Genomic DNA, 144,179 nt, shown 5'->3' on the forward strand with positions numbered 1-144,179 from the left:
TGGGTCAGTGTGAACAGCACAATAAGGAAACATAGCCATTCTGTCACCTTTGCGTATGAAATATTCACGCCCATCTGCCATCTTGAGGGTCATATCCTGGAGCACAGCTCTGGTGAGGACAGGTGCAACACAGAGTCGGAGGGTCTCTTCCAAAGCACTGTCCAGGATGGGTGTTTTCTTCAGCATTTCATAGGTCAAGTTGATAGAAGGGCCACCACGTCTGACTTCCTGCCCTGATTCCTTCAGAACTGTATAAATCTCTTCCTTCACTGCTCTCATGGCTTCTGGGTGTTTCATGAGGAAGAGGAGCAGCCAGAATGCAGTGGGCCCTGTGTTGCCCTGAGAGGCCCAAAGAAGCACGAACATGTATCTGCTTATCATTGACTCCTTCATACCCGTCTCCTCTCGATACTGGTGCATGTCCCAGATCCAGCCACTGATGTCGTTCTTCATCTTCGTCTTCTGCACCGACAGAGTGTTCCAGAATAGTTCCATCAGCCTCTTTGTTTCCAACCTTTCCCTCGGTGAGAGGACCCCGTAAGCCAGGTTGGGGAACAGTTGGTCATATTTACGAAACTCTTTAAACAAGGCTTCAGATTCCGCTCTGTCTTTCTCTTTGGCTTTCTCCTCACTTTCTTCTGACTTGGGAGATGCATTGCCATACAGAGATAAGTAGCCGGCCCTGAAAAGGATATTGTAGCTGTACATAAACAGTCCATCTTCTTTCCAGCTGCTTTGGTCTGCTGCTGAGCCGATTTCATGAGACATCAGATTCTGCAAATTATCCATCATAGCTTGTGTCAATACCTTCAGGCCGTCCGCCTTGAGGTGCTTGTTGCTGGAGACCTGGAGAAAAGTGTGGTCATCCCCCTCTGCCACATATCCAAACACTCTGCGCACCAGATGTTTAGCAAACGGTCTGAAGTCCAGTTTTTCTCGACTCTCCTTAACAAATGCCCCAAACGACAGAGGATCCTGAAGGAATGTGATATAAAACCCTCCCAGCTGCACTGTGAACACATCGCCATGTTTTTGCTTCATCCTCTCGATGAATTTTAATGTGTTCCTGCGAAACTCCAAGACATGACCCAGCCAAGGGATGAGCCCCTTATCCAAAGGGGGTTCTCCTGGTCGGTGCTGTCGAAACACACCAAGTAGGTAGAGTCCTCCAATCAAACAGGAGAGTAAACCAAGAAGGAGAGGTAGCAGCAGTCCCATGACTGATTCCTGTAACAGACACAGAGTGATTAGGAGTTAAGCTCCACATCCCGCATTATGTAGAGAACTGTTGCTCCTCCCTTTTGGGATCAGATTTAGGTACCTGCATCATCAGTGAAAAAGGGAATTTTCCATGAACAGCCAACCACATGTATACATGTAATGCACATGATGTTCGCATTAGGAGAGGTATTGCCTTAGTCACTCCCCCCTTGTAAAAACAAAGGCAGTCTCTCATCTCACTCTAGATTTGCAGTAAACAGAAACTACAAATGTTACAGAGTTGCTGTGACATTTAGAATCTGGTGGAGATAAGGCTCACAAGAAGACAAATACATGAGGTAATGATTTCCCAACATCAACCAATCAAGCACATCGTTTTGTAGATGAAATGTAATTTACCACATCCTGTACCACTTGTCCACAATAAAAAAACTGTTGAGACTCACACACATTGCGATAATGCACTGATGCAGCATATCATTCATTAACCTGCAAAGCAAGTTCAGCTCTGTCGATAAGAGACAAATTGTGGCTGAGTAATACTATAGTGTTTGAGTCACAGCTGAATGTGACAAATGTCTAGATGCAAAAAATCATGTGATCGTTTCTGATAAGTAGAGCACAGCCAGTGCATTGTGGGTAAAAAGCCAACAATAGCTCTTAATTTGTTTCCTTAATTTGTTTCCTCTTAAAAGGAAGTCTGTGATAAAATCTCCACGTTCTGGCGAAACCAGTCGTTTCAAACTGTTGTCAGGCTTCATGGCAGATTAAATATTCATGTACCTTTGTAACAGTAAAGCTACTAAAGATAAAGCTCTGCCCAGTGGGCTGTAGGTTATTGCACAAAGGGATCACGACCGATGGCCTCGTTACAAAGATCAGTGTAGAGGGCTGAGAAGACTCTACACTGATCTCTACATACTCTCTTTTATCTTTATTTTATTGTTCATCTTTTGAAAGTAGTTAAAGAAGCAAAATAATGTCACCAAAACATGCCTGAACTTGTCAAGTCATCTGATTTACTACTCTACATTGTCATCTGTTTGCTCTGTTGGTGCTGTAACCCTCAACCAGAGGGGGAGGAAAGAGCCAGATGTATAAAGAGAAAGAACAGCTTCCCACCGGTGTGCATATTACAAACCAACCTTTGTCTTGTGCACCATGCTCTGAGCATTAAAGTGTGACAATACTGTGAGAGATTTGTGTCTCCTTCCTCGTTGTCAGAGTGGGATTGCAGAATTTCCACGACAGTGCCTTTATGTAGAGCACCACCTACTGGTTCTAACACCTCATTGGAAACTCTTGCAAAAGAAGCAACAGCTGAACTGTATGTAAGTTTTTATTTTTACGAGGTTTATAAATTTGTTGTTGTATTGAATTAAAAAGTTTTAAAATGTTTGGTGAAGATGTTACTTTATAGAGAGAAGAGAATATGAAATGCAATGTGTGTATGTTTTGTATGTTACAGATTAAATGATTCTTACTTATTTCATATATTCTGGCCACACCCATTGAATTCTTATTTCAATTTATGAGCATAATCCACTGTCTCTGGGTTCATGATAACAACTTTGTATCAATCATAAGTATTGATGATCTGCTCTTATGTTGTGTGACTGTTGTTCACCTTCTTACTTGACTCAACAAACACAACATCTGCTCTGGAAATGTGTCATCATTTGTCTTTATGAGCAATTTAGTGGAAAATCATCACTGAGAGATGGAGATATCGTAGTTTTTATGCAGCATATTGTTGACAATGTGTCTATTTACAGTTGTAAAGGTGGAAAAGGCCTGACGTGAATCAAATAATGAATAAAATGTGAAGAGGGACCTCAGACCAAATCTCTCCTTGGGCCCAAGAAAGACTAAATACGGCCCTGACAGCAAAGGTAAGAAGAGGTTAAGACACAGCGACGTCAGAGATTTAACTGTTCAGGGGATGAGTAGGTGTGATTTTCATTTAGTCATCACTTTTAACAGCTGGACCTCATCAAATTCTATGACAACACAACATTCTAAGTGTAGTTAAGGGCAGCACTACGAGTTGTTTGAAAGTTAAGTTTCCTCATTTAACTAACAAACATGGGCAAGATGACAGAATACTGCTGCCATAAATGTACCGTTGATTTAAGGTAGTAGGATAGTACATAACATCATAAACATATACATTTGTCTGATTGATTATCATTGATAATTATTTCGGTTATTTCTTTACAATTGCCTTGCATGGTTGTATTTTATTTTTATGTAAAAATACTTATTCTTAATCTTAAAAAACACGGTATTCATAGTGGAAGGCAAAGAAAGAATTTCATCATACAGGAATGTATATATGGCAATACACGATGATCTTGAACTTTATGATACATCTTAATAAAACGGAAATTCATTTGAATTAAAAATGAATAAAATCAAACAAATTCAATTTTAAAATGTTTCTTTTTTTATTGTTGTTTTATTGTCGTGGGAATCACTTTGTAACTTTGTTAAGAAAGTTACCAAATTATTAGAATGATTATTATTACATAAACTTTTTTTTTTTACAAATATGGATTGGAAGTCATCAAAGTTGATAAATAGTTATTATGATAACAGTAATATTTCACATATTCTGGGTCTTTGCACGTTGCAGAAACGTGCTGCCACGAGCCCTCGTGAAGCACGCCCACCCTACGTCTTCTCAGAGATTATCACCTGAAGCAAGAGGATTCACCTCCACCTACTTCCTCCTTCGTTCAGATACGTTGTGGCCTTTTCCAGTAAGATGTTGAAATAAACAGGCTGAGCACAGCACGAAGAGACAAAGCATAACAGAGACATTTTCATGTAACAAGTAAATTAACATTTAAAGAGTTGACAGGACAGTAAAAACTATACTTCATCAGGAGCGGAAACTATTACATGATCACCCGAAAAGACAACACGCTCATTGTGGTGGGAGTGTGATCTCAAAGTCGTTTAACCATCTTTGAATTTACGAAGGGGTTGTACTATTGATGCCGCGTTCAATACTCCTCGGATTTACTTACGGTCCAATTATTCCTACTAATAATAATAATAATATTATATATATTTACTTGTTTGTACTTTTACAGAATGCTTGACTAGATAATAAAACAACACATAAAATAAAAATAAATTTACACAGAGATGAAAGCTTTTTACTAAAGAACGTTTTAATAAAGGATTTAAAATCAGTAAAATACCCTGCATTTTCGATTACAGCCAGTAAATCGTTCCAGAATTGGGAATGAAAATTGGTGGTAAATGTTAATAACTGTGAACTACAGTATGAGGCCCAGAGAAGGTTTATTTTGTGTAATGTCATGTTATGTTTTGTTATGTTACGATATGTAATGTTACGTCACATTACGTTACAATGTTATGTTTGGTTACAATATGTGATGTTATGTTACGTCATATTACGTTACAATATGTAATTTAATGGTACAAAATGTCACATTATTTTACGGTATGTTATGTCATGTATTAAGGACTTCTCATAGGGCCAAGAGATCATCAATCAGAGAGTAAGCAACAGCCATTGCTTTCATGTTGAAGGACGCAACCCAGGTCACAATTTGATTGTATTCATTTGTTTCATGGTCAAATCTGAGGGCGTTGGCCGGAGCCTCAACATTTCCAGGTTGAGTTTGGTATGTCACATTTTCTCCTGCGGGGCGAACGCAGCCCACTCGTGATCGCCTGATGACGTCGGACCTGCGTGCACCGCTGGTTACATCACGGAGCCGGCGCGTTACTTCCTGCTGATGCTAAGTGCGACCTGAAAAGACTCGTAACGATAAAACCGACTCCGGACACTTTCCTCGCAGTTGATTCGGCCAGAGACACTTGAACCAAACAGGTAAGAATCCGGATTGTGTGGAGGATCGATCAGCTGTTGGACGGAAATCCTCTTTATTCCGACTCTTTCTCTCTAATGTGACATGTGCTCGGGGAACTGTAAACCACTTTAAATGACTGCTACTGTTTTATTATGACTGTACAATGGCTGGTGGGTGTGACACTGTGTCGTACCTGCAGTTATTTCGGCCTTTAAAGAGGGTGAGACTCTGCTCTGCCCTTCATGTGTAACCTCTGAGCTCTTCATGTGGTGTCAGCTACAGGTCAGAACAGACAGTTACAAACCAGCTGTCGGCACAAACTTGATCAGTATCGATCAGTATCGATTGGCCTAAAACATTAAGATGATCCAGAGGGGAAGTTTAGGATTATAGTGATGACTCAATCCCTTTGAGTGAGTGATATTGAACTTTTCCTCGTCTTTTCAGTCAGGATGTCTACCTACACTGAGAATGAGTCCAAATTCATGCGGAAGGCCAGGGAGAATCCATTTGTTCCAGTGGGTGAGTACATGTTGTGCCCTCGTGATTACACTATAAAGAGACCATTAGTTAGATATACTCACATTCAACTGAAGACCTTCAAATTAAAGCAGAATTGTGTTTATCGTTGAAGAGTGACCTGTGTGGAACCCCCTTGTTTGCACATTTCTGTAGTAAGAGTCACCACACCCTGGTTTTGTTGCGGTTATTGTAGATTGAACTTTTTATTTTTCTGGCTCCTTGCAGGACTTGCAGGGTTCTTCGCCATCGTCGGGTACAGACTGTTCAAAATGAAGAGCCGAGGGGACACCAAAATGTCAGTGCACCTGATCCACATGCGAGTAGCTGCTCAGGGCTTTGTGGTGGGAGCCATGACTCTTGGTACGTAACCTGTGGTTAGCTGATGGTTTCAGTTTGTACCATAATGCTTTTTTTTATTATTTTCAACCTAGTAACATGTTTTGGAGTCCTGGTTTGGACTAACACTCATTACCAAAGTTATATGATATGAATATTAACATACAGGGGGATGTGTCATCTATCTGATTAGACCTTTGCTATATGGTTTCAGTTTATTTTTAACCCAGTTACATGTTTTTGAGTCGTAGTGGTTTGTACGATGGAGTATTAAGGCTGCATATTAGAGCTATTGAATATACAGTGGTAATGGGGGAGGAAGTCGTAATAACATGAGAATAAAGTTGTAATTAAATGGGGAAAAGGTCCTCAAGATTTTAGGAAATAGGCAGCAAGGGGAACGCATGCTGGCCAGAGTTCCGGTGTTAGCCTTCCATTCCTCCTTCACAAAATCAGGCCTTTTCCTCCAAATCTGCAACAAAATGCTCCACATCTCTCACTTTAAAACAGACAGCAGGCTGATCTTCTGATATTTCCTCTGTAAAATGACATGTGTTCTAAAATTATGACTTAACTCTCATAATATGATTTTTTTCTTGTGATGTTATAAACTTGTTGTCTTAAAAATGCAACGTGATTCCTGTAATCTCCGTTGATTTAAATTCACTTAAAGTGGCCTTAATACTCGTAGGTTTGGAGTAGCCCTTATCAAAAACTTGTATAATATATAGATTAAAATATTGAGCAGGATTTTCCCTGGTTCCATTCTGACCACTTTTACTTGTCCATGATAAAGTCTGAGCTGCAATATTTGTCTGATCTGCTGCTCAGTAGATGTGAGACGTGTCATTTAACTCATTCCTCTGTTTCTCTGTTTTCAGGAGTCCTATATACAATGTACAGGGATTACATTGTCAAGCCCAGAGAACAGAAAGCGGTAGAAAACAAGTGAACCATGGCCTCCTACACTGGTTTTATGTCCCTTAATATATATACCTCATGTTAAGGTGTGTAGAGTGTTTATCTTCACAGGTGCATCATATCTTTTGTATGCACGCACCCCGTCAGCAGCTCACCTCCTACTGTAAATAGATGTAATTTATTGACTACAGTTCTGAACTTCTAAGTAGTACCCAGCTACCACTTCTGTGTTGAGAGTGAGGTGTACTGGTCTCAGCTGTTTGAACACTGGTCACTCTGTGTGGGTTTGTGGATATAAAACCAGCAGGTGTGATAAGTCTGGAGGGGTTTTTTTGCCTCTTAACTTGATTTTTGAGTGAATGAAAGTATTTTTTTTTTTTAAATGTAGCATATTTGAAAACAGTGTGAGCAGGTTGAGTCTGGATTAAAAGACAACCAGAAATACCAGGAAGCCTGATCAGTATATTTTGGGGATGTTTTGCCAAACGAAATGCTTGTTTGTACCTTAGCCTTTAAAAAAAAAAAGAAAAGAAAGGCATCTTGAGGAAGACGTTGACAACACTGGCCTGGGCTCTCACATTCATAAAACTATGAGAAGACAAGAAGTTTTTGACTCACCATAGCATCACTCCATAAAACCTGTTTTGAATAATCACAATAAAATTAAAAAAGAAAAAAGTAAGCCATCTTCAAACCATAAATGTAAAATATATAGTTTTATACAAATTGATTATAAAGGACACGTCTTTTTTTCAAATTTCTCTCATGTTGTGATGAAGAGTCCAGTATCACAAGGTCTTTTGAGACCTACAGTATAAACCAACTGACATCAAACCTACAGACTGTGCAGTAACCCATATGATATCATTTCTGCTTAAATAGATGCCTTGTTAAGTTATAAATGAAGTGGAGTTTTGAATGTTGTGTGCAAATACAGAAGAAAGTTATTTTTTAATATTTGTTTCTTTTCTTTTTCTCTCGAAATAAAAGTGGCCAGTCTTCTAATTATGAAATGTTTGCAGTGTGTACTCTTTCAGTAGTATTACTAGCAGTGGTAATAGTAATAATAATGATATAAGTAAATTTTACCATTTTTTACGATCATTTACCTGAACTACAGTAGGTGTCCAAAAAAATCCCAACAATAAAACTATTGCATATATTTGAACATGAGCCTTCCACTCCCATCTAATAAAAGCCTCCTGTTCTCTGTAACTGACAAGTCATTGTTTTATGCTTTGAGTTACTTCCCTGTGTGTTGAGCAAATCCTGTAAAACGCTGTGTCATTGTGACTCTGCAATCCTGGCAGTGACGAACGTGCCTCACAACAGAGGACACGGTGTGCTCACCCACTCAAAAGTTCTGCCAGTTCTTTTAGTTTATTTATATTGTGTAATGTCTCAGTTTACTGCGAAACAAAGGTACAGAACAAATAAAGCGAATCTGAGAATCTTGAGTCCTAAACACTGAACACTACCTCCTGCAGTATTGTCCTAGTAATGCGTCACAGGGTGAAGTAACACACTTTGTTCCAATATTGTCTTCATATGTCTGTAGGAAATCAACCAAACTAGGGGCATATGTAGGACTTGTTTGCATCAATTTTCAAGGTTTCTTTACTTATTGTTTGGTTTCTAAAAAGGGCTGTTTTCTGTGAAATGTATTTATATATTTTCCTGATAATAATGTTAAATTATATGTGTTATTATTTTACTTTTAGGTTCTCCTCCTTACACACAAGGCTGTGAATGAGCTGGGACTGAGTTACATAGCTATTTTACATATTTCCTATGTCACTTAAAATATGTTCTCTTATATGAATTACATTTGAACATGTTTTTATTTTATCTATATTGTATGTAAAGCTCTTTGGGCTGCATTTCTTGTATGAAAGGTGCAATATTATATAATATATTATATCAATATAACATTAAAAGTTTTTATCTAAGATTACTCAAAGCTCCCCGTCATTTTTAACATCGAGGTGGGATGAAGACCCGCCCCTACTCTGCCTCTCATTGGTCCACCATGTAGACTCTAACCAATCATCACTCTTCATGCCTAAACCAACCAAGAGGCAGCTATCAGAGTGACAGGGGAGGGGCGGGACTTCATTCTTGTTCCCGCGAGATCTCAGTCTTTGGAGGACCGTTGCCATGGACACGGAAGCCGCAGTCAATGGGGAAGCTGCTTCACTTTCTGCAGCAGTCACACAAAATGAAGCAGAGACAAACATCTTGTGACTCGTTCACCACGTAACTAAACCACAGGTGAGGTCTTTATTTAATCTGTATTATTATCTTTATTATCTCAGAGAACCCTGTGGCATATATTCACTATTAACTTCAACACTATCTCACTAATTGCTTTGCATGTCGGTACCTGGCAATTACTGATGTTTTGCTAAAAGCTCTGGAGGCAGATTCAACCTGTTGTGCTAAATTCACACCAACAGTCATCAGCAACGTGCCTGAGAACTTTAATGTCTCTGTAGAACAACAACTGTCATCTCGCTCTGCTGTCACTTTCACAGCCATTAACACAAATTCAAACTCATTAGTAACCGTGTATTGTTACTTTTCCTCCCAGAACAACACAACAAACATTGGAGTAACCTAGTAAATGTGAAAGAAATAAAACCCAAACTGTTGTTACTTATGTATGCAGCCTATACAAACCCCACAATGTGTTCAGGATATCATGGAATTCCCTTTTTATTTATAAGTATAGACAATATATACACTTTCTTTTCATGATATTGATTTCTCTCCATCCTTTCCCACCGTTATTCTCTACTCATGATGTATGTGTCGCAGATCATGGCCCGCTGTGATGAGCTGGATGAGTTGCAGCTTCAGTTCCAAATGCTGCAGAAGCAGCAGGAGAAGAGAAAGCTGGACAGGAAGAAGGAGAAAGAACCGGACAAGCTCAATGTCGAGGTTACACAGGAGGATTCGGGTGTGTTGAAACAAGACATTCAGGCAGACAACCGGCCTGCAGACGACAAGTGAGGATGAATTAAATGTTGTTTTCCTCAATGGCAGCATAAATGTCTTAGGAAGTTACTTGAGGTTTGGAATCTTCATCCTCTGCATAATCAATCTTAGTTTTTAACTTTGATTACCTTCCCATAGACATGTGCAGGACGACGAGCAGAATTTGCTTGATGAGCTGCGAGAGCTCAAAGATGAAAATGGTCGTCTCTTCAAACTTCTCGGAGAAAAGGATTTTGAAATTAAACACCTGAAGAGGAAAAGAGAAGAAGAACGACTGGCCTTAGCAGGTGCAGATACAAAAACCATAGACCTGTTGTCCACCACAGAGATGATTCCATGTGCTCACCGTGTGTCTTCGTCATCAGGCACGTCGGGCTTGGCTGGGGACGCAGCAGCCACCAGGATTGTTGACCTGTCCAAGAAGAACAGGGAGCTGAGCGCTGAGATCGAGAGAGAAAAGACCAGGTCCAAGCAAAACAGCAACAGAATCAAAGAGCTTGAGAAAGAGGTAACAAACTCTGGTGTCATTTAATCTGATTTGTCGGATGAAGGTTTATTAAAGTTCACAATAATTAAAGATAATTCTAATGTTATGCTCCTTCCTATAGCTACAGTCTGCGTTGGTGCACTCTCCCTCTGGGCAAAACACAGACACAAAATCCCAGATTAAGAGATTATCAGAAGACTGTGAGGTAATTATTAAAGAAGATGCAGTAAAAATTGATATTTCCTAACTATGATGGCAATCAAATCTAAAATCGTTTACCATTTGATCGCAAAAGCAGGAAAATCCAGCGGTGAAATCTCTGCAGGAAAAATTAGCCGCTGCCCAGCTGAGATTGTCTGAATGTCGAAACCAGGTCCAATCCCTCAAACAGGAGATGAAAGTAGCTCAGAAGGTAGAAGCTGTTTTTTCTGCACGAGTGGCAGATCATGCAGTGACCTCTATAATCTAAAATCTGTTCTTCTGTTGCTGCAGGTTTTAATCAGTGAGGTTGGAGAGGAGGTCAACCTTCAGCAATTACTGAGCTGCCCGGGGAGCTTCAGAGGTCGCGCTCAACAGATACTGGTTCTTCAGACGAGGGTGAGGGTAAATTAAAGGATATCCTGAATCGTGATGTGCTCCTCAACTTTAAGCTACACGGTGAATCACATTAACAGAGGGCTTTTCAAAGCCACTAGTACATGATTGCAGATTAGGGCTGGCAGGATATTTTTAGAAAATTAAAAGAAATAATAATGATATTATTCCAAAAATACCACTAATACTAATATTTACAAGGGAAGTGCCGATCCGCTGATGGTCAGAACAATGGTGGATAGATATTCCCATTATGATTACCATAATAATGATTTTAGAGGCACAGTATTGATTTGCACAACGTGAGCATCATTGACACAATATCAATAATTCATGTTTTTAAAATTTGTCAATAAAATGTAAAATCATGAATATCGGGCTGTCGCACAAGCCGTGTAACAGACATAGATGGAATGACCTTGTTCAACAGGTGCGGGACCTCGAGCAGCAGCTGAACCAGTCGACTCAGCGGCGACAGCCAAGCGTCCTGAGTGTAGAGGACGAGTTCCTGGGCACGGGGGTCCTTCTGAAGACCCCTCCTCAAGAGAGGAACCTCAGCTACATCCACTCCATGGAGAAGGAGAAGAGGCAGGCGTTCGAGGTGCGTATACATGTTATAAACAGGATTTAACAAACTGAAATATGATTTTGTTAATGTAGCGAGGCCCTGCTCTCCTGTACAGAGAATCTCAGTGGAATATGAGAACCTCCAGAAAGACCACGAGGATGGGAAGAAAAAGCTGGAAGCCTCTAAAGCCAGGAACAAATCTCTGTCTGCTGAGATGAAAACTCTGAAGGTCCAAGTTTCCACCCTGCTGGAGAAGGGTAAACATGATAATGAGCTTGTGGATACTTTGCTGGTAAGAAACTACATACAAGAAAATATCTTCATAAAGATTCATATACTCACAGTTATGTACAGACACACTTTAGTATTTCTTAAGTTTACAGTAGCTGTTTTGAAAGAATTACCAAATTTTCATTAATATATATGACCTATGATAATTTCAGCTGTTAAAACTGACTTGTTTTTAGTTTAACCACTTTACAATATCTGTATTAATCTGAAGGTTTTAACAGGTTTATTTGCTCAAAGCATCGTGGACAACACAAGCATTCAAACAGCTGTTACATGCAAGGTTTCTATGCAATACATTTACTTGGTAATGGTTAGTTTAATGGTTTATTTAATACACAATTCAATTTTTGCTCCACAAACCAAAGAAGACTAAATATTGAGGGATTTCACGTTACATTTATAGAGTAAAAAAAAAAAACAGAAGGCAGAAAGCAGGATATTCTGTGATGAGCCCAAGCTTCACCACATTGTTCTGTACAATACCTGCTTGTTATCTCGTCTCCCTCTGGCAGAAGCAGCAGACCCAGATGCAGGAGGTGTTGAGACGGCTCAGCCGACAGCAGAACGGTCAGAGCAAGGAGCTCCAGCAGAACCCGAGAAACTGGCGGAGCAGCGAGTCGGCAGAACACTACGCTCTCATCCAGAACCTCAAGCAGATAGTTGCTGAGAAAGAAGAGACGATCAAAGAACTGCAGGAGGAAATCCAGCAGCTCTCCCTCCAGGTGGGGAAAAAAAGCTAAAGTTATTTAAGTATTTGACTTTTTGACAAACTGCACTCATTTTGATTTGAAAAGGTATTTGAACCAATCCTCAGTCATTCAAGCAAACCCAGTGTTTTTTGTGTTGTGTAACAGATAAAAAAATATACAATAAAAAATCTGGTGAGGCGTTAAATATGTGTTTACAACAGGAAGAGGGACAGTCCAGCCACAAGACCATTTGCAGTGCAGGCTTTCCGCCTGAAGAGGGAGACATTAACAAGAGAACAACATCGTCAGGGTATGTATGCTAATGGCAATCCTGCTAAATGATTGTTAGAGGATTAAAATGTGATGATGTTCGTTAGACTGTTGATTTTACTTTCATCTTAAACTAATTTCTTATGTTGCATTTGGACAGAGATGTAAGACTGGGAGAATAAGGGTTAATCATTTTAGCTCTGGGGACCTTTAGTCATCAGGTTATTGATTTAGTTTGGTGACTCAGTCTATTGTGTGATAATACGACTGTCTGTCTTTATTCTAGTTCATTTTCTAAATTTGGTCATAAACTGGTGCTGCCTGCTGTGAAAAGCAGTGTCGAATTCAAGTAAGTGGACATAAAGCTTCTCTATTTACATTTGTCCTGGGACCTTGTTATGCTTGTTTTTACTTATTTACTATGTGGTGACGTAATTAACAGCACAAATTACGTGTTATTTTGGTTTCCTTCTGTTCTCAGGGGTCCAGGTTCTTCAAAATGTCCCCAATGTTCAGCCGATGTCAGTGCACTCATGACCCAGTGTAGTGAATATAAAGTCCTCTGTGTGGAGAAGGACAGACTCTCTGAGCTGGTGAACGTCCTACAGACAAAGTAATTTATCCTTGAAATGTATTTTCCTGCTGGACACATTTTTTTTCATCACTTAATCTTTTTATGTTAGTCCCACTCGGTGTTGGAACATACATCTCTGAAGCTGATCTGTAATTTGAAAAATATTTCTACTGATTCTGACAAAATATCATAAGAAAAGCAGCTGGACCCTTTCTGTCTATATGTAATCTTCCAGCAAGAACCTTTTCATGATTTACCTTTGTCACTGCAGACATCCTGTGTGGGAGTTAAACAATATTTATGTGAATATAATAAACAGTTTGTCTGCTGCCATAGTCCTACAGATGACAGCATCCATGTACGGAGCTTGTTTTGCAGCGGTCACACTGATTTACACGAAGGAATCTGAATCCTTGGAATGTTTTTCCCATTTTCCTTTCACACAGCAATTCTGACACTTTCGTGCATCAAACCTTTTCTAACTAGGTTTGAGGAAATGCTGCCACACTCCACCACAGTGACACTCCGTTGATTTGTGGCCCATTGTACTGTACGTGCCTATTTCAAGGCCATAAACACGTATTGTGCAGTTATTGCTCTCTGAACACTGTTTTTATTTTACACTTTACATTCACTTTACACTTTAACTGACAGAATCTTCTTTTAATTGAATCTTCCAGAGAAGAAGACTGGACCCAGAGGTGTGCGGAGGCTGAGCACAAGTATCAGGAGGAGCGCCGCAGGATGGTGATCCTGGAGCAGCAGCTGGAGCGGACGAAATTAGATTCAAAGTGAGGACCATGCAAGCAGCATGGGTAGAACTCGTATGGCAAGGCGTATATTATATACTCTGAATTTCTTCCTTGGCTGTCATGACTATACATCTCAGGATCAGTGTCTCTGAGCATTAGGATGGCAGGACTGTATAAACAGCAGTAAGATTCGCGTTGCATACACGCCTCCTATGGACAACACTCACTCTAACCCTCACGTCTGGACGACGCTGAGACGTCCACGTTGCTCTTATTTTTTTGTCTCATGGCTGCTCATTCAGATGGGGGGTGGGGGGTGAACCGGAGGCGCTGAGGGCATCGCCACAGAGCCTTCTGCACCGTGAACTGTAGCTCTGCAGTGACGTGATGAGACAAGTCAAGCATGTTTTCCTGCAGGCTCTGTGACAGCAGAGAGGAGACACTAACCAGGGGAGCTGGCTGGTCCCTGCTCAGCCTCACGTCCAGCTGAGCCCTACCTTCTGCTGTCACACGTGTCAAACAGCAGCCTGTAGGGTCTCCTCCCCCCCCCTGCTGCACAAACAACACACAGATCTCCTCATCCTCCTGCTTTTTCTACTTTCGAACCCTCATCGGCAGATTAGGACTCTTCCTCTGCGCGTTCGGGTGACCCTCTGTTTTACCACTTGAGTACCTTGAGTAGCGGGGTTTCAGCCCTAATGGCCCCAGACACGTGTTCCTAACGATTATAGAAACGCTTCATGCTGATAGGATATCTCCCCGTGGTTTCATATTTTGTCTGCTTGCCGTTTCATAAATGTCACTGTCACATTTCATTGAATCAATGCATGTCTTTTTGCACCGCTGGCAACTCCACGTGCAGTCACAGGTGTAGAGAGCAGCGACGCATGTTTTCAAGTTATTTCTGTAAACCAATGAGACGTCCAATTGAATCAATGAGAATGGAGCCAAATCTTCACCAGATGTTTTGAACATATTGTTTGCCTTCACGGCTGTTACCCTGCGAGGGACTTTAGTTGTTTTGGCTCCAGATGGTCGTACGTAAACGGGTGACAGGCCAATCCAAACAGTAAACACCTCCGTTGAGTCCCCCAAAAAAAAGCTTGAATATTCCTTTTAAATATTAGTGCTAATGATTTCTGACTTGAAACCAGGTGCGGGGGAATAGTGGTTGAAAATGAATGCAGGACTCAAGCTGCACAAAGTCCAGCTGCAGTCCTCCCTGTGTTCCCCAGAGCACGTCACGCGCACTGCACCTATGTGATCTTAAAACTCTTAATTCTGAGCTTTTTCTGGATGCGCGTATCCTGGTGGGAGTGGCCCCTCACATTCACACACACATTCATCCTAACATCCGAGTTATTTTCTTCCCGATGCAGCCAGAAGGATTTCAGCAGAAACACCCTCCTCCCCCCCCCTTCCACATCACGCTTAATTTAAAACCGTGGCTGAGTTAGTGTGCTGCTTCAAATACCGCACTATTTCTTCCAGTACCCTGTGGGAGATTGGCAGGTCCCCATTGGACTGAGCGAGAAAGTGCCACAAGACAAAAATATCAGCGTTCGGGACAGGATGAAGAAAGCCTTTATGCTCAGGGGCAACAAAAAACGGCTTGTGTTGAATACCTCCTGGATGGAAGGTGAGGCGCACTTTAATGTAGCGGAGTGAGATGTGTCACTGGAGGAGCAGAGGAGATACCAGGAGCCTCTCGACCACGTGCCCTGCAGGTTTTGCCAAATGTATATCAAATGTAGCAGTGTGCATCAGAAAGGGTGTTGATGGAGCAAATACTTGTCAAGGTCCCCGAACTGCATCTAATTCCAGGGAAAATGTTTAACTCAATACATTTTTGTTTTGTTTTTTATATGTATATATATATATATATATATATATATATATCTGCCGCGACACAACTTCACAGACAAATGAAGTCTGTGTTTTTTGAGCATGCAGAATATTACCTGAAGCTTTTATTTTGAACATGCGATACATCATAGGAGCCAGGTCACAATGCTTATTGCTGTTCAATATCCATTTCACTGTAAAATCTTTTTTTTTTGCGCTGAAGATTAGCACAACAACGGCTGACTTCAGTCATTAGAGGGTGTCATCACTTCCAAATAAATTACACCCTGCCAAACAATTTTAATATTGTTTTATGAAGCCGTATTACGCAGAAAGGTGTAGATTTATTCCAAAATGCCCAATAACCCACCAAACCAAACACAAACTTATGTAAACACAGCATACGTAAACAGCCTCACCTATTTGTCATTCCAGGTTTGAATGACTCCTTTCTCCATCCTTCTCCTCAGAGGTATTCCCTCGTTCTGGACCAATGCTTCCTGCAGACCATTGACTGCATCCAGAAACTAAAGTAAATAGTGGAGCTGTGAACGCAGAGGTTAAAGTTAGCCATCAGTATATGAGGGATCTGTGAACTTAAGTCAGGCCAGAAAACGGTTTGTGCCTCTATGAGTCCATTCATCTCCCAGTGCCTCTCATTTACATGTAATGGAAAGAAAATAAACAGCAGAGCCCTAATGTGCTCATTTACAGTAAGTAGGAGCAGAATAATAAGCTTTTATCTCAGCAGCGCTAAAGCAATGATAAGCACGTGTTTCTTTTTGTAAATGAAATGTTGCTGATTAAGTGTACAGGAGGAGCAAAACTGTCGTTGACACGGATATCAAGGAAGTCGTGCACAGTGGCTCAAAATTGATGGTGACATGTTGACGAGACGAGCTCCGACAGCAGATAATCTGATCTTGATTTTGATCAGTGCCTCTTGCTCTTACTTCAACAGGCTCTTTAAATTCAAAGTTATGTTTTTGTGTGACAGTGCAGTTTGGTATCATGTCAACACCGTACGGTCAAGGCTTCTTTTTTTCCCTCGTAATTGTGTTAAGTTTAACAATAGGTTGCATCACTCTATGGCATTGTGGTTTGTCATGTACTGTTTATCAACTGCGCTGCATCGATGCAATGTGAAGCCAAAAATCACAATTAAACATTTACTTAAACATAACATCTGTGCAGTCTCTTTTATAGAGTACATCTCCGGTTGTGGTTGTTAAAGCCCTGGTGTGTAATAGACTTTACAGAAAAGTGATTTATGTGTATCTGGATTAAATAGCACTGTGATAAATACAGCAGCACCCTTGTAAAGACAGGGCTGTAAATTTAAATTCGACAAGCGAAAAATCAATAGAAGAAATGTATTGTTCTATAGAAAACCCAGAAAAACATCCATAATGGTGGTGGCACTGCTTCACAATACACCAGCTGTATTGTGCTACATAACAGACTTTGAGGGACAACAGTGCAAAGGCACAGAGAGCAGACTGCTCAGAAAATTGCCATCTTCTGAAAAACCGTCTGTGCCCCGAGTAACAACCCCCCCCAACCAACCACCTACTGTTGCTGTAGAAAAATATCTGTCACCCTTGACTCGCGGCTCGTCTTGCAGCCCACCCCCTTTTAACGGTAAAACAATTTTCTCCCTCAAAATGGAATCGCTGTCTGTGTTGTATCAAGCAGAGTATTTGTTGTCCTGGAAATAACAAAAAAAAAAAAGCTGCTTTGTTTTAATTCATTATCTAATGGTCGACCACTGTCATTGCTGCATTTTGATACACCTTTACAAACCCTCCGCTGTCAGAGAAGATCCACAATGTGTACATTATAGGGATAGTTCACCCAAAAATGAAGATTCACTCATTATCTGCTCACCACTATGCTGATGGAAGGGGGGGGTGAAGAGTTTGAGACGACCACCTGACACACAAAGACTGTGGTGCTGACCTGCGATGCCGACTGCAAGGCAGGAGCCGCAGTAACGTGGGGGCCATAAGCCCCTTAACGAACACTGTTGTTGAACAAGTCCCTTAACACCCTCCGACACAATGGCATTGACTTTTTGCTCGCTAAAGTGCCAGTGGGATCTGCTGCCTGGGCGCCGCTCAGCACAGGCAGCTGACTTTTGTACTTTTACCATTATATGGTAGTTCACATAGAAAGAGACAGAAATAATTGGGAGAGACAAAAGAGGACGACATGCCAGCTGAGCCACTGTGACGCCCCAGGAGGCTGCTTTACTGCTCAGAGAAATACTGTCCGTGCGTGCTTCATGAATATGAATGTATAAAGTTTTGTACGTACAACAATCACATCCCCCATTAATGCTCATCGGATCCTCATTGTGTCTTCAGAGGTTCATATGCTGTGGCTCTTTGTGTAGCGCTCTATGTAAAAGATATTTCAAGCTTTGCAGATAATCCTACATCAGTATCACATACCACTCGATTGAAAAATGTGTGTATTCTGTCTGTCAGCCGCTGTCGGCCATATCTGCCTCTGTCTCTCATGCACCAGGATCCTCACATTAATATACCTCACATTTCCAGCGCCCCCCGTACGCTCCTCTACCCCCTGACACCAGGCGTTAATGGCTCCAAGCGTGTTTCCTCTATCACACAGAATGTAGCTCAGCAGACGGCCATAGGACGAAAATGTCAAACGCTCAGCGGTTGTCCCACTGAAGGAGACCTTTTGACCTCCCTGTAAATCTTTTGAGGCTTAAAGATGCAACATGTTACTCAAGATCGGTTAGTGTTGTTGATACAGATGTTCAGCCAATCACCTGTCCTTCTCCATGCGGCTTCATTGCCACCTTCAAGGATTGTTCCGTGTAGCAACAAACCATCCGGTGTGTTAAGTTAAAAAAATCTTCCTCATTATGTTGTTCACAGCGTTTGGGGGAAATTGGTTCAGGCTTCAATGTATCACTGTTCAAGAACAGACTAGAATGGCATTGGAGCACATATAACTGCACCAAGGGTCCTATCTCGCAATGTTCAAGAAAGTGATAAACAATTCCTTGATTTGCCCCTTTATTCGGATCTGTGTCAAAATGTTGTGAAAATCCATTCGGTAGTTTTTGCGTAACCCTGCTGACAAACAGACAGGGGTGAAAACATAACCTCCCGATAGTTAACATGAGCTGCTTCATATCTAAACTAAATAGTGCTTTCTCACCATGTCAAAGCAAATTAAAGATATTTCCTGAATACACTTGTTTTTTAGGAATCCTCTTAAAAATGTTATGGGTTCTTGGTTGGGTTGTGCCCCAACCCTCCACACAATTTAATGGAGATCGGTTCAGTAGTTTTTAAGTAATCATGCTGACAGATCTACAATGAAAACATAGCTAAATATCCCAATTAGATCCTTTATCATTAGCATCATTGACCTTTGTAAAAACACCTTACAATCACAGAACTGGCTTCAAACTATCTCCGTCTGCAAATAAAATATCAATGTTTCCCGACACCCACTTTGTTGCTTTGTTAACTATAACAAAAATAGAAATGCGAGTTCTCATCTGGCTTTGAACTGCCACTATAGTTTGAAGGAGAGAGCTTTGTAGATACCAGAGTTAAAAACACAGCACGCTCCCCTGTATATACCACCAGCTGAATGTGGTATTGCATTCAACACCGCTGACAAAAGCCAATCCCCGGGAGCTATTTCTGAATGAGACTGAGGACAAGGGTTCTCATTAAAACCCAAAACTTTCAGGATGGGGCTGCAAGGATGCGAGCATACATATACTACTAATGATCATCAGGAAGTCAAGATACAAGTGTGTTCTTTAAGTGTATGGTCTCTGATCAACACAGATGCAGAGTGGGTGTTTCCTGGTGATTTCTTCTGCAACTAAAAGCTGACTACAAGATCTTTCATCACCACTAATTACAGAATTAGGACCATGAAATGAGTAAATGGAAAAATAATGAGGAAGAATCCACTTTGACTAATAGATGAAGTTTGCTTTGGTTTGTCTCTCTACTGTCATTTAACTGAGATCTATGTGAGAGTTAAGGTAGGTTTGAAAAATATACTGTATGCTGCATTCACAATAGCAACAGATGCAGGAAGATGAGCCTAAAAACCATCAAGTTGTGGAAAAGACAGAACAGCAATTACACCAGTACAATACTCCAAAAATTGCTCCATTCCATATTTCTAAATAAGTGATTCACTTCCTGGTGGTGAGTTTTATAAAAACATCGATACTGCTCCTCTCACAGTAGTTGACAGTTGAATACAAGTCAGATTTGTCCAGAAACCCAACTCCAAAATCAACGTTAATGTGGATGCTGCATACGTAGCCAATAAACACAACTTTTGTTATCGTTGGCATCTTAATAAATTGATATTTCATTGTTGTTTTTTGGTATTGGTACGTCAATCCAGAGTTTCCTGTGGTGTTTGTATTTTGTGAAAAGAGAGAAACAGCAGTCATTCCAATTTCTCCTTTACTATTAGGCACACAAAGAAAATGATGTAGGAACCTGAAAATATTTCATATTTGCGGATTTGTTCAAATGGTAATGTTTCATCATTTTCACAAAAGTACTATTTTCACTGTGGGTTGCCTCTTTTATTTATTTTGTATTTCAAACAGACAACACAACAGTCGGCCTCACAAAAGAACTACAAGGATAATTTCCCCATAATTGTAAACAACTAAAGACGTATAGATCGAGGCCAGACACATACCGTACACACACGTTGTAACTCTAACCCACACAACTTGAAATGACAAGATTTTCCCACCTGAGTTGAGCACTAATGACTCTTGTCAAAGTAATTTAAATCCAAACCCTTTTTGTCCTCAGGCAGGTGCGTGTTAAAATTGGATTCCTCGGTTCTGTTGCTCTTCCTATTTTTCCAAGGCTGTGTGAACATATTTTTTTTTTTACACTCCAGGCGATAAAGATGACGACGCCCGCAGCCATTTGCCTCACTGTCCTGCGCAGGCCATCCTCTTGGTTAACTGTGCTTCCCATCCCCCCACGTTGTGTGAACTGTCCCCAGCAGGATGAGCTGGCTGTAAACCACACCAGGTCTATTAATTAATTAATGTAGCCTAACTGCAGGGCTGGCTCTCCCTCCATTGTAGTGGAGCGGTTTTCAGCTGGCTGCAGTGGTGACGGTGGCTGGTGTTTTCTTTGGGTTCCTGCAGTGTTGTGGCAGAAAAGACAAGAGATATAGGGAAGAGCAGCAGCAGCAGACAACTGTGGATGGGAGGAAGCAGTCAGCACCATAGGCACCATTAATCACCCAGGGCCATTGTGGTCCTGTCCTGTACACGGCGCCAGTACAGGCAGGCGGGCAGACAGAGAGAGAGAAGGAGGTAGAGGGGGGGAAGCATAGGGAGAGGGAGAGAGGGGGCAGGGTGGCTGCAGGGAGGAAGAAGGGCAGAAGATGGTTGGGGATCAGCCTGTATGTCCACCTCAGCCCCTGCTGCGGGGCTGGGGAGCAGTGCTGCTGTCCCAGTGCTTGTCCTCCGTGTTCTCCCAGATCCCGGATCCTGAGGTAAGAGCCTGAATGCATCACTGTGTCCTCCACAGGTTCCTCTGGAGGAGGGAATATCCCGAGGGTCTCTCTGTGATGGGTGCAGGTGCTTTGCCTTTTAAAACGTAGCTTTGTGTGATTTACGGTCGTTGTTTGGTCACCAGGACTGTTGCTTTACTTGCCTTTTTAAAATGTGATTTGACGTTAAAACCCGATACACAATCGGGTCTTTACATGAACAGCGAAGGGACATGTGCTTGAGTGGGTGCACGGGAGGATGAATAAGATGAGTCCTGGTACGACCAAGTTGTTATTGTGCTCCTGGGCTCAAGAGAGGAGGTTTACACTGCACCTAACATTAGTATTTTGAAATGGCAACAAAAATAGCATCTGAAATCCATTATGTTTTCTAAAAATAAGGTAACAGGACAAAAGAAGAGGCAATTTACTTACATTGTGAAAACATGAGTGAATGGATAAAATATCCCTGTCAAACTATTGCTGTGCTTTATAGTGGAATTATAATATAATATCTATAACATAAAAAGGAATAATTAAAAGTCAACACTTGTGGTTGTATATTACAGAAATCATAAAAAAACTAACAGAAGAAACTAGCCTTGACATTGTGATTGGCTGAATTTTGATGCTGGTTCAGGGCAATATGTCTAAAAAATTTGATTATGTTTTTGTATACATCCATATGGAGGGAAGTGATGATTGAGATACATTTTTAAAATATATTTCTACAAATATCCCTGTTCTGACACGTGACCTCAACATTCACTTAACTTTGCTCTGCAGCAAACTAACACTTGAGCTTTCCGGCCGCCAGACGCTAGAAACTTCCACAAGCAGCTTCCCGCCAGCTGCTCGACACCTTCACTGCTTTCTGAAAGTAGAGGCATGATGAAGCTTGTGTTGGTGACAGATGTTGCCCAGTAAACAAATGTGATGTTCATACTTCAAATACCGCGATCAATCGATCTATATTGTAGCCTGTGCAGCTGACAACGAATACTTGATTTGACCTTTATGTGTGAGTGGTGGAGGCAAAATAAAGTCAGGCGAACATTCTATTGATCCTCTGTAGTCCTCAAAAAGAGATGTTCAAAGCTCAAAATACTACACAGTTAGATATACCAATGTGTGTATTGTTGTCCATAGCAAAAAAGCAGCTTTACTTCCTCGAAAAATCAACACACACCACAAACCTCATGGTCACAAACTTGTACTAATCAGTCCCACACATACTTCGACTATCGCTGCTACTCACAGCGCCGTCCACTCGAAAGGCTCCAACAGAATCTAAATACTCTGGACGTGGCACCTTTTTATACCGAATATCAGTTTTGTAAATGATATCTTGGTCATTGGTCCGTTACGTGCGAGTATCCCAGTGCTGCTTTTTCCCATTTTTCCATGTTAATCTTCATGTAACGAACAAATCAACCATCCAACAAAACAAAGTGTGTAATAATTGTGATATACGATTACCACGAGGTAACTCGAGGTCACTGTGATTCTGAGTTTGTGCTGTTTGTTCCCACCAAAACAAAACTTGCGGCTTAAAGCCACTAATCCCGCCACATGAAATGCCCCTCCAGAGTGAAGGACTTAGAATTACATAATCTCACTTGAGGCAAAAGAAATTGTTATTATTTGAGAGCCGTGCTAAATATCCTCATCAAGGATAATCCTTCTGTGGGAGTCGCACAACCGCAGCACGAAATTCATTCAGATCATTTTCTTTGCAGCGCCTTTGTTGAAGTTCACAGTCCCTCTTGTGTCCTCGACGGGAGACAAACAGTGGAAGCCCAGAAGACAGCTTGTAGTCACATTTCGGCATGTTGGCTCGCCGACGAGTATCAGCTCCTATACACAGTAAAAGCAGGTTATTTTTACCCTGGTGTCTGCACAAAAGAGATTTGTTTGATTCTCTCCACTCAAACTCGAAGAAATACGTACAGCCCAATTGAGCTCATTCTTCATATCGAATCTTCTGTCTCAGTCCTCAGTGTTCACCATCGTAGCTTATATTTAGAACGATTCTCAGAACACGTTTCTATTCCACCAGTAATGGGGTTATCGGCGAAGGCAGCAAATGTGATAAATGTCCATTTTCGAATGCATCGCCTGTTTCTATGGACCAAAGTATAGAGTTTCCACAACAACTTTCTATCATTCAATTAAGTGATCAATTTACAGTGGACAGGGGGTAAAAGGCTCCTGATGGTTTTATCTGCAGGCTGCTCCAAGGCATTGATCGAACACACACAGTTTTTCTTTCACAAATTGGACCCAATCCCCACCCGTGTTTCTTTTGGACTCACTGAATTTCTTGCAGCAGAGAATTAAGGCATCAAAGGCCATTGTGAAAATTTGGGGGAATACACAAGCACCAGTCCAGAAACCAGCTTTCTCTAACTGCAGTGTTTTAAGGGAGTTTGGGGGCCCCAGGTAAAGGAGAGTAGGGGGTCCCTACATCTAACCCAAGACAATACAAAACCAGATCATTCCAATGATCAAATGATTCTTTGACTACCAAAAATATAAACGAAGTGCAAACTATGCTTACACAAATAATAGTAAAGTGGTAAAGTTTAAGTGAAAACCCCCACCACCATCGCTGACACATGACACACATTTAGACGTTCTAGTCTTCAACCAAACCTCTAAGACTATGGAGACATGGCAGAAAGCCTCATAAAGGGTTTCTGACGATAGTATCGTTGCAGTTTCTATAAACAAACATAGAATTTGAGCAGGTCTGGATAGATTAGGTGGACGTCTGTAAGTCAAGTTCAGCTCAGTTGAATTTACAACAAATCTAAGTAAATATTAAATAACATTGATAGGTTGACTTTACTCAGAGGCAGGCCCAAGTGGCCTGAATGCGATCCCCCCTTTGTGATCCAGATCTGATTGATTAATGACAATGTGAACAGCACAGATCACATGGAATCTGATCTTTTCAAATTAGATTTGGGCCACTTTCATATGTGGTTCTAAGTTAGATACAGATCAGATTTTTTTAAATGCAACCTCAGTCTGAGCAGCCATGTGACCCATATCGGAATTTAGTGCAACTTTTACGTCACTCTCGATTGACATTCCTCATAATCCTGCGTAGGAGGAGGGGCTGGTGGGAGTCACCTGGCGGGAAAAAACAACATGGAAGACATCTGTGACAGAGGTAGTCAGTGCAGGGACAGTGAGGTTTTAGACCTCGTAAATACAAGCAAAACCTGAGGGATCGTATCGTAACCGGTCAAAGGATCAAGAGAAAAATCAAACCATCAACCCTCTGTGGCCTCCATGTTTATTACGGACTTCTTCTCCTTGATAACTTCCGCACACAGCATGCTGTGTTTGACGTCTTGTTGTTGTTCTGTGCATGTGGGTCACATCTGGGCCATGACCAGTTCAAATTGGATTCTGATATTGGCCACATTTTAAAAGATAATGTGAACAGCTACAAAAAAATAAATAATCGGATCTAGAAAAAAATCCAAATTGCACATCCGAGGCTTGCAGTGTGATGACATCATGGTATTGACCCTCACAGACTTCAGAGAGGTGAGGTTATAGTGGCATTAGATGTATGTTTGTGGATAAACTGTCCTGAGAAGAGACTGAAATTTCCACTAAACACTTTTTACATTTGACATTTGTGCGAAAACTGTGGATTGGGGAATTCTGTGACCGTTTGAGGACCGTTTGAGTTGATTCAACAAGAGCATCATTAATTCATTTGCGCTTGAATTGAAAAAGATAAAAGGAGTGACACCAATTACTCTGGTGACACACTACATTTCCTGAAGGTCAGTGTTATCACACAGAAATCTGGGCATAATCCTCTTTGGTTTTCTCTAAGAACTTGTTTACTCCCTGAGGTTTGCTCTCTGCTGTAATACCCGTTTCTGAAGATTTATTTATGGCATGCAGATACTTAGGTCAATCCTTTTTCTCTTTCCCCCACAGCTTTTGCCTACAGAGCCCCCTAAGAAGCCGGACCCCGTGACCTCAGAGACCGTCGTTTTCTGGGGGCTGCGGTTATGGCAGGTCATTGGCATCTTTGCGGTGTTTGGTTTGGCAGTTGGTCAGTATGTCTCATTAAATCACTTTGTTTTCACCCTCATTAATCATTCTTGAAACACAGACAGCTATAATGAGAAATAACTGCAGTCCAATGAGGTCTGTGCATGAAAGCACCCCTCCAGAATATGGTTATCAAGCAGAGTGTGGGTTGAAGTGGCCCAGATATTATGTCAGGGAATAAAGAAATCATCACGATCACGTATGTGTTTCAAGAAGTGGCTCATCCAAATAACAGCAGTGGCATGAGGAAAGGGAAAGTACAAGTGGTTCTTATATTAATGGACTATATCACAAATCTTTGTTTCAAAATGCAGGTGTTGTTCTTAAAGTTGTGCATTTCCACCCTGTACAACTGAGACACCTCTGATTTAATCCCTAATTGACGATTTGGGTTTTATTCACACAGGATTTGACAGGGACATCTATCTCAAGTTTTCTTGAGGAGTAAAATCATATTTTTGGATAAAAGACTGAAAAGCTGTGAATCTGGTGGTTTAAGCTAAACGGTATATTTTGCAAATAATCTTCATCTTATTTTAGCTTGTTAGAAGACTATTGCCGATAATGGTTTAGGGTAATCAAATTATTCAAATGAATCCTTTGAGATTTGTCTGTAGCAAATTAAACAACAGTCTATCCACCAGTTGTTGAGTCATTTCAGTTTAAAGCATGAATGTGAACCTCACAGTGGTGCTACATGAAAAGGGGATTGCTCACAATCAGAGAAATCTGTCTGGATGAGTAAAAGTTTTGACCTTTAGGTGGGGCTAGTCAAAAAGTCAAGGGAACACTAAAGTCCAACATGGCACCCTAACTGCAGAGCTTTTCAGTCTGGAGAAAACGATGCAGCGACTGACTGAACGACCAACTAGCTGACCAGCGAGCTGGCTCATATGGGGTCAACATTTCTGCTATGTGGTTCAGGGCCAGACCAAGGCGAGCTTTAAAAGTGATCAGTAAAAGCTTACAATCATTTTAAAACTTTACAGGGAGCCATTATATGAATACATCCAAAACTGGGCAAAAAAACCCCAAAATCGATCCATCTATCAGTTGATCTACACGCTCTACATATTCTACTGAAATAAAGTCCTTGTGCCTTGTGTTTTTTGTCCCTCTCTCCCTCAGTTATCACCCTGTGCTGTATATTCAAATGTCGAATCCCGAGAACCAAAAAGGAAATCGAGGCGCGAAACCAGCAAAGGCAGGCCGCCAAGAAATACGCCAACACATTAGAGACAGTGCCACCTCTGAACGAGCTGACTGAGATCCCAGGATGTGAGTCCCTCTTTATTATCTCTCCAGTGTTAATGTCTCTTTATTAAATGTAATAATAACAATAACAAGCAGGAGCTCAGACTCCGCTGTGATTTGCTCCCCTCGCTTTCTCTTCTGCCACAGTTTCTTTTTAATCCTTTGTTTGGAGCTGCACACGAGCAGCCTCCGGTGCTGGTGACTGCAAATGAGAAAATTGGAGATAAATAAAGACGGTTTGAACTGTCATAGACACCGACTGCTCATTATGTCCATTTAGGGCAGTCTGTCGTTGCTTTATGTTAAAGAACAGCCTACATCTGAAAACCAGGAAGAATAACTTTAGTGAGTTGAGCTCCCTGTGGATGGAGAGCTGCCTCTGAGGGGCATAGTTGATGTCTTACAAGACTCTCGATTGTTGTAGTCTTACTCAAAGATTACGGCGAAGAGGACAGCTGTCTTTTTACATAACTTCTTCTCCGGGGCAGCTGTAATTTTTTTATTTTCCCTCTCCTCTTGTTATCTCACAAGATTTGCTTCACTTAATTCTTCTGCTCTGCTTTATGCTTCTGCTCTGTACTAAATTGACTCTTCTCTTACTCTTTTCTTCTTCTCTTCTCCTACTCTTCTCTTCTCCTCCTGTTTTCTCCTTCTCTTCTTTTCTCTTCCAGCTGCCCTCGATGCCTCTGCAGTACAAACAGTGTCTGAGCAGGTCCAACCTCAAAGTGCTGAAAACAGCCAGCTCTCTGTAGCTGGGGTCAGCGAGGAGCAGCCCAGCTCCCTCAGTTTGCCCGAGACGGCATAATTCTTCCTCCTTTGCTTCGAATCTTATCTTCTGTCACACTTGGTCACTCTTGGTTAAGTGACTTAAAAAAAACAAAAAAAACACAGTGTATACACATTGGCTACAAAGTCCCTTTCATGCATCTACCATCAATATATCCTGTCGTCTTTCTTTGATGCCTGATGCGTAATGCTTGGAATTTATATACAGAAAGTAGAGCACAACTTGAATTTTGCTTGCAGGTGGTTGAAGTGCAGCAGTGACTGTGTGCAGCAGAAACTTTTACTCATGGCTCCAGAATACAGATCGTACTGCGTTTTACAAATATGATTCTTGTAGAGCAGCTGGACTTTTGTAGTTTATACTTTTGTATTTTGTAAAGCTTGCATCTTCCTTAAAGCCAAAAATGTTTTTGATAAAAATGCACAGATTTGCATGAAAAAGTTAGAATTTTGTGAGAAATGTGAGGCAATGTTAAAGTAATGCATGCAGCTGTTTGTGCTCCACTGTACGCTTGTCTTTATCCCTGTTTCCTTTCGTCAGATTTACTTTGACTAAAGCAAATCATCCATACAATTTCCTTCCTGTGTTAATTAAAATTGATTATAGATGTCGGCGCTGGTGTCATCTGTAATTATAAATGCTTCTTTTTTTCCTCCCGGGATTTTGACTCGTGTTTACCTAAACCGTCTCAACGGCTCAGCTGTGGCTTCTCCAGGTTAAGAGCGGTGACGGATAAGGACTGACATCTGTCTCGTCTGGCTCCTCCTGATGATTTAATTACGCATTTGTGTGCATTAATACAGAAATTAGTTATGGTGGAAAAAGCATTGAGCTGTCAATAAGTTTTTTTTTTCTTGCCATGGCCATGGCATTAGAGGGGGGGGGGGAAGAAAATCAGATGTAAAAACCTACTATAGCGAGAGCGTCAGTCTGTCTTCAATCTCCACAGAGAGTTGATCTAATATGCATCGCAGTGAATCCTCTTGCGTGACTATTTAACTAATCAACCATGTGGCTGGGAGAGGAGCTGAAGGGGCTGTACTGACTGCAGCCATTATAAATAGTAAGCATGAACACGTATTTATCAGCCGCTCTCAACCATGAACTCCAAACCATACTGTGATTTGCTTCTAGGGGGAGAGCAGCATCCCTGTGAGTGAATATGCAAATTGCTTCCTTTCTCTACTGATTATATCACGAATTGTGCCACAAGAATCATGTGACAATCCAAATGACCACGTGCAGCGAATGCAATGTCTCTGAATGAACATCGTGATAGAAAAATTAAATTCATAATGAAAACTTTTATGTATTTATTTTTTCAAACGAGGGCTCGATTATGCGGAGGAACAGAAATGTTGCTCCGCTGTAAAGACACTGACTGTAAATTACCAGTTAAATCAATGTTACAAATGAGCATCAAGATATGTCTGATCTCATCTCTCTGATTTGTCCGTGAATATATTTTTCACACAAAACTGGGATATGTCAAGTGAGGAAAAAAAAACGTACTTCAGGGATAAAAGAAAATCAACGTTACCTTAATTACGTTTCTGCGGGGAATTTACATTTCTACTCAACTTTTCTTTGCTGTTTATTTTCTTGCAGTTCACAAAGGACTCACTTTTTCCTTCCTCTGTATAGTGTGTGTATAGGAACAATACAAGACCTACTGCATGGATTATGATTATCAACTAATCCAATCATCAAAGTGAGTAAAGTGGAAAAAGGAATCAATGTTGGTTGGAGATCTTGAATCAACTGCTCAATCAATCTGCTCTGATTCAACTCGCATTTGCAGCCGAGATCCGAGATGTAGATTATTAAAAGAGCCTAACATGTCCGAGCACATTGCTATATGTTACTGTAAGCGACAGGATCAACGGCAAAGATAGGTGCATTAGAAACATATTGGTGATATGTAGAAAAACAAATGTAATGCGGGAGAAAAGACGTCCCTTATGCAAACGCAACTGAGAATACACTTTAGTTTTGTGGGTTGAAGAAAATACGTGAGGTACAAAAAACAAAGAACATGTTATTTTCCCCGTTGAGATGTCCAACATTCTCTATTATCATTCTCTCTCTAGGGCTCCATTTGCACACACTCACCAAACTGTTAAAAGCATCATCATATCTCTTAAAACACACATTGTGAGGAAGGAACCAAATCTTCCTCTCGCATTATCCTTTCCTCTCCCTCTGCCTCACACGCATTCAACACAGGGACTGAAAAGAACGAGTGACTAACTCTCTTATTTGTTCTTGCCAGACCTGATACTTCGACAGCACATGTTTCCAACTGGGCTGGAAATGAGGGTGGTCTCAGCATCACCGAACCGGCACGGCTCAAACACGTTCAAACACATTTCTCACACATCTAATGCTCTGGATGGTGCAGGGAGGAAAAAGGTCATTTGAGGTTCACAGTGAAAAAAGGGAAGTTGCTCTGGTTACAAGTCTCGCTCGGTTCTAGTACAACAGGGATATTCATCTAATGCGTTTTCTGAAAGGAGCCCTACTTATAATTTAAATTCACACTAGTCAGACTGAACAGGATTTAATTTAATCACACTTTCACTGGTAGGAGTAACACGTGTAACCTGTGAAAGAAATAATCTTTCCCTGGGAATCTATGACTCTGAACCTGAATGAGTATCTTAAAAGTTAGGTGACAGGGATCAATTGGCCTAAGACTTAGGACCTAAGACTTGCTACCAAGCGGACCAATTAGAGCGGCCTCTGATAGATTAGTCAGGCTTGGTAAGGTTGGAGTGCATGTTAGCAATAAACACACGAGCATTATGAAATCTCCAGCTATGGTGTGTCTGTGAGTTTTTGCCGGTCACCAACCCACATGGACCCTAACCTGTTACAAGCCTCAGACGCCACCCCCTAGCTCCGCCCCTGGAATATGCCAAGAAGATTTGTATCAGCTGCGTCTGTGCTGAACATTTGACATTTAAGAGATGTGTCAGGGTCCAGGCCTTTCGTCGAAGGCAGCGTTAACCTTTAATTATTCCACGACGCTGCACAACAGGAAACGGGGGCAAAAAGTCAAGTCTCAGTTCCAACTTTGACTAAAACTGGAACAATAACATCTGGGTTTAAAAACCAGACATTCAATTACATCGCATCACTGAGCCATCACCATCCACCGGCTCTAACCTGCCGCTCCGAGGAAATCATATCTCCAGGTTTTGTCTAAATCACACTGGTGTAAAAGTAAACGTGTAGAAAAAGAGTAAAGTCAAAGAGTGGAGAGTATAAGAAGACAGAATCAGTCAAGACAAGGGAATCTGTTCATGGCGTTCTGTTGGTTGGTTGATTATTTTAAGTCGCCTGGATTCATCCACCACAGTAAGACACGGGACCAAACATATTTCAGGTTTACTCTCGCCGCCTCCGGCAACTATTGGCATTTGGTGTGTTTGTCATTCGGTTACTTGGCCTTTGTTAGTGTATCCTGTGTCTGAAGCTGTGGTCTGAAGCTTCTGTAGAGCACCGGGATAATGTTTGCTTTGCTACTGGAAAAATGATTCGACAAAGTTCTCTTATTTGACCCCGGCTGGAATCTCTTCACTGTGCAACTTTCACAGCTTTTAAATATCAGCGGCTTGGTAAAAACACACCAATGTTTCTTGTTGATCTCTTTCACATCAGGTGTAATTTGTTATCTCTCGCCTGAAGCTGTTATTTCTTTTCCTTTTGCCCGGTGCCTGAAAATAAATAACTCCTGTGGGCTGAAATGTTATTTGACCTGTTGACCTTTGACTTTTCTCAGTTTTCATTTAAAATAAATACAAGTAAAGGTAAAAAAAACTGGAATGGCACTCCCTTAATTCAACAAAGCCACATGCACCAAACTGCTCTCAGTCACAGATGTCGGTTCCATAAATCATATTATTTAATCAAAATCCAGGAAATTGGTGAAAATTAACGCCTCACAATGTTAAAAATAATGTGTGGAACGATTTGTGGTATTATCTGGGTTTATGCCAAAATGTTTTGGATTTAATGGAAATTAGTTCAGTAGTTTTACGTTGACCTGCTGAAAAAAACATAAAAACAAGCAGTGGTATGCGCTCTATTGTGTGACATCATAGTTACACTATGGATTATCTTAAAGTTACACTATGGCAGTGTATTTAAAAAAAATGTCAAAGTCAAACTCTGAGTCCAGAAGAAATATTTTATTCGAAATACCCATTTCATTTTGTTGTACTAAATCCAATAACTTCAATATCAATATCCTACCTCTGTGAGCCTTGTGCACTTGCGCTGTGTGTCACCTCTTGAAAAATTGAGATAAAAACATTGTCTCTGTCACTAAGCTGACTGTAAACCTTTGTTCTCCATTCCTCAGCCTGAAAGCACTTCAAACAATCCAATTAAAAGAATAAATAGACCATGCTTATGAGGACAGATAGAAACAGATGTGCCTTCATTATATGTAACCTACTTAGGCCGGCATTCTGTCGGATTAAATTCTTTCTTCCAATTAGCTATGGAGGCAGAAACCTGATGATACCTGATGTGTTTCTTTTCTTTTTATATCACTTTTCTTTCTGCCGCAGCTGCGAAAGTAGAAGAAAAGGAGGAGGTGACGACCGTCTCCGGGAAAGTGGACGCTGATAAAGCAGAGAAGAAGACCAAGGAGGGCAAGAAGGAAGGCAAGGGTGCCAAAGAGGGGAAAGGAGATGAAAACGATGCATCAACAAAGAAGAAGGGTGAGAAAGGTGAAAAGGGAGCAACCAAGAAAGAGGACGCAGATGGGAAAGGGAGGAAATCTGGAGAGAAAGGGGACAAGGGGGAGAAAGGAGGTAGGGGGGGAGCTAAAGAGGGAGCTAAAGGGGGAGCTAAAGGGGAGCTAAAGGGAGCTAAAGGGGGAGCTAGGAAGGCTCAAAAGTGAACTGAACCTTCCACTGACACCCACCGAGAGAGATTATTTCATTTTTCACCGCAAGCATTTCAGGCACTTTTTTTCTTATATGAAATTTGTATGATATTATATTTGAAATAAAGAAAAATCTTATGTATAAGAACATGCATTATGGGTATTTTGTCTCAATCAGATTCACAACAGTTGAAAACATGTGAGTACAGATTTATTGACTTATTCACAATTCACTGATGAACATTATAAGACCAGGAACCATCTTCCTATTTTAACCTTCCACGTTTACACTGATATCTACAACGTGCCTACATCACGATGGAGTGATGAGAGAGTGAGACGTGTGTCGGAGAACACCGCTCACACGCTGCGTCTAAAGCACGAAGAGCGACGTCCACGCCACTGAGCACATTTCGGCACAAGATAAATAAAAGACAATGAAACACATTATATACTTCCATGAGAGGTATTTGTAAATAATGAAATACAACATTAGCTCTATGGTTATTGGCCTTATTGTACACTTGATTCCAAAACACAATCATCTTACAGGATACAATCAGAACAAAATACTGTATTATAGGGTATTAAAGTGCTCAAATATATAATTTTCCAAGTGTTTTTCTTTCATAATAAAATTATTTTCATGCTCTGATACCGCCCCTCTTTTTAATTAAGAACCTGGATTATGCAACGGCAACATGTTTACTTGCCCAGCGGCAGTTGGTGGAAAGTCTGAGTGAATCTGAGGAACAACTCCCTCAGTCAGCTGCAGTCTTAAATCTTGTACATACTGTAAACTCTACTGATGGTATGAAACTGTAATATCTAGAGAGGGTTCCCTCAGTCTCGGCCTTTTTCCATCTCTGTGGCCGGCAGCCACATGGAATTACTGCTGTAGACAATCCACTCAACCTCGAGTCGCAATCGTGAGCGATCCTCGTGCAAACGTCCAAGCTGGGTCCATTTAGTCCGTTAATAGAAACGTATAGAATATGACTGGATTTATTTAATAAACAACTGCCTGATGGGAAAACAGTTGAGGCCGTTTGTAACATGATTTAGTGTTTTCTACTTTACTCTTTGAGATGCAGTGTAAATCTGCTGGATGGACTTGAGGCCAGTACAAACTGAGCAGACCAGGATTTGACCTTTAAGGAATGAGTCAAGCACAATCCTAGCAAATCTGTGTAACGGGAGCATAACTCAGTCAGTATGAAGTCACACTGGACGAGAGCGCTCGCCACAAACGATGGTAGCCGGATGAAAAAATAAGAGGGAAAAACGACATTTTTCTGAATCCATCAGAGATATATTTTGTTTTCACACCAAGAAGTCATGTTTTTTAAAAATACTTTACACTAGTGTTGGTTTCCCATTATAATTTAGGGAGTGACGTCAATTCAACAGGTAGAAGTGTTTCTGTTTGAATGGAGAAAATGAATAGACCGATTTATTCAGGCAATGTCTGACTTTGCATTTGGTGCATTCCAACTTTTGACAAAAGTTGGAATGCACCAAATCAACGTCCTCGTCTTGCAAACATTTTATCGTCAGAAGCGTCTGCCGTCTCAACTTCCTGCAATTGGTCTGAAATTATGTGAAAATCCCTAAAAATATCTGAGACCAACTCTTTTGGTTAGACAAAATTTTGGTCTAAGTCATGGTTTGTTCTGATTAAACTGCAAAGTCCGCAGGTCTTGACCAAACAAGGAAGGTGTGAAAGCTCCTTCTGATTCAATTTGTCAATCTGGATTTATATTTATATTCCTAGATAAGAGAGGTGTCAGTTTCTTGTTACTGCGCCACAGAGAGTTGTTTTCTCCTTTGACACAAACATGTTTGCATTGTGTTTATTTTACATGAAATTTTGTATTTTATATAAAAAAAACATCAATCTACGCGGGGGCTGAACTCTTTCACTGTGACATTTTCCAACACTAACTATCAGTAGCACTTTAGTTTTTTTTCTTTCGGGGAGAGGGTCACTGTTAACACCGTAACCTTTTCTCTGTGACCTTTTCTCTTTGGTATAATGGAGATGGTGACCTAACCTGCAAACTATGTAGGTTAGGTGAATTAAGTTTATAATATCTGGTGGAATGCTTCATGAAATGCCAGTTTGAATGCCCTCTGTCACTAGATATATTAACCAGTTTTTTTCTTTTTGGGGGACTATTTACATTAATTAAATATTGCAAACATTCCGTAAACAAACACGTGAAAAAAAAGAGATATACACTGAAACATAGCTTTACAACATATCCATACACATGAAGACTACTAGATCACAATTAGAATGTATTTCTGACCTTTGTAAACATTGTGACTTGTATATATACATCAAAAAGCAGCATAACACTGGACCATCTGTAAAAACTATACTGTGTGTTATTCATTTCTGGGTTTTCCTTCATATCCGCCACAAATGTCACTCTTGGAATTCCAAGGGAATTTGAGATTTTCCTCATTCCTCATTTAATTAACATTCCACTGCAATATACGGCCATTTCCTGCACCCGGTGTTTTGGAATGGGGGGTCTCTCTTCCTTTGAAAACTTTGCCGAGAACACATGATACTATTTGTGTCAGATTTCCATTAAGTTATTCTTTACCTCAGCTAACACTGACAGAGACAACTTCTTCAAAGAAATATTCTCACTTTGGCATCATGTTGTGTGTGTGTGTGTTTTGCAGAGAATTTGAATATGAAACATTCATTTGAACTCCTCGACATCTGTTGTAATTAGAGCGATGAATACTGGGTCTTTCTAAACAGCACAAACTGTACAAAAAACAGACTATTTGACACAAGCCTTATATAACGTCTTCTGAAGAGAAACGCTGACCAGGCTAAAACACCACTTTAAAAGTATAAAAATAGGTGCGCAACAACAGAGGACTTCAATTACCTGAGTACCTTCCCTTTTACACTGAAGTGGATACAAGTCGATGCAGGACAAATGAACAGTCGCCCCATAATAGTAGCATTAACTCCTCTTCTTATGCCGAGGGTGAACTTGGTCTACTCACACTGACTTAATCTGGAAACCAGTGGCCGATGGAATTGCCACCGAGCGCACTCCAAATCCAACTCCCTTTACATCGGTGATTAAGGCTGTTCCTGGTGACGACTGCGACTAACCTCGGTTTGATTTATGCACAATAGCTGAGCACGAGACGTTTGCCACAAAAGCGATGAGAGAACGAGATAACGACGGTGGAAAAAGAAATAAGACAGTCTGTGTTTCAGCCTTTTACACATTCACTGTGGCAGGTGCGTCTTGAAAGAGTATTCGCCACAAAAATGAAGCTCACACGACTGATACGCCTTTTTTCGCCTGGAGCCTCATCGGTCTGTACAGTTCAGGCTTGATTCACAGGAGGAAGATAAACTGGCAGTGTTGACGCATGCAGTCGTCCCCTTCAGACCATCCTGCCGCCGTGTTGATGATTTGTTCATGTAGTTTTCTTGTACAGCGGCCTGGCGGTCACATGACTGTTTCCCGCTCCTCCTCGACCACAGGCGAGGGTTTCTCGTTCTCGCAGGGCCTCGTGTGAGCTGAGTGCTCCTCCTCGGGAATGTGGAGCTCCTGTCCCGACGAAGGTAAGGAGTTCTCTGAGACTGAGCCGTTCTTCACGTACCCGGGCAGGTTCCTGTGCCCGTTCACGGGCACCGGGCCCAGCCTCGTCGTGAGGTGCAGCGCCAGCGGTCCTCTGGCAGTGACGTTGGTAACACTGGTGTGTGACACCATAGGTCCGTAGCTGTATGTGTTACTGCCACTCCGAGCTTTTCTTTTGAAGTCCAGTGCCAGAGTCCTCCTGCTCCACGACTTTTTGATCTCAGCTTGTACCTTGAGGGAGTAAATGTTATTTAGCCACTTAGGAGCATAAATAATATGCAGTAAGTTTTTCTGTGAACTGTGAAACTTAATGAGTTCTTACCTCCCCGTTGCAAAAGCAATATATGATTGCGACGAGGAATCCCTGCAGAGGAGAAGAGAATGATGATATGACATTTTATCTGTGTAATTGTCTGTCGATTTTCTATAGCATTTTAAAATCATCAGCCTCTCCTCACTTCCTCTCTATCTTAATTATGATCTTAGCAAAACCAAACACCTCAACAACAAGTATTAGATCAATGAACTGTCCTCTCATGCTGGAGACTAGAGAAGAGAGGTCAATTAGATTGGTTCGGCTTAAAAGGACAAACAGATATTATAAGGAGTCCATGGTGTTAAATGAGCATTTCTGGCACTTGTAATGCAGCAGCTTTACCTGGAAGGAGTTAAACAGCATCTCGTAGTGCATCTGGATGAGCCAGGGGACTCCGGACACCTCTGTGTACGGCATGGCGTTGAATATGATGTAGTGGACACCAAACAGGGGCATCAGCACCAACGTGGACTTCAACAATTTTCTGTAACAGTATAATATATTATATATTATATTATATATACTGTATATATATATATAAAATCTTTCTGCCCATCACAAATGTAAAACAGCTAATTTTCGCACGTTCATTAAATTCTCAATTCATTTCCCATTATTCATTTTTTTATGAAATGTTTTAAAACTCCTTTCTTTTACTTCTTAGAATTTTTATCTTCTGAATCTGGTTTGGTGCGGAGACGATTCGTAAATTATCTAATTATTGAATCCACAAAAAATCAAGTTTAAATAATTAACTAAGCAACAGTGCAAAACATTTGTGTTTCCAGCTTTTCAAATGTTAGAATTAGCTTTTTTTTCAATTTAAAAGTCAAAAAAATATAAAAACTTGTTTTGGAATGTTACTCAACAAGCCATTTGAAGATTTTCACCTTTGACAACTGTTCTTTTTTTTACGAATTTCTGTACAATTGGAGACTATATATATATATATATATATATTAATGCTCATTCAAAACAATAACTGATTATCTATAATAATAATAATCAGTAGTTGCAGCCTTTCATGAAGGTAAAGAGACATTATTATACACAACAGCAATTTGGAACCTGTCTCATGATGGAAATGCAATTGGAGCAAATATATTCATGGTTTCATCACGATGAGAGTGATGCAGGTTACACATCATCACATGAGGACTGAGTGGAGATGAAATGAAATTAATCATCGAGCCCAGCTCTTGCATGTTGTTACCTGTACTGTTGTCTTGTGTCACACCGTCCAGCGTTCGTCTCTCGTAGTTTAGTCGCCAACACTCTGATGATGTTCAGAAATAGCATGAAATTAACCTGGAGAGAAAATAGAAGCACAATGATAAAATTAAGTGTCACTGCAATGACACATGCAGGTGCGGCAAAAACAGTGTCATTTCCTGCACAGTAGGAGAAAAGTGTGAGCGGGGACCTTGTACTCACCACGACAGCTGCCAGGATAGGCACTTGGTAAATCCATTTCAAATTGCCTGCACTTAAGTCCCAACACCTGCAGGAACAAAATACAGATCAGCAAAGATAAGTGAAGATCGAGGGGGTAGACGTGATGATTCAGGATCCCCCTGTGTCTCTCGTGATAAGTCTCATCAGACGCGACTCATCTTTCCCCTCGTTTTGATTGCAACATAGACACAGATATCATATTGACCCATTTCCTAGGGTTGCCCCCTAAAAGCCAAAGATTCAAATGATCAGTCGCAAACCCCACAGTTGAATAAGATTCTCCAAGTCAATTATCTACAAAGAAATTGTGTCAGTCAGTCTGAAGATGCTTCTGGGGCAGTTTCAGTCCCCCGTAGAGCGAGTGCTCCTCGCTTTCACTCTGCTCTGTGGAGTAAAATCATTCTACGACGTCAAGTTGTCCTCTTTGCTTAAGAGGACAACTGGGTGTACAACTCACTGTCGGCATGAGCCAAGGGCGAGTGTGAGAAAACAAATTAAAAAACGAAATAAATGATTACATGATTTTTCTGACCTTATTTCTTCATTTACTATGTATTACCCCTGCACTTCACACAAAGACTCCATCAAGTTTAAGAGCTTTTGCAGATGTGGTTTTTCTGTTATTAGAGGAAAAGCATAAATAGTGCTGGCTGTAAGTCAATATAAACCAGTACGGCAACTAGTCGATATGTTTGGTTTTTAGCCAAATGCCCACCATGACTTCTTCCTCCATACTACCTATTACTGTTGAAAGCACACGACACAGCTGTGGTTATTATCACGCTTGGTTGGTTTTCCTGGCCAAAAAAAGGCTTAAAGGAAGACGAAAATGTCCTGCTGCTCTCCTGCAGCTGCTGGATGAGGGTGTATGGTGCACACAAGCTGTGCCCTTACAGAAGGGGATGGGGAATCAATTTTGCTCGGCTTTCAACCCTGACATCAATATTTACAACAACAAAAATCCAAGACAGGTTTGAGAGTCAGGAATTGTGAAGAAAAATTTGTTTTTAAAAATATCTTCAAATTGAATAATTTAAGCCTTAAACCTGTGTGCCGGTATTTTTGTTAACATGAGATGAGCAAAACAAACTTCACTGCCGACTTTGATAACACCTGAGAGCATGACCTTCATATTTCTGCATTAAAGTTTAACCAGAATAACATCTGCATTATTCATACACATCACTCACTCTGTGTCCGCAAACGTGGCTCTCACAGTTGCCCAAACTGTCACAAACATCGCTGGTACTCCTGAAAAATAAACATGAAAACACATTTATTACAATTGCTTTGAAAGAATTGCGTCACCATGAGAAAATACATAATTCCAAAAATCAAAGTCCATAACTTGCTAGGCAGGTAGAACCCGGGGAGCACAGCATCCACATTGTATGCGCTGTGCTTGTGTAACTTATACGCACAGTGTGTACAATGCAGGAACTGTAAAGCCCATATTCAGGTATCTGTGTCTTTCCACAGTTTCCACCGATGTCGAGCCTATTTCCAACTTGTCATCACTTTAATTAAACCATCAAAAAATAAATATTCCAAATCAGATTCAAATTTGCACGTTATTAAGCCTACTAATCATATTTTAATCACATGCACACAGAATGTAAATGAAGCACTACTCACCCCAGCCAATCAGAGTAAATCCCCACAGATACTTTCTGTCTGAGAAGAAGGTCATAAAAATGAGGCTATGGAGGTACAGGCCCTCAACGAGGATCCAGTAGTAATTGGTCGCAAGAAAGTACATGAACAAGGTCACCACCACCTTACAGCCGATCTATAGACAAACAGCAGACAAGAAGAAATATTGGTGATCACACAAGACAGACAGTGATACTTTATAATCTTCCACTCGTGCTTTTACTTTGATTGATGCTGATGTGGTTTGCGCGGAGGAGCTGCAGAGCTTAGCAAGGCTTAGAATTAGAATTAAACCCTTAAACAAACTATCCAGACTAAAGAGTAAATATAAGATATTAGATAGGAGATATAAATATATACAAGACAAGCAATAAGGAAAAGTATTATGGGTCCCCTTAATTGTGTTTTCGACCGTGTGAATTTCCCCCGGGCCCTGTGACATTTTATCGTACCAGGGCAGATTTGGAGGGTGATATTAATCAGTATTATGTGCAGTTGTATTGACAGAGTGTGTTGAGGTCTCAGAAGAGCGGAATGATTTATGGGCTTCGACTCCATCGATTCTGCTCCAGTCTGTCAACCTCTGCATCGTTATCAAGCTTCATCTGTTGCTGGTGTATGGTCACACCATGAATATCAGACGATATCTGTATGTTTTGTGGCGTGTGACTCCCCAAAACAGAGTCGCTGAAATCCAGCCTGACATAAAAGACAATGTGGAATCAGACGTTGATCACATTATGACAAATACACATAAGTCACCAAATGAAGGGATATGTGCAAAAAGAAAAGCAGATAATGAAAAACCTACTTCTAGGGTCATCGGGTGAGAAGTCGGCCTTACTCTGGAGAAGTCACTGTTCTATAACATCTATTAACTTTTATAGACATACAAAGACTTTTTAAAAATATATATACATTCCTTTTTGTTTGTTCGTGTAAGTCAGTTCAGAGAGCCATGGGATAAAAGTGTCCGCTCAATATGTTGCACAAATTGTTTGTTTGCATATTAAAGCATGCATGAAAAGTACCCAGTCTTCACCCAAGGAAAGCCAAGTACTGGTCTAGTAAAAACTTGGCACGGTGACGGACAGTGCAGTTTATTTGCTCCGGTCCTGGAAAGCAGGTGAGACTGCGCAAAATAACCCTGAGCACAAAACTGCACTAAAATCTAATGATCTGTGCACATAATGCCATCGGATATTGATTATTCTTATCATGAGAAAAACAGAAAACCCTTTATTAGCTATATAGTGTAATCTGTGCAATAATCAAACCATAAATTCATAATGTGATAGGCAAGAAAAGTTCAAATCGGAGCAACTGGACCTGGTTTTAGATACTTGAGGAGCAAGTGAGGGGAGCTAAATTCATTCAGTGTATATAAAGAATCAAATAACACTATAAAGTAGTCGCTAGAATGGCACTAAATAGAGCGTATACCTCCGCAAAGGCCCAATAGTGACATTAAATTCAATCAAGCTGTACCAACAATTCCACACACTCATAAATATCATTCCCCTAGATGTGCCTGATCAAGATCCATGAATTCTTCCCTGCAGTGAAAATGTCCTAAAACACAATATCTCACAATGTTTAAGGATCTGCCGAGGTAGTTTTTGTGTCAGAGCCACGACATTAAAAGTCCAATCACCTTTTGTTTTAGTTGAGCATAAGGGACAACTGGTGAGTCCTGGTCAAAGGACCGAAGACCTGTCCTTATGTTACCTACTCGTGGATGGAGCAGGTCAGAGATGTAACCTGGTAGCTGCACAGCACTATACGTGCAAACAGGCACTTTAGTATTAATCTTAAACGAAGGGAAGCCAATATAAAGATGATAAGATGGTGTGATGGGAGAAGTCTCGCTGGACATCGTTCACCGTCTGGCGCCTGCGTTCTCGACCATTTGCAGACAACTTGCTAAGGCAGGTGAAGAAAGGCGTCACCTCTCATCCCCGAAGCTTCTTGGTGAAACTTCTTTAATTCCCTACAACAAAGGCCAGTTGCACCGAACTCAACTTTCCTTGGAAAACCACAACCTGCACACAGACTGATTCCCCGTCAAAGAAGGAATTCAGAGAGTGTTTTTCCTTGTCTTTGTGTTTCTTCGAGGACATAGTGCTTTAGGGTGACCCCATACATGCTGCAAGTGTGTTCCAGCCGTGTTGGCGTACTTACGAACTGTGTTTTGTTGGCCGGTGGAGCCTCGGTGATGGACTTGAGGTCTTCCACTGTGACTCTTTCCATGTTCTCTAAGGCTGATCCAGAGTAGAGTACAATGTCTTTCACGAAAATACTTATGGCTCTCAGCATGTAGGACACGAATAGGTGCATATGGATGTAGTTCCTGGTGCAGTGTAAGCGTCTGGGGAGAAAACAAACGAGACGCAAGGTCAAAAGATAGATCTGCTGGGTTTTGTGTGTGTGTGTGTTTGTGTGGGCTGGCACACCTTCATGCGTAAGTATTTTCTCACACACACACACACACACACAAATAGTACTCATCCTAATCGGAGCCAGCTGAATTCCACGCTGACTAAAACACATTCTTGAGATTTAGGGGCTTGAAACGCACAAATATTGAAATGCGCCGCTCAAATTGAGCTGTAAAAACAAAATTGCAAGCATGTGTTGGGACAAGCAATGCAAATTTCCTCCCAGACAAGCGCACGTTTATCTGTCAAGATTCCTCCCAAAACATCCTGTCTGAGAGTTCCCCGTGGAGTCGGCCTCTGAGGTCAGGCTCCCGTATTGGAATCAAGCCCCTGGATCAATAGCCACAAAGGTTACCTCATTAAGTAAGTCAATTTTAATATTTATAGGGTATTCAACGGGTTTTTACTGCATTGCAAAAGAGACATTGAGCAAGAATATTCTGAAATATCCTGAAATAAATATATAAAAAAAAACATTATCATTCTGTATCTAATATTAACTATTCAAGCTCAATAATGAGCCAAATGTTTGACAGGCTATCCTCAGAGACCTATTGATTTAGGAGCAGCAGGCAAAGACTAATCTAGTGTACATTTCCCTGGTGAAAAATACTGAACAGGACTGCTAATGTGAAATATCGCTTTTCTCCCCCTTGAAAACATTTATGAGCTCCCCTGTCTGCAAGCTGACATGTCGGAGGGGAGACACGGCTGGAGTGCTCCGCAGCACAGAGCCAGAATGTCAGATGGGCCCCTGGGATAACTTATTAAACTCATTTGGCCCGTGGATTTCCTGGTGCCAGTTGGGAGCGTTCCTAAAGCCGTCTGACTGCCTGCCTGTACAGTAAGTCACGCTGGTGGGAACATTGGTAAACAGCGTCTTTACATCAATTCCCTGATACTCCCTGTGCTCAAGAAATATGCAAATAATGACTAATCTGCGCTGCATTAATCAGCCGTGAAGAAGAAAAATCCTTATATTTGACTGGATTCTTCACATTTTCGAGGAACTTATACTTTACATATTTCATGGGGGAGTGGAAATAACTGCACACTTTGTAGCATGAGAGCTGAACTCGGTCTAAGCTTGGTGGCTTTACAAAATCAATACCCAGGCTTTAGCTGTTTGTCGCCGAATATTGAAATCAGCATGAAAACAATGAAGAACGTAAATGTCGGACAATGACGCATGCGTTAATCCTGGGGGCAGACAAATCATGGTCTGTTAAATGTCAAAGTAAAAGTCAAAGGAAATGGTTGCTACAGTTTGCTCGCTTCATGTTGTTGCCATGACACAAGATATAATACACGGAACAGCGAGGGAGCCTTGCGTGATTTCATGATAAAGCCTCCATCAAGAAATGAATCCCCTCTCTGCTTGTGTTTATGACATGTTCAATGAAATGGGAGGAAATCCGTGTTCAGCCTGTAACCGCGCCATTAAATATTTAGACTCCCTGCTGTCAAGCCCTCGGCTATTGCTCTCACCTTAATTTCTGACCCTGTGTCCGTATCACTCTCTCGAGAGCACTTGTGGTTGAAATGATTGAACAAACGAACCGAGTGGTGGCATCGACTCACCGGAAATATCCCAAGATGACAACAGCCACCATGAGTGATCCCAGAGAAATGGAGTAGCCCACTGTGTAGATGAGATACAGACGGTGGAAGACCTCCTGTTGGAAGAGGAAGTGGGTGGAATGTCAACAGGGCAGCAAAATGGATAATCAGACGTATTAAGACAGAGAGGATTACAGCATGTTCTCCCTTTACTGTGGTACACTGCAGGGTTTTAGACAAATTACTGCAGTAAAAAAAAGCAACTACTGTTATAACCACCATGATAGAAAGAAAGGAGCCTGGCTAACAACCATAGTCTTCTTTAGTCAGACCTATGAACGGCGCACAGTGCTGGCTGCACCCACTGAGATCAGTCTATATGAGACAAAAAACATGTGTATCTCTGTAAGCAATCACATCTTCTGAGAGCAATGGTGCTCCTGCAAAGCAATTGTCAGTTGGAACTTATTCTGATGAAACATTTGCCCGTTAGAAGGTCAGCACTGTCGTTAAAATGGCTAATTCAATGCAAAGATAATGCCACGTGTGATTGCACGGTCTAAATCTGCATCAGAACAAGCCATTTTTAGTGTTATGTTGCTGCCCCCAAAGGGATTCTCATTGTTTCCCATAGAAAATTTGATTTTGAAAGCAGATGGGGAGGCGAACGCTGCCTGAAATAGGAATGGGGATATTATCGTACTAGAAAAAAAACTATAAATAGTAGCAGGATTGAAGGTCTTTGGTCACGATAACGAGAAGGTTGTTTAGCCGTATCATGCATATGTATTATTCATTAACTAAGTCTCACAGGAGTCCATCAACATAAACATCTGAAGTCAGAGAGAAATAGAGGGGCGCCAGGATTAAGGTTATGACCACATCCTCCACACTACAGTCAAGAAGAGAGGAAAACGTTTGTGGGACACCTGATATTTATAAACCTTGTAAATTAAAAGAGAAGAAACGGCCACAACATCGATATCAGTTCCCTGAATTTTGCAATTTTCTGCCCCACCCCTCCACAGACCAAACGACTGAACAAGCAAACGCAGATGAAAACATAACCTCTGTGGTTTCCCCAGAGGTAATAATGGAAACGTAAACGCTCTTTCTCTATCTACAGTCAGATTCTAGCTGTTTCCTTGCTTCTTACAATCCCAGCAGTCCTATTGAGCGATAGTGTTGTGTTCTGACATCCAAGCCCCACATGCAATGACAGAAAAACCCAAGAGGAGCAGCTGCAATTGGGGTCACGTCTAGCTTTTTCTGTCACATACCGACGGTGGTAGTAAACAGCTGCCTGGTTGGTTTACAAAACAATTATCTCCACATGTTGTGTTAACGGTTGTGTCAGTGGTTCTGGTATTTATGATCCCAGGTTGGACTCGCACATGGTGTTTATGTTTAGATTTAATTAGGGAGAATGAGATTTAACATCACAAAGGCAGGAGGTGAGTTGAAGTTAGATATTAAAGGTGTTATCAGTGTCAGAGTGAGAAGCTGGTGAAGTGGTTCTAATTACAGACAGTAATTGGGTGTGATTTTGTTCGAGGGGGTCTCTTCCAAAACGATGCTGCTGTATTTAAGCTGCATGAATTCAGCTCATGTGTGTCGCAGATGTTGTGAAATGAATCGTGAAATGATTGTTGAGACTGTAACTATGTGATTATGTAATTATGACTGAATATAAAGATGGACGTTATGGCGGCTCCCCAGGATTGAGGCCAAACCATCTCAATCGCCCTCTGGTGGCAAGCTGCAGTAGGTCATTAACCCCGCCTCCTCCGTTATGGTGGATGGGTAATGGACCAAAATAAAAAGTCAAAATATTCAATGGGACTGTATTTATGCAATGTCATAACAGTCATAACAACAGCAAATGACATTTAAAATAAATGTAATCGCAGTTTTTTTTCTTTTTGCTATCCTTTGTTACAGTGAAGAAAAGCCTGAATGATATGGATTTTGGGGGTAGATACTGATACCGATATTAGGAAGTAAAACATATCTGATACCTCTAAAAAACATTGGCAATGTTTCCTTAAATGTTGTTATTAAACGCAATTTTTTAATGTTCATAAAAGGTCTGTGAAAAGGCTCTTGTCGACTGATTTTTATCACGCAACCAATATATCGGTTTGGCTCTCGAAGAGAAATCATACTCCCACAGCGCGCATTGATATCACTGTGTGGTGCACTTCCAACTTTATGGCCACAGTTTGTAGATGGCCTCTTCAGTTTCAGCCTCCCCCCTGTGATCAGAGGGGGGGTCAATATAGAAATGGTTTTCTTTGGTGTGGTGATAATAAAACTTGCCTGACACAGAGCCCTGACCTCGAACCCATCAAACACCTTGAGGACACCTGGGATGAGTCAGACCTCCAACTGTGCCCCAGGTTTAATCACAAATCATCCATGGCCGACCTCAGCCATGTTCTCGTGATCTAATTGGAGCAAATCTCTGCAGCAACTTTACAGATTTTCTTTACAAATCCAGAGAGGGGAGGCGGTTCTTCAGTGGGAATCGACAGTCGTACTTGAGTGTAATGTTTATGTGTCTCCAAACATACATTTAAAGCTGCATTATTCAACCTCAACGGTAAAAAAGACCATAACAGGACACCAACATGTCGCAGAGTCGGTGGGTTTAAATTGCTTCAGATTTTCTGGCATCTGGAAGCTGACTCCCATTTGTCTTGTTTCCTCATTTTCCCTGAATTACATGCTTTCAGGCAAGTTTCGCAATTTGCACTCAAGACTTATGTGACACTATTGTTGTCAGTTTACGTTGAAATGGACATTTAGCTAATTGCGGCTTCACATTATGACAAAGGAGCCACATTTCTGTCCTCTGTCATTATCTCCCTCTCATTATCTCAACATTTCATTGAATATGATTAAAGTTTATTCACACTGTACATTACTGAGGAGGCAGGTCAAAAATGTGTTTTTTCAGAGGGACTGTAATTGTGGGGTAAAGTGTTGCAATCGTTGCCTAAAAGGCTGTAATCGTGTGACAATGCTGTCAGGAGAAGAATTCACACTGAGGCTATTGCTCTTAGTTATTGTGAAAGACGAGGCCGTAACTGTTTCAATTAGCAGGGAAATGAGGCCGATCTCACCTTTTCATGGCTGTGGTTGTAATGGTAGAGGAATTTTGCACATTCGTTATAATTGGCCCACGTCTTGTTGATAGTGGCCAACTCCCACGTCCCGTTGTCGTCACACCGACGATATGCTAGACCTGGACATCAAGCAGAAGAAGAGTGTTTTTAATTACAAAGTTTTCCAGCACAGTCAGTAACTCATCGTCTGCTTCTTTTTGATTTAAACAAACATCATTTTTTATATATCTCAAAAAGACGATACAGAAGGAGCCCAGGCTGTGGTCGTGTACTTCACATCCGAGGCCTGGTGCCCTTTCACAAACCGAATGAGCTTCAGGGCTTCAACTGCCGACTGCATCCAGGGCTCACCTTTATGGTTGAAGTCGTAGATGTACTCCGGACAGGCGGTGGATACGAGCTTCCCTGGAGGCCCTTCAGGCCAACAAACGATGCCATCCCATTCTGGTGAGCAGAAACCATCTGCAGAGACAAAAGCAGAGGCTGACTTTTAAAAATAGAGCCACAGAGGATCGTTCACGCTCTGCGTCAGAATCACATGGCTGCAGGCATTTACGACAGCAGGACAATAGGTTTTAAAGGATCCTGTTGTCCTTTAAAAAACTAGGCCAGTTGCATGAACTTTACACATTTATGTAAATCAGCACCGCAGAGCAACCTTACAACCTGTGTTTGGTTTGAGGACGTAAGTACGAGTCCACTCCCCGTCCACTGTAATGTAATCAAGACAATTCCCACAATGCTAATAACAAGTTGTGTGTTGAGTCTTATTTGTTCATAATAGGTTGTTTGTTGGCTGGAGCAGATCTCCATAATTACTACATTGTTGATGACATCACACTGTTTTTATGTTTGAATGGGTGTCATTTAAATTCTTCTGTGCAACACTGGCCGCATTGTTGTAGCCAAAGTAGTCTATTACTACAAAATAAAGGTGCTGAGAGTTATACAGCTGATTTTTTTTTCTTTGCAACGTGATGTTGTCTATGAGCTACATTAAATTTAACTAAATCAAGGATTAAGCGAAAGTCTGTGTTTTGTCTGAGAAACACAAAAAACAAAAAGACCAACTCTTAGTAATTGAGAAGCTGGATTGATACAATATAAGTCATTTTGCTTTGTTAAATAATAACAATAATAAACGATATTTATATGGTGCTTTTAAAAAAAAAAAAAAGTTTACAGAGTGAAAAATAACTGTAAAAATAATGTATTGTCTTTTAATCCAATTATTTAATCATTGGCTAATTATTACACTTAGTGGGGAGCCCTTGTAGGCAACAAGTCTATCATGTCTCTATGTCACTATGTAATAAATAGATAATAAGACATAAAATACGCAGAATAGTAATACGAATTCTACAACTGCCACAATAAATAAAATTAAATAATTTTCAATTAAATTAATTCAACAAAAATAATAATCCATCCATCATTGCTTATCCTTTGAGGGAATAATAATAATAACAATAATAATAATAACAATAATAACTACTTGTAAAATGTCTAATCTCTTGCCAGATTTTCATTTGTAACATTGATCATGTGAACTCATTAAAGAAGTACAACTTTTACAACAATTTTTAATTACACTTCACAGGTTTAGTGCGAAACTATAGGATTGCCTGGTCAAAGGAAACTCAAAGGAATTTTCTATTAAAGTTTATAGATGATTTGAGGCTGTGGTGAAGAAAACGTAGAATGTGAAAAACGCAAAGGAACCATCACAGCTTGAACCTCTCACCATTTTCTCCCACTTCCTTGGGATCCCTGCAAGATTGCTGACTGCATGCATTTCACAGAACATCACAAAAAACGTTGCCATCCCTTTTTTCAGTGAGGAATGCGTGCCGAGAGATTTTGTTATAATGCATCTATACTTGGTTCAGACAAAGAGCTGCAGGTTCAAAGGGAACAGAAAATCTGTTTCGGGGCACAGAACCCCCTAATTGTCAGCTAAACCGTGGACCTCAGCGCTCCGATAGTGGGAGCGAAATCCCTTTCCCCACAGATTCCTGGCAAAAGCCTCCCTTATGGTTTGGCATTTATGTTGTATTATTGAAAACATCTGCCCCACTTTGACCACTAATAAGTAGCTGAGGATAAAACTAAAACTATCCTCTCTTTGCAGTAGATCCATTATTTTCTCATTCCTGTAATCAAACTTACAAAGAAACATCTGAGGCAATGACGACATGCTTTTTTATTTGCCTGTCACTTGGAGCACAAAATTAAAGAGCAGGCCGAGTGGAGCTGACTGATTTGTCAGGATCCCTGTTGGGAGAAAAACAGCGTTTCGTTTTTGAAAATCGCACTGACCACACATCCTGGAAGTAAAAGTAGAATTGGTCTTCACTTTTGCCATAGGTTTTATAACCATCGGACCACCTACTAACAGGCTCAAATTAAACTCCGAACACACACACGCATATATAATTTCCCGTAAATTTCTTGACCACGATTTAAATATAAACGTGACTACAAGGGCACTTTGGAATTAGTGATGTCACTGGGGTTTTTTATTAAGCTTTTCTTTCCCCCTCCACTTTTTGGATTCTGACGTGCAGATGTCAAAACACATATTGTACTTTTTTCCTGATACATGCAAGCTTTTATAATGATTGCTGCTGTTATTCTACACCCAGACCGCAAGCTTTAAGTCTGAGCTATTTTCACACTGCAAGGTCTGGGGCATTGAACCCACATCCCTCCACTGTCCTCTCCAGGCAAACCTCAGTGTTTCCTCAAAGAAAACCTTGTCTCGGCCACGTAATGGAGACTTTTGTGTATTTAAAGCACAAATGAGGAACAAAAACAAATAGATAAAATGCTGGAAGGCAACCAAAACCAAAGGTTCAGCCTCACGCGGGACTCCATCTTTTTCAATGAACCCAGAAAGGCACGATCGATTCATTACCCTGAGCAAATCCTATTTCACACTGGTGGTGTTTTAAAATAGTTATCACTCCACATCTCCTATAATAGTTCAGAAAACCACGAGTTTACACAGCCCAAAAAAGAGGAAAGAAAAACTCTGGGGGTGGTCAGGCAGGACACAGGCAAGAGAAACACAGATGTAAAGCCAAAGTCCTGAAAAATGCAAACTAGCTGCTATTCTCTGATAATACCTCAACCCACAGAGTCAAGGTTTTACCACAATGCACGGAAGAAAAAGAAAAAAGTCCTAATGACATGCACTTCAAGGAAAACGCTCACACGGGTCATCAGAGAGCACAAGTAACTCTTTCCTTGAGCGTTATCTCCGATCTTGACAGTCTCCATAAATTTGCACGACATCACAGCAAAAACCATGAAAAGGATTTTAAATGATTTCCACATTACATAATTACAAACAAACAACCAGATGAGACGCTCAAGTTCAAATCAAGTCAAGTCGAAGCATTTCATGTGCCGTTAAGTAAAAGAAAAGAAAAAACAAATCTCAAATCAAGCATGTTAAATGAGCACATATGTGCTTATCCAGGCAAATGCTGCAAACACACTGGGGACTAGTTACTACTTGTACTAATTCCTTCAGCTGTGATTGAACAGATATGTGCAACCTTCCAAAAGAGGTCAGGACACCACTTACGAGATGAGACGTACGGACAGAGAAACAAGTCCATGAAAGTGTATTTAGTGCCAAGGAGGTTATGTTTTCATCTGTGTTAGTGTGTTTGTTAGTTTGGAGGATCGATTTCCATTTAATTTCATGCAACAGGAACCCAATCCATTTTGCTGCAGATCCGGATCAGGAAGCAGAAGGAGTAATTTATTTTCCAACTTAGCGAGATAGCGTTTTTTCAACATTTTCATTCGTTTCACAGAGAATAATTCATGAATCTTGATGAAACAAAAAATCAGGGTTAATTAGAGGACTGATATTCATGAGTAATTGCCATTTGGTGCAGATCCAAATAAAAATACGTTTTGCACATTCCAAAGTAAAAAAAAATCTACATTTAACTGTGTAAAACAAAGAAAGATTGATTAAGAAATCTGACACATGTGGCATAAATTAAATGAAGACAGCTGCAGATGTGCTTGGGGGGGACGTTGAAGTGTGACAACAGGCTCGCCAGTCACTACGACACATCAGGGTGGATCAGGCGTGATGTGGTCAGATGATCAACACAGACTCTCATCTGAAAGAGGCCTAATGTTTGACTGACTGCTCTGCTTTTCATTAGCATGTACGGCCGCCCTGCTAAAAGTGCAGCGTGGTTATATGAACCCTGGACGTCTAACACAAGGCGCCTGCACTCCTCGATAGGAGCAATTCTGTCATAGTTTCTTAAATCCAATTTCAGTTTTGTGGCTATTTATCAAAACCATGAAAAGTTGGGAAATACCACAAAGGGCAAAGTAACAACGGGGGATGGTCAACAAAGGTTCCCTCTGTTCACTGCCTGGAAGTAAACATTTTTAATTATGTGTTTCATTTACAAGGGGGTATCGTCTGGAGGGTCGAGGAATTCGATGCGACCGCAATGCACTGAGGTTAAAGAGAAAATAATATGATTGGTTTCACTGCGGCATCCAAAACCCTCCTCTGAACAATCAACTGGGAAAATGACAGCAACCACAATGAGATAGAGTAGATGCTGGTGTCTGCTGGAAAATGGTAGTCCTCAGACACCCATAAATACACAAATACACCCCAGGATCAGCTTCGATCTCAGGCTCTGGAAGCCACAAGGAGGACAAAGGAAACCCAGCAGCATTTCAAACTGCGAGAGTACACATTTAACTGCCTGACAACTGCACCACAAAAGGCATTTGACCACATCAGCAAAAAGTGTGTGAAACAGACCCAAACATGATGATTCTTTGTTTGCTTGTTTTTGTTCAAGGCGGTTCTTTTAGAGCGCTGAGGAGTTTTGCAGCTGATTAGTATCAGTTCATATAATCAACAATCACATTCCAACAAGTTACCAATCACGTTGAATCAGGACAACAAGGCGTTTTTTTTACAGCCTGACACACTCACGTTCACTCCTGTGATCATCATGCTTCTGCTGCTGCTGCTTGTCATGTTATTTACTTTTACAGTTCCTGGCAAACTACTGTTTGTGCTGATTGATTTCTTCCTCTATCGCGCCAGCCTCCTGCTGGTGCTCGTGGCATCCCCCTGCACTGTATATTATGAGTGTTTCAAATCTGTGCACATGAGGTTCTGTTCTGTGCAGCCCATGGGGGATTCATTGCACTCTCCACTGAACCCCTCGCTCCAGCTGGGATTCATTGGGGAACTCCCACAATAGCATTTGGCAGCAATAAATGGTTCAGTCTCCTTTGGATCTGTGACAGATTTTTGTTTAGAAAGAAACCTGTTGCAGGTAGTGGAAAATAACCCTGCTGGAAATCTTATGAAGGCTAATGAAGAGGGACCTTGCCATCCCATGAGCCTGTTGCCGTCTCACATATCCTGCATGTTTAGTTTCCACTGGTTTCATTATTTCAGTAATCTCTCATTGACATCTAACAAGGGATTTTGGTCAATATACACAAATGAGGATGGACAGGCTTATGGATTTTATCTGTTTTCCATCCAATACAATCATTCGAGCTGGAGATTTACAAAGGAAACACTTTAATCTCTTTGTCATTCTATCACACCAGGACAAAAAATCGAATTCTGGTGGAGGGAACCAATGATGGACAGCTTCGTTCATATCAAGTAACCAATTGTGGTAACTTTAGGTTGAACAAACTTAATTAAATTGTTTGTTACCGAAGAGGTAAAGTCTCCTCTCATTCCAGGTCAGTGGCTACATGCTCGTCCGGGCTGAAATATCGGAAACAAATATCAGATGGTTTCCCGGGGAATTTTGGAAGGGAAGTCGTGGCCCTTTGAGAGAGAATTTAGATCTTGATCATTTGGACTTTAGTGATCCCCTGATATTTCCTCTAGCGCCACTACATTGTTGTTGCTTGTTGCGGTGAGCGAAATGTCTCTACTGGATGATTTGTAATGTAATCTGGTGCAAGCAGATGTTTTTGGCCCAATACAAAATCCTACAGGCATTCCCTTCAGCCTAAACTGCACCTTGGATTAGTGCTAATGAGCAAATGTTAGTTTGCGATTACGCTTAACTGTGAATATGATAAACATTATACCTGCTTCATCAGCACTTAGTGTCGTCATAGTAAACATGTTAGCATGCTTACATTAGCATCTAGCATTTAGTGCCACAGCAAAGCCCCACGGAGCCATTTTTACTCACCAGGAACCTTGTGCTTTGACTTGATGTTTCCTTCACACTTCCGTTTGGCTCTGAACAACAGGCCTATCTGCTCCTCTTTCGTGAGCACATCATCTGTGTAGACCTGCAAAAATGGAAAAACACAGGGTTAGGAAGTCAGGGAAATATTAAAGTGTAACTGCAAAGTGCATGATGCATGTTTTGCAGCGAAATCCAGATCTCAAACACTAAGCCCCAACAATTACAACATCAAACAGCACACATGAGAGTTTCTGATGTGTCCAAAACTGCGGAGAAAATATTTAATTACACATCTGTGGTCCCATCTGGATCAGAAATAAAGGTTCTGACTCTGCTCCTCCAGTAAAAATGCATCAGTTGGCTGATATTCAGACACGATTACGTCTTCACAGCTGCTTCAAACCCTCTAACCGCTCATCCCTGGTCATAATGCTGCAGACAGCACAATTCAAATCCAGTTTCCTTCAGTAAAATACTCAACAAGTGACATTTCCTCAAATGGAATATGAGTGAAAGCAGCGGCCTGGATGTTAAGCAGACTTTTCTGTATCTGGAAGGTCAGATTAGATTGTACTTTCAGTTTCCCTGTCAAGAGCTTAAGAGCTACACAGCACAAGGATAAAAGTTTTTTTCCCCTTGAATAAATAATATTAGTTTCACTTGTTGTTCATCGTCCCAGTTTGTGTCCCTGTGGTTAAATCTTCTACACGGTCACTAATCAGACGTGACAAAGTTACAACACGGACAAAAACACGTTTTTTTCCCCAATATTTCCTGAGCTTTTGAACACGGTGTTTGACTGTGGCGTGACACCTCAGGTGTGGTTTTTCAGTCAGGGGAACATTTTCCATTCTAATAGGTCACACTGACTGGCTCGCTGTTTGCCCATGGATCACTTTTGGGCAATGACAAATGTGACTGTATTGAAAATGACCACATTTACTTTTAACGGAGCACGCTGAGAAAAGTGGTGGAAAAAAAACGAAAAACAAAGAAAAAAAAAGCCCTGAACCACAAATCACCAGGATTATTACTGCTGCCAAACAGGAGTTTTCATGCTGCGTTAAGCCAAATGCAATATGCATCAACACAATGAACTAAGATGTGGGCTGTGCAGCGTGCCTGGAGAGGTGGCTGAAATACACTTCATGTTCTTGTCTTTTTTGGTTTAATGACGACTTAAATCCCAAATCTGGATGTAAAGAAATCTAGTTGCAACATATGTGAGAGGAAAGAAACTGAAATGTTAAATCCATACACAGGTAAAAAATACTGACGCTGCGAAAACATGTATTACAGCCCTTTGAAATAGGTCAGAAAACTAATTAAAATGCAAGATGCAACCATAGCATCTGCATCAGCATCCACAAAGAAAAGGCAGAGGGGAGATATTCTAATTATAATGTTCTGTTCTGTCTAAAACTACAACTAAATGCCACTGATTTGTCTTCTTTATAAATGAGAACTTAATCTGGCAAACATGATTCATCACTTAATTTCAGATTTTGAGAAAAGTAAGTAATAAGCATTATCCGAAAAATGCTCTTTAAAGTTAAGGTACTCATTATCAAGCAGTTGCAGAGGAGATGTTCGAATATCTGTAATGCAGTAAAAAAAAAGTACATTTGGAGTAGAATAAAGTAGCAGAAACTTGACTTATTCAAGTACCCCAAAATTGTACTACAGCACAGTAAGTTTACTTGCATTTAATCACGAGGAAGCTTATTTTACTGCAGCAGAAGTACTGCACACTGGGGCAGTGCATCTATATTTGTGCCACCGGCTGCTACAAATGACACGAGACCCACGAGCTGCAGCAAAGCAAACATTATGATATTTTCCAGACGTTTGAAGCCCTCGATCTCTGCTCCCTGTTTACGTTCTGAAAGAGTATCTGAGGAACTTTCTAAATCTGCGCGCCGACACAAGGAGTCATTTGGGAACCGAGATGTGTATACATTGTCTCTGGTGCGAGTGCGTAATTTTCGCAAACTTGAAATTAAACTGTAAATACCCCAGCCGTCGTGGGTTTGCGGCACACAAAACCATAATACCTCAGTCCATCAATATTTTCACTCCTCACAGCGCCGAAATAAGGATGTCCAGTCTGGGAGCTGAATGGTGTTACAGAATGAAGACGTTTATGGCTTTGCACGGTAAACAACCACAGATGGAACAACATTCGACCGCAGGCGAAACAAGGATAGATACTACCTGTTTGCTGTGCTAACTACGCCAATATAGAATATTCCACTGACAGCTCCTGCAGACGTCGACACTATTTTCATTTTAATAACTGGCTGGTGTTACTTTAGGTGAAAGCTCCACCCAACAGGAAACCAGAGACGGAGGGTGTAGATGTTTAGTGACATTTTCATCACAGTGTTGTCAAGTGTAGTATAACAAGCAATGAGAAATGTCATTATCCTTGAGTGGAAATGAATACATCTGCTGCATTTAAGTTTAAGTTCATTTTCACCTTCGTCTTCAAAGTGGTGCTCTACAGTTTTTTTTTCAGCTCTTTTCTAAAACCCTTCAGAGTGAGACTGTTGTTTCCGACACATCAAGAACAAATATATTAACCTTTACGGCACAGATCCAGCCTCCTTGAAACATGAAGCTAAAACGAGGCATGGAGTTTCGGGGTTTATTTTCCCTTGAAGAAACTGGAGGGATTTCTCCTTCATCTGCAGACTCCTGCTCGCGGGGATGTGGAGGAGTATCGTTTACCATTTTAAGAAGAGAGTCCTGGGTAATAAGTGTGCCCCCTGATTATTTCTGAAAACGAATCCTCCTCCACTGGCCTGCGTCCAAACCTCCAAAGTAAACACGACTTCTCACAGGGAGAAACATGGACATTCTTATTTACTGCATTTCATTCAAAACACAGTATTCTTTTTGTTAAAAGCGTTTTGAGTGTGTGCCAAAATGAAAATTAGAAAAAATACACACTATATAAGTACGCGTTTTTTTTCATCACTGGTCACTAGAATACAAACTCCACTTGAATAAACCACAAGTTTCTATTTGTCTTTGCAAACTGCGGCTCGATGACTTAAACTGCAGCGCTCCGCGAGAATATAAGACCAATATTGAGAGAACTGTATTTAGGCTGCTGTGTGAAGACAGTGTTGAACCACCGTGACTAAATACTGACACTATACACCATGAGAGCGAAAGGCACATTTACAATTTAGTTTTCTAATTCCAGCATTTGCGTACGAAATTATTTTAGTAACCAAATGTTGTGTTTGGTTATAAAAGTTCTGCTTGTCCAGGGCCACAGATGAATATCGTCAGTGTTCATTTGTTGATTTTTTGTGGGGGAATATTTTTTTTTTTTTACAAAACAGAAGTTGAAAAGTCGTCCGTCAGAAACGGTGTCATGCGGACAGACGCCATGCACACACCGAGTGGAGACACTGGGTTTCCGGTACATTAGCAACAGTCTTGATTGTGGACAGCCTTTTTTTTTCAAGAAAGCTGTGGTTGACCAAAGCCATTTCCTGAAAAGCCCGACAGTGAATCAAGGGAGTGAAACGCTGGAGCTTGTGAGGTAGAGTTTCATTAGAGAGCCCAAAACAAAAAAACACGAGGAGCCAACGAGTTTAAATGAACTGCAAAAAAAACCAGCACTGAGTCCAATGGAGAGCAATTATCAGTAATAAGTCAACGACGGGTTTGATCTCATTAGTCAAATCTCAGACCATGAAAGAGTCCTCTAAACACACACACACACACACACACACACACACACACACACTCACACATGCACAAAATGCATAATAATCATACAACAAAAACCTTCCAAACATAATGGCACAGTTGTGTTTATCTGAGCAAGACACTGCACTTAAACCTGACCTCCCTAGAAGTCAAATGAGATTATAATACTATTTTATATATATTGTTTTTACAGATGGTTGTTTTTGCATTCAAGCCTTTATCTGATAGCTTATTAAACCGAGGCAGACGGGAAACGAGGGAAGAGAGAGTGGATTTAACATGCAGCAAAGATCCTTGTCGAACCCCGGACTTAATGATGCGGCACTCGACTTTCAGCCACCAGGATGCTTCAGAGTGAACATCATTTTCAAAATAATGATATTTGATGTCACCTCATAGCTCGAGTAAGACTGTCACTGATATGCCCCAAACAAAGATGAAGTTATGGTGATTCAGGACAGATCTCAGTCGCTCAAATAGAGATATTTATCAGTAAAGTACACTTTAATGGACGGCGGTTTATTGTAAAACAACAGAAACCGTGGTAAACAAAGTTTGGCTTAATGATGGTGCTGAGGGGAATGATTGCAGGTTGTAAATGTTTTGCAATCACACTTGTGCAAAACAGACATTTAGTTTTTATGAGTAACGTGTCGGGAGAACAACGAGCTTGATGGTGGCGCTAGAGGACCGCTGAGGGTCCACAGGGCTGAGTGATTGGCTGAGATCCAAAACAACAGTTGGGTTTTCAACAGCATCTTCATCTTCATTCCACAACGTGAGCTGAATGGGTTCATTTCAACCAACAACTGAAAGGCACAGATGTGCTGCACCTGGAAAATGTCACTGCACACTTATCAAGACAAAGCGACATCAGACTTTCCCCCGATACCCCAGAGAGATCATGATGTTCCAGCGCATCGATCTTATCTCTTCCAGTCATCCAGATTAAATCTGTGTAATCCCGATGGATACATGTTGCTTTAATTTTGCTTTAAAGGTTTTTGCATGATTCTTATATAATACATACATGTCTTATATACAGAACAGTACCTGAAAGGGGAAAACAGCTGCTGCAGTTCATCCAGTGTTTATAAAAGGAGCATAATGTCTCGTACTTATATTATGAATATGCTGTAATACATAGTGATCACGGCAGATTTCATTGCTGTGATGCATCCGTACATTATCTAAAACACTTATCCTTTGCGGGTCATGCACGGAGCTGGAGTCAATCCCAGCTGGCAGTGGGTGGGGGTCATACCCTGGACTGGTGCCAGCGTATCACAGAGCTAACAAAGACAAACGATCATGCACACACACAGACACACTAAGAGTCTCAAATCATCACCAATCTGCATGTCCGGGTAGAACATGCAAATTCCACACAGAAATGGGATTCAAACTGGAAACGTTTTTGCTGTGAAGCGACCACTGCACCACCTGAACCAAGTATATTCGTGAAAATTTTACATAATTCCAATTTTTTCTCCCACACTGACGTGAGCTACAGCATCTGAGAGTGTGTGCGTGGATGATAGTGGTTTTTATTTCAGGGTAGACTTCACATGAGTTTGATAAACACAAGATTAGCATTCATCTAGCATTCACAACTATTAAATTGTTAAATATGCAAGGTGAAGGGTTACACTGTGCAGTGTAGACACTAACACACACACAGTCAGTATTCAGTGCTTGTAGATGTTTTTACTGTCAACATTAACCTTATGATCACAGCTCCGCTGGTATTTTGCCTGGAAACACGAGCCGAATTAATTTGCTCTATCGTTTCACACTTGTATAATAATACCCCCCCCCCGTGTTGGCTGATCCGTCACAGAGGATGAGATTTCTCAGTAAACGCTCAGATAAAGTGAGACATTTCTTTCCAGATCACACTTCATCACATGGATGATAAATAATATACAATAATATTTACTCTGGTCTGTGCAAAGCGCCTCTATTATGGGAGTACAGTTGAATGTTTGTTTTATGTACGTGTTTTGGTCTATTGCCATTCTTTACACCATAAGCTAACATTCACTTCCTTGCTGTTGGCATATATTCAACATTTGATCCCCAGGGCTTTTTTGACTTTCCTGTTCCTTCCCCCCCCCCCCAAAAAAAAATTGGGGTCTAGAAAATTACAAGTCCGCTGAATCTTGTTTTTAATGGCCTGTCCTCTATCTGGAAAAAAACATGAATATGTTACTTTTGACATATTGCACCGCATGAATGTTTTAGCGGATGAGGTTCCTGGATATTATAAACTCTATGAGTCAGTGCCACTCCTCTTCAACTGTGCAATTTGCATTTGATGATAAAAACCACAAACCACAAGACTGGTTGTCCTTTGGAAATGCTCGCAGACCACATTCTGACTTAAAGCAGCATTTAGTTCCTAATTATACCCTGCTCTGGTCGTAAGCTTGAAGAACAGCACTTTTGTCCTTGATGGAAACATTGTGTGAGCTCTGAGAGGCGGCGCACATCTTGTGGAGTCCAGATAGCAGCGACTCTATTGTTCTCTGAGTTAAAAAAAAAAACTACCATTATTATGTTATACAAGGGATTTAATTCAAATACAGGTAAGGGTGGCTACTTTTATAAAGCAATACAAACCCAGCATTTTCATCAAAAGCTTAATGATTATGCAACAATCAAAAGCACTAGGCATTTCATAATATCTTAATGGATGTCACGAAAGTGTCGGCTAATGATACCGACGATGTGACCGACTGACGGCTGGAAGGACAATGAGGAACAATCAATGTAAATATAGTCATTTTCTCTATACAGATTATACGGATTGAAGGTTAAAAATATTTTCTGTAGTGGATTTGTAATCCATTAGAGGTTGTTTTTCCCCAGATGTAACAGATCGGGCAGTTTGAGCACACGCGGTGCAGCGTTCACGGTATCAGTCTCAGCTTGGAAACGTCGGCTCTAAGCCTCTAAATCGCAGCAGCTGACGATAAAATATGGGATGATGTCAGTGTACCTTTAACCTTTAAAAAGCATCGTTAATCAATGTTCATCAACATTTGCCACAAAGATATTCACACGAATATATTGAGAAACGGATTCAGCTGCTGAAAAATGATTCAGCTGCTGAAAAATGATTATCTGGGGTTTTTGGTATCAGCTGTGAATGAAGTGTCAGATTTGTGGGTCAGTCTTATTAAGTAGTAATCATTGCAACCTACAATAATCGCGCAGACGATATAGATGAGGTGGCAGAAAGTAGGGCTCTACAATATTTATCAGGATGGACAGCAGGTATGTCCTAATGGACTCATCTATTTTTCAATGAGACTTTGACCAAAATACACACGGCTGCAGGGAAAAGAGGAGGAGCCTCAACATGTCTGAAAGCTTTCCAAAGGTTCGTTTTTCACACAAAAGGTTCCATAAATGAAAGATGACGGTGAATTGACTGTCAGGTGAGGCCGACTCCGTGGTTCAGGTTTGTTTCTGTTAAGTCACATCCGCGTCTTCCTGTTCCTCTGCCTCAGATGCTAATTAACCCAGCTAATTTGCAGAGTCTTGTTCTCGTATTGGAAGACTCACTGTCAACACTCTAATTAGTCGACTGCAGGAGGTTTCTCAATTTATATTCCACTTCGTTTAATATCAAAAAGCTGGCGTCAATACAAAATCACACTTTCACAAGACTAAATGGATGTGGGCTCTCAACCGCCATCAATCCGCCATCTACCACTTCTGCATGCGGATCTTACTGCTCACTTTGTCCATAACAGAATACTCTGAGCAACTCTTCACATTTTGTCCATATTTTCCTACATGGAGGAGCAAATAATGTATTATTATATGATGCAATCCAATACAACAACACCACGAACACCAACTTCCACTAGAATTACTGCCCCGAGGTTTTATTTCTCTGCAAACCAGTCAAATTGCAGGAAATAGACAGAATGTTCTCTTCAGAGAAAGTGGAGGTGCAGAGCATGAGGAGGTCAGAGTGAAGTTGACCTTCTGTTTAAATCATTTGTCAGAAGATGTGTCAGAATATGTTTTTGAAGTATGGTTACATGTGTTTTATGAGATCACAGTGACTTTGACGACTACAATCCAGTCTCTTCATCTCTGAGCCCGAGTGCATTTTGTGCCAAATCTGAAGAAAACACATCCAAGCCCATGAGATATTGTGTCAACGAGAATAAGACGGACGGACAAACAAGACAAGCAATCAGAAAACATAATGCCTTCGGCCACGGCTGTCACCAGTGTGGAGGTTTTAAAATGACCATCAGTGGCCATCTGGGAGCCACCATAATTATTTTTCATACACTGTCAAAAATGGTTAAGCCTTGTACATTTCTACAGAAGCAACATTATATTTATTTATTTTTCACAAAGGTAGCATTAGACATGGTTCCTCAGTTTGTTCAGTAGATTCCTTGTTTGTTTTTTGTTGTTTCTTTAAAAAAACCAAGAAAAGGAACACAGTCGCACATGGATGGAAATACATTTCGTATATTTCTGTACACGCCATCAAATTAATTTTAAAGGAATACATGCAACCTGATGAAACCAAAAAAATCACTTTCAATAAAGGCAGAGTTTTGGTAAGATTTCTGTAAACAATGTTAATATTGAAGCAGATATCCCTTTACTATCTTTACTTGTATCAGTCAGTGTTGCAAATTAACATTGCAATTAAACAAGAAATAGTAGATTTACAAAAACTGTTATCAAATTAAAATATCTGAATGGATTAATAATGTATTAAATACATATAAATTGTCTATGTTAAAATAAATAAATACACCAATACCATCTGAGATATTGTGTGTCTAATTAATTAATCAATTACATTTCAAGGAAATTGAGAAATTCGCAATGATTGCTGTGTTGTGCTGGATGTATTAACATACATTTCGAATTTGTACATATATGTATTTCACCCAAGTGATATTGATAGTAAACTGATTATTTGGCGGTTTTGGAGTTACTATGTCTCACTTTATATGAGCATATATCAGTATGTTGACATTTTATACATTAAAAGGTGAATCAAATGATTGAGTGTATAGACAGATTAATAAATAATGGAAATTGCCAGAACCAGCTCTACTAGTTGATCCTGTGCTTCACAGTCAGACTCCATAGTGCCTTGAAAATAATTTTAATCACTGTTAAAAGTAAAGCCAATGAAGGAGAAAAATATGTGTACGTGTGTATGTGTTGCCTGTCCGCAGAGGCGACACACATACACACACACACACACACACACACACACACACACACACACACACACACACGCACACACACACACACACACACACACACACACACACAGTCAAACAGTGGGAGCTGGGGTGCAAAGAATGGGGTCAGTCTGACCAGTGCGACACCGTAACAAACACTTTGGAGTCAAAAGTCAATGTGACACTCTTCCAACCTTTCTAATGAAAATCATTTCTGCAGCAAGATGTGTGCCATTACCAGTGAGAGCCCAGCATAACACAGCAATCAGTGCAGGGTGGATGTAGTTAAACATCTTAGCAAAGAAGGAGTAGAGAAAAAAGAGGTGATGCATTTAAAGGTCAACACTTCAAGCAATCAGCGGCTTTTCCACTCAAAACCAAAGGTACATGGAGAAGCCGGCTCTCTGCAAACAACCAGGACAAGGACACGGTTTGTATAAAACCACTAATTGTAGCTGTCTTCCAAAGAAAACCACTATACTCTGGGCTAATTAGGCAAAAACTTAATCAGCCAAGGTGTCTCTCTCATTGCTCGCTAATGTTCCACCCTTTTGTTTGAATTACTGAAGAGGCGTATTAAAGAGAATGAACCTTGTGTTGGTGGTCACCTTGACTGAAATGCTTTTCACTGGAGCCATTTTAAAACCAACATAATTTAAAATCAAGAGGCAAAGACATGTGTATTGCTGCATAGGAATATACAGAGAATGTATACAAATATACATAGTATGTTGTGTCTAGTATAAAACAACATGTACTATAACTCTGTGCATGACTTCCAGGAAAAAGCGTTTGCATGACATACGAGATAAGTCCACTTCAAACACAAGCTATTAAGGAGGATTAAATCAAAATCACATTGCCGCTTCAATCGAGCGGTTTAATTAATCAAGAAATAATTGTACATTCGGTGACACTAAAAGTAAAAAAACATGAAAAAAACTGTACACAAGGTGCCTTTTGCTTTTCTCTAGCACCAGTATTTAAAGGGGACATAGCATGCAAATTCCACTTTGTTAGTGCTTCTACAGGTTAATGTGGGTATCTGGCATGTCTACCAACCCAAAAACTCTGGGGAAAAAACACTCGCGCGTTTTGTTATGGTTCCTCTAAGTCAGAAACGTCATGCTTGAGCGACTCGATTGAGCTTCCTGGGTTTTGTGTCGTAACAAGGAACTGGAAGTCTCCCTACATGGTCTGCTTTCTCCGCTTGTTGTTGTACCCGTTGAATGTCGGGGTTCGGGGGTAAATGATGGTCTTCATAGCCCCCCACCCCTCTCTTTCTCTCTCTGTCTGTCTGCTTGTGTGCTTGTAGTGGATGGGCAGAGGGGGACATTTAATTATGTGATTGGGAAAATTAAAACTCCAGGACAACAGAAGGGGAATACGTATACGAAAAGTATGGGATGCATATTTGATAATTTATATCATATAAAATATGTAATTTATATCGTTTAAAATCATGGGGGGAGAGGGGGGAGGGGGGAGCTGGCTCATTAGCATTTAAAGGAACAGGCACTCAAAACAGGTCACTCTGTGGAGGGCTGTTTTATACAGGGCAAAAAGGGTGCTGTTTTAAATGATCCTTGTGGTATTTTGACCAAAGTATGTTACAGACATTTCATTAAGACCCCAAGGAACCATATCAACTTGTGGTAAAATGGGCATGCTATGTCCCCTTTAAGTTTCAACCTTTTGACACCACTCTTCAAATGCAGCTCGCAGCTCGAGTGAGTCTATAAAAAGATGCTTTCCGGCAAATCTTATTCTATAAAGCCACTAAATAATGCGGTGAGCCATTAATGGATTAACTTGCAGAGATAAATACAGCATATACTGTATGTGTCCCTTCATGGCTGCATTTAAAGGATTTAATACACATTAGGGACACAAATGTTAATGCATACGTTTGAGGATGAAGAAGATCAGACTGTCTGGTGGGTGAAAGAACATGCGAGCACACATGGGCTGCACTGTAAACTGTGTCCTCCAACTGAGAGGCCTGCTCCTGCCCTGTCAGCGTCATCTTTCCACTTACTACAAGGTAAGGTCTTTGAACCATGTTTTCATTTGACTAGAAATGACTGGAGCTCGTGGGTACGAGGCAGAGTCCGTAGCAGCAGGCAAACAGTGAGAACGTTACAAGTCAATATCTTGTTTCATCCATTGTAAACACAGCAAAGCAACAGTTTGAGAGAATTTGCTTCGCACATCAGTCACTTAGAAGGAACGCGCTGGAACACAAAATCGTCTTTATGGGCTGATTGTGGTGTTTTTTTTCTTTTCTTCTTAATCATAAAATCCTCCACCATCTAAAGCCGGCGGTTAGCACGCTCGCCTAATGACGAGAAGTTCTTATGTTTAAATTTAGACAATATGTCATCCCTGGTGTGAAGGGGCGGTGAACTGAAGCAGAACTTCAAATCCTTGGCACATGAAGGGATCGCGACCAGAGTTTCTGAGTTTTCCCACATCTGCATAATTGTAAGTCATCCAAATTCAAATTTAGGCCACTTAGCACAAAAGCTCTGGCTTGTCACATACTGTATGTCAAACTGAAGCCACAGTGATACCATGGAGATCAAAATGAGCTTCACTATCCCGAAAACTCGAATCCATAGAGTACAACGCAATTTAGCATTTCGTGTATGTAACATTATCCCACAACACTGACACACAAACTCAAAATGATCACATTTGGCAGCAGATGATATTTTAATTCCATGCTAACAGCCTCAAGCTCACTTCTTCCTGATGTTTCCCCAATTTATAAATATATTTTTAAAATTTTCCAACTGATAGTCTTGAGCCCAACCAGCGCTGACTCATGTGACATCACTGACAGTTAGGTGTCAGATATCCTGCAGCCCCCTCTAGAGCTAACATTTTGGAAAAGTGCATTTGTTTTAATATGCTCACACACTGTATATTTGTAATGTAAGTATAACATGCAATACTGCAGCTGGGATACTTTTAATGTCTTTATTATGAGAGTTTATTAAATAACCATTTACTGTTTAGCATAGTTTATCTCCTTTAAAAAGACATCTCCTTTAAAAAGACATTTTGTGGCCATGCATTAAATTATATGCTGTAGATATGCAAATAACATATGGTGTTCTGCAACTCTGCCAATAAATATGAATAGTCTTCTATATCTATTATAGCACATGCTGAATGTAGGTCTTCACTGTGGCCTTCATCCACATGCACATCGTGGAAAAACCCTCATCAATATTAACACATCAAATAAGCTAATTCCACACAGAGCTCCTCTTCATCCAATGCCACATTACACCATTAAAAATAATTGCAGAAATGAGCCACAACCTCTAACGAGTGTTCCAGCGCGAGAGTCAGATGCGAAGTTTGAGGATTAATGAAACTTTCTGGTGAAAATCTGCCAGGTTGTGATACGTACAGCGAATGTATATGTGCTACACTTTAAACATTTCAGTGCAGGTTTGGAAGCAGAATGTGAGTTGGTTGTACGACTGAGTGGCAAGCCCCATAAACTGTATGATCGGTGTAATGCACTACCATGTTTTTTCTGTATGATGATGCAACATGCAACATGCAACTCAACTCCCCAAAATAAATATACAACAAATATACAACAGTTCAGGGTTAGTTGGAGTTCGTCCTAGCACACCAGTCCAGAAAGGGGAACCAGTGAACTTTGATGGAGACCAATATCATCTAAAGTTGGAAGAACTCAAGAAATGATCAATAATGCTTGGAATAAATCCTCAATCTGACCTTTAATCCACAATTTACATTATACCTGTTCATGTTATTAATGAAAGTTTATACAAGTACATTCATATGGAGCAATTTAACTTGAGATCAGTTGAACTATGACTGACCATAACTTTGCAACCACATTCAGGGTCTGGGCTCTAATTGGCTCGTGTGGTAAATGTCATGGAGCTGAGCTAAAGTCCAGCCAAACTTCACACTGTTATCTGAAGTTAAAATTGGCTGAGATTTGTGCTGCGCTGCCATGTGAGGATTTCTTCACTTATTGGTGGAAAATCTGGAGCAGCGAACTGCATACTTATAAAACCATAAGCCCCTGAGTTTTGCAATGAAACTAATAAAGGTCCTTTTTAAGAAGTCCGGCCTCCTCTCAGCCATGAGCCCCGGCCCAAAGTCTGAGTGGCTTCCAAATCACGTAAACTCCTGGATCTGATGTGTGAAATCCTGCCTTTCCTGCTCGTGATCATTTCGGGAATTGACTCGGAACTGTCTACAAACTCCATCCTTGTTGCGTTCAGGGGTTGTAGAACGAGTCTGAGAGCATTTGTGTATCTGAAACTCAATCCCTTCAACAACGGTGGGGGCAGGGCCGAGCAGGATCGTCGGTCAATGGCAAAGGCATCTACGTAGCTGAGAATTTTCACATGTCAACTCGACTGAGCTGCTGTGGGATTCCAATCATATTGCCCGCAAGGAAGTCTGCACCACAATATTGATACAGCAGGTAGCTGCTGAAAAGGGACCACAAAGAACACAAACTCATAATCTCTGGCAATCAATCATCAATGCCCCCTGATTTTTTTGAATTATTGAGTTTTTATAAAATTCTTCTGTCCAACAATGTCAATGGACACGGTCAACAGTCAGTGAGCAGATAAAACCCAGACCTCCTTATCAAAGACTGACAGGGGAGAAGCGGCATGTCTCTGTGAAATGTGTCAAATTAACTTCCCTGAGATAACCATCAACACATACAGGATGTGTCGGGTATTCAGCTGACAAGTGGAAAATGCCTGTCTGCAGAAAGAGGAAAAGGCATTTCATTTAAGACATGTCGACAATGAAGAGAAGAATTATTGAAAGGGGAAGTTTGGGAGTGGAACTATTAGATGTCTGAGCAGCTTTGGCATCGCATACGGCCTCCACTTTGTCAAACTGCTGCTCTTTGCCTTTTGAAGATGCACCATTCACACGATGAGTGACTAGAAATAAGAGGAAAATGCATCATGAAGGCGTCAAAGTCAAACGTCTGACTCTGCAAAAGGAATATTAAATCTGTTTTCCTGTACGACTCAGAGTACTGGCACTTCCACAATGGATGCCTCAGGGGGAAAAAGGCTACATATTCTACCCTAAAAAGAGATTTAGGGTATGTGGGCAGATACAACAGCTTGAGCATGTCCTCAGTTTGCACCAGAACTACATAACAAAGATCGCTCTGAGACGGACCCCCTGGAAAACCCAAACAAGCTTGATCCAAAACACTGTGGTGGCAAGCTGTGACAGCTGAGCTGACAGAGATGGGTCTGACATGGAGAGAGGCCCAACATGTAGCCCAGCATGTAGCCCAGGACAGGACCAGAACAGTCTCCTTCAATCCAATCAAGCTGCAACACATCACACACACTCATAGATATCAGTCCCCTAAAGGTGCCTGATTTCTTTCAACACAATCCATTAATCATATGAATAATAACAGTGAAAAGTTAAAGAAAATGAAAAAAAATTCTGCATCAGTCCGATGATCTGCACCAAAATTGAATGGGTTCTTCCTTGAACCATAACACATCCATTCCCCAAGTTTCGTGAAATCCATTCAGTTGTTTTTGTGTATACTTGCTTATATACAAACCAACAAACAAATAAAAACAATTACGGGGATAAACAAAAGAGGAAAAGAGCTACGCGCCCAAACAGCAGAGCTTTAAGAACGTTGGAGTTCATAGTGCAGAGAGGCACATCATTAAAATATCTGTTAGAAGTGTAAGTTTTTCAGCGAGGTGTAAAAGTGGCATTGAGTTACACATACCCTCACATTCTTCAAGTGGAAAATTTAAGAAAAAAAAAGCAGAGGTCACGGTAAGTCAAGAAAACAAGCCCTTTCCTGAGTCAAACACAGCCACGGTATAACCTTACCATGCTGGTGAAACTGAAGACCCTCCTATTCACACACACATTACGAGTCTGACTCACAGGCCCTGAAAACTGAACAATGTGTCAGTCAATGCAAAGGGAAAGAGAAAGAGATGAGGATGTGTGCTTCTCTGAGAGGAAGTTGAAGAAATCAGACTGCTCCTCAGTTATCTCTGGAATTCCCTCGGCTACTGTAAAGCTCCACAGTGAAATACTGATCATGACGCTGTGTGTGTGTGTGTGTGTGTCTGTGTGTGTGTGTGTGTGAAGGGTATTTTCCCACTACAAGTTGCCTCTGTTAGCCGAATCCCATGCTGATCCCAGGAAATTTCAGGCAAACATGTTAAGTGACCAGTGACGACAGCGAATGACCCATGATCTGCAGCGGCAAGGCATGTGCAGCGGCTTATGCACAGTTTACACCCTCGTGCTGCTTCAAACCGTTTTTTACGTGCTGTGAAACTCCATTACAAAACAGGAAAGGCCCATCTGCTGACATATAATCTCACTTGGATGCAAAAATTACATTTCAACCAAGCTGCGCCCTAAATTACACCCTCTCTCCAACTGTATAAACTGCTGCTGATTTCCATTGCTGCAACTTCCAGGCACAATGACACGATACTTTCTATGCTGAGTGAGAAGAGGTTATTTTCGGTGTGTTCCAGTGACTCAAAGATGTGACGTTTATCTCAAGGAGTGCAGTGTCTAGGGACCATCTCCCCAGAGCTCCAGGCTTCCTGTGGTACGATCTATAACTGGTATTATAAATCTCCACTTTCAACCAAGACCACAGACGTTTTTAAATCCCATTTTTGTTTATTAGAGTTCAAACACAAGCAGTGGTCAGTAAAAGTCACTGGAATCAATGTCAGCATTTAAATGAGGGTTGAACTGTTTTGGATGATTTGTTACTATTTCCAGTATCTAACCCTCATTATAGCAACTTGTCATTAGTAGGTTATAAAGTCCAACAATTATTCTAATGCCAGTCTGGCACCACCTCATATTATGAAGTGATTAAGACTTTTTACACACTGAGACCTGGTTGTAAAGGATTGCAGCCTGCAGGAGTGACATCATTCAATCCTCTTATCCTGTTCAGCAGTGCAATAATGTGAATCCACTGTTTGCACGTACACCAGTCAACACTGGCATTAGTATGAGCTACAGGCACACTGTGGCTAAGATACTGCACGAGGCCTGGTGTGGTCTGCAAGTCAAAAATAGTACGACTTTTAGATTCATTGTGACCAACACATACTCTGATAATATGTTTTTTTATAAGATTTAATTTAAAGTTCTCCATATGTACTCCCACATCAACAAAACAGAAAATCCACAACCTCTTACTAAACAAGGGGCAGACAGAACAAAACACAAAATACAACCGCATTATCTTCGTATCTGATCAACTGAAATAGAATAGGTTTAATATAAAAGAACATAATTATACCTCATATAAAATCATAATATTATATGATCTCTCTCTACTTCCCCTGCATTTCACCCTTCATCAAAAGAAATGACCATTCAAATACCATCCTTTATTCATTTTTATACCCTTTATAGTGCACTTATTGTTTCCCACAATGCATCATGAAAAGTAGTGCACAACCGATGGTCAATTATCGAGTAATATCTACCATCATGCATTGTACTCGCGGCTGAGAGACAAGAGGAGCGGGGGCAGCAGGAACAGGCCGACTTTCGTACAAATGTCAATGTCGTACAAACGACAGCAAAAAAGCCTGTTTCTACATTTAAAGATGGTCATTCAACAACAAGTACGGCTTTCCGACACAGCCCAGGTTGACCAGCTGCCTCTGCTTCCTCTTCAACATTAATTGATTTGATTGGCGCTTGGGTGTTTATTTAAGCATGATTTGATTGGCTGGTACTTCTGTAGCTGCGTGAAAGCAAATGAGCAGCTGAAGCCTCGAATGCTTATGTGTGAGTCCAGCGTATCGCCAATGATAACTCACGGACTCTGATTTGGCTAAAGAGTGCTAATGTTGTATTGAACTGCTACGAACCCAGCAGCTGTACTGTATTCAAACACTAATCTGTATGAAAACAGGAGCTGCAGTAGAAGAAGAGAGACGGGCTGAGTTAAAGTGAGCATAATAAACTGACTGATTACAGCTCTTCAGGCTCTACGGGCAGCCATCGGTGCTGTGTGAGCAGACGGCACGATGACTGATGATGTCAAAGCAAAGGGAAATTCACCACACTCGCTGTGCAGCTAAAACCAGGGTAACGCGATGAGAGACTTGAAGAAATTCAATAAATGTTCAGAGCTGCCTCATCTTTTAAAAGCTGACGTTTCCTCCGCAACAGTAGTTCTGTCGTTTTTGTGATAGAGAGAACAGTCTGAAGTGGATAAAAGGAGACATATTATTATATCAACGTTACTGTCTTTACTGACTTTAGAGGGACCGTGGGAATTCCCTGTTGGATGAAATTTTGTAACTCTAATCCTGATAAAAGCTACGTGGTGTCATTCTTTCCCTGTTTGAAGGATTAGTATCAAAGTCAAAGTAGCAGACATGTCACAACAACCGTTGAGCTGGTTTCACCCTTCCTGCCGGTGTTGTCTACAGTCGAGCAGTATGACAGCTATCAAACAAAAGGCGTGTTGTGTAATCGGGAGGATTTTCAGAAGAAACAATGAGGAACAACAATTTACAATACAATTACAATCAGCAGCAAAGAACGCTGGAACCACAGTACCGCAATATCCCCAACCTGCAGCCCCCGCTGCTGTTGAGCCCTCCTTCATTACAAGATAATTTCACAATTAACAATATAACATGTGTAAATCAAGAAATGATTAACCTATTTGAAGATGGGTCAGGTTGTCTTTTTTTGTTAAATATTACATGTTTTGGTCTTCCAGCTGCACGAGGCAGTGACTGTTTCGGTCCAATCATGATCAAGTGATCACAATTTGGGGAAGTTTAATCAGCTGAAGATGTTTAATTAGCGGACACTGCAGACCCCACTGGCACAATCAAATCAGGGATGTTGGAATATGTTGTTTATCCCCTGAAAAAAAGATGAATGTGGATTTGGAGAATCATTATTTAGAACTGCTTTCAATGTGTGATGTATGTTGTGTGTTCTATGTTTTTAGTGTGTAGCTTTTTATGTTAATTTTAGCATTTGTAAAGTGTCTTTGAGTACTTTGAAAAGGGCTCTATTAATAAAATGTATTATTATTGTTACACCCATAATCGAAATAACAGCATTCATAGCTTTTAAATGCTGTATTCTAGTATTCCTCCATAATCCATAATGTCCGTGAGCCAACATGGTAGCTTTTGTTTCAGATGTGGACTCACATGGTCATATTGGCCAGGTCTGTTAATAAGGAGCTTCTTTATGTTGTTTCACTGTTTTTGTGCAGTGCAGTGCGGTGCGCTCCGATTGGTACATTAGTAGGCAACTTAATACGTCACTGCACCTCAGTCAATACTGCAAAAAGGCTTTGTGATGCTAACAAATCCCAGTGGGGATTGGTTTGACCAAGCATAAAAGCCCACCTCTAATGGATTGATTAAAAAGAAGCCTCATTTGCTCTGGCTAAAATCAGATCAATGAGTGGGTAAAAAAAAAAAACATGCAAATAGCAGACAGCAAAACTTAATTCCTATGTTTTTATGGTTTGAAGGCTTTGGTAATTCACCACCAAAACTTCACTTTGCCACCTAATCAATGCTGACACACCTCCTACTGCTTCTGAGCCCCCTCTTGGGAGCAGTAAAGGTCACACTATGAAGCCTGGTCTTGCATCACACACACACAAACACACGCACACAGAGCCCTTAATAGAACAAACCTTTGAACAGACAAGAATAAAAGAGAAGAAACTAACAGATTATACCTATTGTGTGAGCATGGCTGTGGGACTTTCCTTCAATGAGAGGGATAAGAAATGACACACAGGTTGACAGAACCGTACTCTGAGAGGAGCAAATTGATCCTGGCAGGCCTTTGTTGTTCCTCTGTCTTAATGGGGGCCTGCTCAGAGAGAGAATCAAGATTAAGGCCACGTCCAATCCGTTTGAACTCCCTGAGTAAATACAGCATGAAATCATGGTTACGTGTGCTGTAGGTAGCACTTTGCTGTAGCATCTCGTAACGTGCTAAATGACAACATCAAAGGTCCAATATCTGGTGTTCAAACAGATGAAAGACTGGTTTACTCGTACATGGAGGAAATCAAGAGATTTACTCTAAAACCTTTTACGAGGAAGACATTTGCCTTTAACGTACAATATGTAACTTCGGCCGCTTAGGGGTCTCTTCTCTTCAACTTTTTGGGATAATGTCAGCACTAAAGTCAAAATATATATATCATAGGTCTAGTTGGGGTTTTTTTCGAAGAAGAAATATTACACGTATCTTTGGATAACTACTTGATGACTTGATGAGATCCTATTTATGCAAAGAGACTAGTTACAGGGGTCACACATTATGTCTTACAACATAAGAGGCAATTATGATCAGGATTTTCCTTTCATGTGAAATGTAATTTCTTTAAGAGGTGTCATTTGTTTTTCAAATGGAAATGAATGAGTGTTGTGCGTTAAATTGCAAAACAACTCCCCCTTTGTTTGTGTCCTTGAAAGATGTCTCATTATCTTTTTTATCTATCTTTCCAGCTGAGGGTGTAAAATGTGGGGGAAATGTCCGTTATTGTTAGTAGTGGTAATGATAGTAATTATTGCGAGATTATCAAAACATGTTTTTACAAAATCCTCCATTTGTTATTAGTCATTGATTCTTTGAAATGAATTAAATTATTATAATTGTGTCTTGAGAGACAACAGTTAGAATAATAATCCATAATCCATCACTCAGCCTTACACATGCAGTGGAGACAATTTGTTAAATAAGTCTGCGTGAAGTATATTAAGAAAGGATCACACCGAAGTCTCCACAGTTTTACTCAGTGGAAACCAAATTTATGGAATGGATTCAAGGAGATGCTTCCCTTCGTGCTTCAGACAGACATGAACCCAAACATTATCATAAGTCATGTTTGGGTTCTGTCCAAGGGGGCATGCAGAAATGAATTTCAATATTAAAGCCTACTTTTGAAATACACAAGCAGCTCATGATTTATTAGTGAGATGTTATCTGCTGCCCCTAATTACCACAGACAGATTTGAGATTAGATTATTCCGCACTCTAAACTGTGCTGTGAAGTTCCATTGAGAATAATTTGGCAGAAGTGGATAAAGCTACTCTGAAAGGTGCACGCACTTTGTTCTCTTAACAACATTAACTCTGAAGACTTATAAATCATAAGAGGGGCAGCCACTTGTAAAAAAACAAAACAAGTTATATGACACATTGTTCTCCTGTTACACGTGTTTTGATAAAACTTCGGACTAAAATACTAATTCTATGGTTTCAAATTGATTTATCACGTCAATGGGAATCAAATGAGACTATGTTTATAGGTGTTTTGACACTTATGTATCATTAATGGAAGATTGGGATTATTCTGAAAGATATTAATGAAATTGATGCTTACAAATATTGATTTATCTACGAAGAACCAAGAACCAAGCCACCATTTCTCTTTAAAAGAAAAAAAAATAAGCTCTGGGCTTAAGGTTGTCAACAAGAGTTATTTTCCCCATCTAGTCACAAACTAGTCAAAACTGCCTCGTGCACGACAAAACATGACAGTCGTCACAGTCCTATTTTGTCCTGAGCCGACGCGGTGCTTAACTGGGCCAAGCAGATGCAGATATACAGCTCCTCCAGTGAGGATGCAGACACATGCAAGTCATCACGCAGGAAAACATGGTCATGAGGTATAAATTAAATGCTCAGTGAGGTTCCTGAAAGCAGCGCTTCCGCTTAACAAATGTAATAACTGACTGGGAGAGACAGCCAGTCACAGTGAACAAAGGCTGTATGAGGTAGAGCTTTGTCTGTGAGCTGTCACTGCAGCATGCCTGCTGAGGTGTCAAACACAACGGAGAGATTCCTTGTCTCCTCTAGCATCTTCCAATTCCCTTCAGATAACGAGGCAGGATAACAAGGCGAGAACCAACCAATTCATGGTGTCGCACTGGTTAAGGACATCGTCACTCGCCTGTTGAGCCTCTGGAAAAGTGTCTCAACCCTGTAGTTTGACAAGTGAGTATCTCAATTTGAAAAGCTGAGCATTCTTTCTTTAGAAAGAGACACAGACTTTCCACTCTTAGCTGTGGCTTTCGGTGAAATCAACGTCCCTTCTGGTCACAGTCTGGAAAAAGCGAAAAATCACTTTTTTGTGGACAGGAAGACTAAGCAAACACCAAACTTAAAAACGGGTAAACACCGTCCACAGACAGAGCCTTTTAACGGCTGAATGTTGAATCAGCTATAAATACGCCGCTATGTTATAATTGTTTTCCTCTGCCATCTAAACCAATGAGCCTCGAGGTCCACTGCGGTACAGTGACGGACCACATCACTGGGAAAATGCACTGTACCTCAGAGCCTGGGCGAACTGCCTGTTGAATGCAGAACAGCGTCAGCCAAAACACACAGAACCCAGTTGGTGTGCTGCTCCGCCTGCAGCACAATGCGAGCGTGTGTGCTTTCTGGTAACAGCTATGGCAATATTTGAGAATGTAATTGTAAATCACAATGTCGGGGCAAATGTAAATCATTACAGCTGTGAAGTGGGGGGGAGGGTGAAAACTCTTCAGGTGCTGCTGGAGTTATGAATGAAATATTTACTCCCAGTCTGACTGCAAGTATAGTGGCTTCTGTTCAGGATGCAGTTCATGCATGAGAGCTGTGAAACAATCCGTAGTAAATACAATGTCCCGCCTATGACAGGAACTGGGTTGCAGGCGCTGCCTCACACAAACGCTGCGTTGTATTGTAACTCGGGGAAGATGCATTTAATGGGACGAGAGTGGGATCGCTAACAAACACCAGCTCGTTGTCTGGAACCTCTTGTGAACCTGTTCAGTCCAGTAACGACACTGTCGATATGTGAGTCAATACACAACCCTGTCTCCTGCAATTACAAGCTCACACACATACAACCTATTTGCAATTCAGCCAACGTCCACCGGCAATACAGGCAATTCCAGAAGAAGTGTGACATGCAGACATGCATCATAGACACAATATGAGGAGTGGAGGTGATGTGAGTGCAAAGCTTGAGGTTTCCACCCTTCTGCTCCTCTTGTCTTTTAAGTTGCTTGTGACTTTTAAACATTTAAGCCAATGATCTTTACAAAACCCAAACCAGACAACCAAGATCATAATGTATAGCTCCGATGAGCATATGTTGTATGAATCAATAGATACAAGTAAATATTTGCAGGTTTTGTCTGATTAAATATCCTGGTGTTGGTGTCGTCCTCATTATTGATGCACAAACAGTCACATGAACTCCTGTCAATAAGTCTTTGGACCTGCAGATTCCATTTAACATATTGATTTTTACGCACACACAAAAAAAACAAACACGATTTCATGTTTAAAAAAAAAAAAGGACTTACCAGACATAAACTGCTGAGAAGTGAGATGAGCAGAAAGTCCAGATTGCGGAGGAGCACAGCGGATCCCATCCCTGACCCTGAGGCGGCTCGACCTCGCAGGGGACTCGAACGGACGCTGGTGATGCTCAGATGAAACGACTTTAATTGCTCTGGTTCTCCTGGAGGTCGAGACAGTTGAGTTTCTTCACTCCGTCTGGCCGCGCGACGCTTATGGCGGCTTGTGAAACCATAACTCTGTAATCGCCTCTCTCTGCCCCTCGCTTTAATTTCCTATAATCTACTATATGCTCGGCTCAGGCGCAGCGCCGCTCACTTTATTTCTCTGCATCTGTCTCTTTTTTTTTTTTCTTTTTTTTTTCCTCTTCTGAAATTACATCCACATGTCAGAACTATTTATGTCGCTCTCGCTCTGCGGTGGGAAGTTCAAATGAGTCTTTGTAGGGGAAGAAACCAACGCTGTATTTTTAGGTCTTTTAAATTTCCCCTCAGACTAACTTAAACACTTCAGCATGGAGCCGTGCGCCCTTATGGCTTATTCCAGTCCTCTCCTTCCAGAAAATGTTAGATCAGTGTTTTGGGACAGAAATAAGCACCGGGATGTGTCACTCCATCACCGGTCTGCTGTTGAATTCTGCCCAATTTGATTCCCTGTGACTCATGTCAGCCTCTACACAGACTCGTGCTGACAGGGTTTACTTTCAGCATGTGGCAGTATACAACAATATTGTGACAGAGCAGAGATGCTATTATTTACTTCTCAAAGATTTGGGAACAAACTCAGTCTTTGCACTACGACGCTGCAATTCCCTTTACGCACCGCACACTGCCCCACGCGTTCTCCCTTTACGCACGTCGCTCTCTGAAAACATTACGCGTAAAAGTGCCATTTAGGTTATTTCCCCGAAATCTATCGCGGCGGTCACGCAGCTATACCGAATGTATGAAAACTCCCCCGAACGGGCTCAGTTTACTTTAAGAGGGAGAGAGGAAACGCCAACTCGGCTTCAAGAATCTCTACTTACTATGGAGACACCCTGACGGACCGACAACTGTGTTTCCGCGCAGAGCCAAGAGGCGAAAAGAAGTAGAAGTTTGTCGTGTAGGGAAGCGTCTCCAGATGTGGCAGGCTGCAGGTCGTGTTCACTAGTGAGTATGTGGATGGAAAAGAGAGGGGGGGAGGCGGAGGGAGAGGAGGCAGGTATAGGGTGGAGCGTAGAGGGCTCTCATTGGTGCGCGCTCTCTTACGTTGGAATAAACCACGACTCCGAAATGACATATTTTCTCACCCTTCAAACAAACTCTACATTCAACAGATCGCGGGGCCTTCGCCAAACCACTTTTTTTCCCTGCAGTTGCTCAAAAGTAGCATCTAGTGGGATTGGATTACCGAGACATAATGCAGAGGATGTTCTTTTTATAAAAATGTATCTGCTTCACTCTATAATTTATGTTTAAAAGACATATGGAAATTAAACTCTGGGCAATTTGGCACACAGAGATGAATTAAGCAGGGGGGAAAAAATTAAACAAGGGTTTGCTAAGGTGTGTTCTGGTTTCCTGACACTCCTGACCCTTACCTGTTTATTTACTGTTGTATAAATAATAATAATAATAATAATAATAATAATAATAATAATAATAATAATAATAATAATAATAATAATTGCAAAATGATATACTTTATTTTTCCAAAATAAATCATCTTTTCTACTAATGTCATCATAACAATAGCCTTCATATATATATAACTATAATAGTTATAGTTTTTTGGGGGGGTTTGAAAGGAGTGTTGTTTAAAAAAAAGTTCAGTCAACATCATCAGAGAACTTCCCTATGTGCCACATATCAGTTAAAAAAAATCGACTTTACAAGACGTTTTCATAAAGTGTGAAAAATGAAAAATCACGATTTGTGTTCATTCATTCAGATCATCTCCGTTCACAATCCGCCCCTTTCTGTTTCCGAAGCCTTTCTCAGCCGTGCTGCTCTGCTGCTCAGTCGCTCTGACGTCCTCTCAGGCCCAACTCACATGTGAAGATGTGTTTTATCAAAAGAGAACATGTTTTAATGAGTCCTGCTGGTTATGATCCCACTTCTAAAAGCACTGCACATCACCGGTGCTGCTCTTTCGAGCAGCTACTCCAACAGCTATGAACACAATACAATACAATACCAGGCTTTTTTCTCTGTGTGGTGTCAATAGTGAACACGCACTTAACTGTGGCACTATGAGTGTAGTGGGCTATTAAACCAGGCAGTGCCACAGCTATTACAGCAGAACAATGTGTAACTGAGGACTCCCCTCACAGGCTCTGCTGTTAATGCTGCTCGAAGGGCTTTCACTGCTGACATGTAATGATGGACTGCTGATGTGCACTAAGGCAACATATGAATTATCCAAGGGACAGAATAATGTTCCAGCGTCCAAGTCATTTCACAGCCTTATGTTAGTGCCATACAGAGAGTGGGGACTCGGAACTAAAGCGACTCCTCTAAAGTGTCATTTATTCTCATGTGGAATGTCATGTTGTGATGAGAGCATCGCCACATGATATGACAATATGACATTTTTACTTTGTTTATACACTACCCTCATTACATGTAGAGCACATTTTTATACCTCCACCAACAAGGTTATGTTTTCGTTGCCTTTTTATCTGTTTTTCTTTTTGCAGGATTACACAAAGCCGTTTTTCTTGAACATCGGTGGAAGGTTGAAGAGTGGGCAGAGGATTCAATTAAAGGGGTGGATCAAGGATATTGTGTCACTTTTCCTTAACATTGTGAGTTTAAAAAAAAAAAAAATTAAAAAAAAGCAGAAATCTTTATACAACACTAATATCTATGAACCGGTGAAATTGCAAGACGTTTGCAGAAAAGATCTTCCATTGTTTATGTGTCTGATCTCAACACATCTACATGCAATGTGGTGGTGAAGTGGCCAATTAGCCGAAGCGTAGGTGGGTGCTCTCCGGGTGCCCTTTTGTTGGTGATTCATTCCAGTGCAGTGCCCTTTCTAAACCTACCGATTTTAAATGGGCTGTTGGCTTTGGGCCTGTGGTGATGCTGGTCACCGTTTTCTGTCTGAAACTGTAGAAGTGACCTGCATTCATTGTTCTGCGGCATAAAGAGACGTTCACCTGTTTATTTAAAGTTCAGTGCATGTAGAATCCCAAACTTGAGGATCTGTTGTTGTGAACACGGCGTTGACACGATTGACAATGTCCCTTACGTTGATGTGTCCCAGCTGCAGCTGCTACAGAGCGCTGGTCGCCTGTTTATCAACAGTCAATGTTCAAATCCCACCAAACTTGATACCGCTTTTCCTTGGGCCCTTAAACAGGACATGTTCCAAGTGTGAAGCTGATCAAATAAACGGTTCTCAAGATACGTGAGTCACATACGGACAGTAAGAGAATTCTGGAAATAGTAGATTCTTCGATACATAAATACTCAAACATAAATAATGTGAAGACAGAGCAAAAACAACATTAAGAAACAGTTGAACTCAACAATGGTTTGACCATGAAGGTTTCTTCTCGATCTTTCGTCAGTCCACTGCTCTCCTGGAGACGCCAACAACAGAATTGTTATTCACTTCAAAACAAATCCCACAAATACACCAAAACCAACAATGTGTTAGTTTGTCTCCCAGTGACGTCTGAACATCGCCCTACTCCCTGTGGAACTCAGCCCCGATCCCATTACCGGAGACATAAATCTCTGAAAATGGGTCATGAGTGTAATTCAGCAAGTTTATGTAAAATAAAAAAGGATAAATTATTTCCTAAAACAGGCTTCTGAAGTAAACAATAATTAAATGAGAGTCGGGGATTGTGTATTTGAGATTGACTCAAACTAAACTAAAGATAATTAATAGTGGTTTTTTTCAGAGAATTGTGAGAATCATTGTCGTGTTGTTTGATAACATACATAACATTCTGTAACCTGACAAAAAATAACAATAATAATTCAATCGCCTATTTTGGAGCATTCACTTTCTATCAGTCTGTTTTTGCTCAGTAATTTCAAGGCAGACACAAAAAGGAAATATAATGATTTTAATAATACATAAGAAACCTCCAATGCCAGTGTGACAGAAGCACTTTCCTCCTCGACTTGTCTGAAACTATCTGCTCAAAAAATATTGATTTATTTTGGGGGGTTTTTTCACCACTTCTCTTTTTTTCCTCCCTTCCTTCAAATCTGTGCCCTCGTCTTTCCGAAGTCGTGGTGCCACTGTCACAACATCCTCGACCTTAATGAGTCCCGGCTTGAGTCCCATCATGAGCACGTTATTCCTGGAGCGAGAGATAATGAACAATATGAAAGCTGTCATCCAGACATGTGAGCTTATATTTGCTCATTTGCCGTATAGAAAATCGCACCCCGCCGTGTCTCAACAGGAAACTCCAAATACTGTAAACTGCAAGAGATTAACCGGGGGAAGACTGCGTGCACGGCATATGCTTAATCTCCACTCCATTTCCAATCTGTCAGGTTTTTCCTCTCTCTCTCTGAAAAAAGGAGGAAACTAAATCAGGACAAGCTTTTCTTTTTCAGGCGTTTTCTCTGAATAGTTAAATTCAAATGCACCTTTACTGCCACTATCCCTGGTTATGGCATTCATCCCTATAGGGGAAACATTTTGTACGGTGGCAGAATGATTCACAGTAATTTCGCACCTCGTGTCCCCGTCCTGCAGCCTCCACTAGCAGATTCTTTACAGAAAGACGTCTGATCCTTGACATACATCTGGAGTGATTAATATCCACCGGCTGTAAGGTGCCTGAACTGCTTGGTGGATGCGATCTATGCCTGGTGACAAAACAGATGAGAGCTTACCAACATAAGAACGAACAGTCAGCATGTTCAGGGGTCATTTAGGAGTCACTCGGTAGCAGACAAGTACATGAACTGATTTTCTCAGAGGATCTTGATGCCACTGCGGCATCAACTTACTCATTAGTAAGTCAGTTTGTTGATGCTTTCTTTGCTGATATCACTTGAATGATAGGAGTGTAATGTTGGTGTCTGTGGGAAGGCGGTTAAGGAAGAGAGCTTCACAGGGTTCAGGTTCATGCCCTCGATACCTGGAGAGAAATGTATGGAACACATAGCCCAGTGGGGGGGCTGGGCTTCTTGGTGTTTGTATGATTTTATCAACTCTGCCGAAAAGGAGGTTATATTTGCATCTGCATTCGTTTGTTTGTTTGTTAGCAAGAGTTCACAAAAAACACTCTACCCTTCACATTTTGGATCTGGATCAGAGGGTCGATCCTGGATTTTCTTCACTTTCTTCAACATTGCACAATATGGTCTTTTCCAACACTTTTGTTGTTTTCTCAGAGAGTGATTCTCAGATCTTGATGAAAAAATGTCAGGCATGTTTAAGAGACTGATATTTATGAAACCTGATCTATTAAATTGAAATGTCAGAGGTAGAGGTAGACTCTCTTTTTAGTGCCATTCTGGTTACCTCCACCAGGGGGTTATGTTTTCATCCATGTACGTTTGTTAGTTGGTTTGTTTGTAAGCAAGATACGCGTAAACGACTAAATGGATTTCAATGAAACCTGGTGGGAGGATGTGGTATAGGTCAGGGAAGAACCCTTAAAATGTTAAAATGGTGCAGATTCAGCCTCTTCTTTTTTTTCAGTGGTTTTTCAGTGAATAATTCACGGACCTTGATCAGGAATCTTTAGGGGATATGTATGGATGTGTGAATTTAAAGGGAATGTTTGGCCTTGGCCGAGGTATACTCTCTACTGAGTGCTACTCTGGTGTATTAAAAAAATCGGATAATATTTTCTGATTCAGACGATACACTTGCTTTGGCTTGACACATTGACTGAAAAGCATCACCGTATCCTAAATATTCACAAGAATCCAAGAATGGCGACAGTGAAACACTATATCTGCTTGACGCATTCCTTGAAAGTCTGTAAAAACCCACAGGAAAATGCAAAGCACATGTATGTTCTTGACACATGATGGTTCACATGTGTGATCATTTTCTGGTCAGTTCTGTACTATACTTATGGTTTCATGTAGCGTACAGCACATTACCTCAGATGTAACGATTTCCATTTATACTTTTGGTTTTATCTCTTCCATGTGAACACGTTTTCATGTTTCCACCCACATTCACCTCTTTGGGTGACCCTGTCAAATACATGTGCATATTTCATTTGCATGTGAAAGCTTCACATCCCATCACCACCACCACCACACCAACTCCTGAGAAAAAACACGTGGGGATGGAATTGCAATCACTTCTTCTCCTTCTGTGCTTCACTTCCATTTACTGTACGACTTGATAACGTCACACACACAAACAATCCAACCAGTGCTCTTCCTTTGTCTCAGAACAGGGGGTGAAATCCCCCGAAAGGAAGCTAGTTCCAGCTGGATCGTGGTCAGCTCATCCTCTCTGAGGCGACATGCTTTGTTTTGACAGCCCACCCAATCAGGTCTCCTGAAGGTTTACCCCAGAAATACAGTGAAGGGACACATCCCGTCAAAGAAACTACGTCGCTGACACCCAGAACATGCGTCACACATGGACTCTGCTGAGGTGGAGGTCCTTATGATCCCAAACCTCATTCTTCCACCTTGATGCCTTCAGCTATTGATGCCACTTTGGCTCTGACAGATAAGGCAGCTTCACCTAGCTAATGACTTTTACTGACCTCCACATCACGATAACATCAACAGGTGTGTCGTGACACGTAAAGACACCAGCAACTTGGGTTTTTTTCCACAAAGGGTTTGAAAAAAAATTACAAGTAATTGTGAGCTAGAAATTGAGTGAGGGTTTTAAGTCAACAATGTTTAATAGTGTCAACTGATATAACCAAAGTGTTTGCCATGAGGAAAAAAACAAATAGACAAAACATTCTGGCTGTGTCACTAATGTCAAAGTCCAGTTTACCCATAGAAATACTAGTTTTAAAACCAACACACTGAGTCCATGTAACGGCTGCTGTAGAGCTTTTGATAGAATAACAGGATCTTTCTCATCAGATGGCTTCTCCATATTTATCATGTAACTGAATATGTTCAAATTAAGAAAAATTTGATTCAGAGCAAAATGGAGAATTTCACTATCAGTGCAATATAAACCAGAGACATAGTGAACTGACACATTGCAAATCTTAGGAAACGTCTATAATCATTACATCACCAGCAGAATAATCACATTCCACAGCTCAGGCAAACTGATGAAACCAAAAGAGAACATGTCGCTATTGGGAAAAAAATACATGGTTCACATTGGAAGCTTTAACATCCTCACAGTTAAACTTTGCACCACCGCCCTGAACATATAGATCTGTGTAGAAAACAAACATGATGGACAGAGCAGACGATCAATGACAAACCACAGCACTGGGGCCTGAAGTGACGAGTAACTTTGATGCGGTCTCTGCCCTGTGCACTGAGATCACGACCCAGAAAGTAATTTTAAAATAAACGAGCACTTCCGACTGACTGGTCGGTGCACAGAGGAAATTGGAGTGACTCGGCAGTTTGCAATGTGGCCTCGCAGCAAGGACATCGGATGCGCGGTGACCACTGTTCGCCGGAGGATGGCTGCTGACCAAAGTCAAAGTAAGAAAATGAGACGTCTCCAAGAGGATCAATATGTATAATGAACCTCAATAAGTCTTTTTTTTTCTTCTCCACTCAATAAAGAAGTAAGCTGTGCGGCAGGGGACAGGCAGATAATAAGAGAGGCGAGGGAGGATGGGGTTATAATGAAATGAACATGATAAGTCATCTATACCGAATGTGTGAAGATGCTTTAATCCAAGGTTGTTCCAGAGCAACAAATCACTCCATTCCTCTGTGTAAATACATTATTAAGAGAAGTAAAAACATTCCATGGTGAAACTAGGGAATAGATGAAAACAGTAGAGGACAAGTAGCAGTGTTCACTTCCAGCTAGTTCCACTGTGACCAAAAGAGGGCGCTGTGGCTCAGCTGCCGGGTTTGCTGCTGGTGTTTGGACAGCACAGAAGTTGTCAGTTTATAAATTGGGCCTGTGGGCTGAGATCCTGCCCTTGAATAAATAATACTTCCTCCTCTGTTCGTCTAATCTTTGATGCACAAACTTTCTGTCTGAGGATAGCGGCTGATGTTAGAGCTGGTTAATTGCTTGTGAAAGAATGGAACCAGGAATCGTTAAATCTAGGACGTTAAAGTTTGAACTGCATGTTGGACCCTGGCGGAGCGCGCACGCTCACAAACACCCACATAAACAGGAGGAGCAGCATTAATGTTGTTTATTAAGGCTAAAATGCTTGTTACAGAAATCCTGCTGTGATTCCCCCAAAAGGCAGCGTGTATATTATCTTTGCAAAATAACAATTTCTGCCAAACAACATGGCTGCACAGTCTATGTTGGAGCGTGGCCCGTGCAGATTGGCACCATCACCACTTCTCCACGCTGGACTGGAAACCACATCGGGTCCTACTTGGACACGGGACAGTTTAATTACACGCCCGCTGCCTTCACTGGCTGATTTGATAATGAACACGTCACAGCTACCAGGAATCCAGCTGGTGTATTAACCCCCTTATTGGTATTAGCATTGGCATGGACACACTGTATCCTGAGTGCTGGTAAACGACAGCGGGGCAGTGTCGCCACAGCTCCACAGAGAGGTAATACAGAGCCATCGGGGAGTTTCAGTGTGTTGATGCAGTCACAGAGCGCTGCGTTCACTCGATACCGCTGTTTAAAGCAATCTGAACGTAAATAATAAATGAGCCAAGACTGGAACCTGCAACCACCTCTGATTGGCAGATGGGTTTTTAAACAGGTGGCAACATCAGACTAAATCCGTTTCCAAGATACTAATAGTTGCTTTAGGTCAGATTTTTTATTTTTCATGTTTTCTTTTCCTGCGTAACAGGCTGGTATATTTAAACAGTGATCAACTGGGAAACAGACAAAATGCTGTGTTTGACTCTGAATGTATGTCAGTAAAAATAAATTGACATTTTGTAAATAAAACCATTCCAAGATATCAAGTTTATGATATTATTATTGGCATCCAAAGCTAATTTATGTAGCTCAAATGGCTCTGTTTACATCTACGATGATTAATGCTCATATAGTTTGACAGTGAATTATAATTATACAAATTAGCCAAGAGTATTTTTTTCTTTAAACAAACAGTTGGAAACAGCAAAGTTTATGAACTCGGCCGAGGAGGTTATGTTTTCACCCGTGTCCGTTTGATTGTGAACAACATTACACATAAACAACTGGACGGATTGCTACACAAATTTGGGGAAAGGTGTGATATAGGTCAGTGGTGAACCCATTCAATTTTGGTGCAGATCTACAGTGGATCCAGGAATTTATTTCGGTTTTTAACATTGTGAGATTTTTTACCAGGGAAGGATTCATGTATCTCGATTTTTTTTTTTATCGGCACATTTAGGCAACTGATGGAAAGTTGTGTGGCTATGTTATCCAGTTATGTATCATGTCTAAGTGTCAAATGTGTATCATGTAATGTTAAATGTCCCCAGATGCTTATCATGAGCATCTAATATTCAAACATGCTGCTACAGAAAACTTGCATTTAGCCTCCATTGAATTTCACATGCACAGAAAGACGTGCCGATAAACAGCTCGCAGTTTTGACATGAATAATGCAAACACCCGAGCTGACTCACACTTCGTGATCACTTTGATGTTTTATCTAAACTATTGTCTGAAAAGATTTTTGCATTCTTGTTGCAGAGATTTCCTTTTCATTTCAGGGCTTTGCTCCTTTTCATCAGCATCCACCTCCAGTATCTGAAAATAGGATTCTCCACATCCTCCCTAACTGGATTTCACACTCAGCCCCTTTTGTGTGACATACAGCCGGGTGAGATGTATTGCCTCATAATTGATCTGCATGGTTGTGACAGTCCGGACGCTTTATTAATGATTTCCCCTATAGTGGTATTTTGTGTCTTTTCTGCTGAAGATTCTCTTTCAATATTGCTTGTGTGACATCTGACATTGCACAACCATTTTTTTGGGGTTGGGGGTAATTATATAACAGCCCTTTCTTTTATCCAGGCTGTTGAGGCACCGCCATGTAAAAAGGCTTCGGCCGCACTGAAGGTCGTCTGATGGGTCCAAGTAATAATTGGCATTGTCTGCTGACTGGAGCCCTTCCAAGGTACATACCAGTCAGACAACAGAGCTCCACCAAAATAGCAAACCACACAGGTCATGCATGTTTTAGGAGCCTGACTTTATGAGGTTAGCCGTGTCGTGAACTGTTGCTGCAGCCTGTCAATGGCAATCACCTGGTGGGATCTGAAAGAGGAGGGAGCGTTGGCTCTGAGCTATGCAGGGCCCAATCCATTTATACTCAGACTGACATACGCTGTTTCTGTCTGTGTCGCTACGTGGGTTGGCGGCCAGACACTGACAACCTAAATCATGTTCTGTTTGAAAATAATGAGGAACAAATGACTTATTATTTATCCAGCTTGCACTAATCTGATGATTATTTTATGCTTCGACGTGCCCTCTTTTCCCCACTGCAGTCCACAGTGAGTGAGGGCAGCCGGGCGAGCCTCATTCTCCTTTCTGTGTGTGTTTCTCCTAATGGTTTTTAAAACATCAGGGTCCCTTGATCTTTACTTAAGGTTTGGTGTCTTTTCATGCATCAGGGGACAATATCAACCTGAACTTACTTCAAACGGTTTGCATGAAAACAATTTCAAAACTCCAGCTTGACCCAACAGTCCCCTTGTGAAACCACATTTAAATTCACTAGATATGGATTTCCTCTGCAACGAATTGCACAAATTCATAAGCATCTGTCAATATGTCGGAAATCCTGGATCTGGATCCGCACCAAAATGTAGTCATGCCCGACCCCTCCAATTTAAATGGAGAATCGGTTAAGTAGTTTTTGTGCAAACCTGCTAACAAACAAACAAAAAAAGCACAGATGAAAACATAATGTCCTAGGTGGATGTACACTAGCGTTCAAAAGTTTGGGGTCACTTAGAAATTTCCTTATTTTTCAAAGAAAAGCACAGTTTTTTTCAATGAAGATAACATTAAATTAATCAGAAATACACTCTATACATTGTTAATGTGGTAAATGACTATTCTAGGTGGAAACGTCTGGTTTTTAATGAAATATCTACATAGGTGTATAGAGGCCCATTTCCAGCAACTATCACTCCAGTGTTCTAATGGTACATTGTGTTTGCTAATCGCCTTAGAAGACTAATGGATGATTAGAAAACCCTTGAAAACCCTTGTGCAATTATGTTAGCACAGCTGAAAACTGTTTTGCTGGTGAGAGAAGCTATAAAACTGGCCTTCCTTTGAGCTAGTTGAGTATCTGGAGCATCACATTTGTGGGTTCGATTATACTCTCAAAATGGCCAGAAAAGAGAACTTTCATGTGAAACTCGCCAGTCTATTCTTGTTCTTAGAAATGAAGGCTATTCAATGCGAGAAATTGCGAAGAAACTGAAAATTTCCTACAACGGTGTGTACTACTCCCTTCAGAGAACAGCACAAACGGGCTCTAACCAGAGTAGAAAGAGAAGTGGGAGGCCCGGTGCACAACTCAGCAAGAAGACAAGTATATTAGAGTCTCTAGTTTGAGAAATAGACGCCTCAGGGTCCTCAACTGGCAGCTTCTTTAAATGGTACCCGCAAACGCCAGTGTCAACGTCTACAGTGAAGAGGCGACTCCGGGATGCTGGCCTTCTAGGCAGAGTGGAGAAGAAAAGCCATATCTGAGACTGGCCAATAAAAAGAAAAGATTGATATGGGCAAAGAACACAGACATTGGACAGAGGAAGATTGGAAAAAGTGTTATGGACAGACGAATCAAAGTTTGAGGTGTTTGGATCACACAGAAGAACATTTGTGAGACGCAGAACAGGTGAAAAGATGCTGGAAGAGTGCCTGACGCCATCTGTCAAGCATGGTGGAGGTAATGTGATGGTCTGGGGCTGCTTTGGTGCTGGTAAAGTGGGAGATTTGTACAAGGTAAAAGGGATTTTAAATAAGGAAGGCTATCACTCCATTTTGCCACGCCATGCCATACCCTGTGGACAGCGCTTGATTGGAGCCAATTTCCTCCTACAACAGGACAATGACCCAAAGTACACCTCCAAATTATGCAAGAACTATTTAGGGAAGAAGCAGGCAGCTGGTATGCTGGCTGTAATGGAGTAGCCAGCGCAGTCACCAGATCTCAACCCCATTGAGCTGTTGTGGGAGCAGCTTGACCGTATGGTACGCAAGAAGTGCCCATCAAGCCAATCCAACTTGTGGGAGGTGCTTCAGGAAGCGTGGGGTGAAATTTCTACAGATTACCTCAACAAATTAACAGCTAGAATGCCAAAGGTCTGCAATGCTGTAATTGCTGCAAATGGAGCATTCTTTGACGAAAGCAAAGTTTGAAGAACAAAATTAATATTTCCAATAAAAATCATTATTTCTTACCTTGTCAATGTCTTGACTATATTTTCTATTCATTTTGCAACTCATTTGATAAATAAAAGTGTGAGTTTTCATGGAAAACACGAAATTGTCTGGGTGACCCCAAACTTTTGAACGGTAGTGAATATATATCAGAGATACGTCAAAACTGCTGATAACTTACAGAATATCCATTGTCTCAATAAATACCCACCTCCTAATTAAGCCTGATTATTTTTCATCAATATCCAAGAATTATTCCCACAGAAAATTTTAAAAAATGACCCAAAATCTGGCAATGCTAAAGAAAGTGAGAACATATTCTTGAATCTGCTACTTTATCCTGATCCTCACCAAAATTGAATGGATTCTTTCTTGGCAGATCTTCCATCTTTCCATTAAGTTCTGTCAAAATCCATTGATTTGTTTTTGTGTAATCTTGTTCACAAACAAACAAACATAACCTCCTTGGTGGAGATATCAATCAAAGTCCAAAGATTGTATTGTTCCTGAGATCATTCTCCAGTTTATTCTTCAAGGTGGTTAACATGAGAAGATTTTATATTAAATATGATCTTGATGCTGTGAAATCAGAACGTTCAGCCTCCTGCGGTTCTGTTAGTTTTCCCAACCTGTCGTTGCAGACCAAAGAAGATCTCTCGGCTCGTTCGAATTTAATAGTGACTTACAGGTCTTTGCTTTTCATTGTGAACAGGAAACCTTCAAACTAATCTAATCTCCAGAAGATGAGCTGTTAGGTTTAAAAGGGAATTGATGGACATAGGAGGAATGTGAGTAATGCAGCCCTACCAGCCCGGCCAGTGATGATGGAGGCCGTGTTCCGGGCGTGTTCCCTGACGATGGATTTGCCAGAACTCAACATTTGCCGGTGCCAGCTTGCTGGATTGGTCGCCACTTTTGTCACATGAGATGTGTGGGAGCTTTAAATACGGCCCCGGAGCGTCAGCTGTCGAGTAATATCTCTCAGTGCAAAGACAAAGGGATTTAATAAAGTCAGTGTGGTTATAGAAAACCCATCTGTAAAGCGAACAGAAGCAAACGATTTACTGGGCACATTGACACAAGATGGAAAAATCAACAAATGTGTCTCAAAAAGACAAACACAGGACTGAATTCGTATCACTGCTTTGTGAAAGGATGGTTCAATGTCAGACACTGTTCGGCGTCATCAGTTCTCAGAAGTTGCAGGAGAAATAGTTTTTTTTTTTCTTGTTTACCCTCGTTTATTTGTGAATAGGTCATATTTCATGCTGCATTTGTCAAGATGCACAAAATGAAAATAGATCGCAGCAGCAGCGCACAGATCAGAACGTCCTTTTCAATCCATACTCAATGTGCTCCGCCACCCACTCACGAAATAAAAATAACAACAATAACGCAGCACGAGCGACATTGTGAGCCTCTAACTACAGAAACCAGTATATGACTGAGTCATAGAGATATTTTTCAGTCCTGGAGAACTGTGACCAAATACAGAACTCAGTCCTCTTAATTATGGTTATTGTCTTTGAGTTCATACCTGAATTTTAAATGAGCTGCTCCACTGTGATGTAAAGAAATGGCAGATTGAAAATTAAGGGTTTAGGTATCAGCGAGTATGCAAATCTATGTAGAGATCCTATGCCACATATTTAAAGAATATCAGTTTCATACAGATAGAAATAAAAATGTTCTCTTCCTTGAAATCACTTCCTCTTGCACAACGATGGAAATCATCACATCCATAAAAGGTTAGTAACCTTGTGTTTCGACCTTGACATGGGGGGACAGGGGACAAATAAAGTCTTTCTGAATTTGAAGCAATACAATACTGTTACTTTCTAAATCCAATGGTATTGGATTGGTTGTCAGTATCTGCCGATTCAAAAAATATATCGGAATTGGGAAGGGAAAAAATGGTATCATAACATCTCTAGAAAACACCCAATGATGGGATTTTTGTAGAGCACAACCTCAGTTCCTCAGAGGAATCAGTTTGGTTTATAAAGTGAGATTTTTCAAGGATGCTCATAGGTTTATACACAGGTGACAGTGTTCATGCTGTGTGACAAATCTTATTGGAAGAGTAAGTTTATTTGAATTTTAAAGTAGTTTTAATCCTAAATCAAATCATCCTTGAAATCTGCTCCTCTCAAAATCAATTTGCAGATGACTAGAATGTTTGTTTGAGTTACTTACACCCGTGTGAGCTTAACTCCACGACAAAGTAAACACCAAAGACCTCACCCTGCCTGTCGCTCCGTCTGTCTCCATTCATGCGCGAGGATGGGAGCTTCACAAAGTGCGTCTTAGTGTCAACCCCGTTCAATTTCTCCACTTTCCTGTTTGCTTTGAAGGAAAGGATCACTCACGTCTAACCACACTCACCATCCGAGATCAAACAGAAACGACATTCTGCGAATCCTATTCTGGGCTGGATGGATTATAATGCTCTGCAAATCCCTGTGATCAGACCGGATAAATGGTCATCATAAGGATTTGTCGCAGCGACTAATGCCGTCTCATTGGTCGCCAATTTTGAATAATAATCAAGGATAATTGCTGGGAATTGCGGTTCATCATGCAGCATTGTGACATTGTAATTTAAACAAACTTCACCCCCTCCTCCTGTCCTGCAATTACCAGCCGCCACAATTTACTGAACAAGGTCATCAGTCTGGGATAAGGGGGGGTTACACAGGGTCACACTTGTGTTGATGGAAATAGCCCAATTAACCGAAGGCTCCAGGCGCTGGCGTTTCAGCTGATATAGTTTTCCATCATCTTTATCCCAATGATGTACACACACACACACACAACAACCTTTGTCTTAAATAGAAGCACAAAGCCATATCCTTTTATAGTCCTCCCCCCATTGTTGGCAGTCTGCTTGGGCATGGACGGAGGGGGGTGAAGATGACCCCTGTGGACAGTGGATAAAGGGACCTCACCTAATGGGCCACCTCCAGCTGCAGTGTGCTGGATCCCTCTGCCCAGTCAGTCCTCCCCTCCCGTCTCCACAGAGCTCCTCGCAATGGCCCCCAAGAAGAAGGAAGAACCTAAACCAGTGGCCCCAGTGGCCCCACCGGAGCCTGCACGCCCCAACACCCCGGAGTTTGACCCCACATCAGTGACGGTAAAAATTACACAAACAGCCACATTACGCTATAATGAGGAGGCTGTGAATTGAATTTGGACGAAGAAAGTGTTTCAAATCTCTTAAATGACTCAGACTGGATATAAAAATGTATCTCTATGAAGTTGTTCATGAAAATTGTGAAATAGAAAATCATCTTTCTTATATATACACATATATTATTCCTAGTAATGATGACATTTCAAAGAAACTGTTTTGAAAGAGCATCAGAGACCCCATGTGACCTAAACTTGGCAGTGCAAGCAGAACAGGTCTGTGCAGCCATCTGAGTGGTCAATCTGCCCATTTGTACAATATGAATCACTATTTTTTTTAGAAGTTAAGGTTTAAACGTGCATTTAAAATGGAAATGTACAGTTAAGGCAGCTGTGACTTCATGGTGAGCTGCAGAGGGAAACTATAGCTGATACCACACATCATGGAAAGATCTTCTGCTGACTTGGCCCCTTCTCAATGGATGAATGTTTTCCTGGTCGGACGAGCAGCCATGTTACAATGGAGAGCGGTTAAAGCCACAAAATATGATTTTCATTATGTCGGGGGTACAGCAGACCACCCGCACCATTCCTCTGAGGGCGAGGAGGGTGGAAAAACGGAGAGGAAGAAAAATACGGATAATTGGATCCATCGCCATCCATCTTCAGGCGGGCTTAGATAAGTGTTTAGATAATATTTTGACAAAGCTTCCAGGAGGGAGTGGGGTTTGTAGACATCCAGACATCATACAGAGACCGAGGGCACTATCTGATGGGATTCCAACACATACACAGAGTATAAATAGTCAATATTTGTCACGGGTGTTGAGAATAATGATCATTTTTTTAGCCTAAGAATAACACGTTTAAATGGGCGTGCACGGCAGATTGTAAAACCAAACCGACACACTGACACAGAAGCTGGTTAAACTAAAGAAAAACATCTGTATTGTGGTAATCTGACCTAAATTTCAAAAAGCACATGTTTTAATTAAATGCAATTCTAAATCTAAAGCATGTGGGACTGTGTTATTCGTCAGCTTTTTATTTTTTATATATTCAACCCATGAAATAAGCAACATACATGATCACCAAGGTTGTGAATTACTGACCTGGCCTGTATTTATAATACCAGAGATGCTTTCACACATATCGCATCCAAAAATAAACTCGAATGAATCGGACAGCAGCAGAAAGACGAGGGGCCAAGGTCACCGAGAAGTAACGTCCAGTGATGAGAACAGATGCACGCTGTCACTCGAGCTGCTGGCACGATGAGGTCGGAGAGTTTTGAAAATAACAGTTGTTATCTGGTGTTTTTCAACTCATTTCCTCCTCCTGTCAATGCTTTGTCTCCTTTCAGCTGGAATTCACCCCTGAGCAAATTGAGGGTAAGGCACAAGGTTGTTGCACCATTTGTGCTGCATGGACTGCGTGCTATTCATAGATGGGTTTGTGCGATTGTGCTCGCCATTAGAGTGTGTGTGAGAAATGTTCAACAGCAGCTGACGGTTCAGGGCTATGCTATTATTTTCAAAACAAACGCCCCCATCCGAGTGGATCCCTTTGACCCGCATGTGTCAATCAGCGTCGAGTCAAACATCTTCAGGTTTGAGTGTTTCTGGCTCCGTCTTTAATGGAGGAGCCTTTTTATCTGAGGCTTGTCATTGAGCATCATCCCTACACAGGCAGCATCTTCAAGGCCTCTCCTCAAAAAGCTGCGTGCACTCACAACGAGCTGTGGAGAATTCTGGAGAAGTGAATGGCCTTTTTTTGTGTTCACAGATTTCAAAGATTCTTTCCAGCTGTTTGACAGGACTCCAGCCAACGAGATGAAAATCACTTACGCCCAGTGCGGTGACCTAATTAGGGCTTTGGGCCAGAACCCTACAAACGCAGAGATCATGCACGTCCTGGGGAAACCTAAGCCTGAAGGTTGGTAGCGTGCACCTCACGATACTGAGGGATTCCCCTGTATGTGTGTTAGGGTTAGGGTTCCGTGCCAAATGTGGGTCCAGCGTGCGTTGAATACAGAGAAAGATTCAAATAGATTCAAACAGCAGCCTGAGTTATTTTTGACTTTGGTAAAAATCTGCACTTTTCATTATTTTCATTTCCACAGACATGCAGACCAAGATGCTTGACTTTGACCAGTTCCTCCCCATCCACCAGCACATCTGCAAGAGCAAGAACCGTGGAACATATGAGGACTTTGTGGAGGGTCTGAGGGTGTTTGACAAGGAGGGGAACGGCTCAGTCATGGGAGCTGAGCTCCGGCACGTTCTGGCAACACTGGGTGAGTCTTACCGCACACAGATGTCTTTTTTTTTTAATGCTGCTGTTAATGAGAATTCTCACTGAGTGGACTTGTTTTTTTGACTTTCAGGTGAGAAAATGAGGGAGGACGAGGTGGAGCAGCTGATGCAAAACCAGGAGGATCCGAATGGATGCATTAATTATGAAGCTTTTGTGAAATACATTATGGGATCTTAAAAAGGGTCCATGTGTGTCAGCCTTGTTGTCACTGTGGTGCTACATCACTCTGCCTCATGAAATCTATATGTGTGTAAAATGAGTGTGTGTGTGTCCTTCACTGAGAATATAAACACTGGATTATAATTCAGGTTTGTGTGAATCCTATCATGTATATTTCTCATTTCCATGCTTCTACAATACATCTGTAACTCATCAATATATCTATTGACTACTATTTATTTTAGGATTGTGTTGATGTGGTGCACACACTCCACACTGCCCCATGTTCACACTGTAGATCCTCATCAATAAATAAACACATTTGATGGAGTTCTCCTCTTTTTTTAAATAATCCTCCTTTGCTGGAGTTAGAGTTATGAAATAAGGAGGAAGGCAGCTTCCCGTGCACGTGTGACTGTCAGGGGACCCCAGGGTAGACCCAGAACATGCTGGAGAGACAACAGATCTCATCAGACCTCGGAATGCTGCAGGGTCCCCCAGGAGGAGCTGGAGGATGCTGCTGAGGAGAGAGATGTCTGTGCTGCCTTGTCTAACCTGGCAGCTGGTTTGATGGATGGATTAAAAGAGGGAACAAGGAAAGAAGACAGCTTTCCATTGTTTTGATTCCTGCTTTTAATTTAGGACAGAACTGAATCACAAACATTATTATAAATCAGACGTATATTATTATATTTAATATAGATATAATTTCCGTACTTAAAAGTTATTTATTTTTGTCTGTACCCTATAGTCTGGGTTAAGGGCAGAGGAAGTCGCACCATGTACATATTGTTAAGGCCTATGAGGCTAAGTGTGATTTGTGAATATGGACAGATAAAATTGATATAATTTAAATAAAATATGTAAATAACACTATTATATTCTTATAATAATAAGAAAATGTGTTTAAAAAAATGTATTACATTACAATAAGTACCTCTGGCTATACATGCATAAAGGCGGACTTTATTACATTTAAGTGTCTTCAATTGAGAAGATACAAATATTAATCAACTATATATATTAATATATATATATATATTAATTATTCTGTTGCTACCTAAAATTGTTGTAAATACATGAAAATGTTGTTCAACACAACTTGTGAAAAAAGTTTTGTGTTTGTCATTTTTAACATGAAACAAATCCAATTAATTATTGCATTGTAAATATTGTAGGATCATCACAATATAATAATTGAAAACCTAAATCAAGGGGGAAAAAATAAGAAAAGATATTTACTATAGGGATCCATCAATGGATATGGAAATATGAAAAATAGTTGTATTTCCTCTCATGGACCACTAGATAGCGCTGTCCCTCAAGTTATTTTGGAGTATGTAAGGAGCAGAACCATAAAGTCAATCCAGTGCAGATCAACTGGTCTCATGTTATCTGCTCTTGGTTCTGGTTCACAGCCGAGCTGCAGAGTTCTGAACGAGCTGGTGTCATCTGCCATGTTGGCTGATTTACACCATTGAATATCAGTGTATTTGATAAGTACAGCCTGGCAGCTTTTACCAGCACCAACAAACATCAGCAGGTTCCTGTTGACTGAGCTGACAGTTCTCAAGCTGTAGCTCAAAGTCTTTTGCTAGAGGCTGAAGATAAATGAACCACTTGTGTTTCTCACATTTATTTCCCTTCGAGCAGAGTTAGGGTTGGTGAAATCATCTTTTTTTCCACCGACGGTGCAATGTAGAAACCATTCAGTCCAATTCATATATTTCAAATGTCTTTTGCATCTGTTTAATTCGCTCTTAAAACTATGATGCACATTTTGTATTTTTGGAAACAGTGTTTTTAGCTGCACAGCGAGAGTTGATGCTGGTTGACCCTGCAGCTTGTTAGGAGGTCATTTGGAAACACATTCAGCAGTGCAATTTTAAATTTAACACTAATAGAACCTTTACCTTCACCACAAATAGCTTCTTCAAAAAACCTCTCCCTCACTGGCCTCCGTCGCACCACGTAATCTCCCTCAGTCAGCTCTCCACTTCCAGCCCGAGCGCCAGGCTATATATTTATAGCCATTATTTGTGCAAAGCCAATTTTCCGCTGGACGTCCAGTGAGAAAGGCAACCGTTTATGGTTGCTTGGGTATTTTGACTCGACCGCAGGAGCTTGGGTAATTCAGTAAACCGACTGCATCATAATGAAATCATTTCCTTAATGTGATTCCAGGTAAAGACTGACGCTGTTCTTGCGAAAGTGCACTTTAATCGTACGAAGCCACAGTTCCCAAGGGTTCGTGCTTATAGGAAATATGTTTATGAAATGAAATAGTCTCCTTTCAAATTATTTGCTTTGGCCGGACTGATTTGAATAATATCCAATGTTCCCTTTGCATATTTATTGGACGTTCAAGAGGAATCAGCTGAAGAGTTTAACTCCTCAGCTTCAGTGCCACAGACACAAACTAAACCAAATGCAGTCCACCATACTTCCATTAGGAGAATCTGTTTAATAATGTCTCTTATTAGTGGGTGGCAGAGCCATAACGCTAATAGGTAACCAATGTGATCATGTTTCTCATTGTGAACCAGGATATAATCAATATACTCAACTTAAAAAATGTTTCCTCTGTTTTCAATGTCGTACACATAGATGTGTTTTTAATTTGCTCTCCAGGAAATAATACCAATTACTACTGTTCAGTCCTGCAGTTCATTATCTGTCCTTGAAAGAAGAGACATCCCAACTTTCATTCCTTTGGCCTTGCCTGTGTTTGATACTACATTTCCCAGAATGCAACACATAGTGTTTTTTATCATTGTCTGGTAAGAAATGTTGATGGTGGACTCTGAGGAAACCTGGACTGAAGCTCTCAGTTTTGGATTAGATTATGAGACAAGACAAACTTCCTCAGAAGCCACAATAAAATAAAATATTATAATTTTTTTACAGGTTGGGAAGTAATCCCATTCACAAATAAAAGATTCTTACCTTGTCTGCATTTGTTTCTTTGTTATGAAGCAGGATTACACAGACTCCAGAAGGAACCTGTTGAGTTTCAGTGTGGATCTCGATCAGCGGGCGGAAAGTTGTTTGTCATTTTTGTTGATTTCTCAGAGAATGATTCATGGATCTTGATAAGAAAAATCTTGATATTTAACAGATATTTAGGTGTAAAGTTTGCTGCAGATCCAAATAAAAATCCAGATCTAGTGAATTTAAATATGGTTTCATAAGGAGACTGTTGGGCCTTGGTGGAGATATGAACTGTACCGAATGCCATTCTAGTTTAAATTATAATTAACTCTGACAATATTGTTTTGATTCGAAAAGATCATCACAATTTCAAGGTGACGTCTTCCATTGCTTGTTTTGAACAGTACATGTAGTAGCACATGCAGGTAAAGGTATGTGGTCTAATGAGTTCTAGTGAAATGTGTAAAATCGACATGGTCATGCCACTCTAATGTGGACGAGATCCTTCATTCATTCATTCTAAAACCAATAAATCTACCTCAACATCGCTGTGTTTTTCTATAGGATTCTCTTCAGCCTTATACATTTTACATAATAAATGACGAAGCAATGTAAAGACGGTGCTGGTAGCCTCGGACTGCCATGGCAGTTCTTTATTTTTAGCCGAGGTAATGACTGGTGAAAGGCAGTTCAATATGGACGCTGGGGAGCTCAGGGCAAACAATCCACAAAGAAGTGCAGATGTGCCGCTCGCCTCTGGCATCGGTTTGGCTGCAGAATAGCTCGTCCACTGTCATGTCTTTCATGCTGTTGTCGACTATCAAAGGCATTAATTGTCACAACAAGCCTTTATTAGGCTGCATCAAAGTCCCGGCTAATTGTTTGGGGATGTATAACTCACAGAGTCCTGGGGGTCCTGGGCACAGGCAGTAGTTCTGCTCCACTTCACTCCGGCCTGAAACTGCCATCTACTTTCATATTACATAACATTTAGCAGGCGTGCGCTCAGGGCATCTTCCCCTCCACAACTACAAACTATATTTACATGTCACAGTGCCAGAGCAGCAGCAGTCGTCTCCTCCCTCATGAGGATAATTACTTGATTGAGTCATTACACGAGTGCTGCGTTTAAATTCCGCACAATGCTCGCAGATAGCAGGGATGGATGGCCAGTGATTCAACTAAACAGATCTTATTATTGCAATCTGTGGCAAATGTCAAATAGAGCAGCGTAACTGAGCAGATGTAATGCATCATATAGTCCGTCAACAGCGATCACTGTTGTTTACGTGCTCCCTCGGAAAAGATGCAAGACCTCTGACACGAAAAAGCCAAAGAGCAACAATGAGAGTTTGATTTTAATTCAAATTAATGTATTTTTTTCTTCCTTTCATGTGTGTATGTACAAATATATAGCAATAACACCATGATACATCATTTACAGAGACATTAACTTCCTTTTCACAAATTAAAAATGCATTTCCTTTTCGTTTTGTAAGGCAACATGGGTGGTTCAACTAAGAGTTCTCGATAAGATCAGCAGGTCAACTGTTCAGTTCCACGTTACCAAATCTGACATCACTCCGCATCGAATACATTTGATCATGTAGAATAAATGATGTAGAAAAGAACATGTAATAACAAGAAATTGGTTTACAAAGTGCAGTGGCGACAATATAAATATGCAGACGATAAAAACTCTGGATGTTGGTAAACGTAGTTTCGTCTCTTTGGTGAGTTTTAAATAAATTATCTTATTCACTTGATTATGTATAAAATCTTTCACAACTATATTGTATTGTTTTTTTGTGTGTGTTTATGATGGCCATGGGGGGTTTGCAGGGTTATAGCTACATGAAATCAAATCAAATATTCACATTAAAATCACGCGATCAACATATACCATCAGTATTGAGCAGCACGGTATGGTAAATAAAATGTACAAAATACAAATTTGACGAGTACGTTGTAAAACGAAACCTGACAAAATCTGAATGTCCTGTACAACACTTTAAAATACATTTCCACAGATCTCACAGAAACTCTGTGTGCTTTATTTCACTTTTTTCTTTTATCTAAACTCTGCAGAACTGTAGATCCAGTTGATATTAATACCGTTTCACTTAAAAAAATATAAATAGTTAAATAAGAAACAAGTAAACAAATACAAAACAAACAGGAATGTTAATTTTTTTTAAATGTTCAGTATTTTAGGGGAAATATTCTTATGTACATTCTTGCCATGAGTTGGATGCACGATTTGGTGAAAGTCTACGTGAACCTGCACCAGTTTCAGTTTCAGCAGCGGAAAACAGTCAAACACAGAAACATCAGCATTTATGCTCATTCATCAGGTGTTTTGGATCACTGATAGAATATTCCCTCCATCTTCTTGCTGGTTTTTTCTGTGTGTCACTGCACACATGGTCGTTCACAGTCTGTTTGAGCAGCCTGCAGCAGATGTGAGAGTTGAAATGTTGATCTGACCGGGGCAAATGTTTAGGGGAAGCAATCGGTGCTCACTTTATCAGGCTCCTCTCTGCGGCAGCCAGCGGCTTACAGCTGCGACGCTGATTACGAGAAAGCTGCAAGGATCTCATAGGGCTAAAGGATTTTTTAATCTGCTTCCACCGTGCCTGCGCGATAAATCCATGCATGGCACATAACACACACAGTATACATTACGTAAATTGCTTTAAAATAAATCTCTTCTTTACTCGTCCGGAGGAGAGCTTTAATTTGGGGCTGTCCACCAACCATCATCCTGGAGGGAATTCCAACACACAACGTTTTAAACGCTCTTTATGTTGATTCCCTCCTTCTCTGAGGGGAAATGGGCAAGATGCAACAAAGGGGGAAAATAAAGGCAGAATCAAATATCTGAAACAAGAGTTTACCTTGTGAATATCCATTTAAAAAATGTTTAAAACAACATGATATGAGATTTCAAATTCAACATTGTATGAAAGAACAGAGTTGAAGGAGAAGCGTCCTCTGAGGAAACATTATAGAGGCTCCATTAAAATGGCTTCTTTGTATAAAATAGTCACATTGACCAAAGTGTACACTTGTTCAGATTGTGTTAAGGTGAACACCAGTTATTCACTTCACACTTTATTACGCTGCAGAGAGCAGTGGCTCTTTCAAACCCTTTCGCCTTTTATTCCCTTTAGTTTTTCATTATTATATTTAATTCAGGTGATTCGCCTCCTTCCCCAAAGCTTCTTCTCCGGCTGTCAGAAGCAGCTGTTGGTGCCGAGGAGCAGTTCATTCAAAGAGCAAGTTTGCATTTTGATGTTCGTCGCACTAAATACAAATGGATGTTCTGGCAACACTGTGAATGCATATGAGTCAAACTCAGTCCCTCAACGTAACAATGGACCCACATGCCTGCAAGTGTGGGAAGTATCCTGCTGCAAATCCTGCAGGATTATCCTGCTCCTCTAATGACCACCAGGCAGAAAGATGATAATAAGGGACAGATGACACTTAAATCTAGTGAGTAACGGGGAAATGTACATGTCCACTTTGTTTTATGTGCAGTTTAAGTGTGACCAAAAAAATGAAATATCCTGGAGCTCCAGCGACATTGGACACACTCAGGCTCACATCAGAGGAATCAGCCTGTTCTGTAAATCACTCCCTTGTGTTGAAGAGTGAGTAAGTTCCCTCGGAGGCTGCAGAGGAGATTACAGGATGTGCTTGTCACCCCTGGTCACACGGCTGTGGTCTGTTTGATGCTGTGAAAGCTGATCCTGGTCGGAGACGTGGGGATGGACATGGCTCGTGCCACTCGCACTCGGAGAGCGTGGTTGTCCTGCCAACGGTGCCACCGCTTCCTTACCGCTGAACGCACCTAAAATGGTCAGGGTAAAAAGTGGTTATCTTCTGATGGCAGTAATGACTCTCAATCAAGCCATTTACTATTGTTCAAACATTGATGGAGCAGAAATGATTCAACTCATCTCTTCTTCTTCTTTCACTTGAAAGCTTTCTTATCCAATCATTTGAAATTTAAACATTTTAACTATAGGAGGTAAATTAGAAAGAAAAACACAGCGAAACTAATCACATACACACTTCATTTGTGATTTTATTAAGATCATATATCAAGAAACACATTTCAAAGTGTGGTGAAAAACTCACCTCTCCGTTTAGAAAGCAGTAGAACACAGACACGAAGAACCCCTGCCGAACAGGACACATTACAGTCAGTCGAATGCAGCTTTGTGTAATGGCATCTTATTTAGACAAAGGAGGATTCATGGTAAATGATCTGCATTCATACAGTGATTTTCTAGTCTGTCGGCTACACAAAGAGATTTCAAATGTATTTCTCATCAACCCGTTCACACACATTCATTCATACAGCCTGAGGAGCAGTTAGGGGGTCCGGCGTCTTGCTCAAGGACACTTGGACACACTCAGCAGGAGCCAGCAAACCTTCTGATCACTGGACGACTCCTCTACATCCTTTGAGCCACGTGAGGACATAGATTTATGCTTTTCTTAATCTCATCATGCAATAGTTCTCGACTAAAGAGAAACTTCTTGAAATCCCCTTTTCCTTCTTTCCTCCTACTCGGTCTTAGATTAAAGCAGAGAAGATAGAAAGATTTTAAAAAGGAGCACAGAGCAGGGATCATGCCCACGTGGCCCCGTTAATCCCGACGGCTGAGAGCTCTGAACAGGAGGCAGGAGGGCTGGTTCTGTGTGAGCAGAGCCAGGATGCTCGTTCACATCATCTTCCCACTAGTAGACTCAGGGCCTGAAATGTCATCCTGAAAGAAGTGATACAACTAGGCGATAAGATGAAATCAGTATGATTCACACACACACACACACACACACACACACACACACACACACTGTTCACTTTACAGAGAGTGTGTGTGTGTGTGTGTGTGTGCTAGGTTTTCTGGGCCAGCGTCACTTTGTACCATTATCCCCATCCTCACCTGAAACGACTGTAGAAAGGAGTTGAAATAGATGAAAACGATCTGTGAGATGTCGTCCTCCCCCGGATTCACGAAGAAGAGCATGTAGGTGATGCCCAGCAGAGGAAGCAGGACCAGTGTTGCTTTCACAGCTTTTCTGTGAAGACAAGGATACAGCTGCATCTATAAAAATGACTAATGTGAGAGTGTGGAGTTTTTAGAAAATGCATGATCCTGCGTCAAGAGGTGGTAGGAAACACACACCCACCACCAGCGCTGTGATTCTCACCGTTCTTTCAGTTTGCAATGTGGGAAGCACTTTCTATTGAAGACCCACATTAAAAGGCAGTGTAACTGTTGGCTTCATAAATACGAATTAAATCAGTTACTTAGGCTTTGATGATGAGATGAGTGTCACCACTGACACTGAAATCTAATCAGCTCATCTTTAAGTCCAAGGGACAACTGCTCGAAATGTGTAGAAATTCCCTAAAGACAGACTTGAGATCTGTTCAAGAGACCAACAACCTGGTTTTGTGAGGTCCCAGTGAACCAAACTGGAACGGGTTCTTTGGAGATGTTCCTGGGACAAAGCGTTCAAAGAGGCAAAAAAATCAAATGCTTTGTAAGAATCTAATCATTTTATCCTCCAGTCGAACTGAAAACATTTACAGCCCCCATGCAGCCAAACACTATTTATTCCTAATAGGCCCACATGTTGTCAAAAATGTTAACTAGACACAAATTGTTGGATTCAATGGATTTTGACTCGATTAGCAGCAGGTTGAAGTGTCCATTGAAGGGTTGTTATCAGAATGAAGAGCTAATTAAAGAAGCAGTGAAATGCTGAAGGAGGATAAACACAAACCAAAGGGATTTTTCACAACCTGGAAACTCAAGTTGTATAAAAAGAAAATATATTCCCCACATGCTTTGACTTTTGAATTAAAAAATGACAGAGAATCCCATCTTCCTTTTGCTATTTCCCTCCCTTGTTGGCTCTGCTCAAACAGCTCTGGTAAAACCAACAGCGTTTTTTTGAAGGAGCCATAATGCTTTAGTTTGAGGTAAACAGTTTATGGTCCAATCCTCCACTCACTTAATTAAATCTGCTTCGCTGACATCAGCATATCTGTCACAACGAGCATGAATCCAGCTCCAGCCTGGAAAGCCTGAGGTGAAGCAGCCTGAGCAGTAACAGTAAACACACCATAATCCCCAAATAATCCCTAAAGGAGACAAACACAGTTGACGCAGCAAAAAAAAACCAAACACACAACTTCAGCGGCCAGAAGAACAACCTGAGAACATGAAGTGGGACTCGACTCTCTCACAACAAATCTCTGCCTATTACTCACTCGTCAAGTCCTGTCAGACACATGAGAGCTTTTCCGCCTCTCACTCGTCTCACCTCCGCCGAAATAAAGTGGCGTCTCGCAGTGTAACTACCTTCAGCTCCATTTGTTTGTCTAGACTTCATTTTGTGTTTTTAACGCATTCCAAAATACTCTTTACTTTCTGCCTTTGGCTCTTAGGGAGATACATGAAACACAATACATTAAATGTCACTTTTGATTTTCAACTCACAAGCAATTTAATTTGTCAATCTATTTTGTGACATTGGGAGTGTTTTGGGGAGTGATAACGAACATTTTGACAAAAAATCGTCTTGAATTATCAATTTTTGAGTGAAGCACAGAGGTTGATGCCTCTTAGCAAGAAGGTTCCCAAAAGAATCCCTGTTTTCCTATGTGGAGTTTGCATGTCCCCCACATGTCTGCGTGGGTTTACTCCTGCTTCCTCCAAAAGACATGCAGATTGGTGGTTAGGTTCAATGGAGACTAAAGCTCCTTTTCTACTCGTCCAAACAACCCACAAACCCGCTAACATCTGGCTTTTATCTGCAATGGATTCAATCGATGTTCACTCAAGCTTTTTATTGGCTCTGATCGGTAGTGATGGAAACGCAGTAATTTGGCCAGATAGCGAGGTGAGAGAGCGGCTCAGTGCTCAATGCGTACCTGACATCTAACATGATGCACCGGGGGGGAAAAAGCCTGAAAGGAAAACTCTACTGGCCATGGTAAAGGAGTCAATCGCCATTTGTTACCAGGTTTACCCGCTTTTGAAAAACCTGCATACACAAAATATACATAATTGTGGTGTAAAAGAGGTACAAGCTGTCTGTAGGTGTGAAAGGTTGTTTGTCTGTGTGTGTCGGCCATGTGATAGGCTGGTGACCTGATAGACCCCGCCTCTCGCCCAATGTGAAACACAGCACAATATGTTCTATGGTGTTACCGTGATTTACTGTTCAATTACACACACTAACTGCAATAACAGCCTATATATAGCAAAGAAAAAAGCCGTAAAATCAATAATAGATCTCTAGTATTAACGTGCGTCGCAGTGATTCGATTTTCTTGTTATTAATATCAGATCTTTTGATCCTCAAATATCCGAAATTTGTATGAGATTAAGTCAGAATTTGAAGTAATTCTAAACAAACAGATTAATCTGATTTCTGAACTGGTGGCTTTGATGCTACAAACGCATTTCTTCAGGAGCAACTCACCTGTATTGTATCGTCTCAGACGTAGTGGAAGCTCGTAGTTTGGTCATAAGAATTCTCACTATGTTGAAGAGGAAAACAAAATTTATCTGGGGAAAAAAAAGACAATAAACAGACTTTATAAATCAAACAAAGGAAATGACATAAGCAGTGTTTCCTCATTGAATGTTGATGAGGAGAAGAAGGGCGTGCAAGTCAAAGAGGAGCACAGGACTCAGAAGGGGTGAACACATCAGTTTGAATAAAACCTGTAATATTCAGGTTTCATACGTGTGAAACTGCTTTAAACCACCGAGAAGATTAATTCCACTTTTCAATGAGCTGCTTGCAGGATAGAAATGACTTCCATTATAAAACCATTTTCATCTCAGGGTATATTTTCCTTTTCATCAGTTCACTCCTACAAGCACTAATGAATCAGATGTTGGTGTTGTGTTATATGAATGAATGGTTCTCATAAATAATGTAGAAATAACAGGGGCGATACAGGGAAATGGCTTCCTGCTTTGTTACTTACCAGAAGAACAAGAATAACTGGTCCCTGATAAATATAATCCATATATTTTCCAGGTTCTTTACCAAACCAACATCTGTCAACAGGAGAGGAAAGAATCATTATAGCATCCGATTGAGGACATTTCAGGAAAACGTCCGGGGAACTTATTTGAATACATACTGTTCGTTTTCGTAGTACAACTTTCCTATGGCCCAGGCTACTATTATAGGAAAGGGAATACCTGTAAAGTAAAGAAGATTAATGTAAGCCAGGAGCAACATTTAATTAGTGTCACAGTTTATTACAGACACAACTATTAATCCTCTGCCTGACTTGCATAAACTCGTAGATATCAGTCTGATAAATATGCCTGGTTGAGATCCATTGATCATTCCCTGGGAAATCAGTTTAAATGTCAACGCCTTAACAAATGACGAAAGAAAAAGCTCTTAATGAAACTAATACATTTATTTGTTGAATAATATATTAACCCACAGTGAAAAACATTTAGTCAAATAACAAGAAACACACCTTTAGGCTGCTGAACACAGCAAATTGCTTTTTTTGCTCTAGAACACTTGCATCTATTGGACCCTCTTTTGTATTATATGGCTGTTGTCTGCACCCTCAGAGTTTACATTTATTCTATCAACTGTTTCCAAACTGTGCTGCTTCAGAACCTTTTTGCTGATTCGTTGGCAGCGCGCTCAGATGCAAGTTAAACAGGCATAGTGCTTTTGGAATAACTCGCCGCTTCACCCCAGAGCACTCAGGACGGCAGTTCAAGGAAAAACCTTTCAAACAACCTGTCGCTGCTTGACTTTGCACCTCGCCAGCGTGCTGACAAGCTAATTGAGCAAAACATCTTCCAGCTAGAGCATACAAATCAGAGAGGGAGACCGAGAGACGTCCAAAGCTTTCTGTCCAAAAGGTTTCTGCCAAAAAGGTGAAACAATCAGGGAAAAGACCTTTCATGGAGATGAAAGAATACAGGTCCAAACTTGTTCTGACCCCAGCTAACATCTGGCCTCTCGTAAGAGATTTAATCTGACCTGTACTTTCATACTTTACTAATGAATTCTAGTTAACACTCTCAAAACAAGAACAAATCCAATCTCCTTACTGGCTTGTGGTTCCCTGAAGGCAGCAGCTATTTGAAATATGGAATAATACGATTTATATTGATGATTATAAATATTTATTTTCATATATTTATATGTCTGTAAGCGTCTTATTGTATTCGACATATTGTATTTTAAATAACATTATAATATCAGGTTAATATATTATACAATTATAATATTCTTTTATCTAATTCTTCCTGACGTATAAATCCCCCCCTGGCAACCATTAACTCTTATCTTTTGTTACGGATGAATTACAATATTACTTTCACAGATTAATGACAGTGTCATAGAGTAGATGATGGACATTAATTGCAGAGAATTAAAATACTATTTTTCAAGGTACCGTGGTTAATTAAAAATACACTTAACAGGTTATGAAGTGCAGAGGAGCTGCTGCACAGGTAAAACCATCCTGATAAGAGTTAGTTACATTTTAGTAATATTTCAGTCATTCAAACAAGATTAATATGTTTGACATGCCCTTCTGGTTATTTCTATTCATAACCATGTCATCAAACTGTCATTACTGATATTACGTGATCTATTCATATTTCATTCTCTTGTTCATAACGCTCCGCTGAGTCATTTTAGTAAAGTATCTGTCTCAGAGAGACAAGGAATCATGGTTCCGTGGGCACGTTTCTGCCTCAACATCAAATATTCTGACACTGTTTTTTGACTCTGTCCAATTGAACACTGAGCCTTCTCTAATAACTTCCTCTAATAATAACTAGGTTTGTAGGATTTTGACGTGGTCATGACAGGACATCTGCTTCAGGACAATCACCGGTTAAGTCAAGCACCAAATAAAAAGCTATTTCCCACATGTCAGTGCTGTTCCGTTCTCCACTTCACCCGCTGACCGGCTGCCAATTAGGTGCTTTCACTCTGAACTGGGCAGAAATGTCAGATAAAACTATGGTCCGGCTGTTTGACAACCAAGTTTTCCTTTAAGAGAACTCAGCAAAAAAGTAAAATGTAAGACTTGACATATGTTGTAGTATCAAATATAAATGTGGGAATCTCTGTGGATCTGTCTCCTGCTGTCTGGCTTTCCTTCGATTTGTTTGACAACAGCTCAACCGATTGACTTCAAATATTGCAGTCCTCCCAAGGAGTTGCAGTGTGTGAATTGTTACTGCATTGGTTTTACCTGTTTGTACCTAATAAAATGAAGTGGGGATTAATCTAACCACTTTCTGTGAACACTTTCCTTAACCTTCTTCACTTAAGAATGTGTAGAGCAAGTGTTTTTTTTAATCGGTGCAGTAAAATGCAATTTAGAAAATGTAATGTGTTTTTGCCAAATCCTTCTGAATCAGGTATCATAGCATCGATGATTATTAATAATATAACAGTGGTGACAGGGAAATTAGATGAGTACTCGATTATTTAATGATATTGAAGTATTAATGAGAAAAAAAATCATATTTTGACTGCACTGCATTAATGTGGCTAAATGTATTTAGGGTCCATAATTAATAAATATGAAGAATGAGCGGAATTTGATGAAATCTTGAGATGGGTTTTGTGAACATGTTGGATATTTAATTATCTTAATGCTCCTCCTCAGACTCCTCGCTGTGAGCTGCTTTTCCGAGACGTTGCCGTTAGCGCTGTCACAGAAGCTGCTGACGAGAGAAGCTCCAACTGAGCCCAGGACTCACACACGCAACCCATGTGACGCTGTGTTCACACAGTCAAAGGATGTTTTCTAATTTCAGCGTTTATTTAATACGACAATGGAGTTGTTTCAGTGTTTTTTTTTTGCGTACTGGCTTCATACGGAACAAATCTCCACCATCACACAGTGCATTGACGCCAGCTTCATGCAACCATGTCCTCTCCGAACCTGCATTTGTTGTTGGACTTTCTCTTCGTAGGAACTATTACTTTGACCTCTGTGGGGTTTTGTTTTGTCATTTAGTTAGGATGGCTTAACACCTGATGGGAGCTATCCGCAGATCGGTGGCCTGTAATAGTGGTTCACCAGATTCACGGCTTCTCTGCCTCTGATGGCTGTTGTTTTTTATCTGGCAATAATACAAAATTCTGTCTTTATGGCGAGTATCAAATCACAGATTCAGACATAAAGAGGAAAGAAGCGGCTGTGCTTGTACATCAGAATGCAATAGAGAGACTAGATTAAATCTAATAACATGTCTATTCTGTTGGATACTATTACCAACCAGTATGGCGGTTGGTCTTCTGAGATTGACCCGCCGAATGGAAAATCGACTCAGAATTGGCTCTTGGTGGGTGCTCATGTCGGACCCGGTCTGTAATATCAAAATAACTGACCCATTTTTTAATGGACCTCATCGTGAGATTGTTTTACCTCCTGTTCCCAGGTTAGCGATTAACTTGCACCCAGAGTGTAGGTGAGAGCGATGCACTGTCAGCATGTACATACTCACACCAGCCGATGAAGAGGAAGACCCACTTCCTGAGCTTATCGGTCGAATAAGTCATTACGATGGCTGTGTGGAGGTAACATCCTTCAACAAACATCCAAAAAAAGTTGGTCACCACAAAGTAGTTGTATATTGTCGTTATAAACCGACACCAAGGCTGAAAGAGAGAAACAAAAGGACAAGATGCAAAGTCTTTTAAACGGAAACGGACACTTTTCCTCATGTGATTCTATCAAGACTTTAATAACTTTCTGCACTCTTAAGTTATAATGCATTGCATGGGACACGTGTGCCGTTACCTCGTTGCTCTCATGAATATTGTGATCTATCAACTGAAGCAAAAACCACATAACATTCCTCAGGATGAAGGTGGTGATCAAATTCCAGTGGATGATGTTTCGAAGACATCGAATGCTCCTGAACCAGAAGACAAACGGAAGACATGTTAGATTATCATGATTTCCGATACCATACTGAGTACAGTTCATATTTTTAAGATGCAAGAAGATGAAATGTTTATTGCTTATGCTGCTATTTGCACATGTAAAAAACTAACCCCTTGTAATAAAAAGTTTCATTTGTATTGTTTAGTATGTCACAGACACATACAAAATGTATATTCTTTCCAAATACATTTTAATCTTGTGGTTAATGGTCGTTAGCGGCACTCGTGATAAATATAGAAATGAACATCCCTTTCTGAATCGCTGTCGTAACAATGTTTTTGTATTTCTGAGTTGCCTCACAAGCCGGTTCAAACTGCCTCACGACCCGGAGGCCGGAGGTTCCCCACCTCTGCTCTAATGGGCTATTAAAACATGAATAATTTAATTTTGCATGCTTTTAAGAGAGTTTCAGTTTGGACAATGTTAAAAAATCTTCTCCCAGTATTTATATCCTGAGGAAAATAAAGTAGCTATTGATTGTGCCATGACATCTTAAGAGACTTAAATATGGAACAAAATATTGACTACTTCGGTCTATAATCCAAGGAAATCAATATTTGCTTTCAGAAGCCCACATCAACCAACCCCTATTGCACAGCACAGCTGAGGCCATTTGATACTTGGTAAATGTGTGTGTGCATGTGTGTGTTTGTGTGAGTGAGTGAATGTGATTAGAAGTGTTGTGAAATACACATTATGCTTTTTCTAAACCTCAGCGGAGCCGCACTGCAGACATCTATTCATTTGACATAAGCAAGTTAATGATAAGCAGTGCAAGGCTACTGCAGGACACAGTTAGAGATGCACTATTTCTGTACTCGCCTTAAGCACAAGAAGAGAATGAAGGCCACGACTAGAGCTCCCACAGAGATACAGTGGCCAAGGTAGTTGATGATCAGCGCCACTTTATAATGCATCGGATACTTCCTCTGGAAAGAAGACATGGGAGTCACTTACTTGATGCACAGACAGATAACAGGACAAAGGAAAAGAGCTGAGTAACATGAATGCATGGAAAGAGCCAGAGTGTGTCTACAGTATCAACCTGTCCAGGCTGCACTGTGATGAGAGAAAGCAAATAATAATAATGATGATAATCATAATACATTTTATTTATGTAGCACTTTTAGGATGAAGTGTGAAGGATGAGTGTATTTCTAAAGAAAATGAAGTAAAAATTCAAATTAAAAGCCATTCAAGTCCCCCTTCTATGACATATTTATCAATCATATTGTAATAAATATAAAATAATGAATGAATAAAATAACATTATAACAATAAATATAAACTATACAATTATATAAAAGCTCACATAAATACAGAATAACTCCAGAATAGTAATAAATGTCACAGACACACTTCAGATGTCTTGGCTTAAAAATGATCTGAGCAAAATAGAGGGAGACCCAGAAACACACAATAATCAGGAGACAAGATGTGAGCTAATCAGGACAAAACTCCTCACATACGATGCATCAGTGTTACCCTGAACCCTCAGGCTCTGCTAACAGGGACACAAGCCAGACTGTACGTACTGTACTGTGCTTGTTAAGTCATCTGGAAACAAACTTTTTAAGTGTTTCAAAACACGATGCAGTCACGGCCGATTGGTTGTCTCTGTGTGTGCCATTAGTGTGTCGACTGTGACGGGCGGCTCTCGGGGATGATTGGCAGATTGTGCAGAGAACAAAGCAGAGAGCAGGATTGCTCCTGTGTCGCCACACTAACCTTCTCCTCCAAAATGGGCTCACAATTGGAGTAATTGCTCTTCAACGCCCACGTCCCATTATCCATGCACTCCCTGTAAGCACTCCCTGCAAGAAAGTGAATCAAACTGTAATCATGGCATCGTTGCAAACATTGTTAGCATTGAACAATGCTTGTTGAAATGTATCAATGGACACTTTCACCGATTTGTTTGTCTGCACAAATCCTCTCCATCTGTATTGGACAGCAGACAGCAGACACCTCAGTGCTGGTGCCAAACCTGTTTGTTGTGGCAAGGTTAGAGAAGCGTTTGCCAAGAGGGGGACGCCTTCCAATTTCCTCAGAGCTCAGTTCAAAGTTGAGCACCACCATCTGTCTGACTCTTACACAGAACACCACTTTAGCAATACAATGTTTTATTTGGTGGGGGGAAAGCAAATCCTCTTACTCTGTCAGTTTATTTGCATATCTTTTTAGAAGCCCCGCTTTCCATAATCAACTTCCAAACGTTTCATTTGGCTGTTCCTCACGGGGCATTGACTGGGCACTTTATCTCAGCAGCCCCGAGAAAACGGAGAAAGATTTGGGGCCGACACAGAGCAGCAATAAATCTATTTTCTATTAGGACCTGCCACTCAAAGTGATCATTTAAACCACTCTGCTGCCAAGATACACATCGTGTATTGAAGTGGTTTTATTATTGTGCAGGAAAACTCTCGTTGATTAGGCTCCTGTCAGATTAATTTTTTTAAAAACCCACATTAAAAATTACAAATTCAATTTATCTTTTATATTTTAATTCAACCAAAGAATATTTTTCACAGGTCGAGGCCTCTGATGTGAATAACTCAGCTCCAAATGGGCAGCTGTCAGATCACTGTCGCCTAAGTGGATGTGATTAGTTAACCTCAACATTATTTGATAAAGATGCTTTTACATTGTATCAAATGATCCAACCTCTTGTGAGGAAATAAACTCTAATATAGATGAACAGATAAATGTGTTTAGAACTTATACAAGTCAAATAATGAACTATTCATATTGGTATCAGCCTCCAAAAATCCTTATCGGTCAGGCTCTAACAGACACGCCTGATCTCTTTCCCTCGATCCAACCCTTTGTCCTGATCTGCCCTGATATTCAATGTGATTTGTTTTGTCCATCATTCAAAGTTTTTTTCAATAGTTTGAGTAATTGAACAATAGACAAAAGGGAGAAAAACATGTCCTCCAAGGCAGAGGTAGCTAACAAGATGTGTAGAAAAGGACAACACACTAATACTGATGTTGTCCCATTGTAGATTTAGACAAATCTTCGTATTCCCCCGTCCTGATGTGAAGATTCTTGTAAACCACAGAGAGGAAACCACCTCAGAAACAGTGAACTGAAGGCAACAGCATCCTTTCCATTTGAATTAATGTCACACAACGTGACATTTGTGTTAAAAGAGTGTGTGGCAGCTAGAAGAAGAAGTAGCAAAACAAACAAAACCTTTACCAACGAGCTCACATTAGCCTTTTCATTTGACTTCAGGCATTTATTTGGTAATGATTTGTGTTGTGTTAAAGAGGGAAAAACCCAGTTCTCTGCCATTTGATTTAGAGCTAAGTAGCCCAGAACACAGCTGTAAATCAAAGTGAGTCAAACCACTCCAGCTCGTGAATGAGTGGTTTCCCCACGAGAGGCAGTAAAACACTCAATTGCAATACGCTCTGAAAAACACACAGCGCTCGCAGTTTGACTGTTGTTGTTCAGCGATGGGACTGAGGGGTATGAACATTAACTCAGACAAATAAACTAGAGGTTGTATTGAAAAAGAAGAAATGACTTTTCAAAGCTCTTTCTGCTGTTGTATCGGGCTCCTCACACAATACTGGATCTGTATTTGAAATAAATCCGAACAATACAACACAAACTACCACTGATTCAAGTGGTCTTTTGCACAATAATGGGCTTAAAGGGAGTTGTGTGTTCTTGTTGGACTCTATTCACACTATGATGATATATTAGTCTCTAATTCTTCTGTTAAAAGCCAATGATATTTACAGCCTCTTGGGTTGCCAGGTTTTGGATAAACCCTCTGGCTGGATTATCCAGTGTGGCATTGACGTGGCTCTTCAGGAAAACCCTTCAAATTTGACCTTTTGACCTCTGAACTTCTGGCTTTATGAATAATGTATTAACATTCATATCTGCAAGCTTGATGGTTTACAGAAAGACTTAACATCAGCAGTTATTAATGTGCTATTACAAAAAACAGACGGTAAACATCAGGCAAAATGGATTTTTTACCAACCTGGTGACCTACGGTATGTTCTCAGTAATGGTAACCCATTGCAAAAAATCAGTTAAAATGATCGTTATAAGAAAATGGGAACTTGAATTGCCTCCCTATGTTTCTATGCCTCCACCAGCCAATGCAGTTGGAAGCCTTCCAGTTTTCTCTCTCTAGTTTGACCAATCACGTTTGAGCCAGCCTCGGTATCCGGAAATGCAACTTTTAAATTAATGTGCGCTCATATGGAGATAACGTCTAGACCCAAAACAATGTACAGAGAGTTTTGCCGTTTGTATTTTGTGTGGGGAAACATTTGACTCGTGTGGACTTGGACTGTGAACATTGCACGGTGAATGGAAGATGCAGACTGGGCCTGTATATCTGCCATCTACACCGGAAACTCCAAATTATCGTGGATTGCCAACCGGAGTTTAATTTGTCGTCAGACGATGAGATGGCCTCCTGACTCTCTGATTATCCTTGTGTGCTTTTGTCTGCAGAGCCTGAGGAAGGTGGACTGTTTATTGGCATCTCTTAATTGTGCAATTGAATCCTCCCAATTCAGAGCTGCTCAAAGCGAGTATTATGAATTAATCTGTGCAGATAATCATAATAATATGCCATTTTATATCATTCAAACTGTTTTGGGGGAATCAAACTGAGAGTCAGCACGACAGCATCTAGAGGATATCGGCGTCACAACAAATCAACAGCAACTGAAATTCCTCCAGTCAGGTTAGTTTGCAACATCTCTCAACCCAGCGAGTCAGGAACCCAGTGTTCTCTGCCAGTCTGAGGCTCAACTCCTAACAATGGCTTTCAAGCCACCCACTAATTTGCAACACTGCTATAATTTGCAAAGAAAACCATGACAACTATTATAAAAAAAGCATCTTTACATAATGAGATAATATCACAGCAGCAGCACAGGGTTTTTTCCTGATAAAATTCTCGCGCTCCAGGCGAATATCACGCTGGGTTTGTGAAACAAGCGGTGATGGCGAAGGAATAGAGGAAGGGGAGCAGGTTGTGAGGTTTGTCCCTGTAAGCGATTCCACTGAGGCAGGACTAATTCAAGGCACTGGTGCAGGAAGAGCATATTTCCCTCTAACCATCTGTGCATTACGCATGATAAAGCGATTCTCCTAACTTTTTCTCTCCCTTACGGTGCGTTAAAGTCATACTGTTAAAAATAAAGAATCACTTAATGAATCTGTCGAGTTTGGGAAACGGGAGAACGTGTTAATAATGCTGTGAGCAACCCGACACTGACCACACTCCGCTGGTGTAAAGGCGGAGGGGGAAGAAGCGGCGAGATTTCCAACTGGCGCACTCCGCAGCCACACAGCCCACCTCCTCCACCGGCCACCCGGCCAACTCCTCTTGGACGCATGCAAGCAAACACCAAAGGATTGTCAGAGGATTAGAAGACTGGAAGCATGTTTGTTGATGTAAATGAGGAAAAAAGCATTGCTGAAAAGTTATGTAACTTGGGTGTGTGTGGGCTGTTTCAATCAGGGGGCGTAAAAAAAACAAACAAATTCAATTATTGATTCTGAAATGAATTAGAAATTCACATTCCTAATTATTCTGAAAGACTAAACCAAACAGTATGTGACTCCTATGCCGGCGAGGTTGACCTGTTTCTTTGAGCCGATGTTTGCTGTGCACCGAACCGTGGCCTCTACAACAATGCCATAGGAATATTACAGTACAGCATTTTTCACTTAAAGCTTGTGTAAGCCTGCCTGCCTTGCTCGGGTGTCTGATTGCCCTGTGCTTTAGCCCGGGCATCTGTCTCTTTAGGTCTGTGTTGCGTTTGTCCGACAGGAGATTGTTTTTTCTGATTGAGTGAACTCCGAATAAGGATGTGACACGAGCGCTGCCGCTCTCCGGTCGCCCCCAAATTAGTCAGATGTTCCAGTTGTTGTGAAACAGACAGTAAATCTGGGGCCTTCTGTTTGGATGAGTTGAGAGACAATAAAATGGAAACAGCTCATGCGAGTTGAACACCTGAGCCCGTTTGAGCAGCGTTTCCTGAAAGCCACATGGAATTTAATTTGAGCATCTGACAGAGCAAAGCAGCTCACGCCATAACAGCACGGGAATCTCTAATCATTTCAGTTTGACATTTCATTTAGGTGACGGGAACTGGAGCAATTAGCAGTTATTCATGCAGACGGTAGGTGAGGACATGAGGTGTCCTGAAGATAGATGTTGATTATCAGCCATAATATTGTAACCATCTTCACCACAATGCTATTTGCTCCTATAGAAGCCAATGGACTACACTACCCACAATCCTAAGGTGTAGTAGCAACGTCTCTGATTGGCGAAGCTTGATTTTGACCCTGGAAATGTTTACCACAGCCGCGAAAATCATGTCCGATCGGACCGTTCAGCGTTACTACACTAGGTTACTCTACTGTACGATATATAAAACACTCAGTACAAACATACAAAACTACAATATATTGGAACACTTTAACAACTAGGTATAATTTAAGAAGAGGCAAGATGGAACTCGTTAAAAAGGGTATGTATGTAATGTAGTGTAATGTACATTTTATGTATGTCTGTTTTCCAATTACTTTTTGCTGCGAATCACGTTTTTGTTATGGTCAGAATTCATCTGGTGGCTGGTCGCCCTGGCTCAGGCTTAAAATTGTTTTTATAAAGATTTTATGAAACGTCAATAGAGAAAACAAAGGATTCTTTGGTAACTTTTTATGAACTTATGGTCTATTTGTTCATCAGAACTGTAGCTGAGTCTCAAAATCCATTTTATTGATAAGTAGTGCTTCAAACGAATGATTCTCCTGAAGATCCCACTGGGGGGAGCTTGTTGTCCTGAAGGAAGCACCAGGCCACAAATGGTCTTCATGACAACAGACATCATGTCGAAGGCCCTGAAACTCAGAGACTCGCCTGTCATGCTTCAGGGACCGGCTGCATCCACCCGTAGACGGGTGATGCCAAATAGCCTGAGTCTCTATGAAGAAATGCTAGTAAAATAGTAATACACATATATGATGGAGATAACATTTGATTCAACATTAATGTGATTGATTTCAAGAAGATTGATTAAGCAAAGGAATGCAAGGAACCTGGTAGGATGAAGTGTGTTGTGTTGCAGTTTCTGAAAAGTAATATATTGATTGAGGACATTGATTTAAACAGACACTACAGAAACGTGCCTCAGTGCAGAGTTCAGGCACTACGACATCAGAGGACCTCCTGGAACGTGGCATCTCATCGAGACCCGAGGTTTAAATTGCGCTATGTTGAAGAATAAAGCTTTTTCTGAGCGGGAGCTCAATCCGTTGGCACACGGCATTATCCTGATAAGAGCATCCGAGGCAGCACAAAGCACAGAACCTGAGGGGCCGTCCAAAAAAAGGAAGACAACTTCACGTAGCCTTTTCAGAGTTTCCAGTGCGTCAAACAAGGAAGAACCCATTCAATTTTGGAGCAGATCCAGATAAAGACTCTCTGAGCCCCAATCTAATTAAGTCTCACCTTCATTACTGCACAGTAAAAATAACAGAGGAAAGATATTTCTACCAGATAGAGGAGAGTATAGACAATTCAGATTCCACTATGCTCTTCTCCACCGCTGTGCGAGCTGGGGTTTTGCCACTGAAACATTGAATCTTTGATGTTTGTCTGGAACTTTTTGGGGGTTATGTTCGTTTTTTCCAATTGTCATGATGGTTCATATAATTTGTCAAGCTGGCTTCTCATCTCCAAGTCTGTTGCTTTTGCTTTTTTTTTGTGCGTCATCGACCGCTCCTGCCCTTTTGGTCTTAGATGCAAAAGTGTCCTTTTCAAAAGGGCAAAACTTATTTTTCCCTTTCCTCACATGTTTCCTCAATTTATTCTCTGCCTGTTAAAGAGAATACCCTTAGAGATATGTGAAAAAAATCAAAGCACCACACACTTGTGACAGATTTCTGCAGAATTAGATCACACATGAAAGCAGGAAGGAGGAACTCAAACTGTTCTTTATCTGAAGAGAAGCTAAAACAAGGTCTCCCGTTTCCAAAAATGATATATCTATGTCGCCGATGAACTGTGGTTCACATCATAAAATGTTAGTCTCCAGTGGATCTAACCAGTCAACACTAACTCGCCGTTTCTACGGCCTTGATTGACCCAAGTGTGATCAAACACAACATGGCAGCTCAACCACTTTACAAAAACTGCACTGTCCTTGTCACATTCACTCAGTTTGACATTTTGTCAGAGGTGCTGATCCTTTTCAAAGCAAAACAAAGTCCCCGGCTTTTGGGTATTATCAGTGCACAGTCCCAAAAACGACTGGATCACCTCAAATCCCTCTCTGGGAGGTTTATTCTGAGGAGGCACTCAAACCCAAATCACAATTCACAAAGGCATCACAAAGTGTTTGAACTCATTTCAGCAGTTAAGCACCTTCTGGTCCGATGGCAGCATTACTCTAAAACTTGCAGCTGTTACATTTTCAGACATCCAGTGTGAATTTGACTCCTGGCTTCAGTAACTAATCAATAACTAGCACTTTATTCCTTTAAATGTGTGAAACATTATCTACTAACCTGACCCGTCTCATTTTAAAAAGGGATTTCAACAACTTTTCTGGAATATTCTCAAATACTTTTGTATTGATTAAAATATCACAAGCACAACAGGTTGGGAACCAGTGCACCATGTTATTTATTGCAACTAGAAAAATACAACTATAATCATACAGTTTCTCCTGAGGAAGAGCAGCTATACAGCCATTTCAGCAAGAAAAGTTGTAAAGTGTTTTGCTGCTTTTGGGTTATAATGTTACAACAATATATAGATGCTCTACTTTCATTTCGAACATCAGGCTCTGTCTGTCCAGTCATTAATAAACTGAGCAAGCAGAAGAAAAGCAGCTACAAGAAGGGGGCAGCTAACAGCTCAATCAAACACACGTCCTTCTCTGACTGTTTCAAGTGTTTCAAAAGACATATGACCACAAGAAGACCACGAGTCAGACCAGCAGGTCATTAATCTCTGTGTTTTGAACGAGAGTGAACTGTGAGATAAATCAGAATAACCTAAATACCTTATGAAGTAGCGATCCAAGGGAGATCTGAAATTCCCTGTCCTCTCATACAAGATTACTGGGTCACTCCACAACCTTTGCAAAGAGAGTCAAAAACGTAATGACTGACGACTTTGTTACAGGGTTCGAGATGACATGCAGTGATGGTTGTATCTGCAGCATTTCACTTGCGGTTCTGAAGAAATAATCACATGAGATTTGTGATTTCTTCCGTTTGGTTTTGTGCAGAAATGCAGCCTCACTGTCTGTCGGCTCTAATTCTTTTTAACCTCTTTTGACTTTTTCCTCCTTTTTCCAAAATGCCAGGATTCAGTGAACTTCTGAACAAATTGCGATCTCTCAGAAAGCATAAATGTACATTTGATCTTATTTTTTCCCGGAGGATGTGTGATTATTGACACTTTTACTTCTTGTCAATGGGTTAAAACAAATTCAACGAATTTTTACCACAAGGCCGCAGATGAACTTGCTTTTAACTACGTGGTTGCATCATGGCGGCCTCGCGTATCCTGCGTTTGCTTGGGCGGTGTTTGCAATATCCACATGAACTGTAGGGGCAGTATTTACAGATTGCGAATCTGGACGATCTAAACAGTTCTGTGGTGCACCCTCTAGTGGAATACTTCAGTAACACATGTGGTACACGCATAGTTCACAACAAGTAACTGAACGATTACACTCGTGATGCATCAGGTTGTCTTTGCTTACTCTATCTATACTTTTCTGTATCTTGAGTAAAAGATCGATAAAAGAAATATAAAAAGACTTTGTTGCCCCTGTGGATTCACACACTGAAGGTAGTGAGGTTTTATATTTTCTGAAGGACTCAGAATAAACCACCTGTCGGTGCGTCTTGCGGTGACCTGATCAGGGAGCGCCGCTGCTCCACTGGGCTGCAGAAGCTATTTCCAGAGGCTGAACCGAGACGGAACAACCTTTTGGAAAAGATGCCACTTCACAAAAAATAGCCTGTTCCTTTTTCCAGCCACATTGGAAGACACCTTGGAGGAGCCTCAGGCTGAACCGCTCTGTGAGATTTCTGTGTCCTCTCTGCTGAAGATGTATTTTATATCCATTAAACACGTCAGTCTTTCATATGAGGGTGAAGAACTATTTCCCCAGAGCAGGGAGGGAGGGAGAAGCTATGATTGGCAGCCTCATTACACTCTAGATGGTTCATTGAATTGAATAAATGAACTAATGTGTCGGAGCTAAATGTATGTACGTGACGTGACGTGTATGTGTTTTAATGATTTACTTACTTATGCCCCATGGCGAGGCTGTTTAGGCATCAGGAATGTTAACGAGTCAAATATCTGCTCTGGTAATTCATTAATGAACCTGGTATTAATATGTTCTTTTATTCATGCGCTCATTAGAAGAGCATATCTAATTGGGTGATTATTTTCAATAAGAAGAGAAATGGAAAGTGAAAATAAAGTGGGATTTCTCAGATGAACTCGAGGGAAGGAGCAGGTTTTGTTTAGATTTCAGTCACTCAGCTGCTGCACGTACAGACTGCACATACTGCGAGTGTTTTTATAGATAAAGGTTTTCTTTGTTAAGTGCAGTTTTAGAGGGATGTTGATGTCACAGCATTAACGTTATAATATACATGTATGTACATTTCACAGCATATGATCAATTTTAAACCTATTTTGCGTTCATGTTTTATCCCATGATTGTCAAAGCTTTGTAATACCTCCAAATGGGGTAATGCTCAACAGGAGCCCAGCAAATTATTGAACATATTTCATCTAATAATTATTTTCTTTCTGCCGATCATTTTCTTGATTGGTGAATTGTTTGGTTTGGACCATAAATCCCACCTCTCGCTGGGGGTCCCAGGGTCTCCTTGGAAACCTGTGTAATTCCTGTAAAAAATCTTCCCCCGTTTTACAGGAGCTTCTGAAGGTTGTGGTGAAGAGTTAGTAAGTAGTTATAGGTTTAAACGTTTATTATAGAATATAAGATTGCTTATTGAGAACCTGTGTGCTCTGTGTTTTATCAGTTATTTTTGCACTATTTTGGGTGCATTTTAGCATCCTTGTGTTTTTGTGATCTTATTTTTCTTGAAAGCTTTGAACCAGTAGCTTAGAGTTCAGGATTTAGACCCCTCAGTAGACCCCCTTCTGCATATTATCAATTTTAAAGTTTTTTTTTAAGTGCTAAGAATAAATAGCCGCAACATATATTTTAAATATTTATAAATATTGACATTTCAGAAGCTGGAACCTGAGAGTTTAGGGATTTTCTGTTTGAAAAGTGACTTCATTATGTTTCTTTTTTTTTGTAAATATCATCTAGATGGTTGATCAAATACTTTAGTATTTTTTACTACGTATGTTTTAGAAGCATTGCACCATGAATTGCAATGAGCATGTGTTTGTGCCTCCTCTTGTTTTGCAGGTAACAACAAACCTCTTAAAAAGCTTTGTGCCTTGAGCGATGACCACTGATGCAAATACACCAACAGAGCCTGAGGAGGAGTTGCTGGTTAATCTTCCACTCGCAGCTGTGTCTCCCCTCCTGTTTGTCTATAAGGAATCCCACTAATAAATGGAGAAACGTCGTCTGTCTGTCTGTCCTTCGATTTCCTCGTCAGCCACTCGTCCAATCGACTTTGGAAACAGCTTATCGCAGCAGCAGCCTCCAACGGCTTCATATGCACGATAACTTGAGGCGAATGCATCCTGGGGCGCTTTGTTAAAAATACAAACAAGGCAGCACTTCTTTGTTTATATTTTATCTCCAACCGAATATGATGTATTAGGACTATTAACAGGCAGAGGAAGTATCGTGTGCTCTACTGCAATTTAACATTACATCATCCATCATCTAATGCTGTTATTCAGCTGCTGTATATTTTTGAGTGAGAAAATAACTTAACTAAAGTCTTAGACTGTCTACATCATTCGTAATGTTTTCCTTTGCCTGGATTTTCTTAACTGTAATAAATACATAAGTAAAAACATGTCAATATAAAGTTTTAAGTCAAGTTCTGCGGGAAAAGAGTCGTTATAACACACAGATTAATGGAATTAGATCAAATATAATGATAGAAACTGATGTTGTATATTGAAACAGACCTGCAGTGAAGTTTTAACCTTAATTCATAGAGAGAAATGCGTATTACAGGTCTGTTGTATTATACTTCAGTACTGTAGGTGTAGCTAAATGGCAAAATTCCAGAATGAACAGAAATGATAGATGACTGCATACAATATGAAATTACTGATGAAATAACAAGCACGTTTTGAACAGGCATTGCACTGGTAACAACTATAAGTCCTAGGTTCAGTGTGTTTGCTGTCAAACTGCTGAAATCTGTTGATGAGAAAATGAGCAAGAGGCAATGCGCTACAAGTGTTTAGCCCTGAGGAAGCCCCACATGGAGCAGGGTGTGTCTGCTTAAAGAGAATATATTAAACCACGTTACACGATTAGGAAGCATGCATATGTCAGATGTGATGAGCACTCTACCCTAGCAATTTAAAGCAGACCATTAAAAAGTTTTTGTCAGTCCGACCATTGTCATTAGAATTTACCAATGTGGTTGTGCACGTCCCTTGCACCGCAACACAGAGCCCCCGATCTCATTTTCACCTCCAAAAAAGGTGTTACTCCATTTATATTGGAGGAAATATTGTTTGGGCTGAAGATGAGTTCCTTAAAAATAGCCAGGCATCTCACAGAGCAAGGTTATAATCAATCATCAACCTTTAATGTAATATCTTGGCTTTGTGGAGGGGTAGGAAATAAATGAGTATGAAAACATTCTTTTTGAAGGTCCCGTGTTGTAGAATGTGAGAATCCCTGACTTTTTTTTTTTTTACTGTAATGTAGGTTAAAGTGTTAATAGGTGCTCAATCCACAGAGAAATGCAGAAAGCCTTAAAACAAGCCATCAAGACCTCGTGAATTTGGGGATGTCAGAAATATATACACGACTCTCAGCTACGCCCCCAGGATGTCTGACATTTCTGAACAGCACAATAGAGTGAGGATACCTGACCCAAGCCTGTGGGGAGTAGCAGTCGGCTAGAATCCATTACGTTTGAAAAGAGAACAGCCAATTAGACGAGAGACTCAGAGACCGACACCGAACGCCCTCTTCTAGCCCCAGAGAAGAACGTGAGAGATGAGATGTAAAACTATTTCTAAATGGATTCTCTATATATATCCATATCTTCTATGATGTTCCATCAGTTAACTGAGAAAAAAAAACACGTGTGAAAACATCAACTTGGGACGAGGGTGAGGACGAAAGGAAGGAAAGACACCTTCACTGCCAGGGCATCGCTGTGACCTGATTTTGACGTGTTAGGTAATTCAGTGTTAAGAGAAACTGTCAAGGTTTTATATCTGAGACGAGGAATTTAGAAATTAAAATGCTCGAGCGCCCAGGAAAATGTGTCTTGTGCCGTAGTGTAGTGTGTATGAATGCTGAGCCCGTGGTGAGTGCCGCCGGGGGAGGCTGGTGCTGATTGGACCCCCCAGGGGACTCTGTGTGTGCAGTGGCTAGTGACATGTTGGCTACACATGCTGGCCTGAATTTGTTGACTGACTAACCTCTTGCCAGGTGTAAGTGGAGCAGAGGATTCAAGTGGGTAAGTTCCCTGCAGGAAAGCGACTTTACAGGAAGCAAATTCACTGGATTCAGTGATGACAGACAATCAAGCGAGTTGTGGCAGCGGGACGTGTGTGATTCTTGGCAGGAGAAACTGCACATGATGGGAGGTCCACCGAACAGAGTAGGATGAGTGTCTGAGAGAGAGGTCGTTTAATAAAGGTTTCACAGCTTTTTAAGATAGAAATATGAGATTCGTATTACTCCTCCGCGGGAGAACTCTGTGGGAACGTGTCAATTCGCTGACAAGAAGACATAAAACAGCATTACACTCATTCAGACTCTCATTAAGCTGCAGTGGGGGACATTGGTGAGTCATTAGGATGTGCTAATGCTACACTGAGAATGCTTTCGACAAGCGGAAGGATTTCTTTTTGCACCGCTTGGCAAAATGTCCGTAAAGGCTTAAATCAATTCCACAACCATAGCTCCCGATGCTCTCCAGTTTACATCACTCATGGTATGTAGCTTTAAAAGATTAGCACCCACAGGTCTACCCTCTGATATTATTAGCCTTTTTCAATTTTAAGAGATTGCAATTATGGGTCTTTGTTTGTGTTTGCACATTCTCCAGAGGTTGCCTTTAAGATTCTCCAGTCAGTCACGTTCACAACAACACAGAAATCTGGGTGGCGCAGCATTCAGGAGGTGGACATAATATTTACAACCACGTCAGCCTATATCACAAAAAAAACAGACACATCTTTGTGTCCTGATAAGCTTGTTTTCTTTCCATTTTCAGTTCTGCATCCGTGGCTTGTTAGAAACATCATCAATGCAACCACTCGCTTGTGGTAAATCCTGCAGATAATCACCGGCTGTATTCTCACATGGGCTCATGAGAGTTTTTGCTAGGGGGGGTGGCAGGATAAACTCAGGAAAATGTCTCCAAAAATGGACTTGGACATTTGTATTCTCACATATCCAGAGTTCAGTCTTAAGCAGCTTATGTTGACAATGGGACTGTCAGGATGGAACCCGCCTTGCGCACAATGTCAGCTGGGATTGACTCAAGCCCCCCACGACCTTTAAAATACAAGCAGTATAGATAACGGATGGATGAATTCAAAGTTGTTTTCAAAAGGAGGCGTTTTCACACATAAGGAAAAACATTGTAATCTTTGCCTGTGAAAGATGAGGTGCTCTTGCACGGACTCATCTCTGTTTTGAAATAAATCGTCAAAGGTGTATTCCCGACACGCAAACACTGCAGCCGCTCCCCTCTCCTCTCGGTACGCGATACTCATCGCAGCGCTCATACTATGTCTCGGACTTTATTAATCCTGATAAGAGAGTCAATAAAGTTCTACTGTGTATCCCGACTTGCTGGCAGGATGCGTCCTCTGTGACAATGAACGCACAAACAAAGAGGCGAGGGGAGTTTATCGTAGGAGGAGGCAGGATGGACTGAGTAATTACAGTTGCCCGCCCTGGGAGTAATAACAGGGAAACCGTACAGGTCACCATGATGTGGCTTGGATTTGCAAAAAACGATTCTTCAGCGTTGATATCATTCTTCTATACTGCTGTGAACATGGTGTCTCGCCCGAGGCTCGACAGGAAGCACGTCGCGTGGTGGTGACAAAGCAGGGACAATAAATGACTTTCAAGCCATGTTTAATAACTCTGCCCCAACTGCGGTGATGAGCATTTCATGTAAACCAGAGAACTGAATAAATACACAAAAAAGGGACAGTGGAGGGTTTAAAAATGCATAAACCTCTTAAGCCACTCTGTGCACACATTAATATTTATATATGCTTGAAGGAAAAGGGAAGGAATTTATAGCCCCTCACCTGCAACGGCCTGTTAAGCCGCTGAAATCTCAGGTTTTTGTACGAGAAATTTCAACATTTTGCTGACAGTAAACTTCAGGTGTTTCTCAAAAGTGTTACAGAAAAACTACGAGGTTGCACGAGATACGCCGTTTGCTTCTTCCCGTGTTAAGACTGGGAATACAAAGCACACGGGCTGGTTCTTAAAATACAACAGTGGCCAGCCATCCTGGGACATTCGTTTCTAATATGCAAGCCTGTGCATTAAGTGTGCTGCTCCGAGACCGAGGACGCAAATGGAAGAGAAACTATTGTTAGTCCTACGGGTCAGACGCATACGTGGCCAAAGCAAGACACGTAAAAAAAGAAACCGCACGTTCCTTTAAGCCAAATTTTGCAAAACGGGAAGTACTACTTCTACTTCAGACTCCCTTTATGGCTGTAGTGTTTTAATTAACACCTGCTCATGTGGTGTCAGGGCCTGCTTCTATTCTTAGTGCGACCCATTTTCTGATTTGAAAATTTCATTCGTCTGTGGCTGCAGATGTGTGCTGCTAATGTGACCCAGAAGGATCGAGACAATCACACCAGGAACCGTTGTCACTTGGTCTTGAAAATACCCAGCATCCCGGGATTTAAGTGGTGCTTCTCTGCTGTGATTAACTAGAAAATAATAATACGCTTCCACTCTAAATAATATACTACCCCAGCTCATGCATTAATCCTGATACAGTGCGTTTAATAGACTGGATCTGCTTTAAACTTGACAGGAACGACTTGTCATGTCTTGTCCTGATTTTCCCTTGGTATTTCCGATGTGGAGATCTACTGGCAGTTTACAGCGTTGCGATGCTGCGAGATGTACATGACAGAAAACCTACACACACTCAGTGGCCTCCATCAAATATTGAGTTAATTCACCAAAGCTACCAGGTGCAAAACCCACCACAGAGAAACAGAAGTCTGGGAGAATCATTTACCTAAACCAGTGCAGATAGTTAGTGATGATGGGACACGGCACAAAATAACAAAGCCGTAAACTTATTGAAGAAAAGAATCGTCGTGCTAATTCACATTCTTGTTTCCTTTTGAGCATAAAGTCTGGGAACAAGCCAAAACAGCTGCCCTGGTGAGAGACGTCCTGGAGGGCTGTCATAATGAGGGGCAGTGATGGCCTAAAGGACAGAGCCCCAAGCTCGTGACCTGCGTGGGGACCAAATTAAAGAAAAGTTCATCAACACGGCTGCGGTGCCCTTTTGTAAGGTCTCGTTTGCAACTCGGCCCCCTCGCTGAATCTACTCTGTCTACAGTAACATGGCTTTTATCCAGTCAGTAAATCCTGTGTATGGCCGCAGTCTGAACGGTGTCCTTATTGCTTGTAGGACAGAGCAGATTCTGAACTGTTGAACCCATTTTTTAATCCTTTAATGTGCACATTCAGGCAAAGCAGACGATGATTCAACGTACAATATGCAACTCCTGCCACCGGGGGTCTCTCAATCAAAACAACGACAAAAGACCTGGTTTGATGACGTGGTGAAGCAACGTGGGATCAAGGGAGTTGTCTTCACCACCTGACCAGGTGCATATCGTGTTCGCGGATATGGTTTTGTATTAAAGTTTTATTCACGTTTAGCAGCAAAAAGCAATGAATCCCTGTGATCCAGTGTGAAAGGGTGGAAGGAAAAAGCAACCGACTGGCTAGAAGATCGTTTTTCCTTAATCGTCCTGGAAGTTACAGCGAGCAAATAGTGTACATAAGTCAACTAAATACATAACATGTCTCTAGTAATTTGCCGACATTGTGATGAAGGATTGTTTCATGTTAAATCTGTACACACGTCATACAGTGCCATCAACCCTGTCTAAAAAGACCCCTTACTCTTATGCATTGCTGCCATAATCAACATCAACTCTAATGATCTTTCACATGGACAAAAGTGCATTAAACAACTTCCTACACCAAAGTCTCACAGTCCCATTAAAATCCCTGTGTGGTACAATTGATCACAACTAAACCAATCCAATCTGCCACAGTGGCTCTGATACAGAAACCCATGATCTACAAGTCTGTTATCTTCAGCTAAAATTGGACTTGATGACAAAAATAGCTTCCACGACACTGTAGTGGATGTGTGAAACGGGCTGTAAAATACTGTTGTTATGTGACTGCAAAGTGCAGAAGCTACAGGAAAGGAAACAGGTTGGACGGAGACTTTGTCGTCATGGTTAATACGATAAACAGGTAGTTAAGGCTATAGGACGACCATCATCATGGTTTAAAGAAACAACGCCATCAATTTGTTTGGAACAGGAAACAAACAGCAGTCCCCCGCAGTAAAATCCAGTGTTATGTCTAAATCATCCATCCACACCAACCTCCTCACATGCACTTGTAATAATGTTAACATTGCAAGAATTAAACCTGTACAACAGTGATCATCAACAAATAATAAAAGCAGACCGGTTCTAAAGCTGCTTTCAGACATGCACTGAAATCCAGATTCTCCAGATGATGCCTCTAACCTGCAACAGACCCAAAAATAAAAAAAAAACTATCTGGATGAAAACACAGAGCCACACACGTATAAGACACAGACGAAGACGTCAAGAGAATTTATTGTGATCGAGTGTCGAGGTGCTGTGAACACAAACACATGATGTCCGCAGCAGAATTAATACGTTACTTCCTGCCTCCGCCCGCTGCACCACCCTTCACCTAAATCCCCCCGGAGGGATTTGTTGCTGTTGTGAACGCATCTGAGCGGAGAACCTCCCGCTGCGTTGTTCATGTATGACAGGCAATCTTTGGAGAAAGTCTGGACCCAATTCTCCGGAGTCCCTCTGGAGGACATGTCTGAAAACGGCTCAATTTGTCAGAAATAGAACGGAGCAGTTAACTGGAGCTTGCCTCAAATTCCACAAAGCACCCTTTGTGTTTTTCTCTTACTCGGCATTGTGGAGTAATGGGTTATTGTCAAAAGCTTCGGATTCCAGCAGAACAGACAATGCTTCCTACTTGAATCCCCTCTGATGATGTTAATTATCTCCATTGTTTTGTGCATTACCTCTTTAGATCCCCACTTCGTTTGGTGCACAGAACGCTTTGGTTAATGAAGAAAGGGAAGTGGATCAGTTTTGGGAGCAACGTCCTTAATCTTTCCCAATAGACCCTTTTTATTGCAGAACAGGACTAGGGCGCCATCTGTGACGATTAAGTTGAGTTTTTCTAATGACAGTCTTTTTTTTTTATGGCTCCCCCAGGTTTCCAAATACAATGTCACCACCGGTCATACTCTCCAGCGAAATTTAAAAAAAGACAACAGCTATTCTATCAAATCCTCCGTATCAAGATATATGACAAAAATGGAAAACTGAGACAGGGGACTGGATATCGAGGGAAATGTGTTGAGCTCACTTGACCTCATCACGGGAAACTCACTGTGCCCCATTGATTATCCTTAAAATCCTCAGCAAGTGAAATTACTGAAAATGTTTGTTGAGGACTCAGACAGCCTGAAGAGATGCAATTGTTGGTCGCTCTTTCAATTAATAATCCCACTTGCATGGAAGCAGGTCATTTTCCTGCCACGGGCCTCCGACTGATCAGGGTATTACTCTTTCCAAGTTGCCTGCATCGTACAACGGTGACGCCTGAGATGTATCCCTTGGCAAGGGGTGGTCATTTATTTGCAAATGAGGCATACAGGTTTAGATTCACTGAAAAGTTGGCATCACAAGGACGCACTTATCGGTTCCAATCTTCATGAGAGCAGCAGGATTTCCACGCCAACACCTCTCCACTTAATGCTCTCTTGGAATGACGTTTTTGCTTGTCTGACAAACAACAAAAGGATTTTCAGGACATTGCACAATAGCGTCAAAACCGGTAAAAGTTAATTAATGTTTCCTGCCAATCAGGACCACATTCTGTGATGACGTTTCTGGACTTGGAGATGTTTGCCATCAGTGACCAGCCTCCTCGGCAGAGATCATTGTCTGGGTAGAGGCCATTTCCCTTGTTTTCATGAGTCTGTTCACACTCACACTAGATAAGGAAAATAATATTTTTCGAGGTTCGGCCCCGAACAGCGTCTGCTTTGAAAAACTGTGTTGATAACGCCTGCTGTACAATCTTCTGCTGCAAACACAGATTCCTGTAATTACCGACGCAAGGGAACAAAACAACTCAGTTACCTGTTTCATTCCACCACAGAACTGCGACCTGTCTAATAATGTGACTTCATTTTCTGAACTGATTCTCAAGCTTTCCTTTTTGATTCAATAAAACAGCGACAGGTAACAGGAGAAATATGAATCCATGTGCATGTATATCATAACCTTCTGCGCCCACAAAATGTCATAATACCCCAGTGGATGTCACACACCTAATACTTGAGCAAGAAGATTGATTTTACTGAATTATTCAATCTCATGATATTGTCTAATCCATATAGCCTGTCAAAAAACGTATCGATCCACACGTGTGTCAACAAGCAAAGGCACACATTAGGGAAGGTGTTGACGTTTGCTGTCCTGGCAAATGGCTGCGATTTTCACACAGAGTGCACAAAACTGCCAGACGTCTCCGGCCAAAACCAAACACCAGCGGAGCAAAGGGTAAATCAGTGCATTAAGAGGTGAGGCGGCAGAGTGTGTGTGTGTGCGTGTGTGCGTGTGTGTGTGTGTGTGTGTGTGTGTGTGTGTGTGTGTGTGTGTGTGTGTGTGTGTGTGTGCGTGTGTGCGTGTGTGCATGCAATGTGGGACATTGCAGGATAATGGCACTGCACCTGAGCCCATTACAGAGATAACAGCCTCAGGAACTCACACCGTTATCTGGACCCGGACACTCCGTGCTTCACAGGAGTTATTTTGTGATGCTTTGCTAAATCAATCGTGCTTTTTTACATTTATGAGCGTTTCAACAACTTCAGTCAGATGATTAACACCAGAGTTACATAACGTGACAGTGGCGGTGTGATACTCTTTTCTCAATAAATGCTGCTGGTTGATCCTCAGTCTCTCAAACCCGACAGATTAAAACAGTCCAGTTATCTCCTGTAGAAACCATGATGTAGTGTTGTTGCAGCTCCAGTGGCTTTTGGCTGCAGATCGATGTGCAGTTAAGCTCAATGAGGACAGGTGTAGTTAAGGTAAAGCTAGATTGAGCAGAACCTCACTGATGGGGGGACCTTGTGAACCCAACTCTGCAGACGATAACATGAGCAGTAAATGGTGTTTCATGGCTGACTGTTAAGGTGTTCAGGCAAAAACTAAACACAGAGATGCATTCAAGTCTTTCGGGGCTGCTGTCCGTGAAGAACTTTGCATCTCTGATGGTGTTTGATCTGAAGAAATGATGATTTGATGGTGATTATGTTCTTTCTCTCCAATTTGATCAGTTATCTATCTTATCAATTATTATAACGCTCGTGTATCAAAAACTGTAGCTGAGGGTTTCTGTGGTTTTAAGTCCATTTGCATTTTAAACATTGTGTGAACAGCTCACGGGGGAATACTGATGCAGCTGTTCCACTGACCAGAGGAGTGATGATGATTGAGATTCACTGTCACCGTGCTCTACATCTGCACAGAGGGGAGATCAAGTACAAACCTTTGATGCATCATCCCACTGAAAATCCATAAATTGGAAAATGAGCATCAATAAAGTGATAGTTCACCCAAAAATGAAAAGATTCAAATTTGACTCCAAACAAGGTCATTTACATCGTGTTTTTAGCCTAAATGTTCGCATTTTAGGCTAAAAAACGTGTAAATTACGCCATTTCAAGTCCAATTTGAATGTCAGGGCTTACGAACACATCGGCATAGTGGTGAGGAGATAACGAGTGAATTTTTCATTTTGGGGTGAACTATCCCTTTAAGTTACTAGTTTGCTTAATTGACTTTGATCTAAAAATCATTATTTTACCTTTATCTGAATTCAATATATCTCTCAATATTGCTAAATTTATTTAGATTTTTAATCGGAACAGACGACCAGTATATGAAAGAATTGTAAAGAGAGCCATTTTCTTCCAAGCACATGCATGCTGAGGAACTTTTGCAAAGATCTTACTGGTTGTGTTGTACTTCACCCCGTTGATGTACTCCGGGCAGGGTCTCTCCACGATCCTGCCGGTGCTGCTCCGCGGCCAGCACGTTCCAATCTCATCGGTGGTGGCATTGCAATAAAAACCTTAGAAATAAATAAAGACGCGCAAATATGTTTCCTTTTCCAAGACGCATTTAAAAAACACATCTCAATATTGTGCATGAAAAAAAGAGAAGGGGAGGTGGGGGCGGGGAATCCCATTCTTACCATCAGTGCTCAGCAATGACAATGAAGCGTTTTCCAAAAAAGTGTCCTGGAAGGCGTCCATCAAACTACAGTTCAGGTCCCCGAGCTCTCCGAATATGATCTGGTAGATAGTCGCATCCATGGCGCCAGACGATAATAACACTACTAATAATAACAGGTTAATAATTCCCAGTGCGGGAGGCGATGGGCAGAGCGCGCACGGCGGTGTTCATGAGTGAATCGGAGCAAATGACACGAGCAGCGAGCCAGGCGCGCCAGCTGGGAGCGCGTGTGTGTCCGACCAATCAGAGCCGCGCACCCGCTCAATCCATCCATCCATCCACTCATCCATCCATCCATCCATCCATCCGTCCATTCATACATCGTCGTGCAGCAGCGGCAACAACCCACGTGAAACTAACCCGAGTGACCAGATCACAGGCTCCGTCACTCACATTTCACACCTGCCACGCACCTGCCATGTTTGTTTATGACGTGGGTCAAAGTCAGAGGGTGACACGCGCAAATTGAAGTGTGGGAGAGCTGTCACAGCCTCATGGCGCATGGACCTGTTGACGCCTGTGGATGTGCAAGCTGAACATTAAACATGAGCACTGAACCAGATCATGTGCAAAGTGTAACACAAGAAATGGGGATGATGTTGTTCAAAGCGTTGACATTTAAAAAAAAAAAATGTAATATTTCGTATTTCACTTCTCTGCATGTATCAAAGGTTATACAGATATCGGATGATGCTTTATGGCTTTGAACTTTGAACTTGTGATTGGTGCCTTGACTCCTGGGTCCATGACATCGGGGGAAACAAAGCAGTAACCGTGCATGTCATCCTGCTATTTCCACCTTTTCTTCCCACGTCTCCGTAAAAGGTCATCTGTCCCAAAAACATCAAGAAACGTCTCTTTAAAAACTGACACAAACAGAAAGTGTTTCATCTGTCAGGGTGTGATGATTGACAGTTGTTCTGCACAGTCGGGCTAACACCTGTCAGATTAACTACAACCTGAGTAATTTAGTGTGACTGACCCGACTCCAGGCCTGATGACGTTCTTTGTTTACTGTAGTACAGCTGGATTTTAAAACCCTCACTGACGATTGCTTGAGAAAGAATGAGAGTTCTCTGAACAGCTTTCACCTTCAATTTAATGGGACCATTTGAGATTCACAAATGTGAAAATAATTATGACCACAATGAAAATGATCGTGTAGTCCTGCTCTCCAAACACTTAACATTTTCCCAAAAAACTGCAAATTATGGTTGAGTGACTCTCCCCTCTAATGATCAACTGCCCCGTGCTTTTGAGTGCAGACTAAACTGCGCAGTTTGGTTTAAGAGATTCAATTGAAAAAGAAAACAATTCAACATTCAGGAGAGACTTCAGTTTTGCAAGAGAATACAGTGATATGATATAAATGAGTTAATTTGGTACATAAGGGAACCACGTGGGTACATAAGGGAACCACGTGGTTCCCCACAATGGTGGTTGATGGGATCTAGAGGACGCTGATCTTAATGAGATGAGTGGACACTGGAGGGTAATGGGGAAGAGGAAGGTCTCAGATTTACTGAAATGACAATTAATAGTGAGAGAGAGAAGGACACATTTCAAGTTTGGCAGCAACGACACGATTGGCTGATTAAGATAACGGCAAAATCAGATTGGCTTACCGTAAACACCAGACACTCAGCTGATGAGAAGACGGGGAGAGCGAGACGAGAGAGAACTTTTGTATTTTCTGACATTAATGACGTCACGTTTACTCGGCTGCCCTGAACTCTTTCTGACCGTTTCTGCAAACAATCAATCAAACAGAAAAAAATAAACACTCCTACGTTTTCAGTTTGTTTATATTTTTCTTTATAGTTTCCAATAAATGACGACAACCAACATTCCCGAACTTTAAACCCGCCTAATGAAAAGAATCTCGACATGTGCCTCAGTCTAATATATCGACTGTTTGCCTGTTGAATCTGAGACGTGACCTTTTCACCAGCATGTGACTTTCTCTCTGCGCTCCCTCGGTAGCTTCCACATGCAGAGCTCCGTCTCATTCCAGCGCCCTGTGCTTTCACATCACGTACACACCGATCTGTAACACCAAGTGCTAAGTCCTGCCTCTCTGTGTTGACTTGACTGTGTGATGAATAAACGCTATAATTGGCCCCAACTAATAATAGTACACCAAAAAGTTAATGAATTCCACCGCAGCACCCGCTCTGTACTGCACTGCTTTCAGTGGTGGCATGAGAGAGGCCTGTCGTTAATCTTATCCTCCTGATTTAATAAAAAGGATAAAAAGCTCAAAGTCATATCCTGTGAAAAAGAAATCAAAAATGAGTTTGAAAAAAACATGTTGTCTCATGGACTATATGGAAATTACTAGGGCACGGCTGGGATTTGTTTAATAAAGAATGTAGAGCGTTGTCACTTAATCATTATGACTATTTGATTTTGTATTCAGTCAATCTTTAAAAGGGAAGATTGAAAGAAAAATACAGTCAGACATCCTCCTTTTAGCCAAAAGAAGAAAATGTGTCCATTGATATATTTTAAGTTCCTGAGGTTGTTGCAGAAAAAGCATTCAATTCATCTTTTCTTCTCATTAAAACCATTTGAATTTATTTCCTGAGTTGAACGATTATTGAACGTTTCTCCACCGGTTTTTGCGTCGATGCCTGATCCTTCTCTTTTTCCTCATTTCTATTCAACCTCAATTGCACCTAAAGCCAATAAATAGTGTTTAGAAAGATACAGAGTGGAGCACAAATTATCCTTTATGCAAAATGATCTGCTCCTTCATGTTTCTGTGAAACTCCATTCTACATATCTTAGCTACTCTCAAATCCTAAGGAACTTTCTCAGGGTACAAGTGTTTACAGATGCCCCAGGGCCCAATCTAGTATTACCTAGATATTATCTTATATTGTGTTTTAATATCATTGGGAATTAGTATTACCAGCTTCATCCACTCCTTACCTGAGGAATATTGTACTGCGCCAACAGCTAACGTGAGAACTGATCTGCAGAGGAACAGGTAGGAGTGTAATCCATCAAAAGGAATATGCTCCCTAGATATTTAAATGTTTTAAATTTTGTACATGTTTTTCTACCTAAACACTTTTTTGCCGATTGGTTTAAATTATTGAATATACTCTCCATATGACATTTTAATATATATTAAAATGTCATATGGAGAGGTAACCCCCACCAATTTAAAAGCCTGTGCATCAGAGGCACCTGGCCGACTGGATTTCTAATCATATTACCTGGAAGCTAACATGCAGAAAATTACACTCTGGATCCTGGATATGGATAATAAGTGGATTCGACTAGAAGCTTATTCTTGTTATTCCTCATCCTTAAAAGCTCTGGCATGTCTCGGTCTTTCATTTAAACCTCGGCCGCCCTCCTCTGACCCCATTTATGAGAACCTGGCAACAAACAAGCCAAGACTTTGTCTTGACTTGTCTGCCACCACCCTCATTCCCTGGGTGACCCTTTTTGTTGATGGATTGTTTTCTAGCTTCTCACATTTACAGTTACTTCACATTCAACCTTCAGCATTTTCATTTGTTCGGGGTATTTTCAAATTCATAATTTCGCCACATCCTGCACTTTAACATTTCCCCAGGCTACTTGCAGTGACCGGCCGATCAGAAGGCCATATTTCTTGTACACGTAATCTTTTATCAGCACTTACTCTCCCTGCTCTGCATGAGATCAAGACAGGTCGGAAGCCTGAGCTGGTTATCACCTTTTTCTGATGAACCCTGGAGTGATGCATTTGATGCAATAAATTCATCATCCTCTTGTGTTGAGGCTTTTGCTCTTCACAGGATCCATCTCAGTAAAGCTTGATTATCAAAGGTCTTATTGTCTGTCCGAATGTTCTCAGACTCCCGCAGACTTGATTCCTGTGTCTCAGTCGAGCTTGGTGGGAAACCGGGGTTCTTTTTTTGATCTTATATCAGAGATATGTAACAGGCTCTGGCCCCATCACCTCAGATTGTGATGTATGACAGTTTCTTAATACAGGTTGTTTATACCCTCTTTAAGTCTTATGAGTCAGGGAAAAACCCCATTAAATTTAGGTGCACATCGGGATCAGGGGGCAGATCCGGGATTTGTTTTCGCTTTCTTCAACGTGGCACGATGGGGCCTTTTTGATTATTTCACCGTCTCCAAGGGAATAAGTCGTGGATCTTGATGAAAAAATGATTCGTGAAATTGATTGTGTGAAATCTGGTGCAGCTGTATTGAATTTAAGCCTTGGCAGAGTCGGGGGGATAGAGCCGAACTGACTGTGAATAAAATGGGTTTATGACAATGATTTTTTAAAGTTTAAACCGCAATTCACAAAATTAAATCATGCACTGATTCAACCAAACTTTGCAAAATTATAAGCACCTGTTTTGAATGTACAATTGTGCTCCCCTGGGGACTGAAACTCACAATAATGACGTGTGTTTAAGGAGCTCATTTGTTGTATAATCTAGCACATTGTCTAGGATCTCAGCCTCAGCGGAGACTTGTATTTACAGGAGAAAGGATTTTTAGATGATAACCTGCAGTATGTTTCATGATTTTCAGTAATCTATACCCTCTGTCTGAACAATGGTGTGTTCACAGTGAGCTCAGATCAGACGTTTCATCAGGCCTGCGTGGAACCAAAACCTGGAGCCTCAGATCTGGGCGTTTGAACATCCTGGGACCTGAAGGCATTTAAGTAAAATCCCACATAAACTCAACTCAACCATGGTGTGTAATTGATTTTATGTGGGTTATCTCTGGTGTTTCTGGGATGTCGGGTGCTTCGTGACTCATGGGTTTATTGCAAGAATAGGTTTCAGATATGGAGCCAATTTCATCAGGGTGAGGACAATTTATCAGATGCGTCGTGCAGAGATATAACTTGTGGTTATTGCTGTTCTTTACTTGTGCTCTTTCAGACTTTAAATATGGTCAAACCAAATAAACCATATGAAATTCTTGTTGGTTTCCGTCAGTTTTGTTGCCACTGGCATAACGAAAGCTCATTAAAGGAATCTCCTCATCCCTTGAGTCTAATTGACCTAACTGTAAAGCTGGGATGGGGAATCGTGGGCCTCCGGGGACGTATATGAGACAATTTGATCTGGCCTGCGAGGCAGTGCTGCTGCTTCGGAGTTGCTGGAACCAGACAAAGTTGGGTTAGGGCAAATTGTTCCAAAGTGTCAGTTTGTCTCGAGGACACATTACAAAGCAGATTACTGATATGACACAAGATACTGAAAACACACTGAAGGACACCACGGGAAATTACCACTTTCTCTCTCTGTCCCTGCGATGAAACAACAGACATTTCAATCATCGTCTACCCACTAATTTCTGTGCTGGGGATTACGGCTGAGTTTGACACGGGGGAGGAATGACTGTGTTTGTAAACCGGGGATGATTAGTTTGAGTTGTTTTGGCTAAAAGTTGCAGGAAGCATCATTGTGAGATACCAGACACCTCGACAGAGAGAAGCAGTTTCAGTCATGGCATTAGAGTCGTTAGTTTTTATAGTGCAACAGAGTATTAGGGCCAATTAAGGTAAAAACACATTTTAGGAGATTTCAAAAAAGTTATAATATTACAAGAATAATGTCATGCATTCATGAGAATTAAGTCGTTATATCACAAAAAAGTTGTGAATTTATAATAATAAAGTTGTAACTGTAAGAAAATCAAGGTGGAATATTATGAAAACAAACCTCTTTTGTGAGGGAGGAAATGTTTGGTAGAGTTTCACAGCAATCTGAGTGATATTCAAAGAGATGTTTGATCAAGATCTTGGATCCAGAATCAGTTGAACCAGTGTGGGTTCTCCTTGCTGCTTATTAGTTAAATAATTTTAAATTACGGCTGTAGTCTCTTAACATTTCAGCTTTATTCTTGAAATCTCAGTATTTATTTTCTTCATATGGGCATTATACTCGTGTAGTAGTGTTGTAGTTTAGCTCCTCTTACAGATACAAAATCATAAAAGCAACAACTGAAATCACAAGGGACAAACAATTGAGGTAAAAGACACAAAACAATTTACACTATTCTGTGTCTATAATAATAATTCAGTATGGGCCACAAAGGATGTTCTACAAATTGAAATGGCTAGACGCCCGTTTTAATAAAATATCATTTTCACAAGGCAGTTGTTTTGCTAAATTAAAAAAAAATGCCCTTTTTCTCAGTTTGCTGATGAAAGCATCGAGAGCCCGACGGCAGAGAATGAGAATGTGCAGAGTGGCCGTGTGTCACAGGATCATGGAGGTGTGGCTCAGAGCAAGGGCACAGCCTGAGGAAAGCTACTGCAGACGGACGGCAGGAGGAGGTGGGACGCAAATTGCCCCTCGGAGCATCAGAGGAACGTTCTGGGCTCGAAGCAATTCTCTAAATGAGAGACAGCAAAATAACACCATTAGCTAAATACAACAAAAGGTCACTCGCAGAGATAATATATTGTGTAGAATATACAAAGCCACCAGCAGCAGCAGCAGCTATGCATCATGCATCATATAGGACAGGATCTGATTAAGCTTTAGCATGACTCCCACAGTATGGAAGGGCAAAATGATCTCATGAGTCAGCTTTACATAACTGCAGGGTTTAGTGTGAGCTACTTACTGCACTCAGTGAAATGACAGCTGCTGAATGAATACGCTCATGCACAGTGGAACAGGCATCAAGGTGACTTAATCAAAGTTTTAAGGCTGTTTGACAGAGCGGCTCAGCAGTCGCTCACTGAGCCCCGCTCAGGTGGCACGAGTGATAAGCCCTGTGCCTTGTGAGGCCGTTTCATTTGGCTGAGGATGTGAGCAGTCGACTCCAGTCAGTTCATGTCCCACTGCTGCCGGCGGCGACCTATTCCTCTGAGTCACCACGCCGCGAAACACTGGAACGCCATTCAGAACACACAGGCCTCATGGACGAGGTCCTCTGACCACCGTGCTCTGACTGCACCGAGCGGCTGTCCTGATACACAGCAGCCGTTAAATCCCCCCCAGTTCAGTGCACGGGTTAAGAAAGACCCTCGTGTTAAAATACCGTAAATGACCTTGCTGGCAACTGTGCTGCAATTAATAATGCTTTACTAAATGAGCTGCTGTCAGTGGTATCTCTGTGAATCCCCACATGGCACTGCTCGCCCCGGCTTCCCTGCCGAGCCGTGACAAACGCAGTGTGTTATCTCAAGGAGAGGACTGTCCATGCCTTATGTGGGTTAAATGGAAATCCCACATTGTTTGCCAGAGCCGATCATTGTTAGGCAAATCCTGCTGTGGCAACACAGATAAACGACTTCGCTTTGTACCACTCATGCAGGCTTTGTGTTTGAATCTCGCACCTCTCGTCGTACACCGTGTTTTCTCTGCGCCACAATGTGAGCAACAACTTCGAGGGCTGATGAATCATAGTTTATTTTCATAGTTAGTCATTTGTCTTTTTTTTTTTACCAAGCTGTTCTCTAGGTAATCTGGCTAAGTACTGCTGTCATATAACAATGATGGAGGTTGTGTAATATCATAAATAAAATAACTCATAGATTTCACAAAGTTAAATCCCATTGAGGTTTTGAATCATGAAATATTTAGATGCTGTGGGATAAACTGAAAAAGTTTCACCACATTCATGTATTTGTTTTTTTTGTGAAATTGAATAAGACAAAAAATAAAGAATGTCAATTTCACAACATAACGTTACTTTAATGTACACGTGTGTTTATAGAAAGTTGAGAAAGTAAGTTGAATTTAGAGTGTGTGCGTGTGTGCGTGCGTGCGTGCGTGCGTGCGTGCGTGCGTGCGTGCGTGCGTGCGTGCGTGTGTGTGTGTGTGTCTCAATGTCTTTATATTGAGTGTATGTAGGGCTCCATCCATCCCTCCATCCAAACCGCTCATCCTTTGAGATTGGGGAGGCAGCAGGAGCCAATTCCACATGACAATCGTTGCCAGCGTTTCCAAACAACCATTCACGCCAATGAAGAGTCTCTAATTAACCCCACTCTGCATGTTTTTGGACTGTGGCAGGAAGTCGGAGAACCCGGAGAAAACCCACACAGTGCTGTGAAGCAACAGTGCCAACCACTGCCCCACCATGCCGCCCCAGTGCTATGTGCGTGTGTACAGGTTTGCGTATCACGGAATCATGGGAGACCACGTTCATGTTTGTGTGTGTGTGTGTGTGTGTGTGTGTGTGTGTGGTGTGTGTGGTGTGTGTGGACGTCCGGTGGATGATCTGAAATGACTGGTGGGTAGTTTGTGTTATTACTGGAACTATTAGGTGCGACCTGATTAAATCTATTTTGTCTTGCAAGGTTTTATTCTTTGTGAAATAAATCCTCTTGCACCGCTATGATCAGACTGGTGTGTGTAGACAGTATATTCACATCTGTTCTGAAAATGCACATTTCTATAGAACTAAATATTTCACACTGGTGTTTCAAGGATGACTTAAAATATGGTAATGAATTAAGCGTGACTTAAGTGCTTAAGTGTAAATAAACTTAGGTGTAAATTTAGATTATTTTCTTTTTCCCATAACAGTTACTGTTCTCGTCTTAAAGTTTCCATGATTTAGTGTAGACAAAATACAGTGTGTAAGTCATGTATTTTATACGTGGTTTAAATACATTTTTTATGTGAACACTGTACATAAAACTCCTCATTATTTTGTTTTTACACACAATATTATTACTTCATATATTCTGACAGGTTTGGTTTTAATGAACTAGACTTACCCCTGCTTTGTTGATGCTTCCTAAAGCCTCGAGGAAACATCCAATATACAAAAACAACGTCTCCGAGTTTGCTCTTCCCTAAAGGAAAAACAAAGTTAAATTAGTACATGAAGTTATCACTGAGACTCAGTTTTAGAAGCAAAGCTGGGAGTAAAATAAAGCTTTGTCTCATTTACAGACAGTCAGTTCATAGCAACCTGCAGCTTGCTGTTGTTTAATAATCTCCTGAGTGTGTTTTGGTTTTTAAAGTGGAGAGGAGGAGTAGCTCGCTGCCAGGGAAGGAACCGAACTATATTTCCTCCCTTATCAAAATGGCTTCAATAAACAAAGGCTCCCAGGCTGAAGTTGATGCTCTTGTGTTGGAAAATGCTCATGTAGCATAATTAGAAGAGTGCCACTCTGAGCTGCTTGTGTGCGCTGGCATGTCCGACACCACAGTTACTCACTGCCGGATGAAGAAATATGTTGAGCGCAGCCACTTTATTTCCCAGAGGCTGATTCCGTCCATGAGCTTCATCATAATATTGCATGCCAGACTGCCGTGCCCTGGATGACTTTGTAAAATCACCTGACAAAGAGCGCTGCCTCACGGGATGACACGGCCCTCTGGGATGTCACTCCCACTGCCTCAGATTAACACTGGGTCAAATGCTTTTGGTTCTGAGGTCTTTTTTATACTATTGGGGTGCACACAACCACACAAGTCCCAATGTTTGAAAGTGTACCGAGGTGTTGCATGACATGTCTGTGTCAGATGCTTCTTGGGCAGAGGCGGACCACAATTAACACAGAGGGGCCAATTGTATGTACAACATCAATGCACAATTCCTGCTTCAGTAAAGTCATTCCTAGTTTACTGTAAGCTCTATAGCTCTTATTATATTTGTTATAAGTCATATTTATTGTCAGTATTGTTAGTAAGTAACTAGCTTATTTTTAAAATACTACTGAGAGGAGAGGGGAATTTCAGGGTTCAATCAGATTTCAGCCGGGGCCAGTGCCCCCCTGGATCCAACCCTGGATCCGCCCCTGTTCTGATAGTGAAGCCACACATCAACCTGAAGCTTCAGTCCTGAAATGATGTCGCATCGTGCTTGGAATCATGAAACTGGAAGATGAAGCTGTACCATGATGCTGTCAGAGCTCTCGAGACTCCAGACATCTGCTTCTCATCAGCGCCCAATTTGAGGCGCGATAATGTGATCACATTAAAACATAAAAACATTCTTCATAAATATCCACTCGGTATCCAGGAGTACGAAGCCATGTGGTGTTCACAGGTGTGAGTAAAAGCACTGCAGATATTATTGCGCCGATATATCATTACGAGTTAATAGCAGAGAAATTCCACAAGCGGCACCCTGGAGATAAATCTCAGGTTATCTTCTGAGTCTCCGTGGCACTTACACTTGAGAGGAGTTGTATTTTTTAGAGATTTATGCGGTGTATTTAAACACTGAGAGTCCTATGATCTTCACGATGATATTTGATCCTTGATAGCGGTGTTTGGTGATCTGCTTTCTTGATTTTCGCTCAAGGGCAGAGTTTTATTCTGGAGAAATGTTTGCACAGTTGACTACACATTCATCATCAATGGAGAGTGAAGGACAAACACAAACCCCCACGAGGATCAGACGACTCCTCATGTTCATGTTCCCTCTGATGGATTGGTAGATATGCAACAGCAAACAGGTTTGTGCTGCAGTCGGGGGGTGGAGAGAGTGGAGCTGACGAGCAAACTGGTGCGTTATCGAACTGAAGTGAAATTCACAGACGTGACATTTTTGGTGAATTTGTAATAGCAATTCTTATTTGTATCATACAAATACCATATATTTGTATGATACAATTATGTGATCAGCCATCTGCTAGCAGCCAGTTAGCTTAGCAGTGGAAAGAAGTTGAAAAAAATCTCATTTGTATGACTTATTACAATTTAGACAAATAATATATTATTTCAAATTACAGATATACTATGTATTATAATCCGGGATCATAGTGGAGATATTGAAGATTTCACTAAAGCCAAATACTCTTACATTTAATCAAGCTGCAGCAAATTGCACAAATTTAAAAAATATAACTAAATTAATTTTTTACATCAACATCCATGAAACATTCCCTGGGAAATTTGAGAAAACGTAAAATAAAACCTGCCTATCTCAAAATGTTAAAGAAAGAGGAACAAATCAGTCCCATTGACCAGACCAAGACTAACATTGAATGTCTCATCCTTCCTCCAAGTTTTGTGGAAATCCCTTCAGTAGTCTTTGTGTAATCTGCAAACTAATTGAACTAATGATGGATGAGAATAGAGGTTTAAAACTTAAGCAACAAGCAAAACATTTTCTTAGTCACACAGCGTCGGTCATTGATCGTTATCGTTAACAACATTTTCAGCCTTTTCTGACTGTTTGAAATGTTGCAGGGGTTTTAACAGGAGTAGCCACAGTGAGCTGGTAGATGAAGAGCCGCAGGCAACTTGTCAGCGAGGTAACGAACTCCTTTCACTGTGCCCCGCTGTTCGCAGACTCGCGCCGCGTGGTGCATAAAATCACATCATGTTTGCTGAATGATGGAAAATTATTTCTTGACTTCTTTAGTTTTTTTGCTGCCCTCAGAATGTTGTGCCCTGCAGAGGTGGGACCATGGTTATGTAAGTACATTGGAAGAAGACAAGCGCTGAGAGGGAATGAGCCGGTGAAATGTGTCCTTGACACAGATTAGGAAAGAAATGACTGGAGAGTGAGTTTTTCTTCAACTACTGAGTTGGGGTCATGGACTTTATATAAAGAGGTTGGGTTATGGATGTGAATTTGGAAAAGTGTGAATATATCAAGTTTGGTTCAGTGCCATTGGCTCAGAGGTTTGTCGTCTTTTATGGAGAATTTGCCTTTGGAGGTAACAGCCAATATTTTGGGGCTTCCGGTGTCGACAGTGGATATCTGGGACATGACTCCGTTTAGCATTTGTCAGAAACTGTTTACAGTCCGACTCGTTTTTTATCACACGATTCAAACTTTTCTTTACACAAAACGCAAACAACGTTGTGTACAAGTTGTAGGTCTGGACGACATTTTGCCAAACCTTAGCATCGATCTACCCATGGATGCATATAAATTAAATAGCCAATAGCTGATGCATTTTGGTAAATATATCCTGGAAACAGATTCTGTAAATTCACCTGCAAAATCTGTTCAGACAAAGTGGAAGAGCAACTAAGCACAGTCCCCAGCCCTGGTGTTTGTATTCCAAAATGTTTACCCCACAAGTGAATATAGAAAATAAAGAGCATAACTCCTGGAATCTAATCTCCCACGCTGCCCCGAGTAGCACTCACATCAGGCATCATCGCCTGGATTTACTGCGGCGCCTTAATGAAGATGCGACTGAATGAAGCGGAGGTCCTCGCCATCTGAATCATAATGGAGGTGATACTTTCTGCCAGAAACTGTCACCTGATGGGCAAAGCGTCTCTGCATTCCCTCTCCGTCTGACCAGATGTCATTATCCAGGAGATTTACCTGCCGCAGAGCTCCCAAAGTCTAAAGAGGATTTCTGAACGACACAGCGGTGCCACCTGATTATAGTTTAAGACGCCACGTCTTTCTCACAGTTTCTTTTATCACCAGAGCTAGAACATGTGACTCGATGTAGGTCTGTAAGTGATTTGCATTGTGCACAGTAATATTCTTCCCTGCTTAGTGTCATTGTTCTCCGTTTCTTTGAGTTTGATTATACACATTGTTTGGTGTTCATTTTAGAACGTGTTCTGCACTGCACAGAAATATACATGAGAAAAATCTGGATTTAATCAGTAGTTATTATTTGAAATCCTCAGAATAAATCAGGCTTTACATTTCAGCTCAATTTCCATTGTCCCAACATCACATCATTCATTCATTCAATGAGAAACTCTTCAATCCTGATTTTTAAATTATACATTGTAGCATACATGATAATTAAGCTGGTTTACATTTGATTGCATTGAGTTTTATTCTTAATAAAACGTAGACCTCGAAATATATAGAGTCCTTTTATATATATATATATATAAAAGCTGCGTATCTCTCAAAGAATTATGATGGCAGTAGTTTGAGTTATTTATTTCCACCTTGTATCCAGGGATGCAGACACTGTATTTATGAACATGAAGTTCAGACCAGAAATTCATGAATATATTCGGGGTCTAAGATAAGAATCGAACAGTCTCAACTACCTCTATCTTTGGCTTTGTAACAATTTAGGACACATTAGTCGAGTTTTGACACATCCTGAAAGGAAGCTTAAATAAAACGTGGACCCAGATATGCAGTATATTGGATCGTGATCCCTTGCCATCTGCCCTGTGCTGTGTTGAATGTGCCGAAGGTTCCAGAGGAACAAAAACTCTCAGCCTTCACGCTTCAGCTTCCCCAGAGATGTCAGGCTCATGTCGGAGGAAGAAGCTATATGAACAGAATGCAGCCGAGGACATAGAGTACTGAATTGCATCCCTCAGGATGTGTAACATGCTCAACACAGACGTTTTCCTGCAGTCAATCATTGGTCTCCAACATTGCGACAGCATAAGGCTGTTTGTGTAGGGGCAGAGTAATGCATAGGAAAGAGGGTTTTATTGTAAGGGAAATAGAGTCATGGATAGTTACCAATGAGCAAATAAAAAAGTAACTTCTAAAATGGAATAGTTAAGAGACTGAAAATTACTGGGTGGAGACTCTATATTTTTCTTTTAACTTAAAGGCCCCCATACATTTTCATTTACAGCTTTAATCCTGTGTCTCGATGTCTCGATGTCTCAATATTTTATGTAATTTGCCACATATGTCAAAAAGCTAACATCATATTTAATGTCAAAATTCTGTTCCTGCAAAACACACTCAGGGGTATTTAAAAATGTTTTCTTACATTTGTTTACTCCCTACCAGTGGCACTACATTCTGCAGGTCACTGACCGCTGCACAAGTACATACGCTGTCCGATTCATTGGTTAAATCCACAGGCGCAGGCGGAGGTGGTGGCGAAAAGTCCTCGACAGCAGAAACCAGGCCATTGAAAATTGGTTCCATGAACATTTATTTTGTCGGTTTTGTTGAGAAATGAAGGTGGAGTGTGTTGCAGATTTATTTCACAGTCACTTGCACAGTCCAAATATTAGAAACCCTTAATTTAAAAAATGTAATACTTAAATCTAAACCCCTCCCAGACCTAATTATTTTCATACAGTCCCTAAGTAGAACAAGAGAAATCCAGAGTCACAGATAACTATGACCTATTGGATGGTGTGTGTGTGTGTGTGTGTGTGTGTGTGTGTGTGTGTGTGTGTGTGTGTGTGTGTGTGTGTGTGTGTGTGTGTGTGTGTGTGTAATTATTATATTCACTTACACATTCCTTTTCT

The 144,179-nt window shown here is 41.0% G+C and overlaps 7 protein-coding genes and 1 long non-coding RNA gene across 10 annotated transcripts in view; 4 read left to right on the plus strand and 4 right to left on the minus strand.

Annotated features, from left to right (window-relative positions):
• The window catches only part of LOC118117221 (5-beta-cholestane-3-alpha,7-alpha-diol 12-alpha-hydroxylase), a 2,155-nt gene extending 900 nt beyond the window's left edge, over window positions 1–1,255 (minus strand). The window contains exon 1 of the mRNA XM_035169282.1: window positions 1–1,255. This exon is cut by the window's left edge and continues 900 nt beyond it. Within this exon, the coding sequence (XP_035025173.1) occupies window positions 1–1,218 (1,218 nt within the window). The 5' untranslated portion in view covers window positions 1,219–1,255.
• A 3,675-nt stretch (window positions 1,256–4,930) lies between these two features.
• On the plus strand, window positions 4,931–7,861 carry higd1a (HIG1 hypoxia inducible domain family, member 1A). The gene is made up of 4 exons (XM_035170340.2): window positions 4,931–5,089; window positions 5,517–5,591; window positions 5,817–5,951; window positions 6,809–7,861. The coding sequence occupies exons 2-4, from the start codon at window positions 5,522–5,524 to the stop codon at window positions 6,877–6,879; spliced, it is 276 nt and encodes a 91-aa protein (XP_035026231.1). The 5' UTR covers window positions 4,931–5,089; window positions 5,517–5,521; the 3' UTR covers window positions 6,880–7,861.
• A 1,134-nt stretch (window positions 7,862–8,995) lies between these two features.
• ccdc13 (coiled-coil domain containing 13) lies at window positions 8,996–14,473 on the plus strand. 2 transcript variants are annotated; one of them, XM_035170338.2, is made up of 14 exons: window positions 8,996–9,119; window positions 9,666–9,856; window positions 9,984–10,132; window positions 10,211–10,353; window positions 10,454–10,537; window positions 10,628–10,744; window positions 10,825–10,929; window positions 11,357–11,527; window positions 11,610–11,786; window positions 12,298–12,507; window positions 12,696–12,784; window positions 13,031–13,093; window positions 13,226–13,357; window positions 13,999–14,473. In XM_035170338.2, exons 2-14 carry the CDS (start codon window positions 9,669–9,671, stop codon window positions 14,111–14,113), a joined length of 1,743 nt encoding a protein of 580 aa, XP_035026229.1. In that variant the 5' UTR covers window positions 8,996–9,119; window positions 9,666–9,668; the 3' UTR covers window positions 14,114–14,473. The 2 variants fall into 2 exon arrangements, with proteins under 2 accessions (XP_035026229.1, XP_035026228.1); XM_035170337.2 differs by lacking the exon at window positions 8,996–9,119 and having other exon boundaries at window positions 9,448–9,856.
• On the minus strand, window positions 9,539–12,322 carry LOC118117792. Of its 2 annotated transcripts, none has more exons than XR_007034707.1 (3): window positions 10,192–12,322; window positions 9,974–10,092; window positions 9,539–9,743 (listed from the first exon to the last, which is right to left on the minus strand). It is a non-coding gene; the product is annotated as an uncharacterized LOC118117792 (long non-coding RNA). The 2 variants fall into 2 exon arrangements; XR_007034708.1 differs by having other exon boundaries at window positions 9,539–9,843.
• Window positions 14,474–20,945: 6,472 nt separating the features above from the next.
• tmie (transmembrane inner ear) lies at window positions 20,946–28,217 on the plus strand. Its single transcript, XM_047342053.1, has 4 exons — window positions 20,946–21,453; window positions 25,417–25,534; window positions 26,662–26,811; window positions 27,459–28,217. Exons 1-4 carry the CDS (start codon window positions 21,343–21,345, stop codon window positions 27,590–27,592), a joined length of 513 nt encoding a protein of 170 aa, XP_047198009.1. The 5' UTR covers window positions 20,946–21,342; the 3' UTR covers window positions 27,593–28,217.
• A 4,448-nt stretch (window positions 28,218–32,665) lies between these two features.
• Window positions 32,666–76,393, minus strand: pth1r (parathyroid hormone 1 receptor). The gene is made up of 13 exons (XM_035170339.2): window positions 75,247–76,393; window positions 52,872–52,974; window positions 46,996–47,106; window positions 46,642–46,763; window positions 43,538–43,632; window positions 41,700–41,886; window positions 39,501–39,654; window positions 39,056–39,116; window positions 37,845–37,911; window positions 37,624–37,718; window positions 36,753–36,894; window positions 36,417–36,458; window positions 32,666–36,325 (listed from the first exon to the last, which is right to left on the minus strand). Exons 1-13 carry the CDS (start codon window positions 75,313–75,315, stop codon window positions 35,963–35,965), a joined length of 1,611 nt encoding a protein of 536 aa, XP_035026230.1. The 5' UTR covers window positions 75,316–76,393; the 3' UTR covers window positions 32,666–35,962.
• Window positions 76,394–90,668: 14,275 nt separating this feature from the next.
• myl13 (myosin, light chain 13) lies at window positions 90,669–93,649 on the plus strand. Its single transcript, XM_035171612.2, has 5 exons — window positions 90,669–90,848; window positions 92,208–92,235; window positions 92,630–92,779; window positions 92,967–93,140; window positions 93,231–93,649. Exons 1-5 carry the CDS (start codon window positions 90,747–90,749, stop codon window positions 93,335–93,337), a joined length of 561 nt encoding a protein of 186 aa, XP_035027503.1. The 5' UTR covers window positions 90,669–90,746; the 3' UTR covers window positions 93,338–93,649.
• A 3,941-nt stretch (window positions 93,650–97,590) lies between these two features.
• Window positions 97,591–130,229, minus strand: LOC118117234 (corticotropin-releasing factor receptor 2). The gene is made up of 12 exons (XM_035169306.2): window positions 130,031–130,229; window positions 129,788–129,907; window positions 109,971–110,056; window positions 109,065–109,171; window positions 108,096–108,213; window positions 107,800–107,953; window positions 104,436–104,496; window positions 104,277–104,349; window positions 103,763–103,848; window positions 101,209–101,344; window positions 100,397–100,438; window positions 97,591–100,106 (listed from the first exon to the last, which is right to left on the minus strand). Exons 1-12 carry the CDS (start codon window positions 130,149–130,151, stop codon window positions 99,966–99,968), a joined length of 1,245 nt encoding a protein of 414 aa, XP_035025197.1. The 5' UTR covers window positions 130,152–130,229; the 3' UTR covers window positions 97,591–99,965.
• Between the last annotated feature and the right edge of the window lie 13,950 nt (window positions 130,230–144,179).

The sequence above is a fragment of the Hippoglossus stenolepis genome, chromosome 11 (genome assembly GCF_022539355.2).
Source record: "Hippoglossus stenolepis isolate QCI-W04-F060 chromosome 11, HSTE1.2, whole genome shotgun sequence".
NCBI classification, from domain to species: domain Eukaryota; kingdom Metazoa; phylum Chordata; class Actinopteri; order Pleuronectiformes; family Pleuronectidae; genus Hippoglossus; species Hippoglossus stenolepis.

Excerpts from the sequence above, each read along its gene's own strand:
- myl13 (XM_035171612.2), top strand. The coding sequence starts at position 90,747 with ATGGCCCCCAAGAAGAAGGAAGAACCTAAACCAGTGGCCCCAGTGGCC. Across the intron at positions 90,849-92,207 it reads TTGACCCCACATCAGTGACG|CTGGAATTCACCCCTGAGCA; the intron begins GTAAAAATTACA and ends GTCTCCTTTCAG. Across the intron at positions 92,236-92,629 it reads CACCCCTGAGCAAATTGAGG|ATTTCAAAGATTCTTTCCAG; the intron begins GTAAGGCACAAG and ends TTGTGTTCACAG.
- ccdc13 (XM_035170337.2), top strand. The coding sequence starts at position 9,648 with ATGATGTATGTGTCGCAGATCATGGCCCGCTGTGATGAGCTGGATGAG. Across the intron at positions 10,133-10,210 it reads AGAACGACTGGCCTTAGCAG|GCACGTCGGGCTTGGCTGGG; the intron begins GTGCAGATACAA and ends CTTCGTCATCAG. Across the intron at positions 11,528-11,609 it reads AGAAGAGGCAGGCGTTCGAG|AGAATCTCAGTGGAATATGA; the intron begins GTGCGTATACAT and ends TCTCCTGTACAG.
- pth1r (XM_035170339.2), bottom strand. The coding sequence starts at position 75,315 with ATGGGATCCGCTGTGCTCCTCCGCAATCTGGACTTTCTGCTCATCTCA. Across the intron at positions 41,887-43,537 it reads GTCATCTTGGGATATTTCCG|ACGCTTACACTGCACCAGGA; the intron begins GTGAGTCGATGC and ends TTTTCTCCCCAG. Across the intron at positions 36,459-36,752 it reads TGCTGTTTAACTCCTTCCAG|GGATTCCTCGTCGCAATCAT; the intron begins GTAAAGCTGCTG and ends TCTCCTCTGCAG.
- higd1a (XM_035170340.2), top strand. The coding sequence starts at position 5,522 with ATGTCTACCTACACTGAGAATGAGTCCAAATTCATGCGGAAGGCCAGG. Across the intron at positions 5,592-5,816 it reads GAATCCATTTGTTCCAGTGG|GACTTGCAGGGTTCTTCGCC; the intron begins GTGAGTACATGT and ends GGCTCCTTGCAG. Across the intron at positions 5,952-6,808 it reads GGTGGGAGCCATGACTCTTG|GAGTCCTATATACAATGTAC; the intron begins GTACGTAACCTG and ends CTCTGTTTTCAG.
- LOC118117234 (XM_035169306.2), bottom strand. The coding sequence starts at position 130,151 with ATGGATGCGACTATCTACCAGATCATATTCGGAGAGCTCGGGGACCTG. Across the intron at positions 109,172-109,970 it reads AGCCCATTTTGGAGGAGAAG|AGGAAGTATCCGATGCATTA; the intron begins GTTAGTGTGGCG and ends TCTTCTTTCCAG. Across the intron at positions 100,439-101,208 it reads CCTTTCTACAGTCGTTTCAG|GGGTTCTTCGTGTCTGTGTT; the intron begins GTGAGGATGGGG and ends CCTGTTCGGCAG.
- tmie (XM_047342053.1), top strand. The coding sequence starts at position 21,343 with ATGGTTGGGGATCAGCCTGTATGTCCACCTCAGCCCCTGCTGCGGGGC. Across the intron at positions 21,454-25,416 it reads CCCAGATCCCGGATCCTGAG|CTTTTGCCTACAGAGCCCCC; the intron begins GTAAGAGCCTGA and ends TTTCCCCCACAG. Across the intron at positions 26,812-27,458 it reads GCTGACTGAGATCCCAGGAT|CTGCCCTCGATGCCTCTGCA; the intron begins GTGAGTCCCTCT and ends TTTCTCTTCCAG.